We start from the raw sequence: 102006 nt of genomic DNA on the forward strand, positions 1-102006 counted from the left end.
TGGATTTTAACAATATGGATACTTCATCAAATCACGAAAGTTACAAGTATTGTTTTGTACCTTCGTGTCGTAACACTACTTATACTACTCCGGAAAAACATTTTATTTTCGTTCCCAAAAATAATGAAGTGAGAAAACAATGGTGTATTGCTGCTAATTGCCCTGATAAACGTCTTAAAACGGCTTCTTATTGTTGCGAAGACATTTATAACATTGGTGACAGAATCCATGAAGGTTATAAAGAATTTTATAACATTTTGCATTAAATTAAGAGCATTAATTAAATAACGGCGATGTTATTTTTTTAACAAATTTGTTTCTACTTTTTATCGATTGTGAATACGTTTATGTTGAACTACATAATTTTGTCGAGTAAATGTTTTATTACAAATTTCACATGAAAATGGTTTCTCTCCGGTGTGAATTCGTTTATGTGTAACTAAAGTATGTTGTTGAGTAAATGTTTTATTACAAACATCACATGAAAATGGTTTTTCTCCGGTGTGAATACGTTTATGTTTAACTAAATTATGTTGATAAGTAAATGTTTTATTACAAACATCACATGAAAAAGGTTTTTCTCCGGTGTGAATACGTTTATGTTTAAATAAAGAGTGTTTATGAGTAAATGATTTATTACAAACATCACATGAAAATGGTTTTTCTCCGGCGTGAATACGTTTATGTCTAACTAAATTCGATGATGCAGTAAATCTTTTATTACAAACATCACATGAAAATGGTTTTTCTCCGCTGTGAATACGTTTATGTTTAACTAAATTATGTTGATAAGTAAATGTTTTATTACAAACATCACATGAAAATGGTTTTTCTCCGCTATGAATTCGTTTATGTGAAACTAAATGTTGTTGTTGAGTAAATGATTTATTACAAACATCACATGAAAATGGTTTTTCTCCGCTATGAATTCGTTTATGTTTAACTAAATAACCTGGCTGAGTAAATGTTTTATTACAAACATCACATGAAAATGGTTTTTCTCCGGTGTGAATACGTTTATGTACAACTAAATTATGTTGATAAGTAAATGTTTTATTACAAACATCACATGAAAATGATTTTTCTTCTAAAACAGTTTCATCTTTAATAATTAGTTCTGTATGTAATTCTTGTTCAACTTTAATATTTTCATAATTAATTATGTACAATTGTTTATCATTTTCATCACTCACAGGTTCATGTTTTACACTCACAACACTATCACTATCATTGCTGCCTGCCTCTTCATTTGTAATGTGTCCTCCACCTTCCATTAAAATAGTTTCATCTAATATTTCATTTTTAATAATTAGTTCTGTATGTAATTCTTTTTCAACTTTAATATTATTTTTATTAATAAACAAATAATTATTTGTATCAACAAATGAATTATTTGCCATTTTGTTTAATATTTAATATTATTATCACGAAAACTTATTTATCAAAAGGTTCAAGCATTAATTCACAACTCCAGTAAACATAACCTACAATTGTGTTGAAGCATTAGCGCGTCTGTCCCTGAAAATTTGTAGAATTTATAGTTCATTTTTCAGCCACCAGCCGCGCTGTCATCAAGAAGTAGTATCTGCGAAGTTAGGTGTTTATGAGTACAAGTAGATGAAGTTAGTCGCATAATGTACAAATTGATATATCATTTCAAATTAGCGCACAACAGCCCGCTTTTATTGATACTACTTAGCGGTTGCAGCGCCTCACTTATTTTATCCATATTTCGGGGACAATATTTTTTATAGCGATCGTTCTCCTTCTTATAACCTTCATCTTCATGACAGAATCCATGAAGGTTATAGAACAGGAGAAAGATCGCTATGTACTAAAGCATTAGCGTACCTATCCCTAAAAATTTGTAGAATTGATAGTTCATTTTTAAGCCACCAGCCGCGCTGTCATCAAGTAGTAGTATCTGTGAAGTTAGCTGTTGTTGTTAGCATAATGTACAAATTGATATATCATTTGAAATTAGCGCACAACAGCCCGCTTTTATTGATACTACGTATTGATCGCAGCGCCTCACTTACTTTATCCATATTTCGGGGACAATATTTTCTATAGCGATCGTTCTCCTGCCTATATGCTTCATGACAGAATCATTCGCCATTTTTAACCGACTTCAAACAAAAAAGGAGGAGGTTCTCAATTCGGCTGTATTTTTAATATATTATTTGTTTGTTTTTATTACAGTTAAAAGAAAATTTGGAAAACTATTTTTATGTAAAAACGGTGCCTAATGCTCGGAAAATTTTAAAAGAATGAGTTGTGCCCCGGTTTTCAATACAGCTAACACCGCTTCAACTACTTCAAAAAATACTAATTTTACAGAAACAATGATGAATATTGAAACATTAGACGGCAGCAATGATTTAATGAAAGAAGAAATACTTAACAACAGCATTAAGAATGTAAAACAAGAACCAATTTATGAAAATGATCAAGATTTGTACACAAGTATGATTAATTATGAAGAAGTGACTGTTAAAAGTGAAATATTAGATGAAAATGTTGTTATGGAAGGTGAACAAATTGAAAATGAAACACCAGAAGAAAGCAATAATGATAGTGATAGTGTTGTGAGTGTTAGTGAAAATGATAAAGAATTGTGCAAAATTAACTACGAAAATATTAAAGTCGAAAAAGAATTACATACTGAACTAATTATTAAAAATGAAATATTAGATAAAAAATCACAAGAAATTGATACTCAAAGTACAAATCAATCATTCTTGTGTGATATTTGTAATAAAAGATTTAACTATAAATGTCATTTAACTACACATAAACGTATTCACACCGGAGAAAAACCATTTTCTTGTGATATTTGTAATAAAACATTTACTCAGCAAAATAATTTAGTTCAGCATAAACGTGTTCATAGTGGCGAAAAACCGTTTTCATGTGATGTTTGTAATAAAACATTTACTCAACGAAGTACTTTAGTTAAGCATAAACAGGTTCATAGTGGACAAAAACAATTTTTATGTGATGTTTGTAATAAAACATTTAGTCAGCAAGGTAATTTAGTTCAGCATAAACGGATTCACACCGGAGAAAAACCATTTTCATGTGATGTTTGTGGTAAAACATTTACTGATAAAAGTAATTTAGTTAAACATAAACGTACTCACACCGGAGAAAATCTATTTTCATGTGATGTTTGTAATAAAACATTTACTTATCAACATAATTTAATTCACCATAAACGTATTCACAATGAAGAAAAGTCATTTTCATGTGATGTTTGTAATAAAACATTTACTTATCGACATTATTTAATTACACATAAACTAATTCACACCGGTGAAAAACCATTTTCATGTGATTTTTGTGATAGAACATTTACTCAACAAAGTAATTTAGTTGCACACAGACGGATTCACACTGGAGAAAAACCATTTTCATGTGATATTTGTAATAAAGGATTTACTCGCCAGCTTCATTTAGTTCACCATAAACTTATTCATACTGGAGAAAAATCATTTTCATGTGATATTTGTAATAAATCATTTCCTAATGAAAGATCTTTAGTTAAACATAGACAGATTCACAGTGAAGAAAAACCATTTTCATGTGATATATGTAATAAAACATTTACTTATCAACATTATTTAGTTAAACATAAACTAATTCACACCGGAGAAAAACCATTTTCATGTGATTTTTGTAATAAAACATTTGCTCAGCAAAGTAATTTAGCTTGCCATAAACGTATTCACAGCGGAGAAAGACCATTTTTATGTGATATTTGTAATAAAAGATTTACTCAACAAAGTAATTTAGTTAAACATAAACTAATTCATACTGGAGAAAAACCATTTTCATGTAATTTTTGTAATAAAACATTTACTCAGCAAACATCTTTAGATAGACACAAACGTATTCATACTAAATAAAAACCATACCATTGTAGTACAATCATCCTAGAGAATCGAGAAAAAATTATCTACCTAAATATTAGATAACAACAATATTACAGTAATCCTAGCCGAAATGCTATATAGTAAATCGCATTTGGGGGGGACTTTTTGGTTATGGTTAGAGTCAGGAATTATCTAAGAGAGGGGTTCAAACTTTTTCATCTTAGTTCATAATCAATAAAAACAAGAAACACTTTTTTCGAATAAGATAACCTTTTATTAATTCAAAATATGATATTCAGTTACTGTTCAATAATAAGCTAATTCTACGAGGGACAGTCACTATTCAATAAGTTAATTTTGTCACTATTCAGTTCATTCAGTCACTATTCAATAATAAGGTAATTCTGCGAGAGACAAAAAACACTTTTCCAAAACTCTGTACGCATCGACCTCTACACCGAGATGTATATCGAGCGAGGCTAAACTGACTAGAGGGTCTTAAGATATTGTTGACCTAAGCCATACATCCTATAAAAAAAAAAACGCACGCCCTTACACAGAGTATATTTGAATAACCCAGCTTGGCTTTTTATGGAGGAATTACTCTGAACAAAATATTTAAAGTAACAGCACATCCTTTTTCTTGTAAAAGCACACCCGAAAATCAAAAAATTTAATAAAGCCAAAATCAATGTGAATTATTTACAATAATTCGAAGCTCATACTATAAAAATGTATAAACAAAAAGTACTTGACATTATAATGAAATCATAATTATTGGAAATATCACATAATGATGAATGAACTTGTATTATAATCAATTAATAATGAATGATTAATAAATAATAAGATTAATTTGTTGTTAAATTTATTTTAGTTAACCTTTCGTTTAAATGTAAACTGTAGGTGCTGGCTGCATCAAACACCGAAGCAGAGAGGATCAATATTTGAGATTTCCTTCTCGTTCAATCTCTAGCCATAATACATAAGACGATAGTTCGTAGCTCTAATTAGATTTAGACAAAAACAAGTGAAAACAAAAAATTGACTGAGTATGTTGTTGAAATACCATGACTAATTGTTGAAATACCATGTATAAACAGTGTTGATTACTCTGTCACATTACACATACATACATGTCACACATATAGAACTGATATTCCCATATAATACATACTATACAATTTGCGCTCTGACGGATAAACAATGATGTTTACAAAAGAATGTTTCAAACAAAAGTTGCTTACTTTTTTATAAGGAACATTTTTTACATTTAAACTTTTGTTTTATCTCTAAGGGTTTACAAGATGGGTCCTACGGACCCAAGACCCAATTGACCTGTGTTGCTCATTTACGAACTTGACCTCACTTTTTACGTCCTTAGCACACTATAAAAATTTCAGCTTGATATCTCTTTTCGTTTTTGAGTAATCGTGATGACAGGCAAACAGACAACCTAAAATGAACTAATTAGATGATTTTATGAACACCTATACCAAAATTTTTTAAGCGTTACAAACTTGGGACTAAACTTAGTATACCTTGGTATATTTTATATACATGGTATAATAATTTTCTAGAGTAATTTTATTTATCCAAAATTCGGATGACATGGTTTATAGATGCTCCCATAAGGACCTATATATTTAGGATTCTTAAACAACGTAAAGTTGTCAGTTATGCATCCAAGCCCTAGGCCAATAAAGCTGGAAAAACTTTCAAAGAAAAAAAAAAAAACATTTTAAAGTAACAAATGTTTATATTTAATATAAAAACAGAAACTGCTTATGACTAGACAACAAAAATTAACAATAAAGCTGTGTGGATGTTGTTGAAAAATGAAGTAGATCCTTGTGCTTTGGAAATTACTAGCTAAATTAAAAAAAAAATTAACTCAACTAGCTAAAAAAATATACCGATTTTAATACACTATCTAAATTGAAATCTCCGATTTGTGGTAATTTCCTTAAGATTTTAAACGATTTTCCATCAATATTTTCATTTGATCTAAAACGAAAAAGAAATTAAAAATTTTAATCAAGTCAAAAATATTATAGTCCAAGAACTGTTTGTCTTGTTTAGTAATCAGTGTGGCCACAAAAACTTTAATTTAATAATCTGGTAAATCGAGATTATTAAATAATCAAAATTTTTTAAATTCATATAATAAATCCATCCATCTTTGGAAGGAAATCAATTATATTCCCTAATTATTCCCCATTTTTACGGTTTGTGGCCACACTGAGACAATCAATTCTGTGGGTATTGACTTACGTATTTTGAATTATATATCTATCACATAAAAATTCCGATAAATTTTCTAAAATTGGTTGTGAATGTAGGGCAACAAATTGTTCTCGGCAAATCTAAAAAAAAAACAGAAATTATTAAGTTTCGTAACGTATCAAAAGTTAGGTTAGGTTAAAGTCGCTGTCCTGTGCGGGGGGGGGGGGTTCACTTAGACCATAGGGTCCACTGTGATACCGAAATGAACCATTTCAAATGAATCCATATCCTATTCTTCCCCACTGTGACACTTGTTCAGCGTTCCTACCGACTAATCAGTGTCCTGAAAAAGCCGCATCGCTTTCGCTTATGGAGGCCCTTTGAAGCAATAAGTTCTTCGGAACGCCTACGAATGTACTCAGACCATATCGGTCTCCTCCCTCCATTTTAGATTGGTCTTGTTTTAAGACATCCTCATCTAGGAGCAGCTTGCAGTCTGAAAACGGAACTCCTGGATACCTATTGATGCGTATTTCCGACATCTTTTTGTCATTTCTAACAAGTTCGTCTGCTTCACAAATCCCTGGAACGTGTCTTTCAGATTTACATTCATTCGTTCCTCCAGCTTTTTTTGGATGTTTGACAGTCCTGTGCTTCTTTTGAAAACGTGTCGAAACAATACAGGATGACTGCCCAGAAGAACTTCAAATTTCTTTATGGTAAGATTCTAATATTTGATACATTATCGACATATCTTGTTCAGGGAGGCTTCCTGGATATCCTAAAAAAAAGAATTATACCTTGTTCATAGTTTGAACAGTGCTTGGATGTGTCCAAAAACAATCGTGAACCGATACAAACGATATTCCAGCTCGTTCACAATATATCGACGTTAACATCATGTGACTAGAATCCAGAGAATGTATAAAATTTGGTGGAAATGCATTTTTTTGTTTCATAACATTAGGGCGTCTAAAAAAAATCGGAAAATTACAGATTATTGGAGCAAATTTAGAAAATTTAGAAATTTTCAAGAAAAACTTACTCGAACGAATCCATCGCATAATGTTCAGAAATATAATTTTTCGAATGACTTGTATGATCAAGTTTACGATAGCGATTATACGGTTGTACAACCGGTAAACCTAATGGTGTTATCCATTCCACATTTTGTAAACATTGTCCGGATATAAAACGAGCACAATCCGTAAACCAATCTTGAATCTCACGTGTTGATGTAAACATCGATCGTAACGATTCGAATGTTTTCGTTGTTAAGTACGATGATGCTTGCCATACACTTTCTTTCGGGAAATCATCTAAATCTTTTAATTGTTTAGCAATTTGTAATCGTGCCCCAAATCGTGTAACTCCGTAAACGGTTGTCATAACAGTCTGTTTGATTACTTTACGCTGTACAAATCCATCTAAAACTTTTGCGATTGGCACACCTTGTTCTGCATCCTTTTTACGTTGTTCTTCTACTAATGTTGCTACCGCACTATACACATCTTGTGCGTATTCCGAGGGTGTCAAATTCACAGATTTCGCCCCAGCTGTATCACGACCCAAAGCTGCATAATGTTGTAGGCCGTTACATGAGCCATCTTGATGAACTGGATAATTTGTCATATATTTTGTATGATCTGGAGAACGTATTGCGTTCGCGATTTCTTTACAACATGCCAAAGTTTGCCAGGGTTCTTCAGATTCAGCCCACCACATACGTCCATTTAGAGGATTATCCGCTGAATCGAATATTTCATTCATTACCGTATTAATATATTCTAATCGTTCTTCAATGGAGAAACGTTTTTTTGTACCACATAAATTCACCAGATGTAATTTTAACCAACGTAATCCATGTGGACCTAACGGTTGTTTATCCGCGAATACAAGTAACGATCGGGCTAAATCCGAACCTAAATGAGTTAAGTGTGGCGGAACTGGATAAACTCGACCACGGAAATCCATATTATGAGGTAGCCAAAATATTTTTCCACGAAACTGTAATTTAAAAAGTACATTTAGTATATATGGTGTCTTTTGTAAGTTGACATTTACTTGAAACTTTTAATCGATAACTTTCTAATTTAAAGTGCTCATCTATCGATTACCAGTTATGGAGTAGAGTCAGCTTTTCATTGAGTTTGAAAATCTAGATCTAGAAGTTTAATGCCTGTGTTTTTGCTCGAAGCATTTTTATTGATAAAATCTATCTTTCAAGATTCAAGCATATGTTAATTTAAAAAAAAAAAAGAGCACTCTGTATATTTTATATACAAAATGTTTCAAAAAATTAACTTACATGATTGGCTAACGATAAACGATATAACGCATCACACCAAAGTGAATACATTTCAGCTTTACGTCGACGTACTGCTAACCGCAATCGAAACGCTTGAAATCGTTCTTGTTTTGTTGGATTTTCACCAAGTGGTGGTGGTGCAGGACATGTTGATGGATGCTGGGCTACTCCTAAGCGAGAACTTCCACCCGATTGGAATATATCAATTAATAAATCCAATATTGGTTCATTAACACACCATGGTACTGCGCCCAATTGATTTAGTGAATCGAACGAAGGATACAGTTGCGTTTTATCTGAATGTTGGGTAACACGTTCAATTTGTTGCGTCGCTTGTGGCGGTAAACGTAGCATATCGGTGTGTGTAACTAAATATCCCCCACCATTATAGTCGACCCATGGTTTTGGCGGACAATACATAGGTAATAAACTAGCATGGAATGTAATTTGTGGTAAAGCAGCACCTTGGAATAAACGAGTTATCACTGGATGAGCTTTGATTTCTTCTTTAACAATATGACCTTGGGTGCGAAATAACGTATAGAATGCTGGGAGAAGTTTACTGCAAATAAATAAGTCATATTATTTTACTGATAAATTTCATAAAAAAATAATAAAACTAACCTCTGTTTACTCTTCAATTTGACAGCATTAACGTTAATTTTCAAATCTTTCAAAATAATATTGTACAAGAATTTTCCAACAGCAACGATTAATGTAAATGGCCATATACGATCCTCATTATTCAATGTTGGACCCGTTTGATCGGCATAAACTAAAGCTTGCCAATATTGTCGTGAGTTAATAGTACGCTCTTTATGATCATTCCGTAAATAATAATTTGCATACCAATCACAATATTTCCCATAAATATTATCAACTTTATCTAATACACCATTTGATTGTTTTAATTTCACTTGATACCTGCATTTAAAAAAAATTGTATTTATTTTTATATATATTCTCAAAGGGCGTTATTTTTATTTGATAAGTTACCTTGAATGAACAACTTGTCCAATTTCCCTGTATAATTGCGATAATGTTGGACTATATGTTTCAGAACCTTCACTAACTTTTCGCACTTCTTGTAAAACAATTTGTACTAGATCATCAATTGGTAACGCATGTAAACATTCATGTAAACTAGGTGTTCCTCTTGCACCTCCTGTAGCTTGTGTTTGCGATTGTAATGCTTGTAAGTCACGTGATATACTTGTTTTTATTACTTTGGTCCAATGTGCTTCAGTCTCTTTTAATTTCGTACGCTAAAGGAACAAAAAAAAAAACTAAAACCTTCTGAAATAACAATCAAATAAATTTGTTAGGACTACTTACGAAATGATTAACAACTTCTACAGGATCTTCATTTTGTTTAACAATCGAATTCACTTGAATGAATCCATTCTGTTCCAATTTAATCTGTTCCTTTGCTCTCTGTTTCAATTCCTCTGTTGTAAACATCTTCAATTTCTTATCATCCTTAATATTAACCTTAATTCCCGATTCAATATTCGGTTTAGCCGGTACATAAACTTTAATATACTCTTCAACAAAATTTTTAAAACTTGAAAAATTTGGTAACGTTGCAGTTGTTGCCGTGGTTGAAGAAGCCGTGTGTGATGATGATGCAGCCGCCATCATTTCAATATTATTCGTACAAGATGTAACAGGTATAAATGTACTAAAATTACTTGTTAATGGATCATATGTATTTGTTTCAAGTGTTGATTCCAAATTTAATGATTTACGTGTTAATAAATTTTGTATATTTGCCAATAATTGTGTTCGTTTTATTTCAATATTATTTTTATGTTTAATATCGGTAATAAAGAGATCATTATCCAATTGATTGATATTTGAATTTAAAAATTTTATATTTTGATGATCGTTTTGAACTAATTTTGATAAATTTTCAAGTAGATTAATCTGATCTGGATGATTTAATTGATTTAATAAATCACAATTGTATTGAATATTTGGTTTGGTGTATTTCGGTTCGAAATCGGGTATTAATCGACGTATTGCAACTAGAACAGATTCACGACGTGTTCCAATAAACATGCCTTTATCTAATAAATCGTTTAATTGATAACCCTACGTTTTGGAAGATTAAAAAAACAGTATTAGCGAAAACATCCAAGGAAAATCATGGAAGTAGTATACAGGGTGTCTACTTAAATTTGCTATATATGTAAACAACTTAAATGTAGTAAACACCCTGTAAAAGTATTTTCAAAACTTACTTTAGACTCAATATCTTTCCGATAACTTTCCAATAATTTTATCGAATCTTTTTCAGCTAGATGACCCAAACATTCAAAAATTCCAACATATGTTTGTAAATTTGGTAAAATATTTTCTTTTTTCATAATTGAAAGTACTTCACCAACTTTACTATAATTGCCTTTGGCAGCGAAACCCTCAATCAAACAATTATAAACTTTTATGTTTAAGATTTTTGGCATTTGAGCATTACGACGTGCTCGATCCAAATAGTAATATAACGCTTGTAAACCTCGATTTGTTTTATCGTGCGCTACACATAAATCAGCGTAAGCTAAAACAATACGAGATAATGATTCGGATTTTGCTTGTTTTTCTAGTTCTTGGAATTTTTTCATATTCTCCGTAAAATCTGCATCTTTTTTCGAGCGCCTGAAAATAATTGACGATTAAAGAGAAATATTTAATCTATAACTAGAGAACGGATAAAGATACAGGATCGAGCCTTGGCTCAAAATACGTATTTTTTAATTATCTTCAACTTTCCTATTTAATCTTATCAGCAAAAATCAATAGTTTTCCCAAAAAAAACGCCTTTTTTCAAAAAATTTTGAAAAACCAAGCGTTTTGGAGTAATTTTTTTGTTCAGGTTTAATGGATTTTTGTTTTTGATAATCTTTCGAACCAAATGTTGGAACGTTAAACTCCAAATTGAGGGACTGAAATACAGAAAATGTTCATTTTAGTTAAGCTTACTTTCTCCTAGTAGGTTTCTTCTTATCAACGCAATCCGAAGCTGTAGTCATGGTATTCGATATAATCTGTTCCGTTGTACCATCGTCAAAAGTTTGATGATCCTCCAATTCTTCAATAAAATTTTTATGAACTTCTGGATCATCTAATAAACTTTCTGATGATTTTATCGAATCAAAATGATCATGTAGTAATAAATCATTGGGTAAATCGTCATGTAATACTGATTTTGGATTGGTATGCTTGGCAAAACTACTAAAATTATTCGAGTATGTTGCCTTTTGTAATTCATCTACTTCAAATTTTGAATTTGTGAGTAAAAATAAATGTTTTTTATTAAATTTACCAACAGACATTCGGGTCTCAGTCAACGCTTCTGTTTTCATATCTTCACTTAATAATTCTGTGCTTAACTTTTTACTTTTTCGTATTCTTTTCTTGATTTTCGCATTTGGTTGTAAACATTCCTGCGTCGATTGATATCGACGAAAGCCTGAAAAACATTCAAAATTAACTTTGAACGTAAAAGACATGGAAAAAATATCGAGACATCGAAAAATTGTATTCTAACTTTTCTTTTTATCTCGTAAAGTTTAGTAACACTCTTTTCCGAAATTGTAAAGAATATTATGAAATTGAATGAAAACTAACCTGTTTTAAAAATGCCATGAGTTCGATGTGTGATGTTACAAAAACTACAAGGATTATTCGATTTCACAACATGTGAAAACGATTGTGATAAAATTCGACGATCTCGTGTCGAATAATTTGTTAATTTTAATAAACGGTACATTGTAACACATATCCGGAAGAAAATTCACCAATTTTCCACTGTTCAAAAATAAATCACACTCACACACGTGCTAAAGGTTAAACCTTCATAATAAAAATAATTCGAAAATGTCATTTAAAATAAAGCACACGAATTAAATTGTCGGGTGGGTGAAAAGCTATTTTTAAATTATTACTAAACCAGAAATGGTCCTAAAATAAGGAAAACTGTTATACAATCATATTATACACCTATATTTATGTCATTATTTACATTCGAACCGAATCGAACGTCGCATTTCACCAATTTTTTATGGAAATTTTATTTAGTTCCGTAATAGATAATACAGATGGCAGATAAGAAATTTAGGTTATCTCATTATTTTTACTAATTTAAAGATGGGTACCCAAAAAAAATTATTAAAATTCGATCCAAGATATTTTTAATATAGCTGTAGGAAGTAGAAAGTATACTCTAAATTAAAATACACGAAAAACTTAAACCATTCTAAGTGTTATTACTATACCATTACATGTGATTCACATTCATTATAATTATAACACGTGCATTTTTTGTGACACAGAATGTTGGTTGAAGTTAAGTCCCAAGTTTGTAACGCTTAAAAATATTGATGCTAGGAACAAAATTTTGGTATAGGTGTTCAAAAAATCACCTAATTAATCCATTATCGATTGTCTGTCTGTCTGATAAAACGATAACTCAAAAACGGAAAAAGATATCAAGCTGTAATTTTTACAGTATGCTCAGGACGTAAATAATGTGGTCGAGCTCGTAAATAAACAACATAGGTCAATTGGATTTCGGGCCCGTAGGACCCATCTTGCAAACCTTAAGAGATAGAACAAAAGTTTGAATATAAAAATTGTTCCTTATAAAAAAATTAAACAACTTTTGTTCCAAACATTTTTTCGTAAACATCACTGTTTACTTATCTAAGAGTGTCTATCTCTCTTTACTTACATGACGTGAAAAACAAACGATTCTATAATCAACACGGTCTATACATGGTATTTCAACTTAATTTTCAGTCAATTGTTTATTTTCACTTGTTTATTTTGAGTTCACAAAAAACATCAGTTAAGATTCTATTTTCAGAGTTGGCTCCTTCTGAGAGGTTGAAATATGATCAAATTTTATACGAGTATGAATTTACTAACACGAGCTACCAAAGGGGGGGTCAACTCGTATTAGATTAATACTATTTTAATTGGGCTGGGTTTCAATTATTTTAGATTGGGTTGAAATAACACATGTTAGACTTTTTAACAGAATGGTATTCGTATAAAATTTGATAATTTCAATTTATCATAACTTACGAACGAGAATTGAACGAGGGCTACGTCAAATGGTCTTGTCTTTAGGACACTTTCATCCATCACCCCCCGGCTTCTGTGGAGATTGGATTTTGAACTGTAACGTTAAAGTGTCACTCCAAAATAGATATTTCCCCTTAAATCTCAAAACGGAAAAAGTCGTTTATCAAGAATCATTCAAACATTAAACATCACTAAAATAAAAAACTAGTATGGTTTAAAACCATCCACAAACTATCTACAAACTTTCAACAAATGTCTGACAGATGCCATTGTCGATCAACAATCGTAAATTCTTGAACAGAAAAACATATTTTTAAAACTCTTTGTTTGACGAAAAAAAAAATTGTTTTGAATGAGAACAACGGGGATGTTGTATCTCTGAACAAACTCTTGGATCTGGAGTCAACAGTTTTTAGTTTTCAATTGATTACTGCGTTGTTGCGTTGTTCGATGCACATCGCAGTTTTAAAATTTAATATTTTTTTTTAAATTTGTTGTTTTTTTAGTTCTCAAGTTTAGTTTTATTTTTAAATTGTTTTCTCGTTTTTTGTTTTTTAAGGTGAGTTTTTCATAAAATTTTTAATTAGTTCAAAAAATTTGTTTGATTCAATGAACTTTTCATATTAATAAGAAAAACTATTTTTAAATTTTCTATTTTTAAACATATTTTGAGAACAAGGAATTATTGTTGTTTATTTGTTTGTTTGTTTTGAGGAAATCATATTTTTCATGGATATTTTCCAAAAAAAAAATCTTCAAATCAAATCAAATCTTTAATTCTGCCAACCCTTCACGAATTTGATTAAATTATAAAAATTCATTTAGGAAAAATATTTTAAGTTTTTATAACGATTAGAAATATTGATTAAAGAAAATTGAAAATTTCTTGGCTATACTATTCTTAACGAAGAAAAATTAAGCCAACTTGTATAAATTATAAATGTGAAAGTAAGGCTGTTTGTATGTTTGTTTGTTTGTTACACTTTCACGCAAAAACCACTGAATGGATTTGAATAAAACTTTACAATAATATAGCTCATACATCCGAACAACACATGAGTTATAATTTTATAAATATATATTTAAAAAAAAATTAAATTACTCTTTGACATTTCATAGCGCCATCTATGAACATCATTTTAAAGCTAAATTACAGATTTCTGTAAAAATAGTGAACGATATACAATTTATGGCCATCTGTTCTTCACTATTTTACATTTAAAAAAAGAAATTGAAAACTGTACATATATTTTACCGGTGTAAAACAATCCCTCCCAATGGGGCTAAGTGAAAGCAAGGTGGGATGAAGACTATAACGCGATGGTCTTTACTTTTAAGCCCAGCGAAGCGAGTGGATATCAAGCTAGTTTTACTATAATTTATCAATGAATACAATTCTTTACTTATAATCACAATGTGATTGATCTGACTCCTAAAGGTCATCTCTCTCCATCACAGTTTTTATTTATTTTAGAGAAAAATTATTTTTGATTAGAATTTTTTCTGTAAATTTATGTTATTAGTATTATTATATTTTTGAATGATTATAATTTAAATTAATGGTATGTTTACGCGGGTAATAAAGGGTTCAATTTGAATTGAAATATATAATTATTAATGCATTAAGATGAATAATGATGGAATCTTTCAATACTTTTATATTGAAAGTAAAAAACTTTTATAACAAAATATAAATTTATTGTAAACATTGTGCGTGTACAGAATGTCACCCATTTTGATGTGAATAATGTGAAAATGATTATGCGCAAGGTGATATCGAGACAAAATAAAAGTCTCGAATTAATAAAGATAGTCTTTATCAATAATATTAACAGAAATCACTCCGAAATACTACCTTTCGTATACGATTTTAGACGGCACCTCAGAAAGCACTAGCCCAATCGTTAAAGGGATCCAAATTTTGGTTCAAAAAATATGTAAGAAATTGAGGAAATCGCAAAAAAATTTTTGCTTTGGAATTTAGTAAAACCTTGTCTATAGGGTAAGTATGACCCCAAAAATTAAAAAATCGGGTTCATTTCACAATTGGCTGAATAGTTTTTGAAATAAGACCTAATTTCGTAAAAATTTTGTCGATATTTCATAAACTATGCATCCAATCATCAAATAAACGCAATCATCAAATAAATTTTCGAATTTTTTGGGTTCAAATTACCCTAGAAAATAATTTTTATCCAAATCGGACACAAAAAATTTTTCCCGATTTTTTCAAATTTTTTTAAGGGGTGTACCCCTTTGATAAAATCGAAAAAATAAAAAAAATTTTTTGGTTTCGGAATTCGATGAAACTTGCTATATAGGGTGATTTTGACCCATAAAATACAAAAATCGGGTTCATTTGACGATTGGGATGATATTTTTTGAGATAAGACCAAAAACCCTCAGGTTTTAGATGATATTTCAAAAACTATGCATCCAATCATCAAATAAACCCTATTTTCGAATTTTTTGGGTTCAAATTACCCCGGAAAATGATTTTTATCCAAATCGGAGACAAAAAATTTTTCTCCTTTGATAAAATCGAAAAAATCAAGAAAATTTGTTTGTTTCGGAATTCGATAAAACTTATTATATAGTATAATTTTGACCCACAAAATCCAAAAATCGGGTTCATTTAACGATAAGGTTAGTATTTTTTGAGTTATCGCTAAAAATCATGTACGAAAAGCTTTTATTTCGGAGCCATTCTGGAAGTATCTCGAAAAATGCTGATCAAATCAGCAAATGATTTAAATTTGTATATTTTTGGAACCTTAATAACTAACATAATTCAAAAACGTGAAAATCTACATGATCTTCCGATTAAACGACAAACTTCTGAAGTATTGACTGAAGAAGTTGCTCCGGAATATCCGGATAAAAAACAATACAGAGAAACAACAAATGAAAAACAAATAGTGTTACATATGATAATTAAAAAGAATTTGTGACTGCTGCTGAATTCGAACTAAGTAATCACTAAAATAACAAAACACATAGCCACAGTTTAACTCGCTCAGCTATCTGATATTCAAAGAATCCTCCCCAGTCAGTCGATTTTACTACGACTAGAAGTAAGTCAACTGCACTATTTGTAAAAGGAAGCAATGTTTTTTTCCATTTACGATGCGTGGTGAGTGGTGACACCCGATACAAAGACTAGTTTTACATAACATTGCATTGAATTTATGTATAAATAAAAATATATACTGCGATGATGCGCTGAGCTATAATGCGTTTACAAGCTCAGAGAGTGCTCATCAATGTTGAGTGTGCTGTCCGCGTGTGGTTTTTTTTTTCCACTGTTTACTAATACACAAAATAATAATTACCAATTATTATTATATTGTTGAAAAGACTGAATGCGTATCCGTGACGCGCCGGCGCCACGCACAAATAACATATGTAATAATACTACTAATATATAATACTAGCTTGATACCCGCCCGATTCACTAGATGTGCACAGTTTTCAATTTCGTTAAATGTATCATATTTCATTGAGTAAATCAGAAAAGTTGGCCATGAATGGTTTGACATTTACTATTTTAAATTTGTACAGAAATCTGTAATTTATGGTTCAAAATGATGATTATAGATGGAGCAGATCTTTAATCATCATTTCAAACCATAAATTAAAGTATTCTGTAAAAAATTTAAATTTTTCAGATTAAATTTTATTTTTTTTCAAATATATCTTTATAAATTATAGTTCATGTGTTATTTTGAAGTATGAGCTATATTGCTGTACAGTTTCATTAAAAACCATTCGCTAGTTTTAGTGTGAAAGGTTAACAAACAAACAAACAAACATCCTTACTTTCGCATTTATAATTATATAAAAAAAAAAATTAAACAATAATATACAGCAAATTATACGCCGACATTAAAATGATTGATCTCTTAAAGACAAAACACAAAAAAAGTTGATTGCGATCAAAATATAGTTGATTGGATTCAACTGCAGTTCAATCAGATATCATTGTTTATTAAATCTTATTTCGGTTAATAAATAATTATGTTTTTGTTTTACGTGACTTTATTTTTATATCTCAGCAGGTTTAATTAAAACCCTGCAAATGATTCCACATAGGCTTTCATTCTAATTTTACATGTTTATTCGAAAATAGAAAAAATTCTCTTCAAAAAATCATATATACATTAACGATTTTTGGTTTTATTCTAAAGAAAAACTTGTTGATTTTCCTAATAAAAAGCCGTAAAAAAGTTTATTTTGGGAAAATAAACACGCTTTCTTGCCATTTTTGGCAATATGATGTCACACCATGGTGGCTCATGTTTTAGGTCACGTGATTAAAAATTAAGACTTTTAATTTTAATATAATAAAACAATAATGTGCTTTTATAACTCAAAATCAGAATATTAAAGTATATTTCTACGTAAATTTTAATTTTTAACAAATTTCATAGGTAATTATTTATTTTTCACTACCAAAAGTACCCCATTGTTAATAACTTTGCAATTTTGTATGTTTTGAAAATCGCTTCCGATACATTTTTCTAGACATCATTCCGAATTCAACGAATTATCACACATAGTTTTACGATTATAAATCTATATTTCATCAATTTGAACTTGTTGGCTAAACCATTTACAGAAAGGTTAAATAGAACGCTAAGCGATCGTCATAGAAAGATTTTTCCAGGCTGAGAGTGTTGGCACTTAAATTATTTCTTAATTAAAAATTGAATTGAACCCAAAAAGTTAATGGTCAGTACATTTTAAGATTAATTAAAAGTAAAAATTCTAATTAAAATTACAAAAAACACTTTCAAACTTTTATTTTTAGTGTCCACTTCAAAATATAATTAATAAAAAAAAAAATCTATAAATAATTTTCTTCTTAAAAATTATACGTCTTTAGAAATATTTTCTTAATTAAAAATATTAATCAAACTTGCGTCTTCGATATTTTTAATCAGCTCTAATTTAAAATAAACGTTAATTAACTGTAAATCAGGGCCGTGTATAGGATTTTTTCATTTGCGATTTACATTAGATTGATTTTTCTTGCTGTAAATAATATCACTCTAACGATTTTGACCTGGATTTTGAGTTTGATTGTGTATTACTACTTCTAGGTGGTTCCAAAAATTATCCATATTAAAATCCCCTTTTCATCAAGCCTCTGTATTTCTTGAAGAAGCTTTTCGTTCTTTTAATTTTCTTTGAATATCAATTATAAAAGAATTTCATTAGATTTTTTTTTCAAAACAAAAAAAATCAAATGCGGGTACCATGTGACTTCCTTGTACGACTTACTAGTTTAGAAAAAAACATTTCTACTGAAATCGGAAAATCGAAGTCAACATTCCAACGAAAAATTGTAGGTAGTGTGTTTTTGATGAAAATAAATATGAACCTTTGAATTACAGTATTCTTTCATACTTAATCGATTTTGATATAATAAATCTCTAAAAACTGATTAATGAGAATTGAGGGTCGTTCTTGTTCTAACATTTTTTTTCGTCGTGATACTAATTATGTAATATGATCTTTTTTTTTCTTTTTATAACAAAGCCAGCCCTCCTCTAGGATCCAGTTAATGACTATTAAAATGAACATCAAACAAAATAGACACAAAAACCTTTGAAGTATATAGTTTTATTTTATTTTTTTTTCAAAAATTATTTTTGTTTTGTTCATAAAAGAATAAATACATAATCCAAAACTTATGATTAATATAATAAGAATTAATGAAGAAATGTTGTACACTTTAATTCAAAATAAATTACATTAACTTTTATTCGAGTACGTGCCTGACACCTGAGTTAAACTGTAAAATATATCAAAGTTGCAAATAATTCATCAGTTCGTTTTTGCTTCAACGTATCTACCTTCGTGTTCCATACATGTTCTTATACAAATTGTTCTTATACAAAATTCTTTAAATACACTCGTACATATCTCAGGAGTGATTTCTTGACTCGTTTTCCTTATCATCTTTTTCAATTTGGGGTCACCCGGTACATTCGATGTCAGGAGTGAATAGCTGAATGTTAATATTTTCAAAAGCAGAGATTTTTATAAAGAATAACTTTCGTAAACCTTATAATAAAAAAGTTTTCGATATGCAGCTAACTTAAGTAGACATTCTGTACATAGTTGCCTACGATATCAAGTTCAGTTTTCATTATTTCCACAGCTGCCTAAGATGCAAGTTTCAATCTCATTTTTCTCCACAGCATACTTTTTTACTACACTTTTCTTGCTTACGATACCAGCTTCGTTACAATACTAGATTACGAGCGAAACAAGCTCTGATGTTAAATATAAAAAGCTAAGCAATACCGATACTTGTTTGGTGTATAAGGGATCAGCAATCTCGGAAACGGCTCCATCGATTTTCATGAAAATTAGTATGCAGAGAGTTTTTGGGACGAAAAATCCATCTAGCTAGGTTTCTTTTTTAGAAAATGTCGTTTTATCAGTGTTTTCATGAAAAACTGAAACATTGATTGCTTAATATGACTCTTCCTGACATCTATTGGCGACGAAATAAAGTACTTTACTGGGACATTCAAATTGATATTTGTGTAGAGGTATTTTTGTGATAAAATTTGTGTCTTTTTAACTCAAAAAACACCCAATAAGCTCGGTCATCCAGGTACTGATCTTAAACCCATACTTTTTTAACCCAGTATAGGTTAATTTTTTCTGTTTTCGATAGTACTTTTTGAAAAACATTAACATTATTTTTAAAAAAGAATTGAACACATGGTAAATTCTCTGATGGTTGAATAATCATTTGGTATGGTTGTTAAATCATATTATTATTATTATTATTATATTTTTAAAATAAACAAAAGCCTATATCAGAGGAGAATAATGCCATTACAGGCCACATGTGTTTGTTTGTAGCAGGCTGCTATTGTATTGCAATGCAATGCGTATTGAGAAATGTTTATGTTTTTTTTTAAATAATATTTTGTTGTGCTATCAAAACATAAATATTGACTAAGTTTACTGTAGTTGCAGTTTAATAATTGACATTATAGTACATATAGACTAAGCATCGCCTAGCTTTCTGTACAGTGTGAGGCGTGCCAACATCTGAGGTATTTGCTTAGGTAGGCTAGGGATATTTATCAAAAGAATGTAGGGACACTTGTCAAAAAAACATACATTGAATGTCAAATTTTCATATCACAAAAAGTTTTACATAAAATATCGTGATATCACTGAACTTTTTCGATTTTTGACTTAAAAAAATACTTATCACGTCTCACTTTACATTTTTCTAACGATTCTACAATGGATTTGACCTAACCAATTACCTCAAATGTTGGCTCGCTTAAAATCGTTGGACACTCAGTCTATGTAGCTATAATGTCAATGAGTTTAATAGTATTAAAAAAAAGTTTGATAAAACAACGATTTCAATTCAACGAATTCAAAGCAAGCATATATTTGTTTATCTTATTAGAAATGATCAATTTGAATAAACGTGAGTTGTTTGATAAGTGGGCGGTATGCTTATCAAAAGTAGCTCGCAGAATCTTATTTAGACGTTACTTTATACCTACAGATGCAGCTTCGTCTGCAAATTATATAGATGTAATGATCTATCATCCTCTCAAAGAGAATTCTCGCTAAATAAAAGTCGGCCGAGTTCAATAATTCGTTATTTATAGCTGACAGAAGTGAGACAAGGGTCCAACATGAAAAAAATTTGATATGGAACACCTAATCTTTAATTTGAGGGACCTTTTTTGGTGCTTCAATCTACAGAACCATTTTTTTGTAACCACTTAAAGGAAGGGTTTCATTTTTTTAATTCCCCGATTCTCACTGCACCCCCCTCCCCCCACAACACCATCTTCATAATGTGTCGGGCAAGAGACCTGACCGAGTGGCAAACTCTAATTCTAGCAAAAAAATTTCCAAATATGGTATTTTTTGTAAATACAAATAAAAAAATATGTTGGAATTATTTATATGACAGTTTTATTATGATATCATCGTAAATAATAAAAAAAATATCAATTTAGTATTTTAAAGCACGAGATAAAATATAAGTCTCAACTGACTCTGAGTGTTATGTTACGTAAAAAATTGGGTATAAAAAATTTAATTAAATTGTGAAAAGTCTAGTTTTGATAACCTTTCAATTCAATTATAACCCAAAACATTTAAATAAAATAAACGTTAATAGATTTGTTAGAAGGGTACCTAAGCGGTTTCGAGTATACAAACAAATAGTGTGCCTTGTATTTTTACTCCCAGGGTTTCTTTAATATTACCAAAACGAAAGAAATGTATTGAAAGAAACTGACAATCTTTTGCGCATTCAAAATTACCGGAGTTCGATTTTCTTTTTGCTTAAGATTTCTGTTTAAAAAACGACAAAAATATAGGGAAATTTTGGCAACTCGTTTCATTAAAAGAAGAAAGAAACCCTTTTAATTTCGCCATGAACTTAAAATTGATAAATATTCGTTGAGAATGATATTCAAATCAGAAGATAACTGAATAAAAGTGCAGGAATTTTCATTAATTTTAAGATTTTCATTTAAAGCCGTCAAAATCACATTTTTCCCCAAACCTTTCCAAAATAATTAAGCCGATTTGTTAAATAAAACGTGCAATAAAACAGTCGGGTAAAAAATAATTTGTTCAATAACATATCACTTTCTGATTTGCAATAAATAATATAAAATTTCCAAGAAAATATCTGCAGATAAAATTTATTTAGATTATATTTCTGTGAAGGAGTATTTTGTTATTTACTATCAGTTGTGGAAATAAACTGGTAAGTTACAACCCACGCACGTACATGTAGCTAGCAGGGTGGTAGGGTGGTTTCGGGTTCCTGTCTGAAAAAAATCTGAAAAAGAGTCGAAATTTTCACGGTTTTTTGATATTTTTGACAACGTTCGGCGCTCGAGGTCACCAACATGCAAAAAATCGGAGCTGCCGGATTTGAAGAAAGCTCTGATCTATACACTTACGTTGATAAACTTTGAAAAAGAATTTATTTCGGAAACCATTTTTTGTTTCGGAAACTATTGGGTATGTAAAGACAATTCTAGTCTCATAATGTAGAAAATTTAATCAACCTTAAAAGCGTCCTGAAAAGGTAGTATCAAAAACTACTACAAATTGTGTTCGGGGTTCAAGGGCACAAACTTGGATTATTCAGAAACAAGTCTGCGGAAATCACTAAATCAGAACTATCGGACTTGACGCATACTCTGATGTATAAAGTTACCATGGATTAGTTTGTTTTTAAACTTTTCTAATTTAGTAAAAATAATATTCTAGCACTGACATTCTACTATACAGTGTATTTCTACAATTAACTCAGTCAATTGGTTGTCTTCATTTGTTTTAACATATTTTAGCAACATATTTTCCAATATTTAAACAGTTTTTTTCTTTTAATCATATTTCGTATAATAAATAATATTAAATTAAAATAATTGATGTAAATTGTAAACAAAAAATATAGAGAAATAAAAGTTCAAAATATAATAAAATAAAATTTATAGCCAGTCAAAGGTCATTCACTCTGTACTGTAGAGTACTGTATATAAGTTTAAAGAGTCCTATCTATGTAAATGTACTTACTTATTTAATAATACAGTAGAACCTCGATAACTTAAACCTCGGTAACATAAAAACCTCTGTTACTTCAAAAAATACTATGTTCCCTTCCCATCAGAGCCCAAAACCTCTATAACTTAAAATACGCAACCTCTATAACTTAAATAAATAATCTCTGTATAGGCCCTCAGTAACTACATAGAAACATGTACATACCTAGTCTATATTAACTAGGGTACATAGAAACATGTACATACCTCTATATTAACCTTTACCTAACATAGACCCTTGATAACTTAAAACCTCTATAACTTAAAATATTTTGTGTTTCCCTTGGACTTTAACTTATCGAGGTTCTACTGTACTTATTACTTACATTTTACAAACAATTATTATTATTTGATTTGATCTAATCATTAATTATTATTTTAAATTATATAAAAGTCTTAACTTAAGTCTGCAGTCGGAGTCAGTTTGTTTTATAGTTCAAGTCATCAAGCCAAGTCGAGAATGCAATAATGATGCGATGTATAGTGTATTATAATATTCGCTTCGTGCATGAGTTTTATTTCAGGGAGTTACCATAGTAACATGACACAATACTTTATTAATATAATTATAGGGATGAACATATAAGTTTATGGTTTGTATATATGTTTTACATTGAAAATTTATTACTATTTTCTAACAATTTCTTCTCTCTTATTTTCATAATTTTTAATGCAACAGGTTTAATTAATTTTCATTATACCCTGTTTTATCAAAGTATAAGAAATTTAGTTTATAACGCTTAGAATACAAAATACTTAATAGAACACTATTTGTATACACGTATCCGAACTCACCATTTTGGTAGTTTGAACTACTCCTCCAGATGGTTTAAGGGTTAAATATGTATAACTACTAGATATGCGTTGGTTTTTTATATTCACCGATAGATGACTCTATGCGCATAACATGTATTTTATGCCTGTAGAGCCATCTATCGGTGAATATAGCAAATCAATGCATATCTAATCCTTATAATTGTGTAACGCCTAAACCCTCTGGAGGAGGTCGTATATACAAATGATGTTCTAAGGTGTTCATAAAATCACCTAATTAGACCATTTCCGGTAGTCCTTTTGTTTGTCTGCCATCACAATAACTCAAAAACAAAAAAAGATATCAAACTGAAATTTTTATAATGTCCTCAGGACGTAAAAAGTAAGGTTGAATTCCTAAACAGGTCAAGGTTTTCCATATAGGTCAAGGTCTTGAGTCCGTGAGACCCATCTTGTAAATCATCAGAGCGCTGCAGTCAATTCAGTTACGCTCTCTGCCTAAACAATGCTCCTTGCCAATATTTAATATTTATGTATGCATGTCTTTATTAATAACAGATGAAATACTCATAATTCAATTACAACTCAATTTAATTTACATATAGATATGGATAGGGTGGCCTCTTCTCAGCCAGAAGAAAAAATCAAATATCAATATTTGATTTGAAATCATGATTTCGATCTAAGCGCTATTAATAAGAGTTGGAATTAGTTCAATTTTAATTTTTTTGGTTCTAATAACCCTAAATAATCCTCAAACTGAATCCTGAAGCATTGACTGAAGAAATGACTCCGGGATATGACCTTGCGTATACTATTTTAGTTGATATCTCAAAAAATACTCGTCCAATCGTCATAAAAACCCGATTTTTGTGTTTATTGGGTCAAAATTACTCTAAAAAATGATATTTGATCTTAATAAAAGACAAAAAAAAATTTCCCGATTTTTTGCAATTTTTTTAAGGGGTACCCCTTTGAAAAAATCGAGAAAATCGGAAAAAAATATTTGTTTCGGAATTCGATAAAACTTGATTTATAAGGTAATTTTGACCCAAAAAATACGAAAATCGCGTTCAAATAACGATTGGTTGGATAATTTTTGAGTTGTGGACTAAAATCCAGTACGAAAGCTTTAAATTCGGAGCGAATTTGCAGATAACTCGAAAAATACTCAACTAATCAATAAACCAACCATATTGTTATGTCTTATGATTTCTAATTATTCTAAGTAATACAAAGATACGAAAATCTGGTTCATTTCTTGATTTATCGACAAGTTTCTGAAACATCGACTGAAGAAATGACTCCCGATATGACCCTACGTTCACAATTTTAGTCGATATCTCAAAAAATACTCATCCAATCGTAATAATAACCCGATTTTTGTGTTTATTGGGTCAAAATTACCCTAGAAAATGATTTTTATCTAAATAGGAGACAAAAAAAATTTCCCGATTTTTTGCAATTTTTTTAAGGGGTACCCCTTTGATAAAATCGAGAAAAAAATATTTTTTTCAGAATTCGATAAAACATGATTTATAAGGTAATTTTGATCCAAAAAATACAAAAATCGCATTCATATAACGATTGGAAGAATAGTTTTTGAGTTGTTGCGTAAAATCTAGTACGAAAAGCTGTCGATTCGGAAGCGAGTCTGGAAATATTCTCGAAAAATATTCAACTAATCAGCAGGGAGAGCCACCTGCTCAAATTAATCTATCCTAATATATGAGTTAATAATTTTTAATATCTTTATTTCAGATTAATTTCGAACATTACTGACGCCATCAAAGCAGAACAACACAACTAGCGCTATTTTCATAATGGTAGTGGTGAAATTCATAAGTTATTATGTATTATTTATTGTATTAATAACGCAAAACCTACCGAAAGCAACATGTAGTCGACCAGTGACGTAAGTAACCTTTACACCTTTCAGCCAAAGAGAATTTTTCTTCCTAAAAAAAAATTGCATCTCGCCTTCCTAAAATAAAAGCTAAAAACGAAAATGAAGAAAGAACAAAGCTAAAAATACCTAGAGAGAAAAAAATGATTAGAAATGCATGCTTAGAATAAAAAAAATCACTAACCTTTCGGTCCGTTTTTCATTACCTTCGCGCTTCACATCCGAAACGCTGAAAAAAAAAAGAAAATTTCAATAAAGACGATAATAAAATATATAGCTCTAGGTCAATGATCGCAATAGTGACAATAAAAATCAAATTCGAAGGAGGAGGGATCAAAATTTCTTTAAATATACGAATAACAACAAAGTTTTTCAAGCAAAGTGAAATGACGTTAAAATCGAAAAAAAATTGATCACTAAGTTGACATACTGATAGGCAACCTTTATAACACACATGTTATAGAAGTTGCCTATCACTATGTTGACATAGTTATAGGCAACCTTTATAACACAAGTGTTATAGAAGTTGCCTATACATATAAAAACCCTAATGCTGATTGTTGTCACATATCATACTTTTTCTTTTATATATATAGGCAACTTCTATAGCACGTGTGTTATAAAGGTTGCCTATAACTATGTTGACATAGTTATAGGCAACCTTTATAACACACGTATTACAGAAGTTGCCTACATAAAAAAGTATGATATGTGACAACAATCAGCATTCGAATATGGAAAATCTCATTATTGAAAATAAAAATAAGAGCAATTTTCATATTTTTACGCGATAGTAAGAAAATGATTATGAATTTTCCAATTTTGAAAAACTTATAATGATGTATAGATTTTGTTAGAACCGTAACATATTTATCTTACATGGTTTATTAAATTCTTACCTGAGTGTAATGCAACCATAGCAGTCGTCAATTCCAGATCGGAGGCTTGTACCAACACTTCACACAATTTTCACTTCAAACACTTCACACAATTTTCACTTCAAACACATCACAAACTTTCAAAAAATTTAACAAAGTTTTCACATAACTTTAAAAATAATAACTTTTTCACGATTGTTAAGCTTGTACTTAAACCACAGTATCCAAAATTCTTAAATTTGCCGCTAGATGGCATTTACACTTATAACTTAAGTATCCAATATGTTGGTTAAACGTACTGAGAACGTATTGTTATAAATAAGATATTTTTAATAATTAATATGACATTTTCCTAATGAAAATTTGAAAATTTTCATATAAAATACTTTTTTTTCACTTTTCCTTACTTTCACGAATAAGAATTTACCCGAGAATTATGTTAGACAAACAATGATAATTACATTTACAAAAAATTACACAAAATTACTGTAATCGATTGTCAAATTTATTAAAATATTTTATAAATAAAGTTTATTAATCACTTTTTTAACTTTAAAGTCATTTAATTAAAGTTATTTAATTAAAAACACATAAATTTTATTCAAACAACCAAACTCAACCGTTTTTAACAAGTTAGCGTCCTTTTTGAGAAAAACAAGTAAACAACTTCTGCGCAAGTCTCGTACGATTCTCTTTTTTTTACCAATTTTGAATTTTATATTTTTAATAATTTTACTTTAATAAACATAATGTTGAAACTGACTATTGTAAAATACACTTTTAATAAATAATTTTAATATTATTAATAATAATCCCGATGTTAAAATATTTTAATTAAATAATTAAAACTGACAATATTAAGACACTACATCACGCCATTCTTCTTAACGTTAAGTAATAACTCTTACCTTACTGCGCATGTGTTATGAAAGAATTATATTTTTGGCGTTAATTTTGAATTTTCACAAGCAAAAAATTATTTTATTTCATTTCAGAAATGAAGATATTAAAGATGTACTTTTAAGTGTAATTCATATGTTACACGGTACTCAAGATAAACTAGAACGACATGAAATGCGTGAAAAACAATTAGGTGAAATTGTAAAACGAGCATTAGGTGGTTTAGAAAAACGGCACCGGGGCTTGGAACCGATTAAAGGATTATTGGAACGATTGGATGAACGTTTAGCTGGCGTTGAAACTGTTTTGATGCAGGTATTACTTTAATAAATTATTGATTTGGATGTAATAACGTTTTAAGGGCTTCTTCATCAAGATACGGCTAAAACAAATATTTCGCTAAGTTTCCCAAAAAATTGATACGAACTATGCACATTTTTCTGAAGTTTTGAAATTTGAAAGATACAAATGATCTTATTTTTATTTTCTATCTAGAATGAAGAACGTCAACGACTACAAAATTTGGTGACGAATAGTACTGTCGAAAATTTAGTCCAATCAATTGAAACGTTAAATGAAAAATTGTCATCAATTGAAGAAGGTACGACCGCCAAAACCGGTGATGGTGGAGCAAACTTAAACGAAATTAAAGAACTAAAAACATTAGCTAGTGAGCTAACCAAAAAAATTGACAAGCAACAGAATGAAATTCAAAGAATTGGAAAAACAACGGATACTTTAGTAACATTTTTAACGGAACGTAGTGGAAAAGTAACCGCCGATTTAAATAAATATGGAGAGAAATTACTTGATATTCATAGTAAACTCAATTCGGCAATTCCATCCGCAGAATTAACATCAATCTCGTATAAAGAACCCGTGGAAGGTGATTCGTTAAATAACAGTTTAATCGCAACAAGTTTAGAATCACAACGACAACTACTAGAAACAATTTCGTACGATGTTCGATTGAATACACTTAGCATCGAAAAGTTAGCGACATTAAAAGATGTTACAAGTTTAACAAATGATACGTTACATGTTTTACAAAATGTTAAATTTGATTTACATGAAACCAGTTCACGGCAATTCGATGAAATCAAAGGTCAAATCACAGATTTGGACACAAATTTAAATACGAGTTTCTTGACACTAAATGATATTTCGACAAATGTTTACGATGGTATTGGTAAAAGTTACGAACAATTACGGAATGAGATACAAGCGTTATCGAAAATTGAGAAAGTTATGATACAGACAGCGGATAATGCTTTGGATATTAAGAAACGTTTGGAATATGGAGTTCATCAAATTTTATTGGAAGTTGGGGATTTGGTTAAAGTTCAAGGGAATAATTTGAATGGAACTGTTAATAAACGGTATGTATATTTTCAGTCACTATGAAAATGTCCTTTCGAAGACGGATTATTTGTTTATAACCTTCATCCGTTAAACAGGGTGTATCACTCTAATATATTATGGTCACTCTAATATACAATAGTTACTCAATTTTGATGGGGGATATCATGTCCTGATATCAGATTGGACCTAGTTCTCCGGGTTGCTTTAATAGGTTAGGTTAGAGTGGCTGTCCTGGGGTGCGGCACACTTAGACCATTGGGTCCGTTGTGATACCGTAAATGGTTTCGCCCAACCCCGGCCACTACTCCATGAACCATTTGGAGCTGTTTAAGAACAGCAGGAGGGCTTTGACGTCGACTGACTTTAGGTCGGAGAGGTCGTCAAAGAGAGGCTGGCTCAAGTAATTCCATCTCCTCATGACTAGAGTTGGGCAGTGACAGAGAAGATGAGACCTCGTCACCTCCTCCTCGTCACCACTGTGACAGCTCCTGCAGTAGTCGTGATACACTGCCAGGCCGAACAGAGGCCCTTGGAAGTGATATGAGAGCTTCGGAACGCCTGCGATTGTACTCAGACCATATCTGTCTTGTAGTACCACAAACCTCCATCAATCTAGATCCTAAAAAGTAAGAGATTGAATACCAGTTTAAATTAGAAAGTTCCTTTTAAATCCAGGTAAATTTTCCTTGAGACTAGAATTTCAAAATAAAATTATTTTGAAAAGGGGCACAGCCCCCGGTTGCCGTATTATATTTTCGACCTTGAGTGTATATCTTTTTTTTTCATTCCAGTTTTGATGATATTGAATTAACAATATTAGACAATCAAAGTGGAGCTTTAGCGAATTTAACAACCAAATTTGAAACAGAAATGTCACAAGTATGGAGACAAATTGGTATTATGTATCAACAAGTGACAGCAAGTAACACAGCTTTGGATCGTTTACAAGCGCAAACTGAAACTTACGTCAATGGATCCTTAACGACTATGGATAGTATGGAAGGAAAAGTAAGTGTTTTTTTTATAAACCAGCATTCTTTGGTTTTAATTTTCATCCGCAAGTAAAATATACAAAATTTAAAAAACCTCCGACACATTTTTCGGATACGGAACCCTTAAACTCGCACTTGAAATATATCTAGAAGATCACTCTCCATTAAATTACCTTTTTCCTTAGAGTCTTCTCCAAACTGAACCGATTTTGAGCATCATCGCCAATTTTTTAGTTGTTCCGAGTACGGAACCCTAAACTCGGACTTGCAGCATAGTTAAGAACACTCTCCATTAAATTACCTTTCAAACTAAACAAAAAAAGCCTATATTTTTAATGATTTTTCTTTTTTTTAAGGTTGGAAAAATTAACACACGTATGGCTGAAGTTGATGAAAATTTAAATTTCCTATTAGGACGTTTATCATTGGTAACGCACGATTTTAATCAAATAAAAATTGGATTGGGTGATGCATTGGATAATATACGGGGTAGTTTTATAACTGTACAAAATAAAGTGAAGGATGTTGGACCTGGACCACATAAAATACCTGATGCTGAAAATGAAGTTGAATCAAATCTGCCATAAAATATAAGAACACCAAATTAAAATCAAAACAAAAAAGATTGCTTTATTTAGTTTTATTTTAATTAATTGACACCATATTTTATTTTTCATGTGGTCTAAAAGCCCACATTAGTAAACCTTCCTTGAAAACGTCTTTGAGCTCTGAAAGTGAGATCAAAGTAGAAAAAAATAAACCTTTTCCGATTTAAATGTTTTTAGGAATAAATTATATCTTTAAAAATTAATAATATTGCCCGTGTTTTCGTTTTAAAATTGATTGAGGGAGCTACGAGATATTCTGTAGATATGCATGCTTTAACTATGAACCATGATAACTTCCTTTGAAGTGTGAATCTTCCGTTATAGGTTTTAAATCAAAGATTTTTATAGGCGTTGTCTCTTTTGTTCTCCAGCCTGAATCTCTCGGGTAATGCAGGTTTAATCGCTGGTACTTTGTACTCAAAAGAAAAAAATACACTTTTTGATTTTTTTGTAAATAATTCCGAAAAATATTTCTACGTAGAAGACTTTACGATTAAGTGCTACTGCAGGTAAAATCCTGTGCTTGTTTGAGCACTTTTGTGTTGTCATGGAAGGATTACTATATACCTCCGACGGGCTTTTTTTACTAATTATTAATTCATTCATTCATCGACTGCCATGGCTTAGTCAGTGGTGGTTCTAAAGGTTGGTGCGAGTAGTACTCCCTACTTGAGGCGCTTTCTCAAGTAGGCTCTGGAAACATTATGGAGTTCTTGTCAAATTTTTTTGATTATTTCATTAAAAATTAAGTTTCCGCAAGAAGCTAAAGAGCAGAATTGTGAATGAGTCTTTGTGTTTTGTGAGACGAAGCGCTATAATAACAACTCGCATTAGGACCGCTTCTGGGCTTAGTACCTTACATAAAATTACATTTTTCGTCATTTGAGTGTTAACAAATAATACTTATTTTTATGTATTTTTAATTTTATAGGAATTAACTTTTATATTAAATATATTATTATTATATTTTTTGTGTATTTATTTTGTTAATTATTTTTTAGAAATCCTCTTTTTCTTAGAAATCCTCTTTCTAGCTCAGCACGATTAATTAGGTGAATCCAGCTTTTTGAGTTGAGTTAACATGGAGTGGGATGTCAAATGTGTTAATGTGGATTAATTTCATATCAAAATCATTTTGCTCATAAAATTCTTTTTATTTACTTGCTTAAAAACTACAAAAAGCAAACTATATTATTGCATTAGTGGGAGAAGCTTAGTTCTAGTTTGCATAATTTTGAAATTCATTGTCCTTTGAACGTATAAAGAATCATTGCCTTGTATTCCTTTAAAAATTATAACCTTTTCTTCAAGTAAAACTTATGAATCAAATATTCCAGAATCCAAACAAAAATTGCCAAAAAGAGTCCATAAACAAATAATTGAAATGCAAAGTAGACATCTTCAATACTAGCACTTGTAAAAAATGTTGGTTTATGATCACAGTTCGGTTTTTTAGAATAAAAACGGCTCCACACGCGTTTTGTATGCCCAAATTCAAACAACTTATGAAATCTACGATAAAAAAAGGTAACGGTTAAAAACTTGGTTCGTTTACAATGACATCGAAATTATATTAAACAAATGAAAACAAACTGAGTTAACGAAATTAAAGTCTGGCTGTAAGTGAGGCATAATTCCATCCATAAAAGTGAGTGACATAATAATACATACCCAACTCGAAAATTTTCATCATAAGTTGAATTAAATGGTGCTACCACGTAAATGTTAACGCCATTAGAAAATTGTATTTCAGAGATTTGACATTTTTCATAATCGAAAAATGTTTGTTCAACTATATGATAAGCAATCGTTGGTAACGTTGCAAAAGCAAATGGTTCCTCGCGCAATCGACGTATACCACCTTCCAATGACAAAAATTTCTCTTTATCTGGTAAATTTTTTAATTTTCGATCTGATAAATATTGCCTTTCTGGTATGGTGATATTCTAAATTGAAAAATAAAATTTCTTACAACTCATTGAGGAACCTATTTCGATACGAAAGAAATTAAAAATGGTCCCAAAATTTTCCAAATTTTTTTTATCAATAAATCATTCTTTTATACGTCTTTTATGAAAAATTCATGTCGATTCTCTGAACGGTTTAGGAGAAATTAACTATCAAAGTCAGTGCTTTTACCAAAAAAAGTTTTTCATTTTTATTTACAGTTCATTAATTTTGGTATGATTTGAAAGCTTAAAACTTGAAGAATATTATTGATAAAAGTTTTTTGTGGAAATGATAAAACATTTTTAAAAGCAGAGGGAATCGACTTGAAATTTATACAAAATTTCAGCTTTTTGGAAACACTTTCGTTTTGGTATCGAAACATCTTAAAGTGGTTCAGCTGTCACGTGACTAGTCAACTTGTCAACTAGGCAATTTGCTTGACGTAAATGTAAGAAAATATTTTAAAAATATTGTAAACTAGGCAATTTGTTTGACGTAAATGTATTAAAATGGTCTAAAAATATCGTTTTTATGTTTTTAATAAGGTTTTTTTATGTTTTATTTTTGAAAAACGCCGTAAGGTAATTTTTTTTTGCCTAAACAGAATCTGTGATAAATTTTCTTCATGAAAACTTTTTTGAAGCTCATTCACCGATAAATTTTTGTACAATTAACATTATTGTAAGTTCTTCCCTAAGGAACTACGTTAAAAAACACAATTTTAAAATGAAATAATTCAAAATTTTGGCCAGAAAACTGTGTTTATTATGATCAAGAGACTTTGAACTCTTTGAACATGCCGAACCACTCTAAGTAGTAAATAAATAGAGTTACAAATCGACGGTGAAATCAAAAGATACAAAATATTTACTAGAAAATGTGGTCGTAATTGAAAATCCTCAGCACCAAATTTTAATTTTGAATCAGCCAGATTTTTTAATGTTCGAATACTTTGACTGGTCGATTGTAATATTACAACAATATTAGCCGTGTAAGCCGTATAAATAAACATTAACGACATTAATAACATAAATAAAACCATACGAGACGATGTAGTTCGAGGTTCCCGTTCTATACCTTGTTGGGTAATTGTTCCAATTGTTATTAAAATGATTTCACTTAATCCCGCTTGAATCCCATTTAATCCATAATTAGTATCCGAATGATTCTAGAAAAGAACGCATTCATAAGACAGGTGATAGAAATCTTTCTATAATTAAAAATATACTTACATATTGAAATCTTTTATATTTATTTTCCATTCGAATCACTCCGTAGAGGAAAATTAACGATAATACAACTAAAACACTAATTGCAATCCATGTAGATTTATCGAAAGTTAATGTAAATAAATTTTCAACATATGATAAACGTGGTTTACGAAATAGAATTGTAATTCTGACGGGACCGGTAGGTGCTATAAATTTTACCATCAAACGACTTTCTAATGTTAAAAAACTATTTCCTAAAAAAAATTGGTTAAAAAAATATCATTTTACAAAGATTTATTATATAAAAAAAAAAAGGATTAATTACCAGATAAGTCAACTTCTCCATCAGCAATACTTTTAAACATAAATTTCGGTGGTGTTCCCGCATAGACGGGTGCACCCAATTCATCATAGAATACATATTTGGCTGTACAATTTAATATTTCATAAAGTAATTGCATTAGTATGTAATTCGATTTCACAATTGTATCGATATGTGGTTTTCTAGAATAATTGAAAGGGTTTAGAAGCCTTTTGTAACATTTATGTCCCATATATTTTTAAGAATAATAATTTAATTACACTAGGGAACAAGGGTTTGACAACCAGAAGTAATCATATTTTTGTTGCACTATAGCCTCACAGCTTTCACACATCAAATCATCAAAACGTGTTGGGACAGGTCTAATATCTGTTTCATAATTTCGCTTTAATTGGCCTACTGTATACAAGTCCACACAATTTTTGTGTGTTATATCAAGTTAAATTATACAGAATTGTTTTATGCATAAAAATATGGCTAGTGATCAAAGAAGATGTTGTAAAAATCCCCCAAATAAATTTTGTTACGTGTGTGCGGATGTTATGTAGTGACAAATCTAATAAAAATTACGAAAGTGATAAAAGCAGCTTACTGCTCCTTTTTTTGATTTAGGATTAGAGATCTTGAAAAGTCGAGGACACCTCAAATGTGTTGTATTTCTTGTTACATGGGACTTTCGAAAGTCCTGAATTGGATGAAAAGTAAACAAAAGAAAATGCCTTTTGCAGGGTATAATTTTTGAACGGTATACTCGAGAAGAATAAGAATAAAATAAAATATTCAAATTTGTCATTAGCATGACGACCCATATAAGTATAGCTCCAAATCCATTTTCTACACACTCATTAAGACTTTTCCTGATAATCTTGATGCGGTCGGTGATGAAAAAGGGAAGAGGTTCCATCCAAATGTGTGAACAATAGAAATAACATACCAAAGACGGTGGAAAGGCGGTATTAGCTATGATGGGTGGAAATTTTTGTGGGTTCCTCAAAAACGAAGATTCAACGTCGCACAAAAAGAAAAAGAAAAATCACTAATAAAATTAGACCTGTTTCTTTAAGCTCAAAATACTCTTTAATAGTGGACAATTTAAAATATAATGCCATTAAGTTAAAATGTAATGCCGTTAAGTTAAAATGGATTGCTGTATCTGTAAATTTAGACCAGTTACAGTAAATCTATTTTCAGTTTATAGTTATGTTAGGCAATTGTAATACAAAACAAGTAAAACTTTGTCAGTTGTTTGAAAAAGTTGAAAATTTGTTCCCTTGTGTTATTAGGAGAAAATATCCTAAAATATGGAAAAAATCTGTTTTCTGACACGTTTTAAAAACGAAAACTGGGGGAGTGGTCAAAATTTTTTACAAAACAATATGCAAGGCCTTACAAGAAGGCAGTTTTCAAATGATATCAGAAAAATTTCAGTGACCCCTCTATAGACCCGCGCTTGAATTTTTATATGGCTCAATATTTAATCCTAAATCCACGTTTCACGTGGATCCTATTTGTGAGTATGAATAAAAATTTCTGAATTAAAAAAATACGTGACAAAATTTATTTTTCAGTGATAACCAGAGAAATGTTATCAAATAAGTTTTTTTTTAATACAAAAAAAAAAAGATTAAATTTTTAAATTTTAAATTTTAAAAAACAAAATCGTTTTAAATTAGATATTTTAAAAATATAAATAATTACTTATATGTGCCGAAAAGTGCTGGACTATTTTTATTCAAAACGGATACAGCGGTTTTAAGCTGATAATGTTCTAAATTACGTCGTCGCTGTGAAATAATTTTTATTGAACGATGATCGATTAATGTTTTATTTTCCGGCATCCATTGACCATAATCTTCATATTTAAATGGAGAAATAACACCAATTTTATACAATTGTAATAATCCAAAAGTATGATTAACCAAAATTACATCACTATTTGAATAAATATTAAACGAATCAAATAATGATATATTTCGGACGGATAAAATAATCCATCGATATGGATCTTTAAATAGTTGTAGTTGATTGGCTTCTTGTAGAAGTTTTACGGTTTCATTACAATCCAAATCGACTAGAAATAATGTATGATGCTTTTTTGAGATCGTTGGTAGAATTAAATTGTTTGTAGTAATTGATATTCCTTGTACATGCTTGAATTTAGATACATTGCGTAAGAGCTGTTTTTTATATTCTGGAACAAATGAAAATTGCAAAATTTTTGAAAAACTTCTAACAAAGATCTATCCTGATTAAAGAAGTTGTGAAGAGGCCGATTAATTGTACCCTAACTGCCTGTAATGAACATATATGAACGCCAGATTGGTTTACAAAAAGAAATCTTGAATCTTACGTAATTTCCAGCATAGCGGGCTGTGTATAATTGTAGGTCTAGCATTTTGTTCAAAATAACTATTTAAAAATTCAAGTTTATTCATTGTATTCAAATTTTCTTCTTTTGTTGATAAAATTAAACATATTTTACATAAAATTAGTATAATTATAAACAAATTCATTTTTTTAAATGCACTTCTGCAAATATTCTAAATAAACTGATAAAATTTAATTCTTTTAAGAATTACAATTGTCGATATAATTTTAATTTTTAAATATTTACATAATAACATCAATTATTTTAATCAATTATATTGGAGTAATTACAGGAATTTGAATTTATTTAATAATTTATTACATAAAACTTGTTATAAAATCTTTATTACATAATTTTGTAGAATATTATAACACTACTAATATAGGCAATTTGTTTATCATTTATGTATAATAATTTGCATAAGTATAATTGTTGATAAATGGGCTTGTCCATAAAAAAAATAACTATACAATTATTGTGTATGACTAGCTCGACTCGGGACGAATTCCATTCCCGCAGTTACCATCAAATCTCAATTTTAAAATGAAATAATTCAAAAAGGCTCCAAAACTGTGTTTTTTGTGATCAAGGGACTTTGAACTCTCATCAACCGCAAAAAAAAAATGAACATTCACTGTACTTACTATATCAGCCGGATTACCATAACTAGAGATAAAAATTTGCGAATGGGTCCATTATTTTATGAATGATGATTAATTTGACCATGAAAATTGTTAAACATAAATTAATTATATGGGTACTTGGTTAATTATGTTGATATATTATATCATTGTATAAAAACATATGAAATAATTTATTGGAAATTCCAAAATCATTATTTTCTAATGATTAGATTTTGATAAAAATTTACAATTTATTTTCTGTAAATGCAGTGAATTGATTATCTATTATTTTCCTCTTTCGACTACTTCTTAGAAATAGTTAGAAAAATAAATTTTACCAATTTTTTTTTTATGCTTATTGATAAAATTTTTATCACATAAATAATTTGTTGTTATTTTGTTATTGAAGGGTTAGGGGGTGGAGCAGGTCAGGGTAGCTACCTCCTTGGGATCTGGATTGACCATTAATTTTGTTGGCTATGTGTTAATGCCAAAATACCATTTAATTTTTAATTCCCGAATCAAAAAATGGGGTGTTAAGTTTGACCGCTGTGTGTCTGTCTGCGTGTCTTTGTGTCTGCCTGAGGCATCGCAGCGGTAATTTAATAAGGAGTGTTCTTAGCTATGTTTCAAGTGCGAGTTTAGGATTCCGTACCCGAAAAATTTCTCGGCTTTTTTTTTTTAATTTTATAAATTTCACTTGTTGAAAATTGAAGGTCAAAAATTTTTAGATTGCCTCCTTTTAGGTTAAAGAAGAGTACGCCTATGGCGATAATTGATATTAAGATCATAAAAAATTTTTGTTATTAATAATTTTCTAAAAAATTGATAATCTGTAAATAGAACCAAATTCTTATTTCGGCCTTGAAATATAGGATCGGTTTTGATATGTTGTACACAACATGTTTATCATAAAATGGCATATATTTTTCCATTAGAAATACTCGAACAAGTTTATTCGCATACCTAGTGGAGTAATTTTTTTTTTCGAGGCTTTACCGAATTCAATAATTTTTTGCAGATATACAGTTGTTTGAGTTTTTGGTAAAATGTTATTGTTTTAATACAATGAAAAAAATCCAAAAGTTTTGATTATTTAAGATTATTTTTCCTCAATTTATATTCTTCGAATTCATCTTAATGTCACTTTCACAAATACCCAGAATTTCTGAAATGTGTACATGGTCAAAAACATACTGCTTGATTAACTTTTATCGCCAATATGATCGACTGCCCAATTCTGGTTGCCAAAAACTGACTCAAATTGGTCGAACTCGCATAAAAATAATTGACAATTTCTTTTTAAAATTAAATGGATGTTTAATAGTGGTTTAGCCAATTGGATCAGTTCCTGTAGGATTAAGCTCGATAAATTATTGAGCTCAATATAACTCATAAAATGTTATGCTTATAATATTTTTAATTGTGTACCATACTGAATTTTATGAAACATGTTATCCGCTTAATTGTACAATTGAAAAAAAATCCCAACGATGGATTTTTTGCAAAATAAACAAACACACGTCAAAAAGTTTTTTGCATGTAGAAACCATTCATTATATGGGTATGATCTAATCACCTGAGATAAAAAATTATCAAGCGCGAGTTTAACTTCTATATCGAGGGTTTCGTATAACTCAACTGAAGGATAGTAACGGAAGAATATAAAATGCAAAGTATAAGCTAAGAAAGCAGAAAGAGATTTTGATTTGAATCAAAGTCGTAGCCAGCCATGGGTCCCGAACAGGTCCCCCCCCCACAAATTCTATAAATTCTACAAATCTGTACCACCTCCTTGGCATATTCAATTTTTGGGTACGGCCTTGGGTGACATAAGGTGAACTTGGAACTGGAAAAAATTTTTGAAGCGGATGTTTGCTCGAAAAGGGGTCTAGTCAGAGTATGAAGTCGAAGTTCTAAATTGAAAATTCTTTTTACTTACGACTGTAAAGAAATTTATGAATAATTTATTTTTATTTTTTTTATAATAAGGAACACAATCTAATAAGGAAAAGTCCATTTAAGTAATTTAAAGCTCCCATTGAAAATCGCTCCACATATATTTGAACTAATAATATAGTCCTGTAAATGCATTCATCCATTTATGAAACGCATTTCCACTGACTATAATCAGATATCCATGGATATTTTGAGCTTGGTACATTCTTTGACTTTGTCTTTGAGTCGAGTACTCCAGAAAACAGAAAACCTGAATCTTAAGAGGTTATTGAACTGGCTGATACTGCGAAATAGATTTTATTGCGAGAAAAATTTTCAAAACTGTGATGAATGCGATATTAAAACGCGTTAAAACAAACTCATCAGCGTTCGAATGTACAGACTGATTCAGTTGAAGATTATTTCCGGGTGACAATCTACATTTGTTTCTGACATATTTACAGGATCAATTTTTGAATCATCGCATTATATTATTAAATTTGTGGTGGCTTTTTTCTCAACAGAATGTAAAATTTTGATGATGACTTTTTCGCTGAACTTTTTGAACTAGACTATTCAATTTTGTACGGTAATTCTTGCGCACTGACCTGCTTAAGGTAGTATTCTGGCCTAGAAATTTTAAGAAATCGGAGACTTGAATCATGTCAACCAGGGTGCCCTCACTTTAACCGCCTGTAAGTCGGAGAATTTTCAATTTTTTTCCTTACAATTTTCAATTTGTATGTTTTCATTTTCTTATAATCTTAGTTTGAAAAGTGCCTACAATTGAGGCTTCTAGACCAGATTACCCCTTTAAAGTAGACAAGTTTTTGGTTCAGGTAGATTTACGAAGACTAAAATAAAGGTCTTCATCACTATAAATCTCTGTCTTCAAGGAGGCAAAGCCCGACTCTGGGTTTAGTTTAACTTTCTTGACGATCTCTAAAAAATCTAGCAAGTAGTGCGTAAAGAAAAACTCTGCTTATGAAAGAAAAGTCGGTCACGGAAGCGTCTCTCTCCCCACAGAAGAGTAGCGTCGTCGCTAAAGAAATTTCGCACCACCCTTAAAACTTGCTACGACTGATTCCAGTTGTCTGATTAGTACCCTCCAATTTCACCCTCATGTGAATTCGGCATCCTGAAATAAAATTTTATAAAAACAAAACAAAAAGTTAGTGAATTATTTGTTTTGTACCAATAAAAATTTTTTTCAAAAAATAAAATCCCACTTAATAGATGTGTGGATTTTACATACATAATACGTATAAATAATTATTCATAAAACTATACATATATAATAAAAATATAAACATGAATTCAGAATATTATATTTACCAAGTGTAGACTTGAGAGTTAAGATCTTTTATAAGGTCGCCGTAGGTCATTTCATTTGGCTCTTTGAAAGCTATATAATCACAAAATAATATAAGAAAAAATATTTATCATAAAGTTTTTTTTTTATAATACGATTATAAGAATCTATATATAAATTAATTTGTTTATAATTTTATAATTTAGTATTCATTTTGTTGTTGAACTGATCTCTGCATTCGTTATAATATAAATGAGAAAAGATTTCAAAGTGGTTTTCAGTGTTTTTAGGCTTTAAACTTTAGTAAAAATGTTGCTAAAATTAATTTTTGTGTTTACATTTGTGATACAATTATATTTGACAAATGCCGAAGAATTGATAACACCTGAGTAAGTGTTTAGTAAATTTTGATTTTTTTTTTGTTCATTCTTGTAAATACCGGTTTTATTTTTGTTTACAATAAACATGTTAAGTCACGGACACCGCAAAGTGTTTATGAAATATGAGAAATGTTATAATGTTCCCGTTATGTTGGAACGTTTTGTAAATTTAATTTTAATATATGTTTACCTAAATTTTGGGTAGATTAATCTTTGTCTTGTTACTAAGCTTGTAAATTTTTGGCGAAAAAAAATGGTTGAATTGTTTTACAGATATCTTTTCCTAAACTTTATTAAACGATTTATTATTGATACTAATTCCATTTTAAACAATCCGAAAATAAAATGAATCAGTTCTTTGGAAATTTTTGGCTTTGGCTATACACAGATTATATGGTACTAATCGATAATATAAGAATATTCCAAGGTTAAGACGTAGCTTAAAGTTCGTAAATGGGCAAAACGGGCTGTGATGTGAACGGGCTATTTCCAAAAAGTAATAATCTTTGGAACCGTAAGGTAGAAGAAAAGTTCAAAGTCAAAAAATGTCGTTTTTTTCGGAAATAAACAAATATTAGTTATATATGAACCATTTTTTCGGCGGTATGAAAGTACCGCACCGCGTAAGAGATTAAGAAAAGTAAATAGAAAAGTATATTTGTTGGCTCTTCATATTGTTATTTTGTTATATTCTTATGATTTTCTATCGAAATCGGATTTAGTTTTAGTTTCTATAATTTTTCTGAGAGATTTTATATCGTTATGAAAACTTTTTCCAAGGACGCGTTACAAAACTTTGATCTATTTTTTAGTGAGATAATTAACCGGGTGTAATCGATAAAACTTATTTTTCAAGTTTCAAGCATATTATGCCAACTTTTATTTTTTGCTCGATCAATGCGGTTACTGCATACCTACAAACTTTTTTTAGCATATTCAATACCAATTTCTATCCCGTGGCCGTATAGATAATTTCTAATTTGTTTTATTAATTTTAGCTACTTATTTCTAACACCAAAACAATTAACAGTTAATTCAAATGAAAAAGTATGCGTAGCTGTTTACAATACCTCATCAACACCAGCGAAATTCGATTTAGAATTAGTAGAATCTAAATCGAAAAAAGTATTAACATCACTCAAAGATCAAGATCTTACCGAGGATGATAATATCAAATGTATATCCATTCAAATACCCGAAACTTTAGATAGTGATGGTTTAATTAAATTAAAAATCAGTTTCCCAACATCAACTCAATATGAGACAATAAAAAATTCAAAAGAAGTTCGAATTAATACATCCCCCAAAGTTGTTCTCGTGGAAACAGATAAAGGTGTTTATAAACCGGGACAAGTTGTTAAATTCCGTGTATTAACAATTGATCAAGATTTGAAACCTGTACGTGATAATATTTCTAAGATATGGTTAGAAAATCCATCGGGAATACGTATTGCACAATGGTTAAATGTATCATCGAATAATGGATTTGTTCAAGAAGAAATTCAATTATCGTCAGAACCACATTTGGTAAGTTTTTTTTCTAATTTTTTTTAAATAGCGGCAACCTTCATTACATCGAAGTTATAAGTATTGCAGTTATACAATAAAGTAGTATAAATTTCGATTATTATTAGCGAGTAAATTTACGAGGTTTCCTAAAAAAGTAATTGTATCCTTTTTATTTTAGGGAACATGGAAATTATTTATACAAGCATCAGAAAAATCAAACCCTGTAACAAAAACATTTGAAATTAAAAAATATGTTCTTCCACGTTTTGAAGTGACCATTGATCATGAATCAAACATTTTAAATGATGCTGAACAGCTTGAATATAAAATTTGTGGAAAATACAGTTATGGAAAACCAGTTCAAGGTGAAGTGTCTGTTAAAGTAAATACCAAAGTTTGGTCGAGATCAGAAGAGTTTGAATATAATAATCTTACGGTAAGAATTCAATTTTAAATTGTAGTATGCATAAAAGAAACAAGGGAACCTTTCTCTTTCTGGCGCAACAAAATCAGGATCAATCGAGATCCTTTGTTCTCGAATCGACAAATCTTGAAAACGCCTATTGCTTATAATGTATGTATACAGGGTGTTTTTTTTAAGTTGACATATGTTTGAACTTGAAAAATAAGTTTTATCGATAAAAATGCTTCAAGCAATAATTTTTGGATGTGTAGGCGCAATTTTACTATATAATTTATTTTGTGCTGCTATTGTTATTTTAGATTCTGTTTATTTTAAAGTCTGAATTTATTTTTGTAGTTGGAACGTGATGGCTGTAAACTTTTAACAATTCCATCCAATGAAATCATCAAAAATAAGATATTAGATGAAATTTTTATAACCGCTTCATTAAAAGAACATGCTACGGATCAAATTGAAAATGTTACCGTTCAACAAAAAGTTTTACGTAGTGAATTTATTATTGATTTTGATACGACAGCGTATACCAAATTAAATGTTCCAGTTAAATTGCAGGTAAGTTCGAAATTATACAAAATTAAGAGGGAAAATAAGATGGAAATTAATTAATAATCAATTTTTCTTTGTTGACAGTTACTTGTAAAACATAGCACAAATGAAACACCAGCCGTAAATCAACCTGTGGACATTTGTCGTCGTACATACTATCCAGATTATACAACAACTTGTGATGCGTTTAAAACTAATGGAAATGGTGTTGTACAATTAATTGTACCACCAGGTGGTGAAAGAGAACGTCGTTATAATTTAGAGGTAAGAATAATCCGTTAAATAATAGACAAGCCTTTGTCGAAACTAGATAGCTAAAGCGTTAAAACATAAGAAATTTTAAGCATAGAAGATATCCTTGTGAACTTACGAACTAATTCGCTGTGGCCACACTTCGCTGTGGGACATTATGGTTGCAATAGATAAGAAGTAACAAGTAAATAAATCAGACTTGGATATATTTGAAAATACTCGATCATCCACCCCCTATTCTTCAACCCTCTGGTGGTTAAATATAGGTAAAAATCATCCTCGAAGCAGGTTATACATCGCGTAAAAATTTGAGCTCAATCGATGCAGAACTTTTTGAGTCCATAAGCAATACACAATCGAACATAAAAAAATTTCTTATTATTGTTTTTTTTTCTAGGCTTTAATAGCTTACAAACCAAAACCAAAATCATTAAAAGAAGAACCAACAACAACAACAGAAGCGACCACAACAAATTCTGAGTATGGCCACTTTTATCCAAGTCCAGGATATCAACAATTAATTTATAATACAACACAATATATCCATTTTCAATCGTGGTATTCACCATCGAACAGTTCTATTGAGTTAATATCAAACGATGACGAACTTGTTGTACAGTGTGGTTCAAAGAAACGTTTTAATGTATTCTTTAATTTACCAAGCGATGGTGAAGAGAATGATGAAACCATAAATAATTTGAAATTCACATATATGGTATGTTTTTTTTTATGAATGGTTTTAATTGTGATAGGGTTTTCCAAAATATAATGAAAATCATTTTAGCTCCGGTGAGAATAGCTCATTTCTTCTGCGAATTTCAGTCTGGACTTAAGTCTCGTTCCTTCCTAAGATTGCCGAATTTCATTCTTGGAAGAGGGATCACAAACCGGGAATATCTTGTGGATACCAAATACCAAATTTAGGAAATTTTCAGTTTTATGCCGATTTTCCAATAAATGGGCAAATAAAAACAAAACAGATATTTGTGTCGAAAAAAAACAAAACTGCTCCTTTTCACACACTTTTTGAAGACTGCAATGTAATGGCCAAAAAGTTTCAGTTTTGTTTTTGTTTTTCACCAAAACTCAACTGCCCGTTTAGTGGAAAACCGGCATTAGCCATTAAAAATCCGCTGCTTCCTGCATTATGGATGGCTTTTTGTCTTTTCCAATCCACAGTGGTGGATTATTCATCCGCCCACCCCGTTTTCTAGTCCTCATAATCCATCTCGGGACCCTTTAACGTATTATTTTTGAGTTTTGGGAAACCCTATAAATAATAGTTTTCAATTCATTAATATGTTATTATAACTAGAATTTCACAAATTAGTAACAATTTTTCTCTTTAAATTAAATAGTTAATATAAATTTATTAATATTTATTTATTTAATAAAACTTCAAAATATTCGATTAAATAATTATTAATAAATTTCTTAATAATATTATTAAAATTACAGTAAACTCTCGATCGATTTTCCATGACATTAGCTGTAAAATTCCACACGAAATTCAAAATATATTGATTACACCCGGCTTTGCCCGTATTAGTTCCATAAATTTCTATTATTATTGCCATAAGTTATTATTTCTTGAAAAGGTAGTTTGAAAGCTATAACTTCACGTGAAAATTACCCGGTTACCTTCTGGGGGTAAAGTTGGTATCTCAATATATCGTTAGAAACCCCCCCCCCCGCTTTTCGCCCTCCTCCTGCCGCTTTAGTACAAAGTTTGAGCTTGTTACCGATGGGTCAAGTGATTTGGCAGTCCGCTCCCGGACCATAAGTGATAAAAGCTCTGCTATTTTGTTTTTGTATTTTGTTTTTGTTTGCTATTCTATTTTTGTAGAAAGAAAAGTGAAAATAGGAAAAACAAGATAATCGAAAGTTTAACTGTAATATAGAATTAAAATTTAAAATATGTATTTTTATAGATTCAATCACGTGGTAATATAATTAAATCAAAAATAATCACATCACCACAAATAACTAAAATTGATGATTTCTCCACTATTGATAACATTCTTGGAATACCAATATTAAATACTACGGAAAATGATTTAAATTCAACATTATATAAATTTGATTTAGTTATTGATATCGATGCTGATATGTCACCAATAGCGAATTTATTAATATTCTATGTTCGATCGGATCGTGAAGTTGTCTCAGCCTCAACAACAATTAAAATACAAAAATGTCTTAAGAATAAGGTAAGTAATTATTGATCAATATGTATATTTATGTTTATACCGAATAGGGGATCGGACTAAATTTTCTTTATCACTTCGGATGAAGAATTCTTAGGTCAGGAATAGAAAAGAGAACTTGGTTTTTAAAAATCTTTACTAGTAAGTCTTGGTTAATTACAAGACGAGATATTTAGGTGTATAGATTAAAACCTACGCCCAAAAATATTCCAGTTACCGGTCTTACTTTAAGGTCGTAGACTTCTTAATAGTGAGCTTATACCTAGTGCTCTCAAATAATTCCAGAAAGTATACACTGTCAGCAGGACTTTTCGCCCAATAGTGATAATTTTTGTGTATGTTTAGGTAAAAGCAAATTGGAATTCCGAACAAGTATATCCTGGTGAAATGACAACATTAAACATCAAATCATCACCGAATGCTGTCTGTTCTGTGAGTGCTGTCGATAAAAGTACAAGCTTTTTATCAAAATCATCAAAAATTACAAAATCACAAGTCTTTAATGATGGCTTAAATCAATTCAAAATTGATGAAAACACTCAACCGCAACAGAAGAATACGTTGATCAAATGTGGAGAGAACGAATATGCAACTTATGATTATGATGCAATACAAGCTTTTGAAGTAAGTTCAGACATCCTGTAAGAATCATAAATAGTTCTATAATGTGTTGTTTCTAAAGAGTTCCCTATAAAGTGAAAAATCCTAACCAATTATGTCACGCTTAGAAATATTGATGCTACAAACAAAATTTTGGTATAGGTATTCATAAAATCACCTAATTAGCCCATTTCTGTTTGTACGTCCTTCCGAGAGTTCGATAACTTAAAAACGTATTTCGAAAATTAACTCAATCAAATATTTGTTTTCACTTGTTTCTTAGAAATTTTCTGAGTTGCTTCCCTGAAGGTAGATGAAAGCTTTTCTTGGTGTTAGATTTATTTATCATTCTAATAGAAATTATTTACTTTTTTTTTTAGAGTTTTGGAGTTATGTTAATGACTAATTTATCCGTGGAGACTCGGCCATGCAGACAATATTACAGTAAGTGCCTAAACAAAATATCTCTTTACAGATCGGTGTTTAGCCCGAAAAATTTTTATGGCAATTTAGTTTTTTTTCTTCGCACTTTGGTTGTGTGAAAAATTAATAATCTGTGTAAGGATTATGATTGTACTTGTCTGTAAAGCTCGATGCAATTTCGATTTCCGATCTTTTTTAGAATTATTGTTTGACAAATTGTTATCGATTTATTTGTGTTATATACAAATCGAAATCGCAATTCATTTTTCGGACTGAATATCAGTCTAATAAATTTGTTATAAAAGCTCTTTTTAGAACATATTTTACTATTGAATGCTTTCTAGGATTTTTTCCTCGTATTGTTGGAGGGGGAGGCGAAATAATGCAGAGGCCGATGGTAGCTAATAGGGTACATTTTAAAAGTGTTTTTCGCTTTAGCCCTAAAAGACGACTTAGTACTAAATCGCCTCAATCTGTTCATAATAGTAATGAAATTTCACAACAAGCGGTAACAATTCGAACATATTTTCCAGAAACATGGCTCTGGAATTCAATCAAAACCAAGTAATTACCTAAACGAAGCTTTTGTTTAATTATTCGTAATAATAGCTTAGAAAAGGGTTCTTTTATCTAAAGAAAAAACGCTAACCTTTTAGAATTAAGATTTGGTTTGCACAGGTGAATTTTTGCAGAGATGAACTTAAATAATTTTTCCGGCCCCTTTAAAGTCGAAATTAATTAAGTTTTTCATGAACTGTGAGATAAATATTTGAAAATTAAGTAAATGTTTAAATTGAATTATCACTTCCACATAGAGCAAAAAGAGCGCAATATTGGACAGGATTTAAGGCGGATTGTATGTGTGAATAAATGGAGGTCTGTGCAAATAATAAAATACCTCGAAATCAATCAATAGTAAAATATGTCACCAAATATAAGGATGTACCAATAAACATTTTATCGAACTTTTTTACAGCTATTGTGTTGATAGCTACATCCTTTATTTGAAAATCCCTAATTAGGTATATTTTGTATTGAACGTTTTTATAGATTATATCAACGCCCTAATAATTAGTACATGACCACCGATACTGTTTCATACGACGAGAGCTCCTGGAAGACCAGGAATTTTTTCAGGTTTTAAAGGACACAACGAATATAGATTTTGACAGTACCTCAGGAACAGAATTATGAACATATTTTCCAGAAATTTCAAGTAAAAGGATATCTCGTTCGGGGAGTACACTACTGTGTAGAGAATGACATTTTGAGTCGAAGAAAGAACTTTTCTACTTAAACTTTATGCTTTTTAACACTCTGTTATTCGAATAAGGTCATTACGGGATATCTTTGACATGGTCGATCATTCTTCTAGAATAGTTATAAGTGCTTTACATTCGATGATTAATCGAAATGTACGATAATTTCTTAAGTTATTGAACCTTTTTAGAATTTATTATGCATTCTCTGGCACGAGGACCTGAACTAGATGCACCACGAACAATTTTTGGTGGACCATTATTAGTTAATCGTCGTGTTATGGCTAGTCCTTCTGGAATACGACCTCAATACCATTCTAATAATATAGAAATTTCGCAAACTTCCGCAACAATTCGAACATATTTCCCAGAAACATGGCTTTGGAATTTAATCAACATCAAGTAATTTTACGAACTAAATTTTTTATTTCATGAAGAATTAATTACTCAAAATAATTGCTCAAAAATTAGGTATTTTTCTCGATGCCTCAAAAAAAGAGGATTCTCGGAAAAAAAGATAGCATATTTTGCTCGTATGTTATCGCTTGATTAATTTTATTTGTATTTCGGCGTCAAGAAAATTAGCTGTGTGAATTGAGCTATGTTTGTGACTGGGGCTGAGGTTAGAGGCTCGACAGCATCAATATTACGGGGCATCTTTGATATGATCGATTTTAGAATAGTTATAAACGTTTTACTTTTTTTTTTTCTACGCCTAGAAATTTTAGATATCGTTCGATAGTTGTACGATAATTTCTTAAGTTATTGAACCTTTTTAGAATTTCTACCAGAGCTTCGAGGACCTGGACTAGGTCGACCACGACCCTTGGCTGTTGCTTTTCATGGACCATTATTAGTTAATCGTCGTGTTATGGCTAGTCCTTCTACAATACGACCTCAATACCATTCTAATAATATAGAAATTTCTCAAACTTCCGCAACAATTCGAACGTATTTCCCAGAAACATGGCTTTGGAATTTAGTCAACGTCAAGTAATTTTACTTAAATTTTTTATTTCATGGAATTACTCAAAATAATCGTTCAAAAATTAGGTATTTTTCTCGATGCTTCAAAAAAAAAAGAATACTCGGAAATAAAAGTGTTTTTCTGGAGTAAATAGCATAAGTTGCTCGTATGTTATCGCGCTTGATTAATCTTATTTACATTTCGATGTCAAGAAAATTAGCTGTGTGAATTGAGCTATATTCGTGATTGGCGATTGGGGTTAGAGAAACGATAGTGTCGTAAATAGACAGATCCACTGAATTTCGCGACAATATTTAAAAAATGTTGGAATACCCAACGTTTTGGAAGTTTAAAATAGCTGATAATATATTCTTCGAAAACATTAAATTGTGAGATATGTATTATTAATAAAAAGTGTATAAAAGTTATTATAAATTATAAAAGTTAAAAACTTTTAAATTGTAAGAAATAGAAGAAAAATTCACTTTTTATTCTGATCGTTTATAGTCATTGCACCAATGGCATTGCCAGGTGCGCCACCTCCACAATTTTACACTCCAATGTTGGGTGCACACCGACCGATGTTTGCCTTTGCTTCGGCGGCTGGATCTCCAGGTAGACCCGGAATGGTTTTTAAAGAAACAAATATAAACATCGACAATTCTCCAGCAACCACATTACGCACATATTTTCCAGAAACCTGGCTTTGGAATTTAATTACTACCAAGTAAAAATAATATTTTAGATATTTCTTATCTTCATAATCGATTACTCAGAATAATAGCAAAAGTGTTTAATTTTTTCTTTATATCTGTTTGAAAATCCTAAAAAACGTTCGTTAATTATTATTTCTCTGCGTGTATTATCATTTCCCTAAAATTTTTTGACATGTTCATTTGAAAATTTTTAGTTCATCATCCAATTTTAATGGACATACCATTTGGACCTGGGGCACAACCAGTTCCTGCTTTAGCTGGAGGAATACGTCCTATAGCACGACCTGTAGAAGAGGTTTCTAGAGTTTCTGACAGCGTTGAAAGTATTTCATCCATGAAAATACGTGCATATTTCCCAGAAACGTGGCTTTGGAATATAATTTCCACCAAGTATAATATTTTATTCGAATTTAAATCTTTTGTGGTTTCTCTTTTGGATATTTGTGCTATCAACTATTTTCGCTTTTTCTGAAAATTCAGTAGTAAAATGCATGGTGTTTTCTTCTAAATAAATTTAGTCGTAGGTTTAATTTTCTTTGCTTAGTCCACTTACATTTCATTTTTTAATATTTTAATAATTTAAAACATGACATGTTTCGTCTAATATAGACATTTTCAAACCATGAAATATATTTCAATCATCTTGGTTTATATATCATAATTCTTATGACATATTTTACTTCACAGTTTGAAAATATCTATATTAGACGAAACATGCCATTTTTAAATTATTAAAATATTAAAAATAAGTGGACTAAGCAACGAAAATTGAAAGTTTTATTTCTTCAAATCCTAAATTATGGAGTTTCACAAAGTAAAGCTCTCTACATGCCCTAAGCCCTGGATGTTCAAACTATTTCGAGAGTGAAAAGGGTTTATTACAAGGAGAGGTGAAGAGGATAGGCGGAATATTGTTGGCAATGTCAATCCTTATATTTTTTATTGCCATTTTGGAGAGAGTTGGGTCGTATTTGATTTCAAAATGGTGTAACTTTTTTTTCTTATTCTCTATCTTGCGATTTTTCAAGATCTTCAATTCGCCGATGTGGTTGGTCATGATGATAAAATACTTGGGGGCGGTGGTGGACCAATTATACCACCACGGAGACCATCTGCTTCTCGAACAAAAACACTTCGAACATATTTTCCTGAAACATGGCTCTGGAATCTACTTTCCACTAAGTAATACATCCGATTTTTTTTTTTTCGTTATTTTGCGATAATTTTTATTACTAATATTTGGTAATGTTGAAATTGGAAAATTATTCCAAAAATTCTGGCTTTGGAATACTATATTTGCAAAGTATCTTAAATTTCTATCTATTTGCTTAGCAAAATTATTGAACCCAGAAAAGAACGTTCAAAAGTAAAATAAATTGTTATTTCCTCGAAAAGAAATATTAAATTTAATAAGATTTTCTGTAACTCTTAATTCTCTTACATTGAACGATTTGTTGAAGGTTCTTGGGACGGTGCTTTGGCTGACAGAATAGTTGGTGGTCAACCAATATTATTTTCCGCTGCTGTACCACAGGGTGCATTTTCTGGAGGATTTGGTGGAGCAGTTTCTTCTGCATCCTTTTCTGATCAAAATATTGATCCCTTAACAGAGACACTTCGAACATATTTTCCTGAGACATGGCTTTGGAATTTACTTTCCACAAAGTAATCTATTAGAAATATTTCGCCCTTTTTTAGGGCGTTCTTTATCTTTTTTAAATACTAACATTTGGTAAAGGTAAAATTGGGATTCGGGGAAAAAACTTGAATGACAATAAAAAACGTTCAATAACGGAATTTTATTAGGATTTTTTTATTTTCTATTAAATGACAATTTTATTTTTTAAAATAGCATTAATTAAAATTCTCATATTGGACGTTTTTTTTAAGGACCTTGGGAGGACGAAAGATTTGTCGATTGGGCTGATCGTGGAGATATTATTATTAGCAGTCCAGCTTCATTTGAATCACATACGGAAAGTTTAGCTTATCCGGAAATGTCAGGAGATATCGGAAATAACAATGTTGATATTCCTTTATTAGGAGCAATTCGAACTTATTTTCCAGAAACATGGCTTTGGAACTTAATTTCCACTAAGTAATATATTTCTGTCTAAACTTTTCCTATTTTTACTTTTTTTCACTTCATTCTTAATTTTCGATTCTTTATAAGTAACATATTTGGTGGTCGGATTACTAGAAATTAGAGACCATCACCCTAAAAAAAAGCGTCGGAGGTCAAAATGGAAAAATCTAATAAAAAACGTTCAATAGTAAAATATATAAAATTTTCTATCCAAATTGGGATTTCTTTTAATAAAAAAGTGGTTTAAAATGATAATTTTCACATATACTTTCATTTTTCAGAATCATATAAATTTTTTAAATTTATTTTTTAATATTGAACGTTTTTCCAAGGTCCTGAGAGTGATGGTCTTATCGATATTCGAGAAGAGGTTCCATTTGCAGCGGGATTACCAGTAAATTCTGAAAACAATGTTGATCTTGATACTACTTTGCCAGATAAAGTTCGAACATATTTCCCAGAAACATGGCTTTGGAATTTGATTTCCACTAAGTAAAACAATTCACGAAATTTCTCTCTAAACAAATCTAAATTTTTAAACTTATTAGAATATTTCTTCGATTATTATTTTATTCTAACATTCTTAGGTCTGGTAAAAGTTTTAATACAGAATGAATGCTTTTGAATGGTTTAGGAAGGTGATGGTGTTGCTTTTCTTTTTTAGGAGTCGCAAAGTTGATCGCAAAGTTTTGAAACTGAAGTAAAATCTTAAGAAAAACCGTCCAATTTTCGAATGTTTGTTTACTAATTAATTTTTTGATATTGAATGTTTGGTTTAAAGATTATACTTGAATGATTTTATCAATATTCAAGATCAGGTTCCACTGTATGTAGAATATTTTCCAGCTTCGATTAATTCTCAATTCAATGTCGATACAGCTTTAGTAGAAAAGTTCCAACCAATTTTCCAGAAACATAATACTTCTATTTCATTTGGTTATACGGTTTTAATATAGAAAGATATATCACTTTTGTTGAGCTTCGAAAATATTTTCTAGAGACATCGAATTAATAGAATTTCATTCTTTTTTAATTTTTGTTTTCGTTTGGTACATTTTCATTACTGACTTTAGAAAAACAGAAACTACTACGGTGGAGTTCCTAGAAAAAAAAAACGTTCAATAGTAAAATAAATAGAAATATCCTAGAAAATAGATTTCATATGAATTTATAATTTTTTTATACAATTATTTTCTGATTTTGAACGGTTTTTTTTTAAAGGTCCTTGGAAAAAGGGTGTTTTGTATCGACCAGCTCTTGCATTTGCGGCAGTACCACAAGCTGCATTTGCCGAATCATCAATAGGAGTTGGAGAATATTCTGCATCGTCGTTTATATCTGATGATAATGATCAAAGCCTTTTACCAATAACAATTCGAACATATTTCCCAGAAACCTGGCTTTGGAATCTTATTTCCATTAAGTAATATATATTCTTTTTATAATATTTGCGGTTTAAAGAAAAATGTTCAATAGTCAAATATATAGGTTAAAGAATTTTCTTTTACGGAGGCCCAAACTCGTTTTTTTTAGGGTAATTTTTCTGGTAAACCCATTTAATAACTAAGAATTACTTATTTCGAAGGAGGAAATTGAGATTTAAAAATTAAACTTTTTTTTGAGTCTATATTTTAGCTTTGAAATTATTTTGTAGGTGACTACGAAGATGTAGATGATGGTTTGAGGAACGCTATGAGGCATTCTTCACAAAATGCGCACTCTTCACAGGGTGGGGCTAGTATGTCTGGTCGAAGATTTAGCATATTTAATAGAAAAGCTATGATTTCTGAAATCATTTTACCATTAGTAACAATTCGAACATATTTTCCTGAAACATGGCTTTGGAGTTTGATTTTAAAGTAATAATAAAACTGTTAAATTGTGAAAAAAAATTCCAAAAAATATTTGGAAAATCGCTTGAATTTCTGAATGATCGTATCATGGTTTTTATGCCAATGTGTTTCACTGTTTAAAATTTCTTTGCAACCGCATTCAATGATCATTTAAAGCTATATAGACGAAATGACCCTAGGGCCTGTTTCATTCACTTTTTAAAATTTCTTTGAAACCATTCAATCATCATTTTAAGCTATTATTTTTTCAATAACTTTAATTTGACATATACTATACCATTTGCATGTAAACAATTGAAAATTAGTCATATTTTAATGAAAACGCATGATTTATTGCAAATCCCTGCCAATATAGACAAAATGACCAAATATTCAATATGTAAGGATTTTTCCAAACGGTGGCTCAAATTTGATTTAAAATCCGTTTTTATTAGAGTAATTTTTCTGGAAAACACATTTAGCAGAGAATTACTTAAATTAAAGCGATGGATATCATTTTTTTGGGTTTATATTTTAGCTTTGAACATTTTTTTTAAAGGTGGCTTAGCAGATGTAGATGGTATCGTTTTAGAGATGGCAAGTGTTGATTTTGTGGATGATGGTGAAGAAAGAACCGCAGTTTTTCTTGATTCTGATAACGTAGCAATGGAAAGTAAAGTTATGATTTCTGAGGGCACTTTACCATTAGAAACAATTCGTGCATATTTTCCTGAAACGTGGCTTTGGAATTTGATTAACATGAAGTAATAATAAAAATTTTAAATTTTCATTTAAAAGTAGTGTCTAATCTAAATTATGAATAAATTCCAAAAAGCTAATGGAAATTCGCTTGAATTTCTGAAAAATCGTATAATAGTTTCCAATACCAATCTGTTCATCCACTTGGCAACCAAGCAATGATCATTTTAAACAGAGTTTAGGATAATACGAGTAATAATTTCTATAAAGGCAGTTTAAATAAAGAACTATTTTGTTCTTCGAGATAAATTTTCCACCGATTATCGACCGGTACCATTACCCTTGTGGAAATAAATCTGTTCTGGAACTCTGGAAGAATACTTAATTTGAAATTCAGAAAAAATACTATGTGAAGTAAAACTATCTCTGGAAAAGTCAGAAAAAGTCTGAGACTCTTTCGGAAAAGAAATATTCTTCTAAAGTTCTTAGATGTTGTAATTCGCGATAAATTTTCCATCGTGTACCGACCAGTACCATTTTCTTCGAGGGTTATAAATCAAGATTGAGAAATCCAAGTCGTAATTATATATTAGGCTTTGCAATCTACTTCTTAAGCGTTTTTCCAAATTCTTATAGTTTTTATAAAATAATAATTGGTGGTGGAATTTAGAAGAGTTTTAAAAATTAGGAGTTCTTATTTGAGCTCAATAATACGCTTACGAAAAAAAAAAAAACAAAAACAAAAAACTCCACAACAAATGAAAGAAGAAATTCTTCAAATTAGCTGATTTTTTGTTTGAAATAGAATTTCTTTTCGCCGAAGAATCTCAGAAATATAATATCAGCTAATTTAACCGAATCTCCTTCATTTGTTTTTACTTCTTTTTCGTGGAATTTTTCTATCTAAATTTTCTTTATTTCTATTCTTTTCGTGTTTTTCTCAAATACTTGCATGTAACTTAATTTGCTTTTCGATATATTCTAAGCTAAATTGTTTGATGCATTTTCTAAAGCTATTATTTTGAGTAATTTTATTGAATAATCCAATTAATTTAATTTTTTTAAAGTATAATTAATGTATTTTTTTAAATGAAACTTTTTTTGGTATGTGTACTTCTAAACAACTGAACCGATTTTGATAAATGAGCTGCAGTTAATGTACAAGGTTTACAGATCGTTCTTTTTTCAACAGTTTCGACTTGGAAACTAAATACTTTGAAAATGTTCAATAGTAAAAATTTTTTTTGTGCTTTTCAATTTTTAAAATTGTTTTTAAGGTGATGAAGAATATGACGCTATGCCAGATCAAAATGTGGAAAATCGTTCGTTTTTAATGTCTACAAATTCGTTAGTCTTTTCTGGAAATGCTTTAAATAACCCATCAACACCGACGACAACAATTCGTAACTATTTTCCAGAAACTTGGCTCTGGAACATAATTTCTACAAAGTAAAGGCTTTCCCAAAATGATTACCTTGCGGCTAGTAATATAGGAGAGAAGAAAGTTGTTTGATCCGATGTGATTTTATTGATTATAATAGAAAGTGTCCATAGTTTAATGAATTTATTCTTGATATCAAAATATTACAAATAAATTCGAAAACGACTTCGTTCGGGACTACAGTCATTACAAATTTCGCTTATCACTTCGAATTTATGTCGAATCTATCGGGTTGTTAAAAAAATGTTTCGACCAAAAGTTGTCGCCAGAACATTTTTGTATCTAAACAGTTTCTGGCAGTATACTATGGGAAGAAATTGGTCTAAAACTGTTGGAGATAATCTGTTATCTGGGGTGTTATAATTTTGACCTCTATGTGTATTTGTCTGTCTGTCTGTGGCACCGTAGCTACGATTTGAATTCGGTTCTTTTTTGAACGATAATTTGATAGAGTGTTCTTGGTTGTGTTTCAAGAAAATCTCAGGGAGGGGGGCAAATTTCACTTGTTCATAAAATATCAACTTTTGTTCAAAACATTTCTTTGAAAAACGATATCGATTTTCATTAGCCAAACAATATTATTTAGGAGAATAGCTCATTAATTACACTTTGGATCAAAAAACTTCTTCGAATATTTTGCTTTTGTCCGTTTGTGATCATTCAGACATCTAAATACCATTAGAAAAAAGATCAATTTTATTAATTTCATTTAATACGTAATAAATAACACGGGCTAAGTAAATAAATGTTCTAGGACAATCCCACTAAAATTTTCGCTAAATTCGATCTAACGCAAACCTTGATGTATCATTAACTATACTAAAAAAAGTTTCATTTTAAATGTAGTCCAAGTTCGATGTCTATTAGCGCATACATTGTCATTGTAGTACAGATAAAAGAAAATCGAATAAATCGCTCACTTTTTGCTAAAACCTGGTAGATTATGTTTCTTGGGTGTTAAATTTCTAGGGATATTTCTATCGAATGTGCGCTAATGGACGTTAGGACAAGAAAAATTTTGTACCTAAAAATGAAAAATTTTAAACTAATTTTGTATGAAATTTTCCAGTGAAAATGGTCATGGAAAATTAAATGAAAAAATTCCAGATTCCATAACTGAATGGATTACAACGGTAACATGTTTATCGGATGAAGATGGTTTAGGTATTGCTACACCAACACAAATCCGTGGTTTTAAACCATTCTTCGTTGATTACATCACACCATATTCGTTTAAACGTGGTGAAATATTACATTTAAAAGTTGGATTATTTAATTATTTAAATCAAAAGTTACCAATTAAAATTACTTTATATAATTCGGATGGATTCGAGTTGGTTGGTGATCAAAAATCACAGATTAATGCGTGCGTTGATAGTGATTCAAATATTGCTGAAATATTTATGATTAAGGCAACGAAATTAGGGGATGTTAATGTTACCGTTTCAGCTGAAGTGGATAAAGATGCTAAAGAATGTGAAACTAATATTTTAACTGATTATCGGTAAGCTTTTTTTTGTTATTTTTAGCGAATTGGCGCCGACTTGCCATATTTATCAATAGCCGCGTTATTTTTTTCTCGGTTTATTTTCTTTTATTAAAATATTTTGTTATTTTCAGAGATGTAATCGTTAAACCAATTAAAATCGAACCAGAAGGATTTCCAATTGAAATTTCCAAATCAACATACGTTTGTCCAAATGGTAAAAAAATTTTGCTCTTAAACTAATAAAACCCAAAAATATTTAACCATTTTTTTTCGATATTCTATAGATTATGCAAACAATACAAACGTTCGACGTGTCTGGGATTTAACGTTACCAGAAAATTTGGTTGCCGATTCAGCTCGTGCTGTCGTATCAGCAATTGGTGATATAATGGGAGCAGCCTTATCGAATTTAGATAGTTTAGTACGTTTACCCATGGGTTGTGGTGAACAAAATATGTTATTGATGGTACCCAATTTACATGTGCTCAATTATTTGAAATCAATTAAATCTGATAATGAGAAATTAAAGGATCAAGCCTTAGCGTACATGAAAAAAGGTAAGCCATTTTTTTTAATGTCAAAAGACGGCGCACGCAATGTCTTGCAAAGTTATTTCTGCAAACCGAGCTGTTTTGCCTTCTTTTGAAGCAGCTGAAACTCGCAATGCAGAGCAATCAATTCAACTTTCGTTGGCAGAAAATCCGCTGTAGGGTCTAACTTTTAAAAATATGCAAAATAAATTTGACTGAATTCAGCAAAACAATGTAATTATTTTATATGAAAATTTCTAATAAATATTTTGTCCAAAAAAAAAGGTTACGAACGTGAACAAAGTTATCGTCATAAAGATGCTTCGTTCTCTGCCTTTGGTGAATCCGATTCGGAGGGTTCTTTATGGTTAACATCATTCGTAGTCCGTTCATTTGCCCAATCACGATTCCACATGTATGTTGATGAAGAGAAATTGCAAGAAAGTATGGATTGGATTATTAGCAAACAGTTGGAAAATGGATGTTTCCCAACTGTTGGATTAGTCTTACATAAAGAATTATTGGTAAGATTCTTCGCCTATTACTTAAAATAGGAAAACTTTTTATTTATTTTGACGGGTGATTTTTGGAAGGCAATTTGGAACTTGAGGCCTAAAATACTATTTTGTTTCTTTTACAGGGTGGCTTACAAAGAGGTGATTCAAATGCTGCCTTAACTGCATATGTTGTTATATCTCTATTAGAAACTGGTTTAGAAATTAAACCGGCTGTTTTGGAACAAGCTACATATTGTTTAGCATTCGCTAGTAACAACGAAAGTGAAGGTGATACTTATACGATGGCGTTAACTGCGTATGCATTATCTTTATTGGATAAAAGGAAGGATGCTAAAGAAGTTTTACAGAAATTAGTGAAGAATGTTAAATATGAAGATGGTGATTTAGCTTATTGGACCAATGATGGTAAGTTTTTTTTATTAAAAATTTATTTTTGTTATATTTCTATATTTTTAAACAATTTCCTGGAAAACAAATTCGCCAACTCTTAATTCGAAAGATACCCAGAAGGTGTAAAAACTACAACCCATGTTAAAATTAATATTAAATTGTCTCAATTTTTTAGTCCGATTAAAAAGAAATCTGGTACTTACAGGGCTAAGTCAACTAGGCAATGCTCTTAAAATATTGTAAACTAGGCAATTTGTATGACGTAAATGTAATAAATTGCCTTTAAAATATCCTAAAGTGGGCAATTTATATGATGTAAATGTACTAAATTCCTCTAAAAATATCGTAAAAGCGTCAAAAACCAAAGTTTTTTTATGTTTTCTTTTTGGTAAAGCGTCGTAAGGTAAAAATTTTTTTTCATAAACAGAATCTGTGATAAATTTTCTTCATCTACTACTACGACGCCTAGCCAATGCGGGGCTCTTAGGAAATTGCCTACTCTGTCTAATGGTTAATTTGATTCTGGTCATTACTATGAATCCTTTTCCTATAGACTCTGAGTTATGTAGACAGAAGAATCGTTATCTAAAATTAACAACAATTTGAACATTGCAACTAAAGAGTTTTGAAGTTATGGCAGACAATCAGACGAAACTAATTAGTCTTTATAATTGAAGTTTGAATGTGCTAATTGGAAAACAATTTTAGTAAACCCAAACCCAAACTCTTTGAAGTGTTCTCCAAAAAACGTCTACTTTATATTATCATGACGAAAACTAAATATTTGATTTTCTAGTTTTTAAAATGAAGGCCTCATTCCATTCTAAATTTGTTTCTGAATAAAATTTCTGTCATATCAAAACGCTTGCTTCATAGTTTCTTAAATTCTTTGTAAAGCAGTGTAAATTATGGACTGTTTGATCATAGTTTATCTAAAAATTTACCAGGCATAAATTCTTTCAAAATTGACCTTTTTGCACTTGAATATTTGCATACGAATATTTAACTAATCCTTAAAAACTGTTATAAACCCAATGGGTGGTTTATTTTTCAACAATATTCAAAGTCCTCTTTCAGCTATATTAGATAAAAATAACAGTACAGTAAAACCTCTATCAATTAATTAAGTTTTGTTTCCTTCTCCCATAAGAATTACAAAACTACGAATTGAACATTCGGATAATCAAAGATAATAAATGAGAACTCTAGAGTTTTTTCAAATTAAAGTTCAACTTTATACCAAATTTTCTAGATCAATTTTTGTATTATATAATGACTATGAATTAGCTAATAGTAATTACCCTTTTAGATATGCTAATAGATCGCGACCAATTTGATCTATTGTACCTCTTTTGCTTCAAAGGTGTTTCAGAAATCCTACAGCTTTAACAAACTTTAGGGTTTGGAGTTATTTGCAACAAGTTCAAAATTTTTGCACGAAGTACTCCTTAGGTACATAACGAGTGTTCCCGTCAAATTTTTCATTGTGCTGGGCCTCAAATTGATTATAAAGTCAGTTTATTTTGTTGTTATTCTGATTTATTTTGAAGGGGGGTTCACTCGATCTCAATAGTTTTAACTTGTTTAAAAACTCTAAAATTGAAACAATAATAAAATGTTTCGTTTGCGTTTTAATTTATAGAAGTTTTACTGTTTTTCACTTTTATTAGATAAGGATAAGAATAATTTTATATTACCTACAAATTTTTACCACTTTTTGGATTAAAAATTAACGTTACTTGATCTAGTAATAATTTTAGTCAGTATACCTAGATTTTCGGTAAGTTTTAAAGGATTTAGGAGAGGTGTGATCATTTATGAGTCACAGTTTTATCTTTAAACTAGTCTTAGTAAAAATCATTTCAGTTTTATTCGTTTTAAAAAAGTTTTTCTGTGTATAACATTTTGAATTATTGTTAAGTGACTTAAAACAACGTGCAATTAATTTGTAATTTTGAAGTTCAAGGTAAGTGAAACATTAAAATTTATTCAATTTTTTAAATTAATTTTTTCTGCTCTATCATTCACAAAACGCTGTCTTTAAATGAGGATTTATTGAGAAAAGCGTATTAAATCATTGTTAAAATAAACTGGACCAAACAAAACTTATTTTTGAAAAAATATACGTAACTTCAAAATGCTTGAAAGTTGCTATTGTTAATGTGTTTTTTAATTACTTTTTTTTTTTTTAAATTCAAGCAATTTATGTTTCTTTTCCGACGACTGACTTGAAAAAACTCGCACTTGAAACATAGCTAAGAAGTCTTCTCACTAAATTACCTTTCAAAAGCAACAAAAAAATCCAAATCGGTTCATACGTTTAGATGCTACGATGCCACCAACAGATAGACAGACACACATAGCGGTCAAACTTATAACACCCCTTTTTTGATTCGGGGGTTGATTATTCTAAAAAACGTGAATTTTTGAGAACGTCCTTAATGGAAATCAAATTTGACGGACCGTTTTTCAAGCGATATATCTTTTGCATGCGTATTTTAGAACTCGAAAACTGTGATTGAGAAAAAGATTACTGCCTCGAATTTAGATGCCATCGGGCGAATATAAGCCAGGATTTTCAATTTTCAAAATATATATATTCATTTCAAATCAATAGAGCAGTATAAACAGAGTATTTAAATTAATTAATTAATAATTTTGTTTAATTTTAGAATGTCAACAATGGATTTAAAACAACGTTATTCAGCGTATGAGAAAACGATTGAAAATATGCGACAATTTTTAACAATGACCCTCCCGTGGGCCAGCGATGAAATTGAACAATGTATTACCGATATGTATGAATTATTAACAAATGTACAAAAATATGAACAATTTGTTTATGATCAAGATTTACAAATTAAACATTTACAACATAAAAATAATGAATATAAATTAATTAATACCGAACGATTACAAATTTACGATGAGTTAGAAAAACAAATTTATCATTTAGAACGAACTAATCAAAATTATAAAGATGAACAAATTTTATCTGAACAATGTATTAAACAACTTCACGAGATTGTTGAAAATTTAGAGCAAAAATGTTTAAACTTACAAATGGAATTAAATAATAAAAATCTCGAATTACAATCGTTAAAAAATTCTGAACCAAGTTCGATAAATCAAAATATGGAAAATTTAGAACAATTCGAGAATTTACAAAAAACTTTAAACGATTTAAACGTGGAATTAACACAGAAAATCGAAGAAAATCAAAATTTAAAATCAAATATGGATGAAATTTATCAAGATTTTCAAATATTAAACGAAAAATATACAAAATTATGCGAGGAATTAAATGAATCACGTTGTATATGTTCGAATTTCAGCGAAATTCATGAAGAAGTTATTGCGAATAATATGACATCCTTAAAAGATGAATTATTAGATGTAATCGAATTTATCGATAGTGGAAATGAAGATGATTTACCGTCGACTTCGTCTCCAACAAGTTTTCCACCTGCAACCCAAACAATTGAAGTTCAAACCGATGTAAAATTTGGACCCACAACTCAAAGTATTGAAATTCAAACTGATGCAAAATTTGTTTGTTATATTGCTGAGAATAATACAAATTTAAGTGTATTCGAGACTACGGATAGTTTAATGAAAATACCTCGTACACAACGAGTTTACGAAATTTTTAATATATTACGTCGAAAATTTTCGAATAAACAACGTAAATCCATCGGTATTAATACTGATGTAGCATCGAATATGTTTTCAATGGAATTAGGGAATATTACAGTGGAATGTGATAATGCAAGTAAGAATAGGGTGGCGAAATGTTTGAATCAAGCGAAATTTGTTAAGAAAATTGAAAATGATGGGAATATAGCAACGGTATCGGCACCAAATTCACCGCGACGTATTTGGAAAAAATTATCGTTACATAAAACTACTGAAGAAGTTAAACCAATGATTCCAACGACATCGAACGTAAAAGAAACGATAAATAAATTGAAAAAATTAGAATTATCGTATGCACAAATTGTTAAAAAGTCTTTTTAGCATGAGTTTTAAGTTTAGTTTAGTTTTATTTCTTTTATTTATTGAAAAAATTTGATTTTTGTATTTTGTAAATATTTGTATCGAATAAAAAAAGTTTGTACAATTTATTTTTGGAACATTATTCACAGTCGAGTAAATGAAGGTATTTACTCGTTTTGTTTGAAATTGAATTCAGAAAAAACCCCTTAAATAAGTTTCACCAACCTCGAAAACCTACAGGACAATATTTCTTTAAAAACATATTTGATTTAATCGAGTTTTCTTATATCGGAGTCCAAAGGGAGCTCATAGATAATGATTGAATTTGCAGATTCTGATTCAGTGACCCCGAATCGACTAGAAATCTATACTAGGTGCGAATCTTGTAGCGATATATTAGGTGGTATTTTAGAAACCATATATTAATTTCTCCAAATTTTGAGAACTCGTCCTAAATCCTATACGCATAGCAATTTCTACGATCCATTTCAGACAGTTCGATTTTTTGATAAAACTATCGTTTTTGCTAAGTTTTAATAGTCTTAAATACAGCCCTGCATTGGTAACGAAATAAAATCTTCAAAATATAAAAAATAATACAAAAACTAATAATCCTTTGTACCAAATTGTTGATCCAGATTAAAATTATAACAAGTTTTATGGCCCTCCCAAATTTTATTACCCTTCTAATAAAAATATACCCCTAAAATTTTAATACGCTACCTTTAATAAAATCTACATGAGGTATCATTTAAAAATAACACCTGACAAAAATTTGATGCCTCTCCCCCACTTCAACAAAAAGGTACAATCTTGTTTAAACAGTTTTTGAATCGAACTTCCTAAATACTTACGTAACTTACCAATAAACATATTTTTTTGCAAAACATTAATCACACCATAAAATTTTTATTTAATAAAAAATGTCGTCGAACAAGACAATTCGAAAACAACAATATTTATACGACATGGAAAAATTTTTAAGTGACGAAGCATGGTCGAATGAAGAAAGTAAAATGATCGCACAAACATGTTCAGTTTTATTATCGCAAAACGAGAACGATAAATTATATATCGATACATTAATGGAGGCAATTCATAAATTACAAGCACAATTAGCGGAAAAAGAAAATGAAAATTTACAATTGCATGGTATATTAAATGAACAGATTGAGAAAATCGTGTGCGATATCAAAAGTTTAAAAAAATCATGTTTGCAGTTAGCAACCGTTGTGATTGGTTCTGATACTGATAATTGTTTTAATAATTTATCAACGATTATCGATGATTTAGAAAATAAAATATGTACAAATGGTTTGTTTAATTTTACAAATGATGATCAAACAAATGAAAACGTAAGTAATCAACAAAAAACAAATGAATTTACATCATCATCGTCATCGAATCAACAAAAAACAAATGAAGTACGAATCATTGAAGAATTATATAAAACAAATGAATTTAATCAAGAAAAAACAAATGAAGTAGAAGCTTTAAATCAACTCTTAAGACAAGAAAAACACAAAACAAGTGAATTAAAATTAGAATTAAAGCAATTAATAAATGAAAAATTAAAATTAGAGCAAGAACTTGAAAGTTTTTATCATATAAGTGATGAATCAATCACAACCGCAACAGAGGAACTTGAAGAAGAAGATATTCCAGTATTCGGTGATGAAACAATTGATTTCTTTTGTACAAAATACAAGGAAGTTGTTGCTGAAAAAAAGAATTCACTCCGTGATGAATTTGAACTATGTCGTGGACGTAAAAGTGACGAAGAATTAAGTAGTGAAAGTGGAAAAGGTTCAACATTAGTTCCGGTTAGCTCACAAACAATTAATACAATTGATGCAAGTGTTCAAACTGATCGAAATTATTTATGTATCATAGAAAATCGTAATGATTCAACTAGAAATGAACCAAATAGAAAAAAATCGAAATTTTATAAACTTTTACAATTGTTTCGAAAACGTCGTGATAAATATTTTGTTACAAGTGAACATTGTATACAAACGGAAAAATTAAACGTCGAATATAGTAATATTCATGAAATACATGAAAATAAGGAACAAATTTTATCCGTTATAAAAAATATACCGAAAATTACGTGCAGTCCTGGTAAAATGAATGAAAAACAAGAGGCTTCGAATGAAAAATTATTATCAGAATATACAGAAATTTTATCAACAACAGATTCAGAATTTTCAATTGAGAATGATGAAAAATCGGAAAATAAAAGTTTATTACGTAAATTTCTTAAGAAGAAGAAAGATAAGAAATCAATATTGGAATTTGATTATTTAAAACAATCTGAATCGAAAAAATCAAAAGTGAAATTATTATCGGTTTTTAAAAAATCGAAAAACAGTTCGAATACTGATGAAATTGAAATTTTTTAATTTTTATTTATAGTTTTTAAGACATTTTTAATTTAAGTGACAAGTTTATTAATATTTTAAATAAATTAATTTATTCCTGAAAATAATTCTTTTATTATTAAGTTTTTATTTTAATTTTCAGAAAAAGTAGACGTGTTCATAGGGCGTAAATGTAATAACTAATTTTTCCAGTGCTTTTCTGGCCAGTCTTAATTTTTACACCAGAACTTCTTACTATTAAACACCTTTAAATCCATTCATCTTCTAATATTTAAATTTTTTGATTCACAGATTATATTGGCTCGAATTAAAAATCGAAATTACATCATATGCCATTTTATCTCTCTTAAAATCAAATAATCAGTCCTAATTTTAACACCAGCCAGTCTAACTGTGGCTACGCCCTTGGAATTATTTCAATTTTATGCTTTTTTGGTTGATACCTTCAATTACCGCAATTTAATTCTTTACAGGATTCTCTTACTAGCCCTTTTTAGCGAATGAACTTCACAAATATCTTCTTTCGCCTCAATCACAACTCCCTCCCTCGCGCCTGTTATTTTACAAAACCGCGCTTCCCGAAAGAATAAAAATGTTTAAACAAAGAACTTCACTCTAAAATTATTTTGCTAACTTTCTAACATTTGTAATTTTTGTTTCACAGATAGTACCGCACTTGAATTAACCATCGAAATTACATCATACGTCATATTATCCCTTTTAAAATCAAATCGTGATGATTACAAGCTATTAACATACAACGCAATCCGTTGGTTATCGTCTCATCGTAACGAAAAAGGTGGTTTTGTTTCAACACAAGATACAATCTTAGCTTTAGAAGCGCTAGCTAAATATGCAACATCGCTACAAACTGATAAGGATACGAATTTAAATATAACTGTGGCAGCTGCTTCATTATCGGATTCCATTAAAATCGATGAAAGTGATAAGCTAGTTTTGAAAGAAGTGATGTTACCATCTTTACCAACGTCTGTTGCGCTTGAAACTTCTGGAGATGGTTGTGTTTTATTACAGGTAAGCATGGGAATTGTCAGGAATTTTTTCCCAGATTGGGAGGTAAATTCCGAATTCAAGCAAAGTTTTGGCTTAAAACCTTCCGAAAATGTTTCGGGTACAGGATCCCAAACTGTTGATCCGTAAATTTAAATGTTTTTATATGATTTCAGAACACATTGAAATATAATGTACACTCCGTTGAAGAATCCGATGCATTTGGTATCGATATTCATATCGATACGGCACATTCGTCCTGTGAAGTACAAGATATCAAAATCTGTACATGGTATAAATTTTCTTCGGACATATCAAATATGGCTGTGCTAGAAATCAATATGGTATCAGGTTATGAACCAATTGAATCATCTTTAGAAAATCTATCAAGACAAAATAATCCAAGTAAGTTTTAAAACAAGCCCAAAATTACAATTTTTTTAAAACCTGCCAATAAGTGACGTATGAACCAATAGTAGCGTATCCTATGTCATCAATTAGCCGGCAATTATCCATAGACACCAATTTTTTTTTAATGTTTTATTTTTTACAGACTTCAAACGTTTTGAAAATGAGAAAAAGAAAATTAACTTATACTTTTCCGAATTAACAAATACGCACACATGTGTTTCATTCCAAGTAACACAAACAATTGTTATTGAAAAGCGGGTACCAGCAGTTGTAAAAGTTTACGATTATTACCATCAAAAATTACAAGTCTCAAAGGATTACAAATTGGAAAAAACATGCCATTTACCAGACGTGCCACATTCAGAACATGGAGAACATCTTCCAGAACCCATGGTAGTCGTTGAACGTCAAGAACGTTCGGTTTCAAATATCGAAGAATTAAAATCATTTACTTCAAAGGATTATTAGAAAATTTAAAATATCTTGCAAGGTAAAGAAATAATTTTCACTTCATTATTCTGACATGTAACCGAGTCCTGGGGAAAATTTCGGAATTCGGAATTAAGAATATTTGAGTAATAAACAAATTTTTTTTCTGCCAGGTCTGGAAGGTACAAAATTTAATTATACCATCAACAATCAAATATCGTTGGTATAATTTAGATAATGGAATCCATGGAATTGGTACAATGGAATCAACAAGCCAGAAGAAATTTAATAATATAGATTTTTTTATAATTTGTACCTACTTTTAGAACTTAAATAATTATTTATTTTGTAACAATTATTGTTTTGAATTTTACATTATTGATATTTTTATTGTAAAAATAAATAAAAATAAACATAACAAATTGTGGTTAAATTTCATGCTGTTGGCGACAATCCGGTTGCGGTTGACAACCGACACAATCTGGGAAGTACATATAACATTCCATATCTGCTGGACAATAATGATCTAAGCATAAATCACTTTCAATCATACACGATTGAAATGCTGCGAACAAAAAAGTACAAATTGTATTCAATTGGAAAATATTTATCAAATACTGGGAGCACAAAAATTCGTGCTTTTTTTATACAGATTCGATTGAATTTATTGATTTATTGAATTTCAAACATATGTAAAAAGAACTCTGTATACTTGGTTCCAATCTTTCAAACGATCACAACGATCGTCCCATAAATAATCCATATTTAAAAACATCACAGTGTCTAGAGTTTGAAACCAATCGGAGTTCTCCGGTTTTCCGTAAGAGCAAGGTTTATGGAATCCTGTCTATATAAATAAATATACGTACTTTCTTCCATACAAATTCCATTTCTACAGCATCCTCCACAACATGCATAATTACTTGTGCACTAAAAAAATAATTATATTTAAATTATTCAAATGTGGGAAAAAATCTTTTTGATGCAAAATATGTTAATGCACAAAATAAGGTCTGATTGATCCTAAGCGAAAGCACCGATTTTAAAAGTTAGTTTGATCAAGAGTGTTTTTAGCCATGTTTGAAGAACATAACCATTTTTTTGAAAACCACTAATTTTGGGTCATTCTTATTCAGCTGTGATGTCAATTTTTCGCTAGCTATCACATATGTGCTTAATTCCGGGACCAGGCCTCCACATTCTTGAAATCTAATAGAGCTAGGTTAATTTTGACCATAAATTTGAAAAGTATGGCCCAAATTTAGTAGGATTACATACTTGGTTTATCAAAATTGGATAAAATTTGGATGTGATAGAGCAAAATTAAATTTTTTGGATTCTGATGACGTCATAAAGTTCAAAAATTTAATTTTTTTGATAACACAGGCAATTTTGATCCGATTTTATTGGAATTTTTTTTGAAACCAACTAATTTTGGGTCATTCTTTACAGCTGTGATATCAGTTTTTCTCTATCTATCACATATGTGCCTAATTCCGGGACCAGGCCTCCACATTCTTGAAACCTAATAGAGCTAGGTTAATTTTGACCATAAATTTGAAAAGTATGGCCCAAATTTAGTAGAATTCCATACTTGGTTTATCAAAATTGGATAAAATTTGAATTTGATAGAGCAAAATTAAATTTTTTGGATTCTGATGACGTCATAAAGTTCAAAAATTCGATTTTTTTGATAACACAGGCAATTGTTATCCGATCTTCTTGGAATTTTTTTTGAAACCAACTAATTTTGGGTCATTCTTTACAGCTGTGATATCAGTTTTTCGCTAGCTATCACATATGTGCCCAATTCCGGGACCAGGCCTCCACATTCTTGAAACCTAATAGAGCTAGGTTAATTTTGACCATAAATTTGAAAAGTATGGCCCAAATTTAGTATGATTACATACTTGGTTTATCAAAATTGGATAAAATTTGGATGTGATAGAGCAAAATTAAATTTTTTGGATTCTGATGACGTCATAAAGTTCAAAAATTCGATTTGTTTGATAACACAGGCAATTTTGATCCGATTTTATTGGAATTTTTTTTGAAATCCACTAATTTTGGGTCATTCTTTTCAGCTGTGATATCAGTTTTTCGCTAGCTGTCACATATGTGCCTAATTCCGGGACCAGGCCTCCACATTCTTGAAACCTAATAGAGCTAGGTTAATTTTGACCATAAATTTGAAAAGTATGGCCCAAATTTAGTAGAATTCCATACTTGGTTTATCAAAATTGGATAAAATTTGAATTTGATAGAGCAAAATTAAATTTTTTGGATTCTGATGACGTCATAAAGTTCAAAAATTCGATTTTTTTGATAACACAGGCAATTGTTATCCGATCTTCTTGGAATTTTTTTTGAAACCAACTAATTTTGGGTCATTCTTTACAGCTGTGATATCAGTTTTTCGCTAGCTATCACATATGTGCCCAATTCCGGGACCAGGCCTCCACATTCTTGAAACCTAATAGAGCTAGGTTAATTTTGACCATAAATTTGAAAAGTATGGCCCAAATTTAGTATGATTACATACTTGGTTTATCAAAATTGGATAAAATTTGGATGTGATAGAGCAAAATTAAATTTTTTGGATTCTGATGACGTCATAAAGTTCAAAAATTCGATTTGTTTGATAACACAGGCAATTTTGATCCGATTTTATTGGAATTTTTTTTGAAATCCACTAATTTTGGGTCATTCTTTTCAGCTGTGATATCAGTTTTTCGCTAGCTGTCACATATGTGCCTAATTCCGGGACCAGGCCTCCACATTCTTGAAACCTAATAGAGCTAGGTTAATTTTGACCATAAATTTGAAAAGTATGGCCCAAATTTAGTAGAATTCCATACTTGGTTTATCAAAATTGGATAAAATTTGAATGTGATAGAGCAAAATTAAATTTTTTGGATTCTGATGACGTCATAAAGTTCAAAAATTTAATTTTTTTGATAACACAGGCAATTTTGATCCGATCTTATTGGAATTTTTTTTGAAAACTACTAATTTTGGGTCATTCTTTTCAGCTGCGATGTCAATTTTTCGCTAGCTATCACATATGTGCTTAATTCCGGCACCAGGCCTCCATATTCTTGAAGCCTATTAGAGCTAGATTAATTTTGACCATAAATTTGAAAAGTATGGCCCGAATTTAGTAGGATTACATACTTGGTTTATCAAAATTGAATAAAATTTGGATGTGGATAAGATTTTATGAAATTTGGAATTTTAGGAGACGATTTATATCGTAAATAAATGGCAATTATAGTCTTTTATCTTGTAAGGCCATAATTTTGAGCAACCTGGAATGGAATGCACAAATGCTTCCGCGAATGGAATATTAAAAAAATGTTCACTTACCTTTTGCCCTTGTTCGCGGCACGACTGTGATAAAACTAAATTGAACGATACAAGTAAAATAATACAAATTACATAGATTTTCAACATATTTTTTATTCAGTTACTTCAATTCCTTTTTGTAAATGATTTGAGTAAACTAATTTCTATTTTTGTAAATTTTTATTTATAACAAAAAATATAATAGCGTCCTTGCAAAAAAAAGAAAAAAAACAACAAATTAGTTTACTAATAGCGGTTATTATTTGTGCTTCTATTAAGATTATTTAAATCATAATCGATAGATCTTTATCAATTTATATTCAGAAAATGAATTATTAAGTTTTAACAAATTAAATTATTATAAATTTCGTAATTATATGTTTTAATTTTTCACATTAATCAGCACTTATGTCATTTAATTAAAGCTTAATTTTGTTTGAATATTAATATTTTGTATATAATTAAAATTATTTGATTTTCATTAACAGGCTCCCAATCTTGTTTGTGTTACATCTGTAAACAAATAATTTATTATAATTAATTTTTATTTTAATATAATAATTATTATATTTATTAATAATTACATATTTTAACAGTGATTAAATAATTTAGCTATGTTGAAAAATATTTTGCTTTTCTAATCATTGCTTTATTTACAGTAAAAATTAACAAAACAGGACAGTCAACGTAGCTCCAACGTCTAGCTTGCAACGATTCTGAGATGTCGAATGAAAATTGCTTTGGGATATCGCCCTTTCTATACGATTTTTCACCTAAAGCTCAGAAACTATTCGTCTAATCGTTAAATGGACCCAATTTTTGTATTTTTTGTGTCATTATTATTCTAAACCTTGATTTTTATTGAAATCGAAAAGAAAATAATTTTCCCGATTTATTGCAATTTTTTTATGAGGTACCCCTTTGAAAAAATCAAAAAATTACGAAAAAATTTTTGTTTTGATTTGATGAAACTTGTACAAAGGGTAATTTTGGCCCAAAAATAATAAATATCGGATTCATTTATCGATTGGTTTAGTAGTTTTTGAGATATCATCTAAAATTATGTAAGAAAAGTTTATATTTCGGAAACCAAAGCCATCTGATCGGAAAATAGATCCAATTTTTGTATTTTTTGGATCTTAATTTCCCCAAATAGAAAATGATTTGTATCCAAATCGGAGACAAACAAATTTTCCTAAGTTTTTTCAACTTTATGATTTTTTTTGGTGAAATATTCAGCTCTATTTTAACGAGGGCAATTGTCCAGAGTGCCCGTCTCTGGGTTCGTGTCTGGAGATATATTATAAAATAATTATACTAAAGAAATACTTACTTGGGCGTCCGCAAGATGCTGCACATCGCAACTTCGAAAGATTATCGTAAGTAACACCATCTGATCCGCACACCGGATTAAAATTGGAAATACCTTGACACATCGTGATACAACGTCCATATGCTTCATCCCCTAAAACAGTCGTCGATGGAGTACTTGTTGACACTTGTCCTGGACGATTTGTTGGTATTCCACCAGGTAAATTAGGACGTTGTGTTGGGATTGGACGATTTTGATTTCCACCGCCTGGGCGATTAGGACGATCTGTTAGTACAACATCGGGACGACGGGTGCTTGTTGGACGATTTGGGCGACCAGGACGATTTGTGGGAATCACATTGGGACGGTTTTGTTGATTATTATTATTATTACCGACATTTCCACCCGACTGTCCATCACATACTCCAAAGATTGCACATAAATCTTGATTGACACTTTCTTGGGTTTGACGACGTAATCGTTGAAGTAATACTTCATGCTTGGTATTATTTAATGGAGCTGAATTTGCTGTATTCACTGAAAATATAATAATAATAATATTTATCAACACTTTTATAAATATTAATCAAGTTTGAAGTAATCATTTGAAAAATCGAAAATTCTAACAATTGGGGGGATGGGAAATCCAGTCTTGGAAATTGTCAGTTGATCACATCCCAACAAATTAACGATACCCGATTAGTTAGTGACCCATGCGGGAAAGAAAAGATGAAAAAGAGAAGAAGCGAAAACGTACTCGGAAAAGCATCGCGAAAGGGTAAAAAAAGATTTAACTCTAAATTTTTTTATATTTTTTACTGGATTTCTTGATTCTCGAGTATTTCAAAGGTATATTGAAAATATTTATCCATTATAATTAATTATACAGGTTTGTAACTAAAAAAATGCACTGGATTTTACGAATAAATTACCTTAAATTAAAAACAGGTATCGACTATTGAACTAGAATTTAAACTTTTATTATGTAATTATTCTAGATATTCTTTAAAAAACAGTTACTTTCCCGTTAAATAAAAAGTAAATGAACCTTCAGGGGTTTTTTATAAAATTTTCGTATGAATTTTGAAAGACATTTTCCAAGATTAAGTTTTCAAAATAGCCATTTATCATTATTCGAATAAAATTTTAAAAAATTAGTCTTGCGATTTTATTATGAATTTGTTTATAAATAAATAATAATTGTTTATTACTTACATGCTACTACAGCAAAGCAAAGCAAAAAAATTGCAGAAAACTTCATTTTCATAATAAAAGTTGCAAATTATACTGTTGTTCTTACAATGATGTCTGGAGACAAACTTATAAAATACTCAGAAACTATTTAATTATTAAGTATTGGTAATCTTTTTTTAATTTATTTATAAATATATTAATGAAATGTCTGCAAATATACCGTATGTTTATGTAAAAATTAGTTGTTTGTAAATTCATTTAGTTTTTATATTAAAATACTAGCTATAACTCGCCTAATTTTAATTCTATAAACATATTATCATCAAACAATATCTTTCATTTTCCTTTTCCCATTTAAAACTCTTTAAAGATGTTCCCAAAAAAATGGGTGTATGAAAATCCAGACTTACGTTTCAAATTTTGAGAGTGGTTTCTGTTAGAACTATGCGAAAATTAATGGTAAAATTTTTCGATATATACCATAGTTTTTTGAAATATTGATGCCTAAAGATTTAGGAGGTCTTGTAATTTGAATTTTTGTATGAATTACATATTTTTTAATGTAATTTATTATCAGTAAAAGTTTTAAATGTTTTTACCTCTTGTGGGTCTAGGATTGAAACCTAAAAGTTTCGCTGGAAAATAAATCTAATTATTCACCGAATTATAATAGTGTATATTTTCCTTTAAATATATTAAAATAAATCAGGATTGTCGAATTTTCCGTAAATGAAACAAATAATCCCAAAAATTTTTCTATTTACTGAGCTCTGTAGGAACTACTCGATTTCTGGAATTTCGCGATCAAATCTAGGGAAGTAACAACCCTAAATTTTTCGAATATATTAAGATTTACAATGGATAAGCATACAAAGTGAATTTTTTTCATGAAACACTCTATATATTTTAATATTTATGAACTACAAATGATAATAAGTTTTTTAAAATAAATTTCTGGTTTTTATATGAATTTTTATCAGACGATTATCATCTTATTTTTACATATAATTAGTTTAATGTTTTTGCTACGACATTATAATATTACTGAAACAAAATCTTTTATGGTTGAATCGGTTTTGGAAATAATTATTTTAGAATATAAAATTTCCTGTTTCCTGTTTTTATTTGTACATATATTTATTAAACGCGAACTTGACATCGATAAATAAGATTTTATTTTAAACGAATAAAAAAAAAATGCCCTACTAACCTGTAGAAAAATTTGAATATATATTTTTAATTTTTTTAAATATGCATATTTCAAGTGTACAAAAAAAAAAAAAAATTAAAATTTCGAAGTTTAAACAAAAATTTGTCATCTATTAAAATAAGATTTATTTACCATTCATAATTATAGGGGTTTGCCATTCAAAGAAATGTACATAAAAACAAATAATTAAAAATAAATTATAACTCCGTAGAGGATATGGCTCTTAGCAGTTAGACTAATAGCTTACTGGTTGTATTCATTGATAAATTTATCACAGATTCTGGTTATGCATAAAAAACTTGATCTTACGGCACTTTCCAAAAAGAAAGTATAAAAAACTTTGATTTTTGACGCTTTTACGATACTTTTAGAGGATTTTATTACATTCACGTCATACAAATTGCCTAGTTAACTTGTTGACTAGTCTGGTGACGGTCGGACTACTTTAAGAGTATCGATTTCTCATAGAACGTTATAAACTATTAAAATTTTAAACTAATCGGATAATTTTTTATGGAAACATAAAAATTTTAACATTATAGATTTTTCGATTTCTAGTTACGGAGTGAAACCTAACAGTTTCAATCAGAAAGTTAATAATTACTCTCCAATGAAACTCTTGTACTCTTTACTATGTAAATAGTAAATGACGACGTAAATAAACAGATTGCAAGTAAATTCCCATAATTTTATTATCAATAAAATCCTAATATACTTAAAATCATATGAATTGACGGAAAAACCCAAATTATTCATTCTTGCGTTTCTTCTCTAATCTATTTGTTTTTTCGCGTTATTCGATGACGATTTATTTGATGAAGAATCGATATTTCCAATCATAAATAACTGATAATAGTATGGAGATGAAATTTTATAAAATATATCTTTTATGTGGTTCGTTTAAAATCGTCAATTTTATTCGGTTATGCGATTAACATTTTCAAATTTAGAACAAAATAAAGTCAACTGATAGGAAAAGTTATTTAATCTTTTTTTAAATGATCCTTATTTTGACCCTTTTCTTGATTTAAAAGCATTTTAAAATTCGATTAATTTACTACATGAACAGGTAAGTAATATTTCACTTAAATTCAAGGTTTAACAAATAGATTCCATTATTTTAAGGCAAATAGATAAAAAAATCAAGGATATTTTTAATAAGATTTACATTGTTGTGTTAAAAAAAAACGTAAATCTTTCTTTTTATACATAAATGATTGACTGTTTGTTTTAATGATTCATTATTTTTATTTCATTTGCATACTTAATGAATCTTAACGGATTATTATTAGTGTTCGTATAGGCAATAACCATTACATTTATGTCTTAACAGTTGCTAGACTTATTTTAATAACATATTTAATCCTTTTTATTCTTCATTAATCTTTTCACTACAAAAAATATAATTCAGAGAAATTACAGCTTTATTATTATAGAGCCCTTAAGAGGGATTATTACTTAATGAAAATATAAAGAAATCAGAGGAATTTCAACCAAATTTTTGCGGATACGAACAAATTAATGAATGTATAGGTAAAATTTTTAGACCGTAAATAATATATTTTTGTTTATTATATAATTTAAAAAAAAAAATTAAAACTTACTTATGTCAAAAAACAAATTGCCTGTTATTTAAAAATTTTAAAACAAAAATAAACCTATTATGATTATGTATTGTTACTTAATGACTTAATTAACTATGTTTAATAATTATTGTAATTCGTATAATACTGAGTGAGGCGTAAGTAGATATACTACATTGGTTTCTAATATAAAATCATATAGCTTTAATGTATGTATCTTCTTATGCCTCATCCTGTATACTTAAGTATAATAGCTCATACGTATTTTATTTGCATTAGAAATTAGAAAGATTTTCAGTTGTTTGCTATGAAGAGCATAGCTTAAGTATTTACAAGTGCCAAAGCATATATGAATACTGCAAGTGCTGACCCAGAATTTTTTTTGGTTGGGGAAATTTGAACGTGTTAAATGTGTTACTTTTTATGTTTTTACGTAAATAATCCATTGCAATCGATACATACGGATTATTGTATGGTTTTACCTATCAAACAATAATCTTCAATTAAAAAATTTAATTCCAATAAAATTAAAATAAATTTTTGTTAGGGTTCCGTCGCTGAAAATGAAAAAGAATTCTTTATTCACACCGTGGATGAGTTATATTTCACGTGTTTTTTCGAAACTGCGTTTTCAAAGTCGGTAGGCAATATTTCTCCGAAACGGCTGGACCGATCGGTTTTGAATTTTTACATGATCTTCTTAGATATTTTCCTCCAGGTATTAATCGAAGGAATAAAATTTCTGAACAAAAATTTTGATATTTTAGACCTCTTCAAAGTTGGAAATTTTTTGAAGAATTTTAATTTGAAAGCCGCTATTTTGTCAAAAATCAAAATTTTGACTATTCCTTCGATTAATACCTATATTTATCTATCGACTAAAGAAATTTTCAGGAGTTTTTCATTTTAAATAATCCAAATCAAAGATATGGTGCTCACCGCCAGACATCTTTTTTTGGAGAACCTCCAGAAGAACGCCTGTAACTGGATACCCCTAGCTTAAAGATAAATTTTTGGAGAGTAACTTTTGAAGCCTCGTAAACCTTTTTCCCAGCATGATGAATATCAATATCACAAACAATTTTGGATTAATTTATCCAAATATTATGAGATGATTATTATCGGAACCATATCCGCCCGAGTCCGATTCAAACTTGACCAGTTTTTTTTTAATTGACAGAGAGAATGTCAATCAAACTTAATTATTATTATTAATACAGATTTTAAAATATTAAAACGTAAAAAAAACGCACCATATGAAAGAAAGAGCATGTAATGAGAGAAATTTTTAGTTTTGGGGATAAAATCTTCCACTTTAAGATTGGATATTGACGCAAAAATAATAATGTGGGCCAGCAGTGAACGGATAGCAGAAAAAGAGAATCCATATAAAAAAGCAAATTTTCTATCGAAATTTACATTTTTTTGGCTACGAAAAATATTTACAACTGGTCGAAAGCGTGTATTAGACGAAGACGATTTAACTGAACCATTAAAATCACATAGTTCAAATTATTTGGGTACGCTATTTGCAAAAAATTGGGATCGTGAAATATATCGAAAAAGGGCGAAAAAAAAAGGTACAAATATTTTATGGCATTATACGTATAGATCTGTCTATTAACCAATCATGGATACAATTCAATAGTTTAGGTTCTAAGCCAGAGAAATGGGTCATGACACTGATCTGTATACCACTCGCATCAATAGTTAGAATTCCAGAATCCTCCAAAAATCCTGTTATCATGTTTCAGTTTTGTATCTTTTATCGATAATATAACCGGTGTTAAAATCCAATTTGGGTGACAAACAAAAAAATTATTATATTGTTATTTTTCGAAGCTAAGTGTGATTGAGAATTTTCGCAGTAGATTTACTAATAAAAAGAATTTCTTTTTCAGGAAAACCAAGTTTATTGAAAGTAATATGGTCCGTTACAAAATGGCCAATGTCATTATATGCATTCGTAATATTTTTATTAGAAATACCAATTCGCTTACATCAACCATATTTCACGGCTTTACTATTACGCTACTTTAAACATTTAAACGAAATACACGCATTAAAAATGGCAAATAAAACCGATGAAATCAACAAGGGTTACAATAGACCCGGACCAACATATTTATCCCGAATATATTCATATCATTTCCATAATCCGGAACCGTATATTACGCTAAATGAAGCAATATTTTACGCAACCGGAATATGTCTTCTATCATTAATTTATGTATTAATCGAGCATCCATATTTTCAAGCAATGATGCATGTTGGAATGAAAATTCGTGTTGGTGTGAGTCAATTAATTTATCGTAAAGCATTAAAATTAAAACGTGCATCCGCTGCACAATCGGCGAGTGGAGTTAGTGGCGGACAAACATTGAATTTAATGTCAAACGATGTGTTACGTTTTGATAACGCACCATTATACTTTAATTACTTATGGATTGCACCGCTACAAGCGCTGTGTGTCACGATATTTTTATTCTTCGAATTAAAATATTCAGCGCTATTTGGTGCACTATCAAATGTTGTCCTATTACCATTACAATTTTATTTGGGATATAAAACCGGGAAAGTACGAAGTGTTACCGCGGAACGTACCGATGAACGTGTTCGACAAATGAATGAAATTATTCAAGGAATTCAAGTGATTAAAATGTATACATGGGAATATCCATTCGGACAATTAGTACATGCATGTCGAAAACGAGAAATTGATGAATTACGAAATGCAGCTTTTATTAAAGGCATTATTATGTCGTTTATTATGATAACGGCTCGTACGGGAATTTTTTTATGTATAATATTTTATACTTTTTATGAGGATCATATTTCAATTGAACAATTATTTTTTGTGACAAGTTTTTATTTAGTTTTACGTCAAACAATGACCACACATTTCCCGTTAGCGATAACACAAAGTGCTGAAGCATACGTTGCAACGAAACGTATTGGACATTTTTTAAGTTTTGAAAATGATGAAGAAAACGGAGCTGGAGCTTTATTATCATTTCAAAAGGTTCCAAAAGAACCAATTTCTAAATTAAGCTTAGAAAATATACCAAAAGATGTAACTGAATATTGTATACGATTAGAACATTTGGATGCTAGATGGCGACCAGATTTAGGACCACTTGATTTACAAAATATTACTGTATCATTTGAATCGAATAATTTAATAATGATTATTGGCTCGGTGGGATCCGGGAAAACAACACTCTTAAATGTTCTACTTGGGGAAGTTCCAGTTTTAACAGGAACATGTACTGTTAATGGTGTTATATCATATGCATCACAGGAACCATGGCTATTTGCTGGAACGCTTCGACATAATATCTTATTTGGAGCGGAATTTGATCAGGAACGTTATTCGAGTGTAATCAATGTTTGTGCTTTATCGAGAGATTTGAGAATTTTACCGAGAGGGGACTCGACAATTGTTGGGGAACGTGGATGTGCGCTAAGTGGTGGACAACGTGCTCGAGTGAATTTAGCCCGAGCTATTTATAAACAAGCTGATATATATATTTTAGGTAAATTTACACTTTAGCGACTTTTCTTAAAAAAGCTGCCAGAATGTCAGATAAAAATCCAAAATAAAACATTTTTTACGTAGAATCCGTTGTCCGGAGCTGGGGAAATGGGGAAAAATCAATAGTTTTTCTTTAATAAAGAAAATAGTTACTTGCCAAACTTTTTCTGCTTTCGCACATGGTTATATATTCGGCACTCTGTGATCCGCGGGTTGACTATGCTTTTAATAGGGGTCGAGTTAAAATGGGTCTACAGATTTTTTTGAATTTTTGGTTGGCTCTGTCGTTGCGTTCATTCACTGATCCACTTGTTACCCAAATCTTTAATGGGGTCGAAATAGCACGGGACTGCGGATTTTTTGAATTTTTGGGATCGGGATTCGTAATCTTGATTTTTTACCTGGCGTTCTAGGAACTTTTCTAAGAAAGTCTCTAAAGTACAAATTTACCATATTTTAGATGATCCCTTGTCAGCAGTTGATGCTGAAGTTGGACGACATATATTCTTTCAATGCCTCACACAATTCTTAAATGATAAAACTGTCATCTTGGCAACGCATCAGTTACAATTCGCTCGTTTCGTTGATAATATTATGGTTTTGGATAAGGGTGAAATGAAATCGTTTGGTGATTATAATACCATACAATTACAAGGCTATAAATTTTCCAAAATTATCGAAGATGATGATACGTTAGAAGAAGTTGTTGGCAGAAGTGAATCGTTACCATATTTACAAGTATTGGGGCATGTTAATGTTCATACCGAAATACCTGCATCGGAAAAAGGAAAATTATCAGAAAAGCCGTCGATAACAGATACAAAAGATACAGTTAATTTAATAAAATTACCGACGAGTATTAAATTTAAAATAATTAAAGAATATTTTAAAGCGGCTGATCATAATTTTTTAGTAATTATTATGATTATGTTATTCATTCTGATACAAATAATTGTCAGCTCAGCCGATTGGTGGATTGCTGAATGGGTTAAAATTGAAGAACGACGTTTTTTACAATCAAATTCAACACGATTCGAAACAGAGAGTGTATTTTTTCGAAAACCACGATTATTTTTCCAAATCGTTTATATTATTTTATTACTGTTAGCCGTAATCGTTGTGTTAGCCCGTTCGATTTTATTTTTTATCGTTTGTATGCGTTCAAGTGTTCGCTTACATGACGACATGTTTAATAAAGTATCACATGCTGTTATGCGATTCTTTGTTGAGAATCCTTCGGGAGCTATACAGAATCGGTTCTCGAAAGATATGGGTCAAGTAGATGATGAATTACCATCGGCTTGTATTGATATGGTACAAATTATTTTAACGCTTGTTGGAGCATGTGTTGTTATTTGTTGTATGAATCCTTGGTTAATAATTCCTACGCTAATAATGACATACGCGTTTTATTTAATTCGAAAACGTTATTTACGGGTAAGTTACAGTTTAAAAAGTTTAGAAACACAAATGAAATCACCGGTTTTCAATCATTTAAATGCCTCGCTACAAGGTATTATTACAATTCGAGCATTTCAAGCTGAACAAATGTTAAGCGAAGAATTTGATAAGCATCAAGATGTCCATGGTTCAGCATGGTTTTTATTTTTCTCTTCATCACGAGCTTTTGGTTATTGGTTAGATTTAATCTGTGTTATTTACATTACCATCGTTACATTTACGTTTTTAACTATTTCAATTGTTGACGAGTATAAGGATGTAGGATATGCAACCGGTTTATCAATGACACAGATTATGGGTTTAATTGGTATGTTCCAATGGGGTATGCGACAATCTGCTGAATATTTTAATTTATTAATGTCCGTAAAACGGATATTAGAATATAATAATTTAGAACAGGAACCAGCGTTACGTTCAGCAAATAATTTAGGTCCACCAGATGATTGGCCCGTAAATCCATCGATTGTTTTTCGTCATTTAAATTTACGTTATTCACAAGGAACATCACCGGTTTTACGTGATTTAACATTTTCAATTCGACCAAAATCGAAAATTGGTATTGTTGGAAGAACCGGTGCTGGGAAATCGTCAATGATTGCTGCTCTATTTCGTTTAGCATATTTAGATGGTTCAATTATTATCGATGGCATTAATACAAAATATATTGGTTTACATGAATTACGGAAAAAAATATCAATTATACCACAAGAACCGGTTTTATTCTCCGGTTCAATGCGTTATAATTTAGATCCATTCTTTGAATATCCCGATTATCAATTGTATAATGCATTAGAGGAGGTTGGTTTGGAGAAATTCGTTTGCGAGGAGCTAGGTGGTTTAAATGCAATTATTTACCAAGGTGGTGAAAATTTTAGTGTGGGTGAACGACAATTAGTGTGCTTAGCTCGAGCACTAATTCGACAAAACCGTATTTTAATCTTAGACGAGGCAACAGCTAATGTTGATCCACAAACAGATGCGTTAATACAGAGAAAAATCCGTCAACATTTTAAATATTGTACGGTTCTAACAATTGCGCATCGTTTAAATACGGTTATGGAATCAGATCAAGTGATTGTTATGGATGCTGGGCATGCGGTGGAAATTGGTTCACCATGGGATTTATTAAATAAAATAGGTGGTCATTTGTTACGTATGGTCAGACAAAGTGATCGTATGACCCAAAAAGTATTATTTAGTATGGCAGAACGTGGTTTTAAGAAACGTCAAAAGCAAATCGAAGAAGATCGACGTACGACAACTTCTAGTTTGGGAAGTTCATTGGAATTTGTGACATAACTCGATTATTAAATCCTTTCAGAACCTGGTTTTAAAAAACGTCAAAATCAAATAGAAGAAAATCGACATAACTCGATTATTCAATCTTTTCAGAATGTCGGTTTAAGAAACATCAAAATCGAATAGGAGAAGATCGACGTATAACAACTTCTAGTTGAGGAAGTTCGTGGGAATTTGTAACATAACTCGATTATCCAATCCTTTCAAATCGCTTAATTATATTTCTAGAAGTAGTTTTTGTTTATTTAAATTTCTAGATTGTTTTTGAGACAAACGCTAATGATCTCTTAAATAACGTGTCACTTTTTGTTCCTGTATTGTTCTCTGGAAAAAATATATTAACATGCTCTTTTTGTTTAGAAGATGTTTTAATGTTTAAATATTTATTCAATAAATGTTTTTTTATTGACACAAGTTGAATACAGAGAATTACAAAATTATTCCCTTTTTGTATCCCAATTATTCCATCTGGCAGTCCTGGAGCAAGCCCGTAAATCAACAGCCAAACCAATGTTTATGAAAAATAATGTGATTGGCAAATTCCATCTATGGGGTATGGGTATGGAAGTTAGCGGACCATGCTCTAGCATCGCCAAATAGACCCTTGCACTCTATCCCCGCTACGCTTTTCAGTGGCTATTATAAACCAACTGATGTACTGAAACCCAGGATTTGCCTAGCGCTGAGTTTCTTAATTTCTTCTGGTTCGACTATGGCCGAACCAAACCATTTCCTTTGCTGCTGTATGAGCGCCGGGCAGTAATAGAGGAAGTGGATCGATGTTTCTTCTGAATTTTCTCCGCATCTGTCACACGCGGGAGATAGTGAGTAACTCTACGATGACTCTAATATCAGCTCTGTTTAGTTTTTTTTCTAAACTATCCCTGAACTATAGCGAACAAAATAAATAAAAAATTTTGAAAATCAGTCCAACCGTTTTTGAGTTTTAGCGAGACTAACGCACAGCAATTTATTTTTATATATACAGATCAATAAAATTGAAAAAAAAACCCACACCCACACCCACCACCACCACCACCAAGACAATGAGTAATTTTCGAGATATTTTATGAAATTGACTGTAGAGCCAACATTTTCATTCCGTTCAGTCTCTGAAATTATTCCGCATTGAATCTAATTATTTCGAAATTGTGACAGGATTCCAACTTATTATAGTAGTTTTTCACTCGCTTTACAATTAAGGAGTTGGATGTATGGGCATATCTATAAGTGGTCATGCAGAGAAATTACGGACTAAAACACGTATGGGCAAGTTCAGATTTTTGTATGTGGGGCCCTCAATTTTAGTCGTAACCAAATGAAATTTTTATGGTTGGAGAATCTAAAATTACAAATCGTAAGCCGGCCTCCTCAATTATGGCTTTATTTAAAACAATGAGAAAATGTCACTAGAATAATGTAAGCTAGTATATATCTAGTCTAACTTTAATGATCCACATTCTGACTTAGGCATGCGAAACATTGATGTCATTTTACTTTAACTAGTATGTGCTAGTAAGTAGGTACAATTATATTATTGATGTAATAATTATTATTGTTAAAAAGTATTTTGTAATACTAAATTATATTTTTTTGTTTATTTAATTCACTTTATTAATTTTTACTTTCTTTAAAATATTTTTTTTGTGTATTATAGATATATATGTTTATATGTTTACATGCATGTACATATATCTGGTTTTTTACTATAATAGGCTTTTATCATTTCACGCTAGGTTTATTTTTAAAAAGTATTTGTTTTTGTACAGATTGTACACTTTTCCTTACATGAATTCTTAATGTTCGATGACAAAATCTAGATCTGACAAAGAAAAGAGCATCAACAACCTTTTACACGAGCTCTAAAATCCACATTTTGGAATCGAAGTAGGTTTAAATTATTCTAGGGATTCGTCATTTTTGTAATCCATCTTAAAATGATAATTGATTTCAAATTTCCATCGATATCTATCTTTCAACCATGTTATAGTAATAATTCAATCCAATCGATGCGATATTACAGTCCAAAACAAAATCTGTCGTGTCTTTTAAGCGGTCTTCATTTTTACACATTTTTTTCATCCGTCAGCTCTAATATTTAATGACTGCTGGTGACCCGAACAATGGGTTGAAATTCTGATCTAAATGACAATCGTATCAATTGTTCGAATATCCCCCAAAAAAATTTCTACTACATATTCCAAAAATCACGTCAATTTCGAAAAATAACGATTTATACTAAAAAAGCAAAACTGAAACAAACCTGATAAATTGCAACAAGGTTTTCATATTTTTGGGTGAAACAGACTATCAAGCAAAGGTCTTTGTAAGATTCGTGTATCAGATTTTCAGTCTTTTTCTCAAACAAGAACAGTCAAAATTGTCCTTGAATTTCAAGCAGACTGGATTGATTTAAGTCTAAATATTTTTTAATTTGAGGCCTATATATTGACTGCCAATTATAGTCTCTTATATGAATTAAAGCCAACTTTGAATCTTGTCAAAATTTCTAGTTTTTTCAAAGAAATTTTCTTGAAAATATCTATTGGCAGGGAGCATACTATGTGGAGGGGACAGCTAAATCGATCGTAGCGCTGTTATCTTATAAAATTTGCAATAAACCATACGTTTTATTTAAAAAATGACTAATTTTCAATTGTTTACATGTAAATGGTATAGTAAATTTCAAATTAAAATTACTAAAAAGTAACAATTAAACTTGTTGCATTAGAAATTGTGAAAATTAGAGACGAAATTAACATAATTACTTAATAAAATTTGTTAGAAAATAGTATTAAATTCCCAATTTAAAACATATATACAATCCATAGACTTATATATTTCCATCCATAAAATTATATTAACAAAGTAATGTGTATGTCGTTATTAACTAAAATAAAACTCATGTACGGAGTTAATAGAAAAATTTTCCCAAAAAGCCGTCCATAAATGATTGGAAAATTTGTCAAAATCTATTTGTGCGCCACTCTGTACTCACATTAAAATCATATATGAATGATGATTTTACTTCCTCTCCGTAATAATTTTACTTTTATAATATGGAAGAAGTAAAAAATCAGTTAAGCGGGGCGAAAATTCTTTATTATCAAAACTTCGTTTTTTAACGTTTCTTTTTAGTGTGTTAAAGAAAGTTCTTCTTTTCAGTAATTTTGTATTCATCCATCCTATATTGTTTTCAAGTGTGTTTTGTTAAGTGTGATCTTACGTATATATGCATGTGTAAAAAAAGATAAAAATGTATTTTTTTATAACAATATGTTGGCTTATTTTACCAAAAATTATAGCGAAAAATGATTTAGAAAATTTGGAAAATAACGGTAAGTTTATTCAATAGTGAAATTTGGATTGGATATTCAAAAAAATCTATAGATTGGTGTCTTATTTTTGAGTTGACGTATACTTGAAACTCGATAAATAAATTTAATCGTGGAAAATGCTTGAAATGAAAACGGCACACATCTTATACCGGCATCGAATTCAATCTAAGTTTTCAGGTTCAATTAAAACCTCATTCTGATTCGTAACTGACAAACATTAGACGAATGTTTTAAATTAGAAAGTTGTTCTTTATAAATATACACACATTTTTTATTGGAAATCTTTTTTCGAAGAGTGCCTAGATTTCGAAGAAACAATTATACGAAATAACGATTTTGATACGAAAAAACAGTTTTGGGTAAAAATTTTTAGTTCGTTTTTGTCTAAACTGTACGGTTTGCGGAAAAATGTTTCGAACAAAAAAATGTTACTTTTTAAATCCATGACAACTTCCTAATTTAAAGTATTCATCTATCGATTTCTAGTTATTGAGTAGAGTGAGCTTTTCATTGAGCTTGAAACTTAAGTCAAGTTTAATGTCTGAGTAAAATGAGCGCCAACATTCCCAATATTTTTCACTTGAAGCATTTTTATCGATAAAAGTTATTTTTCGAGTTTCAAGTAAATATTTATTTGGGAAACGATCTCGATACTTAATACGAAAATAGGTATTTGACTGTTTTAGAAATTTTCTTATACTAAAAAAATATTTACAATTGCTACTATATTAAGAAAATATTTTCTTGCAACTATTATTTTTTTTTTTTACAACCAACGTGACTATCTAAATAGAAGATTCGAGTATACAGAGTAATTCAGGAAGAATGATGAATATTTTAGGTACATATAAAGCCATCTTTAAGTTTTTGGAGGCCATGGGCTCATACGCATAGAGGGTTCTTGTAGGCTGGAGCCTTATCGATGACGGAATTCTGAATACTTTCCTAGAATGTCCAGTGGGGAAAAAGAGCGTTTTGTACGCATCTAGGGACGTAAAATAATCATAAACTTCTAATAAGCATATAACTTAATCCTATTCTCAAACTTTACAGAAAAAAACACTGCAATCTTTTATTTCTGTAATGCTTGAGAATAGATACCCAAATGTTTATACCGTCAAATTTTTACTGTTCCCCCTGAAACATTCTGTATATTCTAAATCTAATGAATTGTATAATTAATAAGCTGTAAATTTCCACTGTTAAGTTTTGTAACTGGTGAGTAGGTGTTATATTATTTTAAAAACAAATTAATTTTATAATAATAATTAATTAATTTTTATAAACAATATATTATATATTGAAATAATTATCAATAAATGGTAACCATAATATATTTAGATTATCAAATTAATGGTCTTATACAATCAATACTTCAAAAAATTCCCACACACATTGATAGACAAAGCACAGGCGTCTCTTTTTCAATGGGCTAGTATCTAGGGCGTGATCAACGGGGACCCCGGCCTGCTGCAATTTTTGTGTATATGAAGTTGGGCAAAGTCTAAATCAATTCTGAAAAATTTACGGGGGCTTGCCCGATTATTTAAATACATAAATGACTTTAGGGTATATTTAACATTGATCTTATGGGAAAACGCTAGGTGGATGATATGTTTTCATAGATTTCTCCAAAACTAGTCGATGGAAAATTAAAAAAAGTTATTTAAATTAAAGTTGTATATATATTTTTTATATATTTATGTCCTATGATTCCGAGAAGGACGTAGGGCCTCAACAAATGCTCGCCAACGAACTCGATTCTGTGCCATGGACTTGACTTCTTCCCAGAATTTGCCTTCTTCAGTAATTTCTTGCTCCAGGGTTCTTCGTCAGGTATGACAAGGTCGGCCCATCCTTCTTTTTCCTTGCGAGTTCCACTCAAGTGCTTCTTTGGCAATGCTGTTGTTTCGCCTGAGTGTGTGACCAATCCAATCATATTTGCGTTGCTTGATGATGTGTGCTACTGGAGTTTGTGACAGGTGTCCAGCAGGTTTTCATTGGAAATCGTATTGAGCCAATAAATGTTGAGGATGTGTCTGAGACAACTGTTGATAAAGACTTGCAGTTGTCTGGTGATGCTTTGCGAGATTTTCCAGGTTTGACATCCATACAGAAGAACACTTTTGATATTAGTATCGAATATTTTCAATTTAGTGTGTCTCCAGATGGGTCGAAGTTGCGCAAACGCTGCCTTGGCTTTCCTGATTCTTTGTTCTACATTTTCATCAGAGCCACCGTTTTCAGAAACAATACTTCCGAGGTATTGGAACTGTCGTACACGTTCTATGGGTTGCGTGATTATAAACCTGAATAAATTATTAAAAACAAAAAAAAACCGTCGTGCCCGAATAATTAAAGATGTATGAGCATTCCCTTCTTCCTTCTAACATTCATTTTCAGAATTGATTGAAATTTAGTCCAACTTCATATAAAAAAAATCAAGCCTTTTATCCAAAAATTGTTCTGGCGCTCGTACATTCTTAATCTAAAAGCCAGTTCTTATTTCCTATCAATTTATGCGGTATGTAAGTAAATATTATTTCCAAAAAGTAGATAACAAATTCATAATTCGATATTTAAAGTGGATGGAATTCTTGGATTTGTTTTATAAATAATATTAGGTATAATAACATGCCTATACTGATATAAGAGGTTTTTCATTTAAAATGTTAGAACTTATATTACAAAACTTGTCTATGAGATATCATGGAAATTTAAATTTTTATTTTTGTGAAAACTTTTTTAGCTGCCTTCGGTACTTTGGGATGGGGCGTTGGTGATGAGGAAAAAAATACTGAACTCGCGTCACCGTCGCGCAAAACGATCAAAACAAAAAAAAAAACTTTTAACAAAAAGAAATCCAATTTCAAAAGAAAAACTTTTCCAAAACAAATTAATATGCACTAAAAAGTACAAAAATAACGATAATATATTGTAGTTAAAATTATTTTTTCTTTTGAAGTCGGTTTTCTTTTTGTTAAAAATGTTGTTTTATTTTGTGATTTTTAATGAATCTGAAGTACACTAACTGCTTTGTGACTAAAAAAAGAATCATCGAAATCGTTTGGCTTGATATTGAGTTATTCGTCCTCTTGTCATGCATACTTAATGCAAATTTAAGACTTTTATGGTTTTTTCATGGATGCCGTTATCAGAACTGGGCCAAAATGAAATGGAACCACACGGGAAACACCAGCTTTCAAATAGATAAAGAATCATCAAAATCGGTTCACCCAGTCAAAAGTTTTGAAGTAACAAACATACAAAAAAAAAAAAAAATACAGTCGAATTGAGAACCTTCTTTTTTTGGCTTGAAGTCGGTTAAAAATTCATCATAAAAGTTGAAAATACGGTACAAATAATTTCAATCACAAGACTAAAATTGCCATGGCGCTTGTACTCCCTTAAATTCTTCATTTCTGGCAATAAAATTGTTTAATTTAAATATGAAATTCAATCATTTTAAATGTAAAAATCCTATATTAGCTATATGGATATATAATTAAATATAATTATTATCAAATTATTAAAGAGGTAATTATAATAATTAATTGAATTAAATTTGATATCACAGGTATCCGTTATCACCACACACATAATATATAAATAATAAAATATCTATAATCAAATTATATTTAATATTATTGTAATATAATATATTTGTTGTTGATATATAAATTTAATCAAAAGTGTAATTTGATTTCGTAGAATTATATAAGCAATATGAATTTTATATATGTTTATTAAATATTAAGTATTTATCAATATGTGAAATATTTATTATTATTACCTATGGCTTATGTAGTTATGATTTATTAATAATAGCTAGAGCAGATTTTGGAGTTTTATGTATATAGAGGTGTTCCAAAATTCATATATTAGAACAGCAAACGATATACAGGGCTTTATTTGTAATTTTGACAATTTTTCGATAGAAATAAATTATAAATCCAATTGAATTTTTAAGCCCCGAACCAAAAAAAAAGAGGTGATATAAGTTTGACCGCTGTCTGTGTTAGTAAAACAGGCACACAGATGTCTTTGGCCTGGAATTTTCCTCAATCTGCTATTGTAGATCGCCATATACTCAATTTTCAATCTGACTAAGCAAGTTTTTTTTGGTCCCAAAATAAGCTTTTGGACTGGAATATCTTGATCAAAAATCTTTATTCATTGGGTAACTATGATTCAATATAGAAAAATATATCAGAAATTAATTAATTGATTAATTTTTCTTGTTGGTCCTTTGCTAATTTTCGTGTCGTAATAATATTTATTAATAATGCTTATGACATATTTTTATACCATGTATATATGAAATATACATAGTATATTAAGTTTAGTCACAAGTTTGTAACGCTTAAAAATAATGATGCTAGGAAAAAAAATTTTGTCATAGGTGTTCATAAAATCACCTAATTAGTCCATTTCCAGTTGTCCGTCCGCCCATCCGTCTGTGGACACGATAACTCAAAAACGAAAAAAGATATCGAGCTGAAATTTTTACAGCGTACTCAGGACGTAAAAAGTGGGGTCAAGTTCGTAAATTAGCATCATAGGTCAATTGGGTCTTGGGTCCGTAGGACCCATCTTGTAAATCGTTAGAGATAGAACAAAAGTTTAAATGTAAAAAATGTTCCTAATCAAAAATTAAACAACTTTTGTTTGAAACATTTTTTCGTGAACATCACTGTTTACCCGTGAGGGCGCCAATTAGGCGGAAATTTTCTAATATGTATTATACTTGATTATCAGTTATGTATGTACCACATGTATGTATGTGTAATGTGATAAATAAATCAAGACTGACTATGCATGGTATTTCAACATTTAACTCAGTCAATTGTTCGTTTTTACTTGTTTTTTTTTAAATTTATATAATAATAATTAATATTTTCGATGAGCATGAATTATTTCTTTACGTTAATCATTTACCTACGTATTCAGTTTTTTATTAAATATCTATAAAAATCTTTTTAATTTCACGCACAAACAAATAATTATCAATGATTGTCTTAGTAAATTAGTATAAAATCCTGCATTTACAGAGTGGGTCGTAAGTGGATATACACTATGAAAAGTATTAGAGGTATACATATATATATATAAGTTGGATATAAGCTTTTGGTGCCAAGTTTTTATAGCAAATAGTGTCTTAGTTTTTCATTTTATTTTAGAATGGCCGAAGGAAATGGAGCTATTGCTTTTGTACTGCGCAAAGTACAAAATTTTGAATGCAATATTCGATTTGAAGAAAAATGTGATATTTTTCTGCTCCTGCGCTACGAATTTTTAAAATCAGGCACATTTAATGATATGGGTGACTACTTTTTGAGATATCGCCTAAAAACTTGTAAAAAAAGCTTTTATTTTGAAGTGATCCTGCAGATATCTCTAAAAAATAGTCAAATGATCGTTAAATGAGCTGCATTTTTATGCTTTTTGGATCCTGGCAAGGACTCAATGAATGAAAGTCTCAAAGGGATCGCCTAATTATAATTTGTTCTCGAATATCTTCAAATAATCCGCCCTCGAGCGACACAGTTAAAGCTTAAAATTTCTTTACGATCAATCTTATCTTTATCAATTCTCATAAAAGGCAGATCAATACAAATTTACAAATTTCATTATGAGCTTACGGTCTTTTATTATTGATAGAAATTCCTGTTTATTAATATATTTCATAAATATTTGAAATGCCAATCATAATTGTTAATATTTGATTGGTGTAGGTATATCCTGTAAATAGTTCCAGGCATATTTTCGATTTATTTATATGAAATGATTTTATTAAGGACGTTCTCAAAAATCACGTTTTCTTAGGGATAATCTTTGAATTAAATTTTCAGATTTGTGTGGCTAAAGTTTGCGTTTTTAACAAGGCTAATTTTAAAAAAGATTATTCTGGAAAACTAATATTCATTAGTTGTCTGTCTGTTGCCACGATAACTCTAAAACGAAAGGAGATATCAAGCTGAAACTTTTATAGGGTGTAAAAATGAGCAACATAGTCATTTAGGTCTTGGGTTCATGTCGAACTCATCTTGTAAACCGTTAGGGATAACACATTTTTTCCTTAAACATCATTGTTTCCTCAAGAAAGCGCAAATTAGGACAAAATTTGTTTGTCCATTTTCTACAAAACTTTAAAAGATAGTTTCAATTTTAGTGAAACATTCTAGAAAAACGAAAATATACATTTATATATATTTTTTATTCTCATTATTTTGTCATTTTCAATAACTTGTTTTTACACAATGTTTTCTCAGTTGTTAAAAATGAGAAAATAATTAGAAAAAAATATAAATAAAATAGGAACCTAATAAAAATACTAAGAACGAATTCAATTTCTACAGAGTGCTTTTTTTAAGTTGACATACGCTTGAAACTCGGAAAATAATTTTTAATCGATTGAAAATTGCTTCAAAAAAAATTTGTCGCAGACATTAAATATAACTCAAGTTTTCAGGCTCAATGAAAAGCTCACTCTATTCCATATAACTGGATATCGATAGATGAACATTTTAAAATTAGAAATAATTTATTGAAAAAGTTACATTTTTTGTTCGAAACATTTTTCCGCAAACCGTATACAGTTTAGCAAAAACGGACGGAAAAGTTTTGCCCCCAAAAATTGTTTTTTCGTAAGTCTTTTACGGAATCTAGGCACTATTAGAAAAAATTTGTCCAATAAAAGTGGTTTTGTTTCAAATTAAAAAATTGAAGGGCATTTTTTGCTATCAATTATTGTCTAAACTATTCGGTTTACAAAAAAAAATGTTACAAACAAAAAATGTTTACGTTTTTTTATAAAAAACAACTTTCTAATTTAAAGTGTTCGTCTAATGTATGCCTGATATGAATTAGTGGGAGGTTTTAATCAAACCGGGAAAACTTTGAGATTGAATATATCAAGTTAAAAAAGACACTCTGTTTATGTTTATTCTATATCAAAAGTTCTTTGAGTTCCATTTCTAGCTGCAGCTTTTTCCAGCTAACTGCACAATCATTTATTTTTCTCTTCTATATCTATCTTGTATGTATATTCGTTGCTATAACAACGTTCGAACAGCAGCCTGTTGATATAGATTCTAGGACATATACCGGTACCAAACCGGCACATCCAGCTAGGTATGTTTATATATATAATTTACTTCCGTTAGCTCGCTTCTAGTTAGAAAAGTGAATTTTCCAAAAATTGAAGGTAGTACAATTCAGTGGCGTAGCGAGCGCCCAGGGTACAATACCAATTTAACCTCCCCCCCCCATAGCGTAAAATAAATTCGTAAATTATTAAATAAATGAAGTCATATAGGTTCAAGCTAGGGCTTTAAACTTGAGACAAAAAATGTAGTTGAGAAAACAAGCACTAGATTTTGAAATGTATGTGATCATCATGGAATTAGTTCAAAAAATACCTATTATTTATCTCTAGCCAATTGTCGGGGCAATTTGCGACGTCTTCTTACAAGTATAATTGTATCAATCTCAAATTTTTCACTTTTTTTATTGCCTGTTCACAGAGGCATATCTCGAATTTCGGCTAGTTCAATCGCTAATCATTCAAGATTATTGCCCCCTTGCCAAACCCTTTTGTAACGCCACTGGTACCATTGTTATGTAGTCAAGCTTCCTTTAATTTTATTAATCCAGCAAAGTTAAATTTTATTAGTTTATCTTATAATTCTAATTAGTTAAATTTTATATAAATATTTTGATTTGATTTTATAAATAATTAATTCGATAATTATTAATTAATAAATAGAAATTTTTGAAGATGATTATTTATAAACAAGAGCCATTACCCCGTCTGCTTCGCTTGGTGTATTGTAAAGATGCTATATAAGTCTTAGATCGGTTAAAAAATCGAAAACGAAAAATCATTTTCAATTTGAATGTGAATATGGAAGTTATATTAAATGTTTATCAAATATCAAAATATAATATAATAATATTACGTCTAGAATCAGGCATAGTATTTGACTGTGCCTGTGCCATAGTATTTGATTTCGTTGTTGTTATCATACCAATGCAATAAACCTCAATTTATATATTTTTTTTATATTTATGTCCTATGATCCCGAAGGGGGCGTAGGGCCTCAACAAATGCTCGCCAACGAACTCGATTCTGTGCCATGGACTTGACTTTTCCCCAGGATCTGCCTTCTTCAGTAATTTCTTGCTCCAGAATTATTCGCCAAGTATGACGAGGTCGGCCCAACCTTCTTTTTCCTTGGGGGTTCCACTCAAGTGCTTCTTTGGCAATGCTGTTGTTTCGCCTGAGTGTGTGACCAAACCAACCAAATTTGCGTTGCTTGATGGTGTGTGCTACTGGAGTTTGGTGACAGGTGTCCAGCAGGTTTTTATTGGAAATCGTGTTGGGTCAATAAATGTTGAGGATGTGTCTGAGACAATTGTTGATAAAGACTTGCAGTTGTCTGGTGATGCTTTGCGAGACTTTCCAGGTTTGACATCCATACAGAAAAACACTTTTGACATTAGTCTCGAATATTTTCAATTTAGTGTGTCTTCTGAGTTGGTGTTATCTCCAGATGGGTCGAAGTTGCGCAAACGCTGCTTTGGCTTTTCTGATTCTTTGTTCTACATCTTCATCAGTGCCACCGTTTTCAGAAACAATACTTCCGAGGTATTGGAACTGTCGTACACGCTCTATGGGTTGGTTGTTAATGATAAGATCAAAACAGTTTACAGCCATTCTAAAATGACTATGTCAAATACTCCGTCTGACTCTTGATCTAATGTATTCACCTAGTTCTAAAAGCTTGCATTATACTCTGTATATGTATAAATTTACCAATTAGTCTAGGCGACAAGTTTAAAACTAGGTGTTAAGTGGAGATACTGCTCTTAAAAATATGTCCAATAGCTCTTGTTGGATTCGGAATGATGTCTAGACAAGTGTACCGGAAGCGTTTTTTAGCAAATACAAAATTGCAAAAGTTATTAATAATTAAAAATGAAAAAAAAATGTAGGTAATATAGTTTTTCGAAAATATTTCATGAACTATTAATATTCATGAAATTTAAACTGATTCTTAAAACGTAGGAAAACTAATCCGAACCAATTGCTATCTCTATAAATGTTTGTTTCGTACGCTTTCACGTAAAAACTACCCGATGGATTTGAATGAAACTATAGAATAATATAGCCCATAAGATATATAATAAAAAAAAAATTAAATTTAATCTGACATTTTACTGCTTGAACCATAAATTAAAGATTTCTATAAAAATTTAAAATAATAAATGAATTTAAATAAATTCATGCCCATCTTTTCTGAAATACTCAATGACTTATGACTATTTTACATTTAAAACAATTTAAAACTGTGCGTATATTTTAGCTGTATAAAACAATCCCTTCGAATGTTATGGAAGGGAGATAATTGAGATCAAGAGAGCTGGAGGCCATAAAACGGTGGTTGTTACTTTTAAGCCCAGTGAAGCGGGGGGAAATCAAGCTAATCACTTATTATTTATTTAGTATTTTCTATACTATTTTTAATAAGTAAATATTTTCCCTAAAATATTGAATAAATTTAAGGGATAGGGGTTGAAGTGAGGTTTTTGAAACAATTCGCCTCGCTTCGCCTTGGTTAGAACGAGGCTGAACATTTCGGTAAAACACTAATTCTAACGAGATATCTCACTTATTTTTAAGAGCAATATCTTTAGAGCATTATCTAATTTTTTCATAATTTTCGACTTCGTCGACTGGACTATACGTACACTAAAAGCATATTCTAGAATCTATTCACTCCTACCTGGATATTTTATCCAGTCACTCATCGAATTCATATTTAGAATATTCTCAGTTACTCAACAATTGTCCAATAGAACACTTCATTTCATTCAAAACTTTTCAAACCAAAAATTTTTCTTTTACAATTTTTACTTAACTTATAAAGACTATAGTTAGTTACTTATAAATAACGTGATTTTAAAATATTTCGAAAAAAAAAACAAAAATACAGAAAATAGTGTGAAATAAAAATTTGTTAAATGTGAAACACCGGCTATGCGTACTATTTTCGTGGAAGAAACATCACCGAAAACTTACACCGAATGGTTTCAACGTGTTAATAATAAATTATTAACACATCAGAACCGTACAATGCAGCTATCATCGAAACAAGCTCCGTCCTCGGCATCCTCATCCACAATACAACAAACAACACTTGCGGATCCACGAAAAAATAAATCAAAATATGAATTAACGAAATTTATAAATAATAATGAAAATTTATTTAGTGATCCACATGCAAGAAATCAATTAAAACAATTGGCATTAAGTCATGAAAAATGGAAACATTTTTTTGATGAATATTTTCCAGATTTAAATACGAATGAAAATTCAAATTTAATTGATACAAATTCATCAAAAATTCAAACAAATGAATTAAAAATTAATAATGATTCGATTGAATTACAATCAAATCAAAATACATCGAAATTAATTACAAAAAATTCAAAATTAAATTCTCAAGTTTCTAATTCAGATGAAATAAATTCAAATTTCATTGAAATACATTCAGAAAATCATAATTCGAATTTAATTGAAACAGATTCATCTAAAATTCAATCAAATCAATTTAAAATTAATGATTATTCTCATCAATTAAAATCAGATCAAAATAAATATAAATTAATTAAATCAACATCTCAAACTTCTAATTTAGATGAATTAAATTCAAATTTAATTGAAACAGTATCATCTAAAATTCAATCAAATAAATTTAAAACTAATGATTATTCTCATCAATTAAAATCAGATCAAAATAAATATAAATTAATTAAATCAACCTCTCAAATTTCTCATTTAGATGAATTAAATTCAAATTTAATTGAAACAGATTCATCTAAAATTCAATCAAATAAATATAAAATTAATGATTATTCTCATCAATTAAAATCAGATCAAAATAAATATAAATTAATTAAATCAACCTCTCAAACTTCAAATTTAGATGAATTAAATTCAAATTTAATTGAAACAGATTCTTCTAAAATTCAATCAAATGAATTTAAAGTTAATGATTATTCCCATCAATTAAAATCATATCAAAAGATATCAAAATTATATAAATTAAACTCTCAAAATTCTAATTTAAATGAATTAAATTTAAATTTCATTGAAATAAATTCAAAAAACTCACACGATTTCAATTCACTTCATAATTCGAATTTAATTGAAACAGATTCTTCTAAAATTCAATCAAATGAATTTAAAGTTAATGATTATTCCCATCAATTAAAATCAGATCAAAATAACTCGAAATTAATTAAAAATAAATTCGAAATTAATACAAATAATTCAAAATTAACTGAAATTAAATCAAAAGATTTACAAAAAAAATCTATTGAAAATAATTCTAATTTTTCGGAAAAGTTAAAAGTAAGCATCAATTTAACTGAAATGAATTTAAATTCAACTGAATTAAATTTAAAATTAAATGATTTTAATAAATCCAAATTCGAAAATTATTCAAAAACAGATAGATATTACCATAATTTTAGACCAAAATCTCCACCTACTATAAAATCTAAAGCCATTGATCGACATAGACACAGATCAGATCGATATTCTCGAAAAAAATCCAAATCAAAAGATCGAAATCATCGAAAGAATACAAATTTTGAATTAAATACAAATGAAACATTTTTAGAAAAATATATTAATTCACGTAAATTTGTACCAAATACTTCGTTGTTTGATAAAATGATCGATAAATATCCGAAAATTCGGGAAGATCAAGAAGAAGATTGTAATGAAATTACAATAAAAAATAATAATAAAATAATTACATTAAGTAATATAAATGAAATTACAAAATATTTTGATAATTTTAATAAAAAAATTCATAAAAAACGACCACGAAAAAAATGTTTTAAAAAAGAATATTTACAATTAATGGGTTATTTAATAAAATATAAATATTATACAAAAAATATTGATTTATTAAAATTATGTGAAAAATATAAATATCATATTAAAATTAAATTATTTAATAATTGTAAATATTTTACATATTTTTTATATAAACAATTTATTCATTATAATCTAAATAAAAATAATTTAGTTTATCAAGAAAAACAATTTAATTACCATCAAATTAGTATCGAAAACTCAACGGGTGAATTTTATTGCATTGATTTGATAACATCAACGAAATCGCCAAGATATGAGATACTTAAAGCGGAAATAAAAGATGAAAAAGATATAGAAATGAAAGAAAATCACGATGTAGAATTTATTAATCATATTAAAATTGAAAATAAATATTACCATCAAATTTATCGACGACCCTTTACAGATCGACCACCATTTATAGATCGACCACCATTTACAGATCGGCCACCGTTTACAAATCGACGAACGATTAAAGAATTTGTTGATTTATGTAGCAGCGATGATGAAGATGAATCTGATGATGATTGCAAAATTATCTCAATTAAAATGGGCAGCAAACAAAATTTAAAAAGATATCGACCAATTGAAAATTGTCCATTTAGATGTAAACGATCTCGATTTAATAGTGATTTTAATAATGAATATATTCATGATACTTATTGGACACCAAATTTTGGAAACACGCAACGCCAACGTCAATTAGTTCCAAATATTATGCATCCAAATTTCAATCAATTATATGGTACCTATAATTAAAGCTTACTTTTTTTGATTGGGAAAATTGCCTTATTTATAATTAAGTCACTAGCAAAAAATAGCTTACTTAAAATCAACTATCAAGCGCGGATAAAGATAGAAAAAAAGATTTTAAATCGAAACGAAGTAGCTTTTTTTTTTGGAAACTTGAATTAGGAGAGTGATTTTTTAATGCAAGCTTTTTACGTTCATTTTTCTCAAAATTTACCAATTCTACCCAAAGTTTCAAATGATTGGGATTTTAAAACAAAAATTTGTCTTTTCTTTTCACAAAAATGGTAGTTTTAAAAGAACTTTTCAAAAGCGAAACGAAAGCACCCGACAAAAATGTTCGTAAAAGATCGTGTAACATCATAATGTTATTTAATAATTGTATACTATTCAATTAACATTATTACGTCACAACGATATTTTACGAACATTCTTGTTAGGGCGTTTTCGTTTCTCTTTTGAAAAGTTTTTTTAAAACTGTCTACAATTTGGTTCAAAATCCCAATTGATTGGTTTTAAAGTAAAGATTAATGACCGCATCGCGTTATAGCCTTCATCTCCCTTGCTCTCACTTATCCCCCTTCCATAACACTGAAAATAATGAATGGTAGGGATAATGTTTTTTTTGTATTCGTATGCTGCAGGTAATCGACAGAACAGCAGATTTAACAACTCATTTCCGTCAGCAACCAACCAGAATCATCCATTATTTCATCCAAATATTACCCAAAATAGGGCTCATGATTTAACAGGTAGATATTTATAGATCTAGTCTCTAAATAGTATAGAAATCCTAACAATTTATGTGTCTTTTTCAGGTGTAAATTCTGCAAATATTGAAACTTTTCATTCGCCCGGAGTACATATAACTACCAATCCAGGTAAATCCAAACTTTTTCCATTCACAATTGTTTTTTACGAACTACGAAAAGATACAACTTTGGGGTTTTTATCATTTACTTATTTATCATTAAAAAAAGATTTGTTAGAACAGAAGTTGTACCATTCCGAAGACACCCACCTCGAAAAAAAAGAACGCCAACTTCTTCCACGATTTTGACTGATTGGCTTACCTATTTGTTACAAAAAAAACCAGAAATACTCGGAACTTTTATTCTTTTTCCTTCGGAGGAAATACTCTGAACGCTGACGATTGTCGAAAAAATGGTTTAGATGAAAAATGTTCGTTTTTTTTTATGAAATCTAATTTAAAGTGTTATTCTATCTCTTACCGTTTAGAATCTAAATTGGTGGTTAAGGAAATTGGAAGAACTGGGTCCAATCTGATATTAGAACAAGATGTTTCCCATCAAACTCTAGAATTTTTGTTCAAGTCATTTTTAATAGGCCTCTACTTTGACTTCTTTTATGCTTTCAGGTATAATTAATGGTGGGAATTTGGGTCGATTTCCAAACTGGCCACAAAATAGAACGACAACACAAGCATCTGCACCAGTGGGTCAAATTCCGAATGGACAAAATTTTTACCATCCCGGTGTAGTCTCATCAAATTCCAATCTCATGTCTCAATATGCAGTTTCGTCCGAGAGTAATTCATTATACAACGATTACAGTCCACCAAATTTTGATAATTCAATTGGACAAAATCCTCAACAATATGTTTCATCATATTTCCGTCATCCTCCGCCGCCCAGTACCACAATTCAACGTCCGATTACCAATCAACCATACTTTAATGACAATTATTTAAATGATATCCATTCAGCTGGATCAAATTCTTTTGAACCATCGCTGGAAAATGGTTTGGACATAAATACTCCAAGTTATTTCAATGAATATCAATTTAACGCCCCAAATATTGGGGCTTACGATACATCAACATTTGGCGGTGAACATCACTTTCCTGCAAATCCTCAATTTTCTGGATTTCCAAATCATTTTCAGACTCCTTATCCACAACATAATTTCCCACAATATCCCCCACCTCATCATCCACCACTACCTCCTCATGCAGGCGGTGCCGGGTACAGTGTTTTAAATGGTGGTTATTTTGATGGAAATTCTGGGGAACATCATAAGAAAGAAGAATTTCCCGGTTTGGCTGGATTTGGTAAGAAAATTTCGAAATTAATTAATGATTTTATTGACCCGGACAAGGATAAACATAAACAAGGTCACGGTGGTAGCCATCACAATAAGAAAAAAGGTGGAAAATATGGGGATAGTTTATTTGGGGCTTTGACCGGGTTTAATGATAATAAGAAAATTAATTATAAGAAAATTTTTGGTTTTGGACATGGATAACATTAAACATACGTAGATTGTAAAATAGGGAACTTGCATGTTTTTTAATTTTATTTCAACGTTCAAACGTCAATGACGTCAGCACATCGTTTTTAGCAACGCCATCACACGGAGAAATGATAAAATAACATGCAGAATGATAAGTGGTTTGTTTCTAAACTTCTTTTCAATATATTATAATCTAATTTACCATAGAAATGAGCTTAAAAACGTTTATTTACCGTGATTCCGATTGGTATACTGCCTCAACGGGTGTAAATACGTCACTGCCGTTTGTTTTATTCAAAAATATAACTATTTTTTTAATTAATAATTATTAAAAATTGATGAATTATTCTTTAATATGTATTTGTGACAAAAAAAATAATTTATGCAAGTTCTCTATTGTTAAGAGAAGTTTTTAAGACTCTAATCACAAAGATGCAGCACAAAAAAACGTTGTTAAACAAAACATTTTTGTATTAAAAATCCTTCAAAATGTTTTTTATATGAATTTAAAAGGAATGCACAGATTGTTTTGTATAAAGACAAATTATTTTGATTTGTAAGCGATGGCATAGAACAAAACGTTTGATTTAAAGATGTTAAATCAATGTGCGTTCCTAATCAACATCTTTAATATACCATAAAACTTTATTGCTACAAAACTTTTGAAAAACACTTCAATATAGGAAAAGTTTTAAGTTCATTTGACAATAATTGTATTATTTTTTTTAATAAATTTAGTGGAAGTGTTGGAAAGTTATTATTCTCCAATCGTTTCCAACATTTTTTACACGTACATATTTAAAAAAATTATTATTATTTTTAAGCAAAAATGGTGGAAAGAAAAAAGGATATTATTGTTGTAATAAATAATAGCTTTAAAAAATATTACTACCCAGCGATTACACTATTTTCTTTTTAATTTTTAATATTATTAATTTTTTTTTTTTTCATGTTGATCATAGTAAACACTCTCTGATAAAAAAATATTTTAGTGTTATCAACGAGAGTTCCTTAAAATTTTATTTTAAGTGAAATATTGGAAGCGCTGGGAAATAATTATTATATGAAATTAAAGCTTTAAATTATATAGAAAAAAATATTACAATTCACAGCACTTCTATTATTTTTCAATATTTTTTTATACAATTTAATTATATTTTTGTTAATTACTATTTTTCTAACTATATGAATATGAAACAAATTCGAAAGACATCGAATTCGAAAATCATTGTTTTTATAAGGACGTTTCCAAAAAACAAAAATGAATGTATGCAAATATTTGAAATTTGCATTTTAAATTTTGAAAGTGGATTCTGTTAAGAGTAAAATTTTTCGATATATGCCATAGTTTTCGAAATATTAATGCCTAAAGATTCAGAGAAAATCACTTATAGAAGAAATATACCTAAATAAATGCCATGCATTTCATAACTTTAAATGTATTTTATGGAAAAACAAGTCGAACTTTTTATAATTTTCTTTATAGGAAAAAATTGAGTTACTCGTTCTCTTGTCGTGCATACTTAATGCAAATTTAAGACTTCTTGATTTTCTTATGGATGCCGTCGTCAGAACTGGTCCAAAATGAAATGAGACCACACGGAAAGCACCAGCATTCAAACAGATAAAGAATCATCAAAATCGGTTCACCCAGTCCAAAGTTCTGAGGTAACAAACATAAATAAATAAAAATACAGTCGAATTGATAACCTCCTCCGTTTCTGTTTGAAGTCGGTTAAAAAGTAAACTTTAACAGATAAATCTATAAATTGTACACCGGAAGTGGTAATCAAAAATTTACCTGCTTATTAAGGGCATTAATGAGAATGCATGCATATACACGAAGTAAAATGATCCCCTAAGGAAGCGTGATTTTTTTGGCAACGTCCTTAAGTGTGTTCTTTCAATATTTTAAGATAAAAATCTTTTGATGTTTATAAATAAACGGAGAAATAACGCCCTTAATGTTTTCTGGAAAATTAGTGTACATGTACTCTCCCTAATTCTAGTTATTAACTATAAGAACCTTTTTTTTTAAAGAAA

General features: G+C 29.9%; 7 protein-coding genes across 17 annotated transcripts; 4 read left to right on the forward strand and 3 right to left on the reverse strand.

The window, feature by feature from the left end:
- Positions 1–2345: 2345 nt before the first annotated feature.
- Positions 2346–4553, forward strand: LOC123300345 (gastrula zinc finger protein XlCGF8.2DB-like). Its single transcript, XM_044882909.1, has 3 exons — positions 2346–2588; positions 2859–3030; positions 3274–4553. The coding sequence occupies exons 1-3, from the start codon at positions 2346–2348 to the stop codon at positions 3906–3908; spliced, it is 1050 nt and encodes a 349-aa protein (XP_044738844.1). The 3' UTR covers positions 3909–4553.
- Positions 4554–5669: 1116 nt separating this feature from the next.
- LOC123301552 (DNA-directed RNA polymerase, mitochondrial) lies at positions 5670–12317 on the reverse strand. Its single transcript, XM_044884347.1, has 11 exons — positions 12037–12317; positions 11389–11878; positions 10653–11064; positions 9745–10503; positions 9406–9674; positions 9034–9333; positions 8410–8971; positions 7147–8108; positions 6902–7073; positions 6150–6241; positions 5670–5882 (listed from the first exon to the last, which is right to left on the reverse strand). The coding sequence occupies exons 1-11, from the start codon at positions 12176–12178 to the stop codon at positions 5774–5776; spliced, it is 4269 nt and encodes a 1422-aa protein (XP_044740282.1). The 5' UTR covers positions 12179–12317; the 3' UTR covers positions 5670–5773.
- A 1577-nt stretch (positions 12318–13894) lies between these two features.
- LOC123301572 lies at positions 13895–30954 on the forward strand. Its single transcript, XM_044884383.1, has 6 exons — positions 13895–14053; positions 25647–25800; positions 27665–27884; positions 28065–28948; positions 29723–29939; positions 30280–30954. The coding sequence occupies exons 2-6, from the start codon at positions 25709–25711 to the stop codon at positions 30508–30510; spliced, it is 1644 nt and encodes a 547-aa protein (XP_044740318.1). The 5' UTR covers positions 13895–14053; positions 25647–25708; the 3' UTR covers positions 30511–30954.
- A 788-nt stretch (positions 30955–31742) lies between these two features.
- Positions 31743–36409, reverse strand: LOC123300347 (ionotropic receptor 75a-like). The gene is made up of 7 exons (XM_044882911.1): positions 36365–36409; positions 35713–36191; positions 34018–34196; positions 33714–33946; positions 33353–33649; positions 32203–32477; positions 31743–32043 (listed from the first exon to the last, which is right to left on the reverse strand). Exons 1-7 carry the CDS (start codon positions 36407–36409, stop codon positions 31824–31826), a joined length of 1728 nt encoding a protein of 575 aa, XP_044738846.1. The 3' UTR covers positions 31743–31823.
- Positions 36410–40456: 4047 nt separating this feature from the next.
- LOC123300733 (pregnancy zone protein-like) lies at positions 40457–67078 on the forward strand. Of its 11 annotated transcripts, none has more exons than XM_044883366.1 (19): positions 40457–40644; positions 41634–42162; positions 42323–42580; positions 42905–43120; positions 43199–43378; positions 43764–44081; positions 45298–45576; positions 45919–46197; positions 46554–46617; positions 48047–48257; positions 56666–57100; positions 57217–57299; positions 57370–57642; positions 57901–58139; positions 58256–58538; positions 65565–65935; positions 66088–66316; positions 66465–66812; positions 66925–67078. In XM_044883366.1, the coding sequence occupies exons 1-18, from the start codon at positions 40565–40567 to the stop codon at positions 66788–66790; spliced, it is 4653 nt and encodes a 1550-aa protein (XP_044739301.1). In that variant the 5' UTR covers positions 40457–40564; the 3' UTR covers positions 66791–66812; positions 66925–67078. The 11 variants fall into 11 exon arrangements, with proteins under 11 accessions (XP_044739301.1, XP_044739300.1, XP_044739299.1 ...); XM_044883365.1 differs by lacking the exon at positions 48047–48257 and adding an exon at positions 48635–48848; XM_044883364.1 differs by lacking the exon at positions 48047–48257 and adding an exon at positions 49330–49549.
- Positions 67079–70334: 3256 nt separating this feature from the next.
- Positions 70335–72741, reverse strand: LOC123300735. Its single transcript, XM_044883376.1, has 3 exons — positions 72624–72741; positions 71430–71945; positions 70335–70609 (listed from the first exon to the last, which is right to left on the reverse strand). Exons 1-3 carry the CDS (start codon positions 72673–72675, stop codon positions 70578–70580), a joined length of 600 nt encoding a protein of 199 aa, XP_044739311.1. The 5' UTR covers positions 72676–72741; the 3' UTR covers positions 70335–70577.
- A 4722-nt stretch (positions 72742–77463) lies between these two features.
- Positions 77464–81851, forward strand: LOC123300348 (probable multidrug resistance-associated protein lethal(2)03659). The gene is made up of 5 exons (XM_044882912.1): positions 77464–78178; positions 78272–78931; positions 79391–79736; positions 79890–79975; positions 80039–81851. Exons 1-5 carry the CDS (start codon positions 77464–77466, stop codon positions 81688–81690), a joined length of 3459 nt encoding a protein of 1152 aa, XP_044738847.1. The 3' UTR covers positions 81691–81851.
- The last annotated feature ends 20155 nt before the right edge of the window (positions 81852–102006 follow it).

Source organism: Chrysoperla carnea, chromosome 5 (genome assembly GCF_905475395.1).
Source record: "Chrysoperla carnea chromosome 5, inChrCarn1.1, whole genome shotgun sequence".
Taxonomy (NCBI): Eukaryota; Metazoa; Arthropoda; class Insecta; order Neuroptera; family Chrysopidae; genus Chrysoperla; species Chrysoperla carnea.

Excerpts from the sequence above, each read along its gene's own strand:
- LOC123300347 (XM_044882911.1), bottom strand. The coding sequence starts at position 36,409 with ATGCTAGACCTACAATTATACACAGCCCGCTATGCTGGAAATTAC. Across the intron at positions 36,192-36,364 it reads CCCGCTATGCTGGAAATTAC|CTCTTACGCAATGTATCTAA; the intron begins GTAAGATTCAAG and ends TATAAAAAACAG. Across the intron at positions 32,044-32,202 it reads GATGAAAATTTTCGAGTTGG|ATTTCATAAGTTGTTTGAAT; the intron begins GTATGTATTATT and ends TTTTTATCGTAG.
- LOC123301572 (XM_044884383.1), top strand. The coding sequence starts at position 25,709 with ATGGTAGTGGTGAAATTCATAAGTTATTATGTATTATTTATTGTATTA. Across the intron at positions 25,801-27,664 it reads ACATGTAGTCGACCAGTGAC|AAATGAAGATATTAAAGATG; the intron begins GTAAGTAACCTT and ends ATTTCATTTCAG. Across the intron at positions 27,885-28,064 it reads TTGAAACTGTTTTGATGCAG|AATGAAGAACGTCAACGACT; the intron begins GTATTACTTTAA and ends TTTTCTATCTAG.
- LOC123300348 (XM_044882912.1), top strand. The coding sequence starts at position 77,464 with ATGGCAAATAAAACCGATGAAATCAACAAGGGTTACAATAGACCCGGA. Across the intron at positions 78,179-78,271 it reads GTTTATTATGATAACGGCTC|TTTTACGTCAAACAATGACC; the intron begins GTACGGGAATTT and ends GTTTTTATTTAG. Across the intron at positions 79,737-79,889 it reads GGAAAATTATCAGAAAAGCC|CTCAGCCGATTGGTGGATTG; the intron begins GTCGATAACAGA and ends AATAATTGTCAG.
- LOC123301552 (XM_044884347.1), bottom strand. The coding sequence starts at position 12,178 with ATGTACCGTTTATTAAAATTAACAAATTATTCGACACGAGATCGTCGA. Across the intron at positions 9,675-9,744 it reads TAGAAGTTGTTAATCATTTC|CGTACGAAATTAAAAGAGAC; the intron begins GTAAGTAGTCCT and ends TTGTTCCTTTAG. Across the intron at positions 8,109-8,409 it reads GTTTATCGTTAGCCAATCAT|TTTCGTGGAAAAATATTTTG; the intron begins GTAAGTTAATTT and ends TTTAAATTACAG.
- LOC123300345 (XM_044882909.1), top strand. The coding sequence starts at position 2,346 with ATGATGAATATTGAAACATTAGACGGCAGCAATGATTTAATGAAAGAA. Across the intron at positions 2,589-2,858 it reads ATAATGATAGTGATAGTGTT|CAAAATAATTTAGTTCAGCA; the intron begins GTGAGTGTTAGT and ends ACATTTACTCAG. Across the intron at positions 3,031-3,273 it reads TAAAACATTTAGTCAGCAAG|CTTATCGACATTATTTAATT; the intron begins GTAATTTAGTTC and ends ATAAAACATTTA.
- LOC123300733 (XM_044883364.1), top strand. The coding sequence starts at position 40,565 with ATGTTGCTAAAATTAATTTTTGTGTTTACATTTGTGATACAATTATAT. Across the intron at positions 49,550-56,665 it reads TGGAATTTAATTACTACCAA|TGAAAATGGTCATGGAAAAT; the intron begins GTAAAAATAATA and ends GAAATTTTCCAG. Across the intron at positions 58,539-65,564 it reads AGCTTATTGGACCAATGATG|ATAGTACCGCACTTGAATTA; the intron begins GTAAGTTTTTTT and ends TTTGTTTCACAG.
- LOC123300735 (XM_044883376.1), bottom strand. The coding sequence starts at position 72,675 with ATGAAAATGAAGTTTTCTGCAATTTTTTTGCTTTGCTTTGCTGTAGTA. Across the intron at positions 71,946-72,623 it reads TTGCTTTGCTGTAGTAGCAT|TGAATACAGCAAATTCAGCT; the intron begins GTAAGTAATAAA and ends TTATATTTTCAG. Across the intron at positions 70,610-71,429 it reads AGCATCTTGCGGACGCCCAA|ATGTAACACAAACAAGATTG; the intron begins GTAAGTATTTCT and ends ATTTGTTTACAG.